General features: G+C 37.7%; 4 protein-coding genes across 4 annotated transcripts; 2 read left to right on the top strand and 2 right to left on the bottom strand.

Annotated features, from left to right (window-relative positions):
* Positions 1 to 9,760: 9,760 nt before the first annotated feature.
* Positions 9,761 to 10,267, bottom strand: LOC126758031 (uncharacterized). Its single transcript, XM_050472015.1, has 2 exons — positions 10,243 to 10,267; positions 9,761 to 10,185 (listed from the first exon to the last, which is right to left on the bottom strand). Exons 1-2 carry the CDS (start codon positions 10,265 to 10,267, stop codon positions 9,761 to 9,763), a joined length of 450 nt encoding a protein of 149 aa, XP_050327972.1.
* A 43,227-nt stretch (positions 10,268 to 53,494) lies between these two features.
* On the bottom strand, positions 53,495 to 53,903 carry LOC126758032 (uncharacterized). Its single transcript, XM_050472016.1, has 2 exons — positions 53,708 to 53,903; positions 53,495 to 53,637 (listed from the first exon to the last, which is right to left on the bottom strand). The coding sequence occupies exons 1-2, from the start codon at positions 53,901 to 53,903 to the stop codon at positions 53,495 to 53,497; spliced, it is 339 nt and encodes a 112-aa protein (XP_050327973.1).
* An 18,697-nt stretch (positions 53,904 to 72,600) lies between these two features.
* LOC126759302 (uncharacterized) lies at positions 72,601 to 126,998 on the top strand. The gene is made up of 5 exons (XM_050474037.1): positions 72,601 to 74,203; positions 77,214 to 77,476; positions 111,282 to 114,201; positions 117,055 to 117,368; positions 119,687 to 126,998. The coding sequence occupies exons 1-5, from the start codon at positions 72,601 to 72,603 to the stop codon at positions 120,995 to 120,997; spliced, it is 6,411 nt and encodes a 2,136-aa protein (XP_050329994.1). The 3' UTR covers positions 120,998 to 126,998.
* LOC126758030 (salivary glue protein Sgs-4-like) lies at positions 93,898 to 94,617 on the top strand. Its single transcript, XM_050472014.1, has 3 exons — positions 93,898 to 93,922; positions 93,980 to 94,468; positions 94,541 to 94,617. Exons 1-3 carry the CDS (start codon positions 93,898 to 93,900, stop codon positions 94,615 to 94,617), a joined length of 591 nt encoding a protein of 196 aa, XP_050327971.1.
* Positions 126,999 to 144,179: the final 17,181 nt, after the last annotated feature.

The following is a 144,179-nucleotide window of genomic DNA, read 5'->3' as shown; positions in this document are numbered from 1 at the left end:
TCAATTTGCCCAAAACAACTTTAGTGATAATTAAATATCGATTAACGCATAAATATTTACCGTTAGGACTGGAAAATTTGGTGCGATCTTCAAATTTAAAATTCGATGTGTAGGCAGGAAAAAACAGTAAAGTGAAAATTACAACAACAACCGTAAAACAGAAAAGTCGGCCACCTACACATGAACGTTCCCTGTCCTCCTCCCACCCCCGCCAATAGAACACTCACTATTGACGTTATTTTGTCAGATTGAATCCAAATCAAAGCTAATCCGCCAAACGAACTAAACCGAAAACCATTACAACAACCATACAACAAAAGCACAAGTAATGCAAATAAAATAACAAGCAAATTTTTGGTTGTTGTAACTTGAGCAATAGCAAAAGTAACAACAACAACAATAACGAATTGCTATAACACGCTGGCAGCGCAATGGCAATTGACAAGTTAATGCCATGAAAAGTGACCACACCAACGCACACACACGCATCAACTCATATACAGCAACACACACACATACATATGTACATACCGTTATTAGACATAGACACGCCACGCTGATAAAAAAAAATATGGCAAGGAAGTATCCTGCCTAAAAGTGGCGGTGCACAAAAATGAAAGAAATATCCGTTATTCCGAAAATCCGACAAAAAATCCGTAGCGTATTGACAAGCCGAAATCCAAACATGAATAACATTGCGAACAACATTGCTAACAAGAGCGTAATAAAAGCGTGGCAGCAGCAGCAGCAACAGCAACAAAACACATACACGCCCATAGAACAGTGTGAACAAAAGCGGCGCTAACAAAAGGGCGAAATGAAGCGTTGGAGGCGATTGTGTAACAAAAATGCCAATGACCGGCAGTCTAGTCCAGCACATCAATAGAATGGCTGTGCAGTACATTAGGGTGTTTACTTTTGTTATAGTTTTTCGAAAAATTTTACCAGGAAGTAAAAATATAGGCTGGCATAGGCCGCTGACATCGTTATCATTGACCTCTACAACCGTGACGTAACTTCTGCTTTCGCCAGTTTGGATAAGGAAGCGAAGCAAATGGAAGCAAGACGAAATATCTCCTGTCATCAAGCAAACAGTTGACTTCCATGCTGACAGTCAAAACTTCGATGTCGTAGATAATTTCGTCTATCTTGGAACCAGCATTACCATCAACAACAACGTCAGCCTCAAAATCCAACGCAGAATAACACTTGCCAACAGGTGCTACTTCGGACTGAGTGGGCAATTGAGAAGTAAAGTCCTCTCGACAACCATAGACCTAACTCTACAAGTCACTCATCATCCCTGTCCTATTATATGGTGCAGAGGCACAAAAGGACTATGACAAAAGTTGATGAGTCGGTCTTCCGAGTTTTCGAGACAAAGGTTCAGTGGAAGATTTATGGTCCTTTTCGCGCGAATACCGCATTCGATGGAACGATGAGCTGAACGAGGTATTCAACGACAATAACGTAGTTCAGCGAATTTGGAGTCCGAATGGATGAAAATAATCCAGCTGCGAGAGTATTCGACGCAATACCGGCGAGTTTGAAAAGACCAGGTGGTGTATGATCTGGCGAATTGGAATCTCCAATTGGCGTTGTGAAAAGGAACAAAGACTGATTCTCTGTTGAAAACTCGACTATAACCGTTTAAACAGTGTCTGAACTAATAAAGAAGAAGAAACATATAGCCTTGGTCCTTTATGTTCAAAATTCTTATCTCAGATAGTTGAAAACAATTTTCTTAAAGAGAAAAATGTGGGAAAAATTCAATGTACATTCAATTAAAAAAAAAGTACTATAAAAATCTATGTATATTATATCTTTTTATTTATTTATAACTCTTGTAAAGGTAAATATCATTTTTGGTTTGTACGAAAGATTGGAAATAACTTCCAGGAAATTTTTCTTTTTATATTTCAAAGAGTGGTTCAAGTAAAAGGTCAAGTCCGAAACGATTTCATTCGGATTTAGGAATTATGCTTACTGCTATATTTGACTAACTTACAGAACTTTTGTATAGCTGAGGCAGTTTTTCGAAAGAGTGCCCTCAAGGTCTGTTTTGTTTTGTAACAAATACGATGCAATCATTCGTGATTTCATGAGTTGCTAAAAGAATTCAATCCATCAGATTTCTTGATTACCACATTTGCCAAAAAAATATGTTTTCAAGAAAGAAGTATAGAAGTTTAGTCGATCCTTGTTAAAAGAATCACGATTTGAGGCCTTTAATCAGTGCAAATGATACGAGTATTTCATCACTATAATCGTAGATCTTTTACCTTGGAAGAACAACAGGTACAAAATATCGTTTTGAACTATTTTTAATGTGATATTTTTCTAGGGTTATTTTAAAATTTGGTTACCCTTGAGACAGTCATTTTTGCTAACGCACGAAATTGTAAAGACTCTAAGCAGCATCAGCTGAGTTGGGGACTCGAAGTGGTTTAATGTATTACTTTGGTGCTTATTATGGTCAATTGAAAAGTCCCCGGCCTACCATAGTAAAACACATTTTTTTAGGAAAGTTCTTTTTTTTATTCCACATAGTTCCCTTCATGGGTGACACATTGATTATAGCGACCGTTCAACTTTTGGATGCCATTTTTGTAGTATAATTTGTCCTTCGCTAGAAAGTCTCAGTTTTAGGCGATTAGTTTCGGCTACCAACATTTCTTCCCAGCGAGCACTCTTTTGAGAACTGAGAGCAGGAAGTAGTCGCTGGGGGCCAGTTTTGGAAAATGCGGTGGATGCGGAAGTGATTCGAAGCCCAATGAATGAAGTTTTACCATCGTTTTCACAGACTTATGACCGCCAAGAATTCCAATAATCTTCTCTAAACAACAACAATACACATACATATTTATTAAGTGAGACCTAACTGAGAAATTTAAAAATTGTTGTAAAAGTAAGATGTAGCCGCTCAAGCTTCAGCCCACCCTAATGCAGCTGCCAATATAGATATGTATGTATGAAACTACACGCTACTTGCACTCGCTTTTGGATGGATTGGCCGAAATTGAAGCAACAGCTGAAATAAAAAAACGAAAACAACAAATACAAAAACAAAGACAACAACAAACAACTCAAATCATAACTATATAGTATAAACAAACAATAACAGCAAAATAGCAACAGCAACAACAGAACAGCATCATAGACACAAGCAAAAGAAAAATCAAATAAAAACATTTTTAGGCTTTTTGCAAACAAAATAGCTTGCAAACCATATCGAATTACACATGCATTAGAATACGAACATACACACACGCACGCATGCACACATTGCTTGTGTATGTATTGGCTGCCGCTCCTTGCCTGCTTCCTGCCAGCTTGCCTGCCAGGCAGCGTTTTGGGCGGAAATAAAAGCGGATAACATTGAAAATTTGCATTCGGACATTTGCTGGGGTCCATGGCTGGCTGCACAGATTGATGTGGGGCAACATAGTTTTTAGAGAGAAATGTCAGCATTCACACTTGTATATGTGTGTGTGTGTGCTGCGTGCATAAACAAAATGTTAACAACTGCATACAATGTAATATGAGGCGGCATGTTCCATATTCTCTCACATATTTACATTCCACACACACTTTTGTTTTTTATATGAGTGGATATGTGTGTGTGTTCGTCGAGACATGCATATTTCAGCTGGCAAAGCTGGTGCTGAATTTTTCAAAAATTACACATTGCATTAGATAAGTCAACATGGACGGAAAAATGCTCGAACTATACGGATTAGTTGATGAAAAATATATGACGAACTTTGAATATTTAAACAAGTGCGAATTTATCGATATCTCGCAAAATAATATAAAATGTTTATGTTTTGAAGATTATCTCTTTCAAATATTGGCCGCGACTACGTCTCAGATAAACCATCTGTCGAGTCCAATTTTCGACGAATCGTTTGAGCATTTCGCCAGTTACCAGCGAATGACAGGCGTGATGTTTCGTCCCAAGGCCTGAATCGAAGCGGGATTGTCCGCATAGACTTTAGACTTTACATATCCACACAGAAAAAGCCAAACGGTATGACATCACACGCTCTTGGTGGTCAATGGACGGGCTCACAACGGGAAATTATCTGCTCACTGAATTGTTCTTTCAATAAATCCATTGATTGATGAGATCATTGGCTTCAATTTAAGGCTTCAAATGGTCAGTTATCATGGCGCAATAATGATTGCCATTGACAGTTACGTTCTCATCGGCACTATTTTTGAAGAAATATGGACCGATGATTCCACCGGCCCACAAACCACACCAAACTTTTGTTGTTTCTGAATGAAATTACAGTTCTTGAATCTCTTCAGGATGCTCTTTGTCCCAAATGTTTCATCGCTGAACGATATTTGGCTCGAGAACGTCGGACCTTCTTGGAGCTTGTCAAGAGTCCACAGAGTCGTCCGGCCTCAGTTCTTGGATGATCCAGCGAAGCGAATATGCACCATACTTTACACATAAAGACGAAGATCTTAGACAGGTAGCTGGAAATGTGGATCGTGATTATGATCTTGAGACTGTAACAGCCAATCATCTGTTCCGGTAATTTTGATGTCAGAAATGTTCTGGAAGGCTATTGTCGAAAATATCGAAGCAAGTAATGGAAAGCGTCGAGTCCTACTATCATGTAAGTACTGATTCGTTTGCTCAGGAGCTAAAAATTGCACAAAAATCGTTTAGAATAATTTGCGAAGAAACTCAGCACAAACATTGACCAAGTCAGGATTGAAGATCAATAAGTTTTTGTTGTGTCTTTGGTGAAATTGGCGGGGAATAATTAACTATGAGCTACTCCTCTACAGCCACACTTTTAATTAGACCAGAGTGGATTTGGCATTGTTCGCAGTTTCGGCTGATTATGTATTTTCGAGCGATATCGCTTCGCTTTGTGAAAAGCTCTTGAAAGTTCTAAGAAGATCCGAAGCTTTCAAGTCAAATTTTATTCAGCGATGAGGCCCGTAAATGGTTGAATGGGTATGCCGCATTTGGGACAAAGAACAAATTAAAGATATTCCAGAGCTATCATTTCATCCACAACGGTTGATGTGATTTGTAAACCGGTGGAATCATTTATCCAAATTTCTTCAAAAATTGTGCCCGTGAAGACGTAACTGTCAACGGCGACTGTTACCGTTATCGCGCCATGATAACCGACTATTTGATGCCTGAAATTTTTGTGTGGATATGTAAAGTCTAAATCTATGCGGACAATCTAGTTTCGATTCAGGCGTGGAGCAAAACATCACGCATGTCATTCGCCAGTAACCAGTTCATAATACCTCATACTTTCTGATTATGGTTAGAATGAAAAAGAAGTAAGGCATATTGTACTTATTCTCATATATTCCTAAGACTAATTGAATAAATTTCAGAGTTTCCGTGAAGCACGTTTCGATATTAAAGGCAATAAAGCCTGAAGAAGGAATATTTGATGAGGTGGATTTTAAGATAGTCAAAAGAATTATTTTTCAACTGAGCTTTACACCTCTGAAACAATGAAATAAGAACAATAGGGATTTGGCAGAATAAGTGGAAATTTCGTAGATCTGAAAATGGTCAATACAGTATTATTGTTTTACCAAACGAGGCAGCGGAAATTCCTAGAGAGACAAAATAATAAAGAATTGAGTGTCTTCTGGTCTTTTAACCTTGCAGAACTTTATAAAACAAGAAAATGGTTGCACTCCGTTTCTCTTTTAAGAGACTGGATTTTAATGAATAACATCAGGCTAATTTTGAGCAAATTAAACTGATTTATTTTTATTTTTATACTCATGAACTTCGTTGAAATTGCTGATAAATTCGAAAATCTTCATAATGTACCTCGCACAATAACTAATTTATTGGACCATTCTAACCTCGCTTTCTACCACATTCCTGAAGTGTGTTTGCTTTTCTTGTGACTCACCTTTGCTGCTTATGCAACTATGAAAACGACTAGAATACTTGTATGTACAACAACCAACGTTCACTTTCAAACACGAATCAACATAATCTTCACTTTCTTTCAAGTTCTTCTCATTGTTAAGACGATGATGCTGTGGCAAGTTAACGTGTGGATAGGAAAATTAGCGCTCACGTTCAAATCAACCGAATTGTGATTACACGGCAACTGTAACTATGTACCTGAATGTGTGAGTCTGTGTGTATTTGTCTAACCAGATGAATGGAGCTCTGAATGGTCATCAGAATGCGCTTTTATTGCATTAAACGGTTGGAATACGCGTGAGTCATGCCACAACTATGTTGGTAGGGAGAGAAAATACAATGAACAAGTAAGGAAGGGCTAAGTTCGGGTGTCACCGAACATTTTATACTCTCGCATGATAAAGTGATAATCGAGATTTCATTATACGTCATTTACATATTTTTCAAATACCGTATTTTTGTAAAGTTTTATTCCGCTATCATCATTGGTTCCTAATGTATGTACTCGTATTATACAGAAAAGGCATCAGATGCAATTCAAAATATTGTTATATTGGAAGAAGGCGTGGTTGTGAACCGATTTCACCTATATTTTGTACATGTCATCAGGGTGTTAAGAAAATATTATATACCGAATTTCATTGAAATCGGTTGAGTAGTTCCTGAGATATGGTTTTTGGTCCATAAGTGGGCGAGACCACGCCCATTTTCAATTTTTAAAAAAGGCCTGAGTGCAGCTTCATTCTGCAATTGCTTCCGTAAAATTTAGTGTTTCTGACGTTTTTTGTTAGTCGGTTAACACCCTTTTAGTGATTTTCAACATAACCTTTGTATGGGAGGTGGGCGTGGTTATTATCCGATTTCTTCCATTTTTGAACTGTACATGGAAATGCCTGAAGAAAACGACTCTGTAGAGTTTGGTTGACATAGCTATAAGTTTGGTTGACATAGCTATAGTAGTTTCCGAGATATGTACAAAAAACTTAGTAGGGGGCGGGGCCACGCCCACTTTTCCAAAAAAATTGCGTCCACATATGCCCCTCCCTAATGCGATCCTTTGTGCCAAATTTCATTTTAATATCTTTATTTATGGCTTAGTTATGACACTTTATAGGTTTTCGGTTTCCGCCATTTTGTGGGCGTGGCAGTGGGCCGATTTTGCCCATCTTCGAACTTAACCTTCCTATGGAGCCAAGAAATACGTGTACCAAGTTTCAGCATGATATCTCAATTTTTACTCAAGTTACAGCTTGCACGGACAGACGGACGGACGGACAGACAGACATCCGGATTTCAACTCTACTCGTCACCCTGATCACTTTGGTATATATAACCCCATATCTGACTCTTTTAGTTTTAGGACTTACAAACAACCGTTATGTGAACAAAACTATAATACTCTCGTTAGCAACTTGTTGCGAGAGTATAAAAAGCGGAAATAAAATTTGAAAGTGAGAATTGAAGTTAGGAATTCAATTTTTTTTCAGATTTTGGAAATCTACAAAAACAACCGTTTGTACATTTGTGTGTGTTTTCGGTGTGTGTGAGTTCATAGGTAAGCCGTAGGAAATTCCACACATTCCAAACTGATTACAGTTTCTTAGGATTGTGTACATAAATATATATGTATACATATGTATATACTATACGAGTTTCCATATGAATGTATCGCTTTTATGTTCCTTTCTTGGCTTATAATTTTGATCCGATTCCGATTACTTTTCAAGCAGCTTACTTTTCAGCTTCTAATCTTCCATGGCGTGTTTTCGAGCTGGCTACTGGAATCTTTAGTAGTGAATATGTACACATAGAAAATACAATGCATTTGTTCTAAGAAATATAAGAAAAGAGCATGTAATCTACGCTTTCTGCGAGTAGTTGGCATTGTCTTTTGATGAAGATAAGTAATAAGGCTTAAAAGGTATTAATTGTATTGATTTATAACTACCTGATATAATATACATATGTACATAAATTCTGACAAAAGAGTACCCGGAAATTGTAAGTAAAACGCAAAATATTTAGTTCATCAATATTTATTTGGTCGCCTCAAAGTAATCTCCACCAGAATTGATACACTTATGCCAAAAAATTTTCCAGTCCTCGAAACACTTTTCATAAGCACTTTTTGGGATGGGCTTTAGCTCCTTCAACGATTTTTTTTTATCTGTTCGATCGACTGAAAACGGGTTCCACGGAGCGACAGTTTCAGTTTGCGGAACAAGACAAAATCACACGGCGTCAAACCTGGTAAATATGGTGGTCGATCGATGGTATTAATTGCGTTTTTGGCTTTAAATTCTGTCGCAATCATGGCTCGCTGCATTATCATCGTGTAAAATCCAGGAATGGATTTTCCACAATTTCGGCAGATGATCTCACACAAAACGCCTCAATACGGTCAAATAGAACTCCTTATTGACCGTCTGTCCCTCCGGAACAAATTCATGATGCCACAAATCCTGAATAACGGAAAAGCAATGACCATCACCTTAATTTTTGAACGGGTTTGGCGTGTTTTGTTCCTCTCTTCTGTTGATTGTTGACTTACGAGAGATGTCGAGCTCTCTTGCCACCTTTCAAACAGTTGGCTGATTTTCAACTATTTTAATATTTTAATCAGTTGAAGAAGTCGAAGGTTGACAGATCGCTCTCATATTTGATATGGTAATTAAGAACAGTCCCACCAACTTTTCAAAATAAACTTTTTTGAAATTTCATTTACCAGGGGAATTTACATTACAATTTCCGGGTACTTTTTTCACAATGTGTAGCTTAGGGTGGTTCTACAAGAATGATTAGGTATTAAGATTGAAGGTATGACTTTTTTGTTCGTATCATATAAAATAATTTATTTTCACTTAGGAATTAATTTTAAAACCCGAGGAACACGCGAGTTAAGTCGAATGGAGTAATGGAAATAAATTTTGTGAAGAATATGAAGAAGGAGTTTTTCAATTATTTGGAAAAGTTAGTTAAATGCGAACTTGATGTAATAATTAAATCAGTTCATTCAAGTTTACAATGAACATACCAATTGCATACTATCTGTTGGCTGCAATAAGTAAAATTGCCGTACCAGAAAATCCATCCGAGCTGTATGGAATGCTATTACATAACCAACAACTGACTGTTTAGCTAGTTGTTTGTGTATCTATGAATGTTGAATCATTTTGTCTGCTAAAAAATCCACGAAAAAGGTTTTCTTGCTTTTTAGTCTCAGAGAAACAGCGCACCATTTCAAACCGCGAATCCAACTATTCATTTCTTAAAAAAAAATTCGAGAACATGTGGTATAAAAACGATGAAACATTAAAAGATTTTTAGGGATTATTTGAAAGCAAAGAATTACCACCGGAATACTGACGAACTCAAAACAATCACACTGTAGTTATCGCTTACCATCCGATCTTTAATCAATGAAGGCGATCACTGCTTTCCAGAAATAGTCAAAGTAACTTTTTAATGCCAAAGTTAAATGAAAGTATCTCCACTATAATAGTCGGGCTTCTTTTTTCATTTACAATCATTTATCCCGTTTAATTTAACTGCCAGGAAACGCATAGTTATACCAAAAATATGGGTTAGAGTTCACGCCCACCACAAAACATACATATGTATGTATATTTTGAAAGAATAATTTTTGATTTTATTTAAACATATGTCTCTAAATCTTATAAAATTTCGAATACTTTCTTAATCAGTTTAGCGATTCCAAAAATTTAATGCGTCATAGTTCGGCACTCGTTTCCTTATAGGCCCTTGCATTTAACCGGACGTTAGCCCACCTTAAGCTTGCAACATCCCTACCCTTTATTAATGGCCCAATTATGCAGGCGTCGTGGATGGTGTTGGTCGGGGGGTTGGGCGCCTGGTGGGAGGTGTTGGACGCCTAGTAGGTCGTGTTGGTCTCCTAGTGGGTGGTGTTGGTCGCCTAGTGGGTGGAGTTGGTCGCCGAGTAGGGGGTGTTGGACGCCTTGTAGGTGGTGTTGGTCGCCGAGTGGGCGGCGTTGGTCGCCGAGTAGGTGGAGTTGGTCGCCGAGTGGGTGGAGTTGGTCGCCGAGTGGGCGGCGTTGGTCGCCGAGTAGGTGGAGTTGGTCTCCTTGTAGGTGGTGTTGGTCGCCGAGTGGGTGGTCGCCGGGTAGGTGGCGTTGGTCTCCTAGTAGGTGGTGTTGGACTTATGGTTTGTACTTCTGGATCGGGTTGAGCTTGAGCCATCATTATTAGGACGACTAACAGCGTAGCTCCGAAAACTGAAAATGGTATACACATATTAATAAAGTATTTAGTTGAAAGATCCTTGAACTTACGGAGCGTAAATAAATTCCTGGGCATGTTTGTTCCAATTTTTCGAACGGCTTGCTTTTTTTGACTGCGAGTGTGGAACTCAACTGATGTCTTCGGTTAAGTTCCTACCACGTTATATACTTGAAAAGACCTCGCGAAACAAATGATTTCTGTTTTAACACTTGTTTAATTATTTATGTTAAATCAATGCATTTAATTTAATTGAATGGAATATCTGGCAGACATTTATTGTTTTCTTCGTTTGTCGTTACCATAATATGTAAAGCCCGACAGCTTTGTTAAAATAAATTTTATACACCATATAGTATCTATTTTTAGTATATCTATATATGAGCATTTAGTAAACACTTCTGTTCTTTACTTTAATTACAGCTGCCTCAGGCGGAAATCGGGGTAAGTGAGGTTTTATACTATCTATCATGTGCTATATGAGAGAAATTGTTTAATCCGAACGTTAAAAGATCAAGAAATTGCTTTTAAGTTGCAATACACGCACACTTTTCCACCACCGCACCTTCACTTTTCGAACGCGAACGCCGTTTTGATATCAGTTTTTTTATTGAAGTCGTGGAGCAACTCGACGATCAAGTTAAAACAGCTGATCACATAATCTTGCAAACAAACGCCATGAAATTGTCGCGAATATGAATATTTCGTAATATTCATGGATTTATATCAAAATATATATAAGTATACATATAAATCAATTTCTGCTGAAACTAAAATGTCCGCGTCTCTCGAATAGGTAGAGGGCAAAACAATTTAAAATAGCAAAAATTCTGGATTTTGAATGTACTTGTATTTGGCTATTTTCGTATAACGAGATAGCCTTTCTCAACTTGAACAACCGGAAAAAAATATCGAAGGCTTTATAAAATATCTATTAGAAGTTCAGGGTAAAGAGTTAGTAGTAGCATGGCTAGTCTGTATGTCCATCGCTTTGTAAATGGTCAACCAAGAAGAAGGACGTGAGGTTAAAATGATATGAAACATTAAAATTTGCTCAAAATGGGTTATGGTTTTTTGTTTTTGTTATACAGATAATTTTATACCACAAATGAATTGAAAAATATTGTCAAATGACCCTCAACGCTCCGTTTGCAAATATTCACCCATTTAGGCCACCTTTCGATGATGCAGTATTTCGGTTATAATTTCCTTTATAGTGCACTGAATGTTGTCTTCGAGCTTCTCAAAATTTGCTTGCTAATTGGCGTTCACCTTTGATTCACAATACCGGCAGAAAAAATATTAAATAGATAGCATGCATGCCATGAAGCGTATTTCCTGCTTCATTTCGAAAAAAGTAAGGGCCGATGATGTCACCTTACGACAACTCGCTCCAAACGGTACATTTTTGGGGATGCAAATGCGTTTCTTGAACCAGACCAGGATTGAGCACACCTCAATATGGAAAATTTTGCTTGCATCTTCTGAGAAGATGACTTTTTGATGTATTTTTCGGAGAACGTGATATTTCATAATAATCGTGGACAATTTCCAAAAGCTGTACCAAACTGTATCGTGACATAAGAAATAACAAACCTTACTGAACACACTGACAAAATTTTACATAAATCCGTAAACAAACAAGGCCGCCATCACCTCGTTCGTTTTAGTATACTATATATAATGTATACGTGAACTTCTACTGCAATTTCTAAGATATGGATCTTTACTCGTAGTTTTTTCAATAGCCTTATTTTGAAAGATCACGTGTACGTCGTGTTAAGCTGTCATGCTTGTTTTTTGTTCAGTATTGTTTGGCATTTCATGGAAAGACTTACGCCTGAACAACGTTTACAAATCGATCAACTTTACTACGAAAACACACGTTCTGCAAAGAATGTGTTTCGAGCGCTTCGCTCAACTTATGGCCTGGTAATCGGCCTACTGAGCGTACTATTCGAACACCATCACCATCATTCATTATTGAATAATATTCCGTGGATAGTCGATTCGGCGCCATTGGCAGCAACTCGGACTGACGTATGGAACGAGATTTTAAATTGAAAGTGAACAAAATACAGCTTATATAAGAGCAGAAGCCGCTCGACCTACCCAAACGACATCGTTTCGCTCTATGGGCTCTTGAAAAGTTCCAAGAAGATCCGACGTTTTAATGGGTATGTAATCAAGCAATATTAGAGAAGACGATCTGAAGAGATTTAGGAGCTACCATTTAATCTAGAAAAACAACGGTTTGGTGTGGTTTGTGGGCCGGTTGAATCATCGATCCATATGTCTTCAAGAATGATGTCGGTGAGAACCAAAATGCTCGAACGAGTCATTGAAAATTGTACTCAAGGGATGGACCATTTAAGATGTAGCCGCGGCTAAGAGAAAATCTTCAAAAAATAAATGCCACAGAATGTTCTTTCGAATGATAATAAACATTCCCCATTAACTTTGAAGTTTCTGTGTTTTCTTGGAACCTTGAAGTGGATCACCCTTTATATGCACCTGTTAAGGTTACTACAACGTCCGTGTAGCCGCGGTAAATGTTTTTTTTTGTCATCGCGACATTTAAGAACCACCCTAAAGTGTGTAAACATAAAAATAATTACAGTGTTGTCAATAAAGAGCCGGGCCTTGCGCCTGTGCAAAGTAAACTAATGAATGAAGTAATGAGTCAAGCCATCCTGCGGCAATTCTATGCTCATGCAGTATGTCTACCGAATCGCCAACACACACACAGAGAGATATGTATTTACATAAATTCAAGCATTTGCGCGTCAATGAAGTGAGTCATCGCTTCGAAGGCGGTGCAAGTGATCAATTGGCGGCGTTACACTGCAACCACACACACACACATATCCATCAACATGCACATATATTCATATGTAGATGATTGCAAAGGCGGTGCAACACGCATGCCTGCATACAAAAACAAATGCGTGCAAACATTGTGACTTGTAAATGAGTCGCTTAAGTGTTTGTTTGTTCTGCTTTGTTGTTGTTGTTACTGTTGTTGTTTGCTTGATTGGTATGACATTCATGTTAATGCTAGCATAAATTTTCAAATATCTGCTTGACCTTCTCGGAAAGCGGCGCATCAATAAATTGTCGCAGCGATACGAAACCACAAATAATTACACACACATGCACACATCCATTAATACATATATACATATGTACTATATGTCTCTTAGATACACATATTTAAACATACATGGGTGTAGTTTGAATCGGCATCACCATCACTGATTGTTGTTTGTTGGTCGCTTTGCTTGTTGTCTGCTTGTGGCAGACTCCCCAGTGGGTGTCAACGACACACTTGGTCCACAGCGAAAGGATATGCTAAGTGACAGTTGACACTTACAATGATATAATGAATGGCATTTCACTATTTATTATCATTTCTCTTTTGTCGGCCCACTCCTTTCTCTGCCACAACAACAACACGAAACATAAGTGTCTGTCGGGAAAACGCACCACTGACTCACTGTTAGAGGCTTTGTTAAATTATCGTGTCAGCGTTTGCTACACTTAATGACGAAGTGTCACTGCCAATTTCGGGGCTCGGAGTTCGGTTGAATTATGCGCTCATTTCGTGTCAAATAACAGTATTCATTCAACAAATCGAAATGTACGCCGACAAAAGGGTTATAGAAATGTGAATTTTTTGACAGATGTGGAGGGTATCTGCATTTTGGTTATTCTTAATTTTCTTATTTCCCTATTCACTTTCAAATATTTCATATTTATTAATACTAAATTGACGTAAATTATTAAATTTGAGGTTTTCGGGTTTAAAATTTGTGTGCCGTTAAATATTTTTGTTGTGAGAGAGATAAAACATTTGATTTATTGAAATTTTCAGATAAAGAAAGTAAAGTTGTGAGTTAAAATTCAAAATTCTGACCACAGATATATGGGAACTAGTTTTAGTTATTGCTCTGAAATTTTACACACGTCTTCTTCTCGCCAAGAGCTACACATTTGTCGAGAATCCCGATATCGGACCTTCATACCATATATATAGCTGCTATATGAACTGACCAATAAAGAGGGATATGACTATTTACTCCAATTGTAGAGCGGAATACTAGCTTTGAACTCACTAATGCCTAACCTACCTGTCAATGGTATCGGGTTACTTCTGAATAATACTAGTTTGTGTATCAGGTCATAACGGGATCGCAGACAACTGTAAAGCCAATGCGTTGGTAAGAAAAGGTAACTCAGCCTCGCTGTCGCTGGAGTGGAAACGGGTTGCAGCTCCGGTGTCTTCTTGTGGGTTACTAATTATTAAATAGCTGCTACCAGTGACGTAAGCATTTGAAACATTTCAACACATTCTTCTTATTTGACCAGCACTAGCGAAATTAAGGATAAAACACGTCGGATCTCACATTTTGACTTCTAGTGGGCTGAGCTAGAGAGAATAGAAATTTAACGCATTAGCAGATTTGAAATGAAAAAAGACGCTTTGTCGACTCTTAAAATATAATGAGATCACAAAGGACGGTTCAGCTATATAGCGTCTGATCCCCATAACAAAAAGCTAGAGCTATATTTCCTTGCAATCTTACTTCACTTAGTAGTTTTGCCGTCGAATGATCATTAGACAAATTATTCAAAGAGAGTCGAGAAAGCGTTCACGACGAACCATGTCAATGACGGCCATCAACATCAACTAATGATCAAACGTCAATAAAATTAAATTAGGGAATTGGTGCTTGAGAATCGACGATTAATAGTCCGAGATCTTACTGGAATCGTTAGAACATCGGAAGGATCAGTGAAAACCATTTTAAAAGATCATTTAGGCCATTTTAAAAGCTTCTGCCTACCATGATGTTATGAAACGTAAAATTACTTGCGATGAGTCTTGGATTTATGCTTATGATCCGAAAACCGACGATTAATCGGCCGAGTATCGTAACAAAGGTAAGCCGAAATAAAAAAAAAAAAACAACGTCAAGGCAGGTCAAAAGTCAAGGTTACGTTGACAGTTTTCTTCGATTATCGAGGTGTGGTGTACTCCGAATTCCTTACGACCGCCCAAATTGTCATCAGTGAATACTATTCGAGTGTTATGCCTCTTTTTCGCGAAGCAATTCGTAAAAAACGGGCGGAATTATGGGCCGTAAACTCTTGGTTTTAGCACCACGGTAATGTACCGTCAAATACTGCTTTGATTCTTCGAAAGTTTTTCGCCAAATTTTTAACCCATAACGTGCTGCAGCCACCGTATTAGCTTGATTTAGCACCGTGTGGCTTCTGGCTATTCAGCAAACTCAAACAATCGCTCCGGGGAAACCGTTTTGAGTCAATTGAAGGCTTTAAACGTGAATCGCTTCTCGCATTGACGATTATTCCATAAACTGACTTTATTTTGAAGGGGACGACACAGACTTTGAAGAGTTCATTAGGAATTTGAAAATTATGAAAAAAGTCTTACTACTTTTTGATCATAGTAGTATGTACGTAAATAAATGATCAGCTCAAGGAACTGAGTTCATTTAGCTCTTGAAATATACCATTTATTGTAAAATTTAGTTTGGCACCAACTGCACTGTTTCACTCTCTAATCAATCACCTACATCTTGGCCTTGCCTTTTTCAAAAAAGTCAGTCATATCATCTCCGCTGGGGTTTGAAGCAGATCATTGCTTACAGGAATTATTGATAACTTGTTTTGGTAGAAGGGTGACTAAAGATAGTTTATTCCATGGGGTTTAAAACTATATACGATGCATTGCGGTTTGTGAGGAAAAGGAGTAATTTTAACCTTATTTCATTATTCCGATATTTCGAACAAGCGTTGGAAAGCCACTGTCCTACACGGAAAAATTCGCATTGGAAATCTGACCAATGATTCAAACCAAAGCAGAATACTCATGACGCCGTGGTAATACCCTGTATTTGGTAGGTTCGGAAGGGCGCGCTGTATTATACTTGTGAGATTTTAAAACTGAGTTAAACTATTAAAGGGAAATGCTGGCGAAAAGAACTCATCAAATTGAAGCGAGAAATTGTTCAAAAACTGTCAGCTTTTTGGATTAGACTTTGCTAGAAGTAATAATTTTATAAAGTAATAATGTTCGTTCATGCTGGAATACGGTTCACATCGATACAGGGTACCCAAAATTGGCTTGATTCAAGCTGGCGTAGTTCTTCTGGTACTTAATCTACGAATTTGTTGAGATTTTCCTCGATATTGGGTGTCGTTTGGAATGTAAGACTTTATTTAAGACCTAGAGGGTGCATTACACTGAAGGCTTCCTGATGAATAATATCGAGTAATCCCTATTCCATTCCTCAAACAAGTGTCTGTGAAGATCGGCGTAAATCTGAAGTATGCTATATATGTTTTCTATTGAAGAACTATTTCAAGTTGTGCTTTGATCGCATAAATTCCTCAGATCTGCCCGAGGTAGTACAGGTAGTATTCTCCAGATCCTACTGAGGCATATTAATTACCTTAATTGTAGATATGTAAGCCCCGAAGAAGTATGAAAATGAGTTAGCAAAAGCTCTCCAATGAATTGGTTAGCCTTTTAAGGTCCTTTTAAATTTCCATCATGCCTTTGTAGATTTTTCGACAGGAAATTTCGAAACGCATAACTTTTTTGACACACTACAATTTTCTGGAAATTCCTTTCCATTCCTGCTTGTGGACTTTTGTAAAAGCAACGCTTCATGTACCTCATACAAATATTCGAAAAATATTCTTTCACTGTTAAAATGAAAACTGTCTAGCGCTGCTGCTTTTGTTATTCAACAGTTGACTCTTGTGTCACCCATATGTCATCGACGCTGACAACGCTGACACATTTACTAGCACTCGCCTGCAATATGAACTCGAATTGTGCTGCATTGAAATATTGGAGTTGGCAAAATGCTGTCCTTTTTGTTCAAATTCCCATTTATTTCATTTTTTCACTTTCTCTGCGCTCCAAAAGAATCTCACTGTATTGTTTTTGTTTAAATAACCGTGCACGCATGCATTTGAAGCAAATATTCAACAATATTTTCGATATGTGTGCGCTCTCGTACATACCGACCCAAATATGAAATTTGTTTGCCTGCATTCCTTGCCGACTGGCGCTTTGCTCGGCGACCGTTCATGCGACAGAATTGTCACAGCACAAAAAAATATTAACAAATGGTATCAGCAATTTGTTTGAACAAAAAGTATGAAATAGATTCCGTAAATAACTGCAATATTGCTTGGTTGCTTTGATGGTGCAGTAAAGAACATGCGCCAGGCTGCCATTCTGCCACAATTGCCACTGCAGTACTCGTGTGTATTGGCATTTATTTCATATTTTTCGCTGACAAGGCGACTCTCAAACGAATTACTACAGATATGTGTATATGTGTATTTCGAAAAAAATACTCTTTAAATACATTTGCAGCAGTAAAAGCATTCATTATCCTTCTCTGCTAAAATGGCCTAACTCAACTGAATGCAATGTGAATGATTGGAGCAATTTGAAACAATTTATTAAAGGCTGATTGTCCCGTGTTATCCTACTCCATGTGCAAAAACTAGTAAGGCTTTGTTCTTGAAAATCTATGTCGTTCCCTTCAAAGTAATTTCGGTGGCTAAGTCAGTTTCCGGAAAGCCTTCAAAGCGCGTAGCGATTCACGTTTAATGTCTTCTACTGACTCAAAACGGTTTTCCCGGAGTGTCCATTTGAGTTTGCTGAATAGCCACAAATCAAATGGAGCTAAATCAGGCGAAGACGGTGGTTGCGGCAAGATATTGGTTGAAAGTTTAGCGAAAAACTCACGAAGACAGTATGTGACGGTGCATTATCGTGATACAAAAATCAAGAGTTGTCGGCCCATTATTACGGCCTCCTTTAATCAATAGCTTCGCGAAAACGAGACATAACACTCAAATAGTATCCATTGTTAAAAATTTGGCTGGCCAGAAGGAATTCAGAGTGCACCACACCTCGATAATCGAAGAAAACTGTGAACATAACCTTGATCTTTGACCTGCTTTGACGTGGTTTTTAAGGCTTCGACTCACTTTTGTCTCGTAATTTTAGATCCAATGCTCATCGCAAGTAATAATACATTTCATGGCATTCTGGTAGTCGGAAAACGTCGCAGACGTTAACAGCATCGCAGTTCTTCCAAAAAAAAATTAGTGGTTTTTTGAATCGTCTTTCACTTTTCTTAGGCTCAAATGATCTTTCAAAATGGTTTTCACTGATCTCTCGGATATTTCAATGACGCCTGTAAAGTCTCTGACTGTTAATCGTCGATTCTCAAGAACCAATTCTTTTATTTAATTCACGGGTGTCAAACGAAGATGATGTTGAAAGCCGTTCCGGTCATGGTTCGTCGCCAACGCGTTCTTGGCTCTCTTTGAATAATTTTTACCAATCAAAAGCACCTGCTCGCGTCTAACAGTTTTCACCGAAGACCTTTTCCAATATTCTGAACGTTTCAGTACCAAAAACTTTATTCCTCACCCAAAATTTAATGGAACTTTTTTATTGAATAATTTCACTCATCGTAAAAATCGCCGAATACACTCTGTGCACTTCCGAAAGACAAGCATATACTAAATACTAATAACTATTTTGATATCACATTTGGCGCAGATGTCACTAATGGTAATACTAACCTAGCAAAAACATAGTTGAACGAATGAATTTTCGCACTAAATTAAAATTAAAAAGTCTTACTACTTTTTGCCCACATTAATATAACCTACCCATTGCATTTCTGAAGAGCAAAATCATTAAATTCTCGTACTCCAGTCTAAGTCTTCCACCAAAAAAGTATATATTAGTATACTTCATATTTGCACGGAGAAAAGAGTTATAAAAAACATGAGTCCACAAGTAGATTTCTTAATTAATGCTCACGTGTGCATGCCACGAACTTTACTAGATTTGGATTGGCCGTATGAGTTTATCCTCATATCCATACGTAGGTATATTTATGCTACAAATTTACATTTTTTAATGGAAAGTGAAAACATGTGCCATGGTTATTTAATGTCGGCTAGAAATTGCCAATTAACTTTACCATATTGAATAATTATTAAAAAACCCTGCGCCGTAATTAAGTAATTTTATACTAATTAAAAACCGATCGAAAGTGCTTGAACCCAACTGGGTAAGTTTGTGGCATATGTTATAGTACTTAAATCTGTGCGTATAAGTTTATATGAATGTGGGAAAAATACCAAAATAATTCTTTAATATGTTAATGCTGGAATTGATAAATATTAAACTGAAAATACCCGCACGAGTGAGTTATAAAATGTGGATTAAATAATTAGTGAAACTCTCATGGGATAAAAAAATCAGGAAAAAACTGGGAAATGATATAACACATAAATCATTCCATTTATTACATACATAATGTACTACTATATATGTGTAGGTATATATTATATATATAAACAAAAAATTTGAAAACATTTTCATACTTGAAACTGAAATTTAAGTAAATTATTTAAAAATAAGTAATGCTTTACATTGACACGAGGGTGCGAGGTTTTACTCCTCTTTCGCTTAGCGTCAAAAAATATGGTTTTTAGTAGCGTTCGCCCCTCTACAAACAACGGCTAAACTCGGAGAGTATTTCTGCTTTGAAGAAGTTCCCCAAAAAAATAAATACCACAATTTTCCAGAAAAAAATTCAGTTCAGTTTGAACCTCATTTCCGTGGTGCGCTAATAACGACACCAACTCTGACAGCCGATGCCATTCTAAACGTCTCACCTGTACACATAGCTAGCAGGTGCTTTGCGGCTTAGGTTGCTATCAGACTTAAGAAAGCTGAGTATACGAGATGCTCCGTGTAGGAATACATTGAAACTCTCCACTAATCCGATTGCATTTCTTACAATCTAGATCACAGCATAGCGGAACCTGGCTGGCCGTTACTTCTCTGCTCACCCTCCTGCGAGGGATTTTTTTGCGAAGGGGAGTATTTGGAGAAGAAATGCAGTGAGTTTTTTCACGGATGGATCGATCGAAGTTAAGTGGGAAAGTAGGAAGTGAAATTTCTATGAACAGATCTTCATCAACTCTAGTTTCAGGCTACCCAAACACTGTAGCGTCTTTCAAGCAGAGCCATTAGGATAGCTATAGTTATACTGCTCCTAAATGCAGCCTTCTTCAGAGAGGTGTGCATTGACTCCGACAGTCGAGCGGTTTTATTTGCTTTGAGGTCGCTCAAAACTAGTCAATAACTGCATGGCTTTATTAGCAATAGCTTGAAGAAGCTTGATTCTATATTAAATTTGTATTGGTGCTCGGTTAGAGCGGAATCGCCGAAAATTGCAAAGTCAATTATCTCGCTAGGGATGGCATCCTTACCCAGTTTCATTTCATTGAAAGCGAGTCAGTTTTCTGATATCTATTTGCATTCCATCGCTGGACCTATGGTCTTCCTGTGAGTTTTACAAGCGTTGGTCAACCACTAGAACTTGTGTGACTTTGAGATCCCTCTGGCCCAGAATGTACCATATCTCCGAACTACTGGCTCTAAGCAAAGTTAAGCTCGCTTAGATTAGAGGTGTTCTGACTGGACATTGTCCAATGCGGTGGGTTAAATATTTTCTCGGACGCTCTTTACCAAAACCAAGTGAAATGCATCGACTTTGGATCAGCCCTACGAGCTAACCTAACCTATCCTAACAATGCAGCACTAATATCAATAAAGTAACATTCACTTCTTCTCCTTCATATATGGCTTGTGGACTGAACTCTCCAATTATCGGCTAATACGATTTTATACGTAATTTTATGACAAACAGCTCACGGTAGATTCCAGAATAAGGAAGAAGAATACAGTGGGTGGTTTTTCGTGATAAAATTCGATAAAATAATTGGAAATTGTGAAGTCCGACCGTGATGTAAGCACTGCTTTGATCTGCCTATTACCTAAACTTTGCACACTAACCATTTAGAACCATTCAAATAAAGCTGAATACAAAAAAGATCAAATTTCAGGTCCCACATGAGTTAACGCAAAAAAAGTCATGGATCGAATTTCCATTTGTAGCTCGCTGCTATATCGGAAATGGACCACCCTTGACAACGCTGTAAACTTGCCTCAAGCCTGCGAAATTTCACTGACACATATTTTCTTTTTGTCCAAAGGGCCTAGGGTTTCGAGTCAAACACCAAATTAATAAAACTCTGAAACCACATTCTTCCATTACATATGGAATATTATTATAATTTAAACTGATGTGGCACAAAAATGTATGAACACATAGCAAGATAACATAAACATCCTCATTCAAATATTAAAAAAATGCAAATATATAACGCTGTCACTCTGGCAGCCACCGCCGAGAGCGGAAAGGGAAAACTACCAAAAGACAGCCACAAAACCGACAACTTTTGACTCTGGCAGCCACCAACGAAAATATCAACGACTGACTGGGAAACAAAAAGGATACAACAACAAACTGCCACTACTCAAAGCGTCTTTGTCTTGTGCCGCTCGCACTCAGCTGATGGTGACACACTGACACCGAACAAAGAATCGCCCAAGCTTATTGAAGCAAAGCTGCAAGCACGAAACGCACACACCCACACCCACACAAACAACGTGAAACGTAAATAAATGCGAGCGCAAAGTTAAAATTACACACTGACATATATTTGGTGCGTGAAATGTTTTTGTTGAGTCAATATTATTTGCAGTAAATTGTTGTTCTGGTTCTGGTTGTGGTTGTTGTTGCATGCGCATTAAAAGTTGACGATTAAACTGGCTGTGTGCGGTCTCTACTACTTCTACTGCGCCCATGTTTGTTTGAATGTGTGATTTTAAATGTGTGTGTGTGTGTGTGTGTGGCTTGAACCGGTTATCCTTTTAACTGATCGGCAGCGACACTCTTCGGGCGCAGCAACCTTTGCCGCGTCTGCGCAATTCATTAAAATTAATTTAATTAATTTTAATTACCGTCAGCAAACGCGATGCCTCTCAAGCGCACACACAAACAAATAAAAAATAGTATGTACGTATACTATACAAACACACACATACTGTTACAATTGTTGCACGCTAAAAATGCGCCACAGAATGTAGCCAAAGAAGACGAAAAAAAAAACAAGTGCAACCAAGGCACTTATAAAGGGTGCTTTTTTAGACATGTGGATATTAAGAAGTATTAAGTTAATGTTATGTTTTAAGAATGATTTTGGGCCAGTGACTTATGAACCGCGGCTGGCTCGAAAGAATTTCAATCAAGAGGGCCAAATTTCGATCACTTCTGAACAATTGGGGCCGTATGTCAGCAGAAACCCGCCGAATGTTCTCTTCCAAGTCTTCACAACTCACTAAAAATAGTCCAGAGATGTTAAATCTTCTTTTTCTTCTGTACTGGCATAGACACCGCTTACGCGGTTATAGCCGAGTTAACAACAGCGCGCCAGTCGTTTCTTTTTTTCGCTACGTGGCGCTTGTACGCCAATATTCCAAGCGAAGCCAGGTCCTTCTCCACTTGGTCCTTCCAACGGAGTAGAGGTCTTCCTCTTCCTCTGCTTCCCCCTGCGGGTACTGCGTCGAATACTTTCAGAGCTGGAGTGTTTTCGTCCATCCGGACAACATGACCTAGCCTGCGTAGCCGCTGTCTTTTAATTGGCTGAACTATGTCAATGTCGTCGTATATCTCGTACAGCTCATCGTTCCATGGAATGCGGTATTCTCCGTGGCCACTGTGCAAAAATCATAGATCTTCCGAAGAGCCTTTCTCTCGAAAACTCGTAATGTCGACTAATCAGATTTTGTCATCGTCCATGTCTTTGCACCACATAGCAGGACGGGAATGATGAGTGACTTTATAGAGTTTCGATTTTGTTCGGCCTTGGCGCTACGCCACATGCCCACGAAGCACGATTATGCGGTTATCAAAAGTTCCCTTCAATAAATTGATTGTTTCGTAGGCTGTATGACATGTAGCGCCGCCTGGTTGGAACCGTTTTGGACGAACATCAAGATTATCCAATTCAGGTACGAAAAAGTCGTTAATCAAGTCTCGACAGCATTTTCCATTAACTGCAACATTATTGAGGACTTCATTTTTAAAGAAATATGGAGCAGTGATTACCTCTGCCCATAGAGCTTAGTAAACATTGACATTTTGAGGCGTCTCGTTAATAGCCTTTGGATTAACATAACTCCAAATGAGACTATTTTGTTTATTAACTTACCCATTCAATCAAAAGTGAGCTACATTGCTAAACACAATGTTTGTGTGAAAATAAGTATCGGTGGCCATCTCGTTTTAGCTGCATTCACCGAACATGCGAGGCGCTTAATGATCGTTCGGCTTCAGTTCGTGCTTGTGTTGGATTTTACAAGCCCGCAAACCAAGATCGTTCTGCTTCCATGCAATCTTCCATTGAGTGAATGGTCACAGTTCCATTTGTTGCGCTAGATGACGAATAGACTCATTCGGGTCTTCTTCCATTGAGTGGATGGTCACAGCTCCATTTGTTTCTGATGGCTGATGGACTCATTCGGGTCTTCTTCCATATTTTACTCTACAGCCGCAATATTGTCTTCGATGAGCACTGGAAAGGGTCTCTGAGGATGCCTTTATCCACTAGATTAAACGTCGTTCGAAATTGTTTCATGTTTGCTCGAATTACCGACTCTGCTGAGCGTTTAAGTCGACCAAATATTGGACGCAGCGCGCGATACGTCGCACGAGCCGCATCAGTACTTGGTAATAGGTTTGCACGACTTGGGAACGTTCTTCCAAAGTAAGTATAAATCAAGAAGCAGGTTTTAAAAGTCTAACTGAAACCACCTATCTAAAAAAAAACCCTTTCATACATATATACATACATACAAACACAAGCCGCCGCATAACAGCAACCAGAAATAACAACTTAATTAAGCGTCGTTGTTGCCAAAGCATCTCAACCGCGTCGTTACTGCAGCTCTCGCCAGTTGCAACAAAACAAAAAGTAAATAAATTAATGAAAAAGTACATTAAGCGATTGCGTTTTTTAAAGGAAAGTTAAGATTTTTCCACTCGTTAAGTTGTTGAAAGCTCGGCCTGCGAGCAAAAGCGATTACTAAAGGTGGAAATTAGTGGGCAATTCGGCATACATCGCCAGTGCAAATGCAGGGTTATGTAAAACCTAGCGATGTCTATTTTTCGATAGCCAAAAATACTAGCTTGAATTAAATACTATGACTGAACTAAAAGCGAAATTTAAAAAAATCTTATAATCGTCCAACCTTTTAGAAGTTCTCTAGTAAAAGTTCTTCTCAGTAGGCTGTTGACTCGAATATTTGTTTCAAGGTTAGGTTATGTTTGATTAGGTTAGATTAGATGGATGATTCCTCAAACCAGTCTAATCGTTTTGTAACTCGATGGTAGAGATAAAGAGTCTGGACAACCCATCGCTAGTCTTGAGCGCACAGTCAGCGAGCTCAGGGCGAATATCGTTGCCCTACTAATCACCACTGTAAAGAAGACTGTGCTTGGAATCAGTAGCTCTACTGCTACCTTAACGACAGCCATATCCGCTTGGAAGACGCTGCAGTGATCAGGAAGCCTTTAACTCGTACGATGGATAATTTCCGCCAGTATACCGCTTCACAAAGCCTTGATGAGCCGTAAAAAACTCACAGGCCATCTCCTCGAGCGAGTCTTTCCTTTTATTTTAGGGACTCTCCCCAAATAGTTTTGAGAAATACTGTATATTAAATAATATCGTCCATGTGTGAAGCCACGACTGCCTTCGGATTATATGTAGTAGTTGGCGGCATGCTATAGTGATCCGATATCAATTCCCATGACAGCCGGCTTTACGTTATCGAATTGGTCCGGCTTTTATCCGGCCAAGAACTGTTTTTCGGAGATCTAACACCATTTATAACGGTAAGTGTAATATTAGATTAAATGATGGATATCGGCCGATTCGACAAACGAGCAGCTTCTTGGTGAAGGACGGGTGCAAAATTTCAGATTGATATCTAACTAAGGTACAAGTTCGAATATATACAGCCAGACAGAAGAAGAGGCGGACGGATAGACAGATGGACAAGCTGATCACTTGAATAAATTATTTACAAGGTCTCTCGCGTTTCCTTTTGGGTGTTACAATCATCGTGGCAAACTTAATACACGCTGTTCAGTGTATAATCAGTGACCTTTCTCATGATCCTTTCTCTTATCATAACTTCCCACAAATTTAGCCACTTTTTTCTACACTAAAAAGAGAGGTTATGTTACCGAACTCCCCTCCACAGCACTTCTCAGCATGCAATCGTAAATTCGCATACTCCCAGCTGCTGTCGGCTGCTTGACCAGTGCAGCGCCGTTGGAAATTTCTTGAGAATCACCATAAAAAGTAAAAGCCAAGAGCCATAAAATCATTTCAGCTTAAGTTGAATACTCGCTTCGCGCAAATAAACAGAATATATCTATAAGTTTATATGTGTATATGTATGTATGTATGCAACAAGACATGCACTTGAAAGGCACACCGGCATATTCACTCAGCACTTATGTATGTATGCAATGGCGGATGTGTGTATGTGTGGCAAAGCGATATTCCGCTTGTTATTATTATACATTATTGTTATCGCTTTTGTTGTGCCATATGTTGTTCTTGTAGCATATTATGGCATGCCAAGTGTGTGGTTTGCAACATTTAATGCCCACAAAACCTAAATTGCAACGTAAACACCTTTAAAGGGAGCCAACAACTCCACCACGCAACAAGGAAGTGATTTCCAGCGCACAACGTTACAGTTACACATACACATAGCGACCGCTAGGTTTCGCTGTTTTGTCGAGCAAGTCAGCAAGCAATTTAAAGACAATTAGAATTGATTGTAATGGCTTGTGCGCATGTGCAGCGCCGCCAGCTGGTTCTCACCAACCAACTCTCCTAGCGCACACCCACCCAACTCCCTGCACGCCAGTCGACCAGCCAGCCAAGCAATGGTCATCAGCGGCGACACGCAACGTTGCAAGCAACATTAATAGCACTCCGCATAGGCACTAAAATAAAATGCAACAACAACTACAACTACAATGTAATAAGAATAATCGGCATGTGATGTACGAGCGTACGCAAGTAAACAACAGTAACAGCATTTGTAGTAAGTTGGCTAACAAGGGCAACAGCTTTCATGGTTAAAAATATTGCAACCAGTTCTCCACAAGAAACCGAACTTGTCGGTCGGAGCACCACAAAAGGTACTTGCCTTGCGTTGAGGTGGGGAACCACTGTATGAGTACTTGTTGTGTGGGTAGGTGAGAAGAAGTAACGACAGTTTTTATTTTACTAAAGTCTTGATAACAAAACTGAGCCTCAAATTTTGCCACAAACCTCTAATAAGTAGTCTCGAATACATTTCCGAAAAAAAACTTATACAACAAAAAACTTTATTGTCGAAGAGTACAAATCTCTGGGCGGACGCTGTAGTACATCTTGCTAAATGTCAAACTAGCATAAGATTAGTTTTTGTCTCTCAAGAGCGAGTAACCGTTATCGAACTCAATTTTCAACATAGAAAACTTTGAAAAATAAATAATATTTTAGTAATGCTAACATTGGTTATGTAAATCAAAAATCTCTTATGTACATAATTACTACACAGTAAAACTTGGTCTCGACCCTACCTCTTAAGCGGTGGTCATCTCTTGAAAACTTTTAAAACTTTTCAGTAAAATACGCTTTTATGTTCCCCTAACACTTGTAGAATACTTCTGTAGAATACTCGTGTAACAGATCAAGATTAGGTTCGGTTAGGTAAATAGTCTCATTTCTCGTGAGGGCACGAATACTCTCTTTTGGACAGCTAGACACGCTTGTCTGTTATGATGCACAGAACTGCTAGGTATGGATCAAAAAGACCGTCGCAAAGTGACAATAAGCCTAGAGCCTACCACAAACTTATTGAGACGACTGAAATGAATTTCAGGCAATTCCCCAGATTCGTTAAAAGTATGGCAATCAAGCTGCTTTAACCTTATTCTGGCGAACGCTGAACAGTGAAGAAGACAGTATCTAGATGTATCCACCTCATTGCAACTTTGACAAGTTGCGTGCCCAAAAATTATTACCCTCATCGCGTGAGTGCCAATGGGACAGAGTACAGTTAGGAAGTTGCAATGATGTGAGCCTTACTAAGGGCCTTTGTAACCTCACCACTGCTGGTTGCTGACAAACGGAGTGGATGATGACTGCCATATATGCTTGAAAGAAACTACAGTGGTCTCGCACTCTGAAACAAAGATTGAAAGAGAGTTCCAGATAGAAGACTACCCCCAAACCTTCGCTTTAAGCTATGAACCATGCGTGAAAAAGCTCACAGAGCCTCTTCTCCAGCGACTGTGCTCCATAAATATGTGGGTGGAGAAGGATTATGCTCCGCGGCGCAATGGTCCAAGTTATCATGAATGCAATCGAAGTGAGAGAGAGAGGAAGAGACTGTCTCTGACGTCCTTAATGTGTTTAGGTTTCGGGCCTAATAGCCATCTATGGTATATGTAAAAAGGCATTAGGTGCCATCGCTAGTGCTGTATGAAGCGCACCACTGATCAGAGTCGCCTTCCACTAGACTAATAAACCATTGAACAGTATTGGCTTAACTACGGTTTCGTGAAGCCAAAGCACAACTTTTAGTCAGTGACCACACCGATTCCCTTTACCACAAAATAAGTCAACCAATGTCTCCCTCAGGTGAAGGTAAAAGTGAAGATGTTGCCGAAATGACAATTCTTGGCTGTTTGAAAACCCGGATCTGTCCTGGTTATGTAACTCCGACTGTCATGGAAACGTACGCAAGTTCTCGCACATTGTTCTGACTGTTGACTGTTTGTAGCCATGTAGCCGTTTCTTACTAGACCACATCCTCGCGGATGAGCATTTAATTATAACACAGCTCTGAAAATCACGCATATTACTCGTTAGAAGGAAGTCAACTCGCACTGGTTTCCCAGCCTCCTCTTCAGTCATTTGGGTGTGTGAGCATAAAGAGTATTTATTCCTAGTATACATACTATATATGTATATATAATGTAGGGGTGCCTGTATTTTCAGTGTTGCATAGGCGCACGCTTGTTAGCATTAAATAAAGTTATTTTTACTTAAACTGACATTTATATGCGTGAAATTATTATTATTGCTTGTTCATGTCCAGGCCATAACAAGTTTAACGTTTCACTTGTTCGGCTGTCTCCTCTTCCGACGCGAGGCGTGTGGCTAACGCTAGCCGGTGCGCCTTGTTGACCGCGTCATCGGTATGTTGTGCCGCAACGTTGGACTATACAAAGGCGAAGTGCTGCCAACTTTTGTGCCAACTGTGTGAGTGGGGAGCTGCAAACTGCTCACTCATCCAGGAGTCCGCAGAGAGTTATAAAGGCTGTCTCGCCGTATGGTCTGTGGCAGATTGTTATCGCGTTAGGAAGTGCGTAATTTGGTTGGCAACTAGCTGATGCTGCGCGTATCTCAGTATTTGCTTATGTATGTATGTGTGTCTATATGCAAATTTGTCGGTATGTACTGGCAGCTTGAAGAGCTAAGCAGTCCAGTTGGCTGGCATTACTTTGATGTCAAGTTAGAGACATTTGTTGTGCGCACTTTTATGGCGAAAATAAGCGAGCTGAATACTGGTAGACTTTGAAGTGTCTATTTATAGGCATTCTTCTAAACGCACAAACGCTAACTGTCGCTTCTAATGGGCTTCAGTCTTTGTATAAGATTCTAACTAGTTTCACTTAACTAAGTATTGATATGTACTCATATATCCGCAAAGGCATCGGCTTAGCTTGTATGTTGTTACTGTAATTACTGACAAAAGGATGACTGTAGTTGATGCTCGTATTTAGCTCGTAACTGTTATATAATAATAAAAGTTAATTTAATTTCTTATGGCAGTAGTTCCGATAGTACTCAAAATGGGCCCATATGTATGTATATAGTTGTAAGGCGCTACTATTAGGGGTATGACCTTAAATGCGGTTAATAATAGATATTTTTATATTCTTGCAACATGTTGCTACAGCGTACAATAGTTTTGTTTATCTGATGGTTGTTTGTATCATCTACATACAGTTATAAATGTATAAATGATCGGGACGGCGATATGAGTTTAAGTTCGTCCATCCGTATGTTCGTGTCCGTCCGTATAGTCCTGCCACAAATGGATTGATTGTGCATATCTTCAAACCCGCTAAATCTAAATAAAGAAGCCTCTTTAGCATCTCTTCATACTCTGCAAAAATGAGTAAAATCAGATAATAACCACGCCTCATTCTTCATATAACGATTTTACTGAAAACTACTAAAATTATAATTTTACATACAGGATGGGACGAGCGACCTTTATAGGAGGCGGTGTCAAAATCGAACGCTTCTCGTGGCACCCCCCACATTTAGGTAAAATCAAATATCTTGACAAATTTCAACCGGTATATGATTCCAACTAATTCCTTCAACTTGCAGTATACAAATCAACCACTCAAACCCAGTTATCAGAATAAAAATTTTCACAAATAGCGCCTAATAACTTTTCAGAGCGCGTGATACCATGTACGTGGATTCCAGTGCAAACGGCTAATTTTTAGCGAACATATCGGTCAATCTGCGATATCTGCGGGGATAATACTTTTTGATGACAACATGTCCTTGTGCCAAACATATTTATAACATAATATAATATATATAAATATTTGCGATCTTCCTATTGACTTTGTACATATACCAACTAACAGTAAATATGAAAAAAATTTATTAAAATTTTTAAAGAATCTCTTTCTAATAGCAGTACGTCCTCCTGCCTCAAACGGATGAAATCAGGGCAACAATTCCCCTAGTCTCTATGTACCTAACATTCTGATTTTTAATCATTCGTAGACTTTATAAAATCAAAATATATATACAAAAAAGCACCCGAACATGCAAAGCACAAATATTGAACAAAGATTTGTCTCAAATTTTGTATTTACATATATCCCAAAATTCTTTTGCGGAATCATTGCGAATGAGGGAAAAGGTTTACGTTGATCCAGTTTTATCAAAACATAAGCCTATGTGTAGTACAAGTGCTTCACACACGGTCGAGAGATCGTTTAAGACATGCATCGTTCTGAACGACCTTCGACCACTTCAAATGATGAATCATATTAAAAAGGTGAAGGAGATATGGTGCTTGAAAATCGTTAGGCAAGTGTTAGAGAGATGGCAAGAGGGCTGGACATCTCTCTCGAGTCCGTTTGAAGGTTCTTGGTGAATATTTTGGATATGAAAGGCGTTCTTGCTCCACTCGTCCCGATAAAGTTGATTTTTTTTTTCAAAAGGGTACGATTGTGACCGAATTTAAAGCCAAAAAAGCAATGAATACTAACGTTCAACCACCGTATTCACCAGATTTGGCTCCGTTGATTTTTTCTTGTTCCCCAAACTGAAATTGCCACTCTATGGAACCCGTTTTCGTCGAAATTCGTTGAAGGCCATCCCAATAAGTGCTTATGAAAAGTGTTACGTCTGATGGGGATTATGCTGAGGGTGACAAAACAAATATCGATGAAAAGTTAAATATTTTGCATTTTGTTTAAAATGTCAAGATCCTTTTTTGTCACATTAGCAATATGCGAGTTTTCTTACTAAAATTCAGAGAGCTTCTTTTTCTCGCAATTATTTGTCTTAATACCAAAACTGGATTAAATCCCTAGCTCCCAAATACCTTATATATGAAAATTTATGAAAATTATATTAAAACTTCAAATTTCCGATTGGCTTTATACCATATACTATATGTAGTATATCGGGCAATTTGCAAGAAATCTCAGAAAAATTAAGTGAAAGTAAACTGTTAGAGATACTAAAGTTTTATTCCAAAAATGTGCGCTATCGATCCACAAATTGTTTTTAAATAAGTTTTTGTTAGCGTTTTTAATGAAAAACAAAAGACATTTCTCAAAAAAATTAAATTCAAAAATTTTGCAAAAAAAATTTAAGTCTTGCCCCTAATATACACTACTTGTTTCATCGCATATTTCTGGATAAACTTGTCACTGTGCGTGTAAGTGACTCGCAAAAGTTTGGCCCAAATGAATTTTTATGATTGTCCTATATACATCCTGCCAGCACACTGTGACGAAAACAATCTATATGGTAGCATGTAGTTCGGGTATATACATATATGTATGTATGTATATATATATATATACCTTTGGCCAGCAGTGGCGCTTGAATTGTCTGCCATTTGGTGGCATGAAAGCAGGTGGAAAGTGAAGTTATGAATATTTGAACGATTAAACGTGATTAGAAGTTAAATTGGCTCAGCTTGTACGCAGATTTGCATTTAGTTTTTATGTGGGTGCATATGTATGTATGTATTTGTGCAACTCTATGTGCACGTGTATATGAACGGTATTGCCTCGAATTGCGCCAACTTAAGTGAGATTAAGTGAGGTCGTGACGTTATTACTGCACACATTTAAATACATACTTTTATTGGTCACCAATTGGTTTTCGGGGGTCATTGTGCGGACAAAATATGCAAAACATATTACGTGTTGACGGTTATTGCCAATGCCTTTTGTTATTTTCCGGCATTTAATATTTTTTTTGTGATTTCGTGCGAAATGAGTGTGCATAGAGAGAAGTGTACATTGCATTGTATTTGTTTCAGTATTTACAATTTGATACTATTTCCACATAAAGTTTTATTAAAATATGTGTAGGATTCCGAAAAATGACGAGGACTCGATCTGAAATGGTGTAAAATAAGTGGAAGATCGAAATTATTTTTTAATGTTAGATGATAGTTCGGTTTCTAGAGACATGAAGCTTTGGGGGCTAATACATATAAAAGTAATTGCACTTATAAATAAGGCAAGCGCTTTAAACGACTTTAGTTAAATGCTTTGTCGAACTCCTTTACGTTCCCCAACTTATAGAGCGTTCCATAAGCTCAGAACACATAAGAGAATTTGATGTACTATATTTTTAAAAGGCTTTTTTAGGTTCAAAACAATCTGAGAGGTTAAGAAATTGTCTTCTTCGGGACGAATACTATCGGAAGAGACTTTCCCCTCAGTTTTAGATTTCGTCGTAGTAGGAACTTAAATGAACTACGCAATGAGTAGCAGTTATCCAATAAGATCTGAAAGCTTTCGAGTCAATAATAAACAGGAACCGAATTATGCAAGCTCCAAGGGTCCAAGTGTAAATAAAGGGGTTTAACGAAAAAAACTATAGAAAATTGGCGAGAGTAGCTTCATCATCGTTCTCCAAATAGTTAGGTTAGGTTAGGTTAAAGAGATCGATTCTAAGAGGAATCTCACTTAGTTTAGAATGCCGGTTTGTTGTAGTACCTAAAACTCCTAAAAACTGGATCATAAGAGCCTTACCAAGCGCTTTGAGCCTGTCACAGATTTGTTGAGACGGCTTATATTAGTTTCTGCTATGTCTTCTTGTTCGCTGAAGGTAAGATTACCGAGATGTTTCAGCCTCAGTCTTGCAAAGGCTGGACAATGAAGGAGAAAGTGTCTGGATGTTTCCACCTCACCCTCCTTCATATAATTTTGGCAACTTATGTCTGACAAAATTTTAAGCCTTACTGCAATAATGCTTATTGGACAATGTAAAGTAAGAACTCCTACGATTTTGATAAGATGAACTTTACTCAAAGCAAGTGGTTCAATAGATCTCTCTGTACTCTAGACCAGAAGGATCTCGCAGTCGCAAAGAGCCGGTCGTCGACCAGCGCCTGTTCAATGCATGCGAGGTCCATTGGTCCATTGCTAGGACGCAGATGCCGATGGAGATAACAAAACCATTGCTATGACTAGCTCATCGGCTTTGCCTTTGTCAGCAATTCCGCCCTGACCAAATAGTAATTTTCTATAAATACAAGTATAATACTTGAGACAATATGATAAAAATCAAGAAAATATGTTTCAAAACTTAAGTGGGAGAAACTAACTGAACAATGATACTGAAAATCCAAATGAACATTTCCGATATGTTGGAGAATAGACGACGTTTTTTTCTTAAAGTTTTCGTCATTAATATGCCTATCTCTCTGATACTCTCTTCCTCATTATTTCTCATTTCTGTTTATCTCTCTATTAATATTCGAATAACATACTCCAGGCAAATATTTGTGCATCAACAATTAAAGAATTTCCCAGATTGCCAAGCAGAGTTTTTGTGAACAACGTACTAATTACCTGAAGAAGATTTCATACCAAAAATAGGGAAGAATAAAAATTAACCTCAAATATTGAAGTTTTCAGTACCGTAATCTAATGGAATTTTGGGAAGCCTATGAAATCAATTGTCCGCATTGTTATATTTATTTTTAGTTGAGTTTTTAGACGGAAATATGTTTGTAAGCTTTCGGATAGACCCAACCAATGACTCACTTACGTCAAAGTCAAGCGAAAAGGGTCGTACCGGTGCAAACGTTGACCAAGATTGACGGTCTGTAAGGTTTTTACTATGTGTTTGGTGGAATTGACAGAAAATTATTTACTACAAACTACTCTCTTAAACCCAAAACTCTTAATTCGGGTCTGTACTGCCAACAACTGGACAGTCTGAACGAAGCTTTCGCCCAGAAGCGGACAGATTTAGCTAATATGAGAGAAATTGTGCCACATACAACGATAGTGACTAGTCAGAAGCATCGGGAGCTTGATTGAGCAATACTTATGCATCTGTTTCATAGCACTAAGTGATTACTACCAGCTCTTGTACATGGCGTATGATTTTGCTAGCAAAAAATCTGCCTTAAAAGAAGTTTGTAAAAATAATTATGAACAAGATGTGAAATTAGTCCTATTATGACAATAATTAGCCTATTCAAAAAGCGCAATTGCACCTTAACCTGTGTACATGTGTTTGTATGTATAAGTGACCTGGTTGTCAAGGAAAAGTTATATTTTGCTGGCTTTACTCTAATCACTTGAGCCAAAGGGTAATTAAATGGCAACAAATTAGCGCTTTCGCATTTCTAAGGGCAATTTTAATTAATAACCTGCATATTTATATGCACTTACAAAACAGCAACAACAAAACTACTTTATTAAATAACTACAACAAAAATAGGTAGAGAGTTGCAAAGGATCTCTTTCACAAATCCGCCTAATTTTTATTTGTCACATTCATAATTGCATTCCTTGCATAATTTTATGGAATTTGCAGCATGTCATTAGGCAATGCAAATATTACAGTTATCACGCTCATCAGTGTTTTGTTTGTGTTTTTGTCTGCTTGCGGCGCCCATTCATTCACCGACTGACATTTTCAGGAGACACTTCGCCGTGCACGGGCACTTGATTTGTGAATAACCCTTTCATTTAAGCACGAATAGAGCTAACAATTTATTTAGAAAATTAAATTTACTATAGCAAACGAAGTGAAGAGCATTACGGCAAATTCTCTTCATTAATGTCCTTTTCGTTTTCATTTCATTCATTCACTTCAGACATTTGTGCGGATGGCGAACGCTTTCATATTCCATAGCAACTGTGCAGTGCTCAATTATTGGAGTTGTTGTATGCTTGCATTCATGTACAAGTTTGTGTGTATGTAGTAAATACATATAAACAATTCTGCTTTCTCTCGCCTCACCCCTCATCACGCTTGCATGCGTCTGTGAGCTGTCTATTGCTGTTCGCTGTTAATGGCTGATGCAGTCAGCGATAATAATGATTTCACTCGTATTTACTATATGCACAGGGTGGTCCATACAAAAGTTTGAACTGAGAAATAGTGTCAACGGTGACCAGACTTAGGTCACAATTTCCCACTTTGTTTCTGTGATCTGGCCAGCCTGACCACCGCGGCTTAGGTCACAATTTCCGACTCTGATTCGCGAGCGACGCTTTCGTCATTCGTACAATACCGTTTACTATGACCGAAGACATGAAACTCATTAAAACGTTGAAAGCTCAAAATATCGATTGCAAACATACTTCGTGGTGATACTTTCGACTCACTGTCTAGCAAAGGTGACACTCCAGTACCATTTATAAATAAAATATGTAAAATATAGCGAAGATATCACCTTAATGTGGAAGCTACCCGGGCGGAAAGTAGCGTTTTAACTATCAAACCAAATACAACTAAACTAGTTTTATTTACCAGGAGGCACAAAATCCCGGATAGAACCCTTCCTTTATTGGGAGGCTCTCGACTTCACCCTATCGATAAGGTGGAGTTCTCAGCCTTGATAGAAAGCTATCAAGGAAGTCCCGTTGAGGAGAGGGCGAGGAAAATTTTGGTTGCATTATATTATGGTAAAAGAGTTAGTTACTATTATATGATGTATTTGCTAGGTGAAGGACGCTCGGCAAAGCCACGTTCGCTAAACTACTAGAACGAGTTCAACGAGGGGCTCTCATTACCATCAGAGTGAGCATCTCTGATAACATGGACCACTGCGCCACAGAACCTACTCCTATTGGCCTCTTCTCCAGGCACATGTCACCGAGAGATATGAGGGTGTGGCAAAGTCGCTGGAGAAGAGGCACAATGAGCTTTTACACGGATGGATCGAATTATCAGGGGGAAGGTTGGAAGTGAAGACTTTCGGTGTGTCATTGGTCAGCAGCCGTGGACCGTATAAGGTTTTAGCAAAACTCATTACCTCGCAATGACAGGTGTCCTAATTTGGCACTGTTCTATTGGCACTCACGTGATTAGGCTAAAGCATGTGGAGGACGCAGTTTGTCAAAGTTGCAATGAGGTGGAAACATGTAGACACTTTATTCTTCACTATCCAAGTTCCGCCAGACTAAGATTGAAACATCTTGGTTTTACGAACCCTGGGATTTGGCTGGAATTGATTAGACGCCGCAATAAACTTGTGGCAGGTTTTAGGTATTTTTTCGATATGTTATGTTCTTTTTGATCCATACCTAGAATTTGTGGATGTCACAACCGGCAGGCATCTCTAGCTGATATCACATGTCTAAATATTAATGGCTTGTTGTTCAAGGACAGGTTTCTAGATTCTCAGAGAAGTCCCACGGCTCGAATCGAATGTCGACGCGAATATCGTTAGTAATCTAAGCTCCAACAAAGCAAAGATAAAGAAGTGGATGATAACTTTATTTTAATTCCAGACTTTATTGGACCTCAGCAATATACAATTTTAGGATTGTTACATAATAATATTATAGATAAAACTTAGAATTGTTGAGCTCAAATATGGCTTGTTGTTTCAGGACTGACACACCTTTAGAATATTGTCCTAAATTTTCAATTTGATCCGAGTATAGTTGCGGAGATACTGACTTGAGAACTTGTTCGCTCGGGGCTAGCTAGGCTAAGTGGATCGTTTTTGATCGCGTTTTTCTCGAAACTACGTGTTTGAAGTCAGTAGCATTTTAGAAACAACCACATGAACCACCCGTTATATGCGTAAAACCATTACTAAGTGCAACAGCGCGCGTTCCAAATGAGCGCTTCTTTCATTTCACTTCATCTCAATTTATGAATACTATTTATTCCTTCTTCTAAACTACAACTTGCCATAATCAAGGGTGCTTCTTCTTCTTCTGTCGCTTCTTTTTAATTTGTCATTTTTACTTACTTTCTGCTTTTATTGTAGATTTCTTTTCGATAACGCTACAGGTGCGCTTCTGTCATTTGTTATTTTTGCTGTCACTGGTTGTTGTTGTTGTTACTGAGTCATCAATGCACAGTTGCATTCATTGCATTTCCAAGCGTCTCCCATAATTACATGTGTGTTGGTGTGGCGGCATTATTCAGCAGTCTAAACAATGTCTCAACAGGATTCGCATTTGTTGCATATTATTGTTAGCCGTGTGGCATGCAACGTGCACAATTTCATTACAAGCAGGTGCATATGTGTGTTTTATGGTTGCATTCCAACAATAGAATTGAGGCCTTTAAGGCAAATGTATAAAATGCCAGGGGCTTGCCTCTAAACTGTTGTCTATGAAAATAAAAGAAATTCAGGAATATTCCAATATCGCTTCGAAAATTTCAGACTGCACGTGATTTATTTACGTTTGTGTTTTTTCTAAATCCCCGCAGTCTTTTGTGCTGAGCACGTCATAGATTACTGTCTTCTCTGCAGTCTCGTATTCATATTTCTATGTATTTCTGTGTGTACTTGCAATTCCACTCCATTGTTCAGGTGTTTTGCAATATCCAAGTATTTTGATGCACATAAAGTAATGAAATGGGGAGACAAAGATACGAAATGATGTCAGATATAAAGAAAGAAAGTATAGGAGCTCCTCATTTAACCGAATGCAATGATCTAATTCACCCCAGGTACGCCTGGTAAGTGACAGTGTCAAGGGAGGGCTGTAAGGTGGGAAGAATAGACGCAGACGTAAATATTTCGAAATGGAGATCAGTTAAATTACCGAGCTGTCTTATCCAACTCTGAAAATAATGCAAAAAATCCCTCTCCAAATTTGCGATGAACTGCTAGGAGGACACCAAAGCTTTTTCGGAATCTCCATCCTTACGGAAGACAGAATAGAAGTTTGAGTCGAAATTATATACTTTAAGTAACTTTGGGGGCTGCATTTTCTGCTTTCTTGCCATGCAAAGCCGACGAACTTGTCCGAGGGGGCACTCTTGCCCCGTTTACGTTGGAATGGAAACTGGTTGGATCTCCATTGACATATTTTGAGATGACTTGGTTCTTCATTGGCATATAGCGTTCCAACGCTGGACCATTGAACTTGACATGCGCTCCATAGGCGTTGGCAGACAACCCGCTCCTGTGGTATTGCAAGATCCTACTGGTCTAAAATAAAACACCTGAGTTTCGCTGAACTAATTGCCCAAGAGTAGCGGTTTTTAGTGGACAATATCCAAAACTTAAACCTAAAAATCTTGATGAACGCAACTTGTCAAATTTCTACGAAAGAAGGTGAGTTGAAAACTACTACGCACTTTCTTCTCTATTGCCCAGCCTTTGCAAGGATGAGGACATTTGGGCAATCTTATCTTCGGCGAACCAGCATAGCCGAAACTGACATTAGCCGTTTGAAAAAGTTTGTGATGGACTCCAAACGCTTTGTCGATTTGTAAGGATCTATTAAGTATATGGCATTTTTGGGTAACACAACGGATTGTCGTTTTATGCTGTCCAATGTAGAACTCTGTTAGGATCGACCTTTTAGCCTAGCCTAACCTAACCGCAGGAAATAGTACCAAATATATACTATCTAATTCAGTTATCGTGAAAGAATATTGCAAATTTAAACATTTTTATAACCGACCAATATTTTTCTTCACTGGGTTCTATTTCATTGCCCCAATTACATGAGAATGCTCATCGAAGTGTCAAAATTAGAGATAATGAAATTTGAGGTCAATATTTAATAAATCATAATTACATCAGATCGTTTAGGTCAGGTTCCTGTAGATCTCTAAGACGCACAAATAAACCGCGCCTTAAGTTCGGCGCTTGTAGAAGGTTAGATCGAGAAAAGTGAGGTTGAGATGAATGGTTATTTTGTGATGCAAACAAAACTAGTAACAGAGTTTGGGAACTTTCTAAGATTCCTAGTGAAAGTTTGTCAGCAAGTCTCCAATGATCGCTCCCTCACATTCTTATCAATAAAATGACTTGAGAGATTCTCAAGCTTCACCTCTAAAATTCAACTGCGAGCCTGCAGTGAGTATAGGAACCAATAATTTCATAGAATAATATGCATAAATTCTCCTTTTTCACAAGTTCTAGTCAGCAAGCAAGAGAAAAGAAATATTTCGTTAAGATAGATTCGCCCAAAATTGAAAAGTGATGAATCGAACAAACAACTGTTATTGAACAAAGAGTCTGGGATACATACATAAATATTGAGTAGACGGAGGTTGAACCACTTCGAAGTCCCCGGTCGACTCTTTAGCTACACTTTTTATTGAAATCAAAATTAATCTTTCTGTATTAAAGAAATAATTTAGGGGGAGCATAACATAGTTTTTCCATGAGTAATACTCCTTAGCAATAAGTCGTTTGAAATGGTGGAAATAGGCGGAATCATTCCTTTCAAATAACTTTCAGAAAAACAGATACATATATAAATAAGAAAAACTAATGTTGCTTATCTTCGGGGATATTACATAAATTTCTGTAGCAGCACCTCTCTCATAGTCTCTGCTCTCTTCCGTCAAGACCTACCTATGCCTATTTGTATACTATTGACTTTTTATGCGCTCCAAATACAGCTGCAACATTTGACAGTTGCTTTGTATGCAAATAAATTATCCAGACGTTGGGCACACTCCCTCCCTCCATCAACTCCACCGTTATCTGCGCCGTGTCGGAAGAGCGCATTCGGATTAGATTTCCAACTTTCGCAGCTGCCGCAACGCATTTGACATTTACATTTGCAACTTGCAGTTCATGCATTGTTATTGACCTTTTTACCTTTTCCCGTGGGCTCATCTGTTTACACCGACTCTCGGTTAGCTACACGTACCGCTACTGCTATTGCTTTTCGTATCGATTTTTGTTTTACTTTTGCGTAGCTGTTTCGTATTTGCATTTGGCTTGACAGCAACACCTGTCACATGTCATTAGAAAACTTGGAGAAAATGCCGTGAGAGGTTATCGGTGGAAAAGTAAGAAAATGTATTCCTGAAATTGTTCACAAATCTGGATAGAGAAATGTGAATCTTGAAGAATATTAATTATATCTTACAGGGTGCAGAAATAAGCTGGGTAATACATTTTTAGTTATTTACATATTATATTTAAATAGCCAACGAAAGCTCCTTGTAGACAGTCAAATCATTCACTTTTTTTGTATTTTAAAGAAAGCTCTGTTACAGATAAAGGTTTTTCTTTATTAGTGGGATTTAGATTAAATGCATTTATTATAACCATGAATTTTCAATTAGTTAAATCTTGGAAAATGTGATAAAACCTAATTGTCCCAAATTATCTGTCTCGAGGTGAATAAGTCTGGGGATGTCAAAAGCAATTCGAACGAAGTTTTAATCCATCAAACCGTACTGAATCTTATTATTTGAAAGAATATTCTTGGATACATCTAAGAATGATAAATAAGGTGGACCGTAAGATGAAACACGAAACCGAAGCCGTCCTTATTTCCTGGTTATATTTGACATATAGAGATATCCACTGACGATAGTCAATTTTGTCTTATTTCGGAAAGAAAATTTCTACCGAATATAGAGAAATACATAGCAAGATATCAAGTCTCATAAAATTGTAAGTTGTCAGTTTTTGGCTTTATAAGTTCATCAATTTGAGATTTCTAACTTATACAAATACAGTGTTTTTAATAGATAATTTTCTGAAGAAAAAAATAACATTTTCTCTTTTATGCTCTCACACTGCAATTTTTCTTCTTTCCTGACGTAGGCGTAGACCAATAAAGGTGAGGTTAAGTTCCTTTGAAAGCCTCGAAATCGTCAAACGGTTTTAGGTTTTGGATTTGGCGATTTTTAATTTCACATTATTGATAGAATTACCAACACTAAATTTCTTACGTGAGCTTTGTGATCTTTTTATAAGGTTTGATTTTATAACAAACAGAACCCGGTGGATGTCTTTGTTTCAATAAACTTCAAAAAGTTCGAATTTTGATGGTTTCAGGTCTAAAATATTTATGGGTAGTCGAAAAAGTCTTTTCGCATTTCCAATCAAACGTCAAACTTTTTTTATATTTATAATGAACTTCAATGAACCAAATATATACCAAGTTGGTAGACCACTTTTTGCCATTTTTCCTCTTGAGACATTATATCATCAGCGTAAGACTTTTCTGGTTACTCGGAGAAAAATTGCATAAAATAATTTTCACAGTCTTCTCTTGAAGCCAACTTTACTCCATTAAGGGAGTTCTGCATTGGCCGAAGCAAATAGTAGTCCGATGGTGCAAGGTCTGGGCTATTTGGTGGATGCATCAAAACTTCCCAGCCAAGCTCTCCCAGTTTTTGCCGAGACATCAAAGATGTGTATGGTCAAAAGTGATGGAAGACGAAGCCCTTTCTGTTGATCAGCTCTGGCCGTTTTTTCGATTGCTTGCTTCAATCTCAACAGTTGTTGACAGCAAAATGTAGAATCAATCGTTCGACCAGGCTGAAGCAGCTCACAGTGGATGATTCCTTTCCAATCCCACCAAACACTCAGCATAACTTTTCGAGGCATCAGTCCTGGCCTTGCGACCAATTTGTTGAGCTTTACCACGCTTGGACCATGATATTTTTCGAACATTATTTTCGTATTTGATCCACTTTTAGTCTCCTGTTACCATTCGCTTCAAAAATGATTCGATTTCATTTCGTTTCAGCAAAGAATCGCAGATGTTAACTGACTGACAATTCATGTGGTACCCAAACATCGAGCTTCTTTTTGTAGCCGCCTTTTTTAAATGGTTCAAAGCCGTTTTATGATGAATTTAAAGTTCCTTAGCGATGTTATGTGACTACCCAATACAAACTTGTATTTAAAGCGTATACATTTGACGAGATGTCTTTAAGAAAATGGTCATTGATTGGTGTTTACGGCAACGGAGAAATCTCAGAAGAAATTGTTTAACTCGGATCACTATTGTGTATATATAAACTGCCATACAAACTGATCGATGAAACTCAGGTTCTTGTATGAAAAACTCTTTAATTTGAGGAGATATCTTCACGAAGTTTAGGTTGAGTTATTGTTCAAAGCGGTGCTATAATATCCGAGGGTATTATTCAGATCGGACTGATATAACATATAGCTACCGTTTAATTTGATCAAATGATGAACATTAACATAAGGATCTTCCCATACCCTTTATACTGTAAAAATACAGCTATGAGGGGTACTAGAAGTATTAATTGAAGAGGCTTCGATCCAGCCGAACCTAACGTTAGTTATTTGTTTTAAAAAAAAATTTATAGCTAAACTTATTTTGAATTTAAAACAAAATAAGATAATGCTTTCGCCATTACAGCAAATCAATTGCAAATAAAAACGACAGTATTGTTGATTTTTTATTTATTTCCGATAAAAATTCGCAGCAACTAATAATTTCGGCTTTAAATCCTCTGAAAGTCACTAAACGCATAAATATTTTCCAACTTCCTCAAAACGCTGATAATGTTTTTGTCCAACCAATCAAATAATTCTCCAATTCCCGCCTCACCACTAAAGCACCAAAGCATTACGCTGATTTCGAATAAAATTTATTACTCGCTTCCGAAATTTCTGGCAGTAAAATATATTTTTACTTTTATGGGTCGCCATCATTCACGTTGGCAACACGTTCGCCAGCCAGCGATTCGTTCGAAACACCGGTGAGTCACCGTTACAAGTGCGGCAAAGCGTAAAAAACGGTTGCACTTTGACCGACAAGCGCTTGTTGCACGTTGCCAGTTATAGCAATAGCAACAACAACGAGAACAGCAGCGATACTGGCACTAGCACATTGTTGCAATTGGATTGAGTGGCAGACAGACGGGATAGAGTCGTTGACGATAATGAACCAGAAAGGTGTTCTCGCCGCGCCTTGCCTCGCTGTTGCCTGCCTCTACTTGCCCTGCTTTTATGTGCCAGCTAATGCTCCAGTGCGATTTTATGCGGTAATATACGCTGTGGCAAGCAAGAACTCACTCGAATGCTAATATTGGTCGTGTTCCTTTCGTCATGCTCATCTTCATCTTCATCATTCTCCTACTCATTCGTCTCGTCATCGTCGCAGTCATCGTCGTCGTCTTGTAAACACCGACATTTTTATAGGGTGTTCATGTTAATGTTATTGCAACTACGATGACATCACACAAACAGCGCAACCAACAACTTCAGCAATCACAAAAACAAGAGCAAAAGACTGTAATGCTCTTTCTGCTAGAGTAGGGGAGCGTTTCTGTGCGCTCAGCCATACAAACACACACACACATACAAAAACGCTAATGCTTAAATGGTTTTATGGAAACAGGTTGCATGCGGCACAGTGGCCGCGTACGGCGCACGTCGAAGGTGGCAGCCGCGAACAAACAGTACTGAAGCGTGACTTTAGTTTGTTTTTATCTTTTTTTGTGTTCCAATGGCACTTGTCGAGTGGAGGGACCCAATTTGTTGCAGGTAGCAAAACAAAAGAGCGCATTATCTCAAAAAGCGGGGAGATTCTTGAATGCGGAGCACTCAGCGTGTTCGCTGGTGTGTGTGTGTGCTCGCATATTTTGTGCACAAATTGAAAATTATGCAAGTTCTAACAATGACGAGTATATTTTGCACATACAACATATTCTAAGCATTTTTTATTTGGGTCGACCCAAAAATATATTCAGTCTTACAGGAAACATGCATGCTCTCCCGCTAATGTTTCTTACTTCATGGTTTGAGAACTGTCAAGTATATTATCTCTCATCAGAATTGAAAAAAAAATGTATTATTTCGGAAGCGAGTGCGTTGATCGTCATAAATTCTTACCTCGAAAAAAATGAGATATTTTTTTGCAATTTAACGTCACTGTGCAGACGACGATAAGCTGCTGAGTAGTAGAGCTAAAAACTAAAGCAGTAAGCCTGTTAAAGTAATAAAGGTCCGATTTAATTCATCGAATATAATGAGCTAGAGGCCCTTTGCTCCAGAGTAAAGTGGATAGGTGGGTGGCTGTCTGACCTAGGCCTTTAAAATACTCATTGTAATACCACTGGAATCAAAGTCTGCTCAATCTATTGGTTCTTCTCGGAACCACCAAGTGCTTCTGATGAGGTTCATCAATACAAACAGTTTTATCTGTGCAATCTCTGAAATTTCGTCAAGAAACTTTTGACTTATAGTTGCGATTAGTTTCCTATAAAGCCTTGCATTCACATATAGGATATTCTGTAGTATCTTCTTCTTCAACCTCTTGGTCATTGTACGATATCTCCAGTTTGCTCGCATGTCTGCCAATTAGACAGTGACCTTTAGCACTCCTGCTAGAGTTCTTATATCATTTCTTTTGATTTAAATAGTCGGTATATATGTATTGCCCCTGTTGCATTTATGCCATGTTTGCGTGCTTGTTAAGCAAGAAAGGAATTGACTCCACCGAGATTCAACCAAATTTATCAAATGTTCGTCGATTAAATATCTACAAATGACCAGAGGCATAAAAATTCCCTCCTTTTCGGAGTCTAATTGAAGGAAGTAGGGTCTTAAATAAGAATAATATTAATCACCTCCTAGAATTTCCCCTCAAAACCTCTTTAGTTTTAGTCCAAGTTATCAGAAAATATAATTCGCACAAAGTGGCTACAGAAATCCTATATCAGTTAGTATGTCCCCTGGCTGGCATAGTGAATATTACAGCTGCACTTTATTAAAGCTTTTGCTCTTCTATTTCTTAACTTTATCGGTTTTATTTCACTTGCAAAATTCCATATTTTTGCACTCTTGCAACATGTTGCTACAAAGTATAATAGTAATGTTCACCTAATGGTTGTACGTATCACCTACAATTAAGCAAGATAGATATAAGGTTTTATATATGTATATATTATAAATGATCAGGATGACGAGAAAAGTTGAAGTTCGGTTGACTGTTCGTCTGTCCGTCCGTCCGTGCAAGCTGTAACTTGAGTAAAATTGAGTTATCTCGATGAAACTGGTTCCTTAGTACAAAAAAATTTGAGTTCGTAGATGGGCGTAATCGGACCATGGAGTCGGTGTCAGAATTGGCCGCCCGACCGATTTCAACCAAATTCCTTCACTTTCCTGAGTACAAATCAAGAAGCAACTAATATAACGGGGTAAAACTTTGCACAAATAGTGCCTTTAGCTTGTGGCATCTTATGATTATAGATTGTTCAAATCCAACAAAAACTGTTCAAGCCCCTAGGTACCGAATTTGTGGAAGCCAGTACTCATAGTTGACTTTTACCGAAAATATTGATCAATGTGTCAGATTTGTAATTTAAATTCAGAGAGAATCTTTTCCTGATAGTATTACGGATTGGATCGGACCAATACTTCCCTCAGCTCCCATATACCTAATGTAAAGATTTGCGAACGTCTGGGGGACCTATGCCGCATATATCGACCAATATGCGAGTTATCTTAATAAAATTGGTGGATGGTGTTTTCTTATAACGGTGCATATTTGTGCTTAGCTTAAATAAAATCGGGGAAAACTCGCCCTATACCTCATATATCTACCAAACATTATGTGCCTGAAGATATTATCCTGGCTTTAATTCTTGCAAATTGCTTTCTTACTTGTTAATTTTAATTTTAAAAATTTTATGGAGAAAAATTAAATTATAAATTTTCTTTCCCACTTCTGTGTTTAGCAGTCAACTGCAATATGTAAGGACCTGTCCAAAATTTAAATGTAATTTGATCGAGGCTACCGCGTTTTTATTATGGAAACTTATGTCAGGAGGAAAAATTATCTGATATATCTAACAAACATGGGATTTTACCATTTGCAACCGAACTTAGTTAACGTATATATTTAAGATGATGATGCGAAGCTGGTTCTAAAAGGCTTCCGTAAAAAAGAGCTACTAATTTTATGGTTTTATTTCATTATAATAAGTACATATGTTTCGCTCTTCTTCTATGTAAATGCTGCTAATGCACATTAAAGTGGTATAATGACTGACTGTTTGAATTCCATTTCAATTGCCAATTCATATGATAGATATATACCACTGTTTGTTCTGTACTCTCCAAGGTTTGGCGACTCGAAGCCCGCTGCTATTTCTTTCAATATATTTACACAAATCTCTCATTTTCATCTTTTTTCTTATTCATCTCACCTCACAGTCTTTTGCAAGCAACTTTACGCAATTTTATCGTTGTGAGCGTTGAATCATTATTAATTTCAGGAGGTTTTCAAGTTTGAAGAGGTCCTTATACCGTTTATGGGAAATACTAAGTAAAATCAATTATGTTGTTTATTAAAAAATAGGAGAAACCTTTTTGCATTAATTACGAAGGCAGTAGAACCGAAAACACCTCAGAGACTTAATTTCAATTCATAAAATGCGCAATGATTCCCATTAGCACGTGTTAACAACACGCATGTCGAATAACTATTAAATTTGTGGGTTAATTTATTTTCCAAACTACATCTCTGATTAATTTAATTCTACTTTTTTTATTAAGTATTGATGTGAAAGGAGCCGCAGTTGATTGGCTTTGCGCTGTTGGTGAACTGCAAATTGCTGCGCGTGAGAAGTTGTTGATGGATTTTACTGCATTTGCACGCGCTGGCAGAATGGCAAGCACTCAAAAGTTTCGCGAATATTTAGAAAGAAAAAGGAAAACGAAGAGCTGGTGAGAAATGGCAGGAAAAACTTGAAATTAACGAAATGTAGTTAGCGCGAAAGCGGGAAAAAGAGGAAAAGAAGGAAAATGAAGTAAAATTAAATAGGTGAAGTTGTTGGCTGTTGTTGTTGTGGTTGCAATGGGAATGAAAAGCAACTTAAACAGTGGAAAAATGAAGCAAAACAAAGAAGAGCAAAGTCGAACGCCCAGCAATCGAACTCTGGGGAAAAAATCAATAAGCGCGCCTCGGCGTCTTGCGGCGACCACGACTGCGAAGCATGCCACGCGCGTCTGGGCAGCTGTTTTCTGCATTTTAAGCAAATTTATTAAATTTTTGTTTATTTCAAACGAATTAAACGAATTAAATGCTTTTCAACTTAATGTGAAATTAAAAGCCAGCAACAGACACACGCACAAAGGCCTTACACACATACACACACACATATACACTCATACACGCCTACAAGGCGACTTAATTGAGTTGCCGACCGAGCAATGGGTGTCTTGCTCCCGTCACTATTGGTTTAGGCCACTTCAGACATATTTGCGCAATTTCCACTTTTACATACTTAACGGTGCAAGCTCCTTACCATTGCCTTGTCTTTTATTTTTGTGTTGTCTTCGGCGTTCCGTCCATAATTTAGCACTTTAATTTCGTTTTTCGATTGTTTAGACACATTTTATTTTGTAATTTTCTCCCGAATTTCGCCCACTTGAGATTCCCTTGAAAACAGACACATTCTTTCACTTGTTTGCTTTCGTTGTCCAATGGCGAATTGCGAACCGATTTCAATTTAATCGAATGGTTATTGCTTGGGCATGGCCCACGCGCCGCTTCTGCTGTATTTTCAAATTAATTTTCATTCAAGATTTTCGCATTTTCACCAGCGTTTGTTTGGGGTAATGGCCAGCGCGTTCACTGTCATTATTAAATGTACATAAACTAAGCACTAATGTAAACAAGACAAGTGCAACGCCACCACCGGTGTACAGCCGGCAGACGGCACCCGGCATTGTTGTAGTTGTTTAGCGACGCGAAGCACCACCGTTCAATCGAAGTAGACACAAACACAGACACACACACACAAAAGTGGAAAATGTGACTGCGTTAGAAAAGGTGGCAAGTTTGCTGCTTTGTTGACGGTTAACAGCTTGGCCTGTGGTCATGACAACCACAATTTTAAATTGTGCATTAATTTAGTTACCATAAGTAATGGTTCGTGGAAAAACGCATTAAAATTATTTTTGTATAATTTTAAAACGGCAATAAACGTTCTGTCCAACTCCAGCCATATTAAATAGGCGTTGTTGAAAATGCAAAGCATAAAACAGGTTTACTTGATTTAAATCGTAATTTATTTGACGCGCGCCTGAAAGTATGCTTTAATTATTGTACAAGCTTACAGTAGTGGCGATATTTACTTTCCTATTTCTTCACAAAATTAGCTTTCGTTAAAACTTGCAACGACGAATCGAACAAACAACTGCTTTAAATCAAAAAGAAGTACAAATTTTAGAAGGAAACCATATCATTTTACTTATTTTTGTCTTAAAAAATAAAAAAATGAAATGTAATACAATAAAAAAGTGGAACTTTGAGTAAAAAGTTGCTAGTCTGGCCAAGTGATCAAGATGGTCTTGGTCACAAATTATTTTATCCACAAAATCCTTCAACAATTCAACAAGACAAAATTTAGAGTTATTCGGCTTTAGCTATTTTGTTCTGAGTCTATAACCAATGGGTGATTTAAGTAAAGGTCCTTTTTTCAACAACCTTTTTTTGACAGATCATGCGTGAGCCGTCTCAAGCTGTCATGTTGTTTTTGTTCAGAGAAGAAAAAATCGCAGCCGTAGCTGAGAGTGTACACGAAGACCGTGGAAAGTCCATTAGGCGCCGTCCACAGCAACTCCTACTGACATAAATAACGTCTTGGCGCATTTTACGTCGAGATCTTAAATTGAAAGCATACAAAATACAGCTTGAGCAAGAACTGAAAACGCTCGATCTTCCCAAGCGACATCGTTTCGCTCAATGAGCTCTTGAATAGTTCCGACAAGATCCGACGTTTTCAAACTAAATTTTGTTCAGCGATGAAGTTCATTTCTGGCTCAATAGCAAAATTGCCGCATTTAGGACGAAAACATCCTAAAAATATTCAAGAGCTGCCATTTCATCCAGAAAAATCAATGGCTTAGTGTGGTTTGTGGGCCAGCGGAAGCATCGGTCCATATTTTTTCAAAAATGATGCCGGTGGGAACGCTGCCATTAATTGTGACCACTATCGCGCCATGATAACCGACTATCTGATACCTGAAATTGAAGCTCGGCGACACTTCCCACACATCGCATCAATCAATGGATTTATTAAGAGAGCCGTTCTTTGGGCCGTTCGATCATGATGACATATATAAAGCGATTCATTCAGCCTTGGAGCAAAACATCACAATTATCATTCGTCAGCTCCCAGACGGTATGCTCGAACAAATCATCGAAAATTGGACTCAATGGATGGATCATCTGAGACGTAGCATCGGCCAACATTTGAAAAAGATAATCTTCAAAAGTTAAATGCCAACGAACGTTCCTTCGAATGATAATAATCATTGAATTTGAAGTCTCTGTGTTTTCTCTTCAAAAAGGGAGGGATCCTCGATATTGATCACCCTTTATATTCGTTGTACTGCGGCTTACTAGCAGATGACGTCACTTGAATATTAAACCATTATTTAAATTTTTTAAACATGCGTTGGAAAGTTACTATCCTTGAGTGACATTTCCTTCTTTATTTGAATCGTTTTTAGTGAAATTTCGATTTTTGTGTTTGTTTTTGCAGGGTGTTCTTCTTCAGTACTTTAATATGAAGAAACCGATTGTTATCATATTTTGACAGAAGTTTATGATGAACATGCTCTCTAGCTGAACGAAGATGAGTGCTGGTAATGAAAAATGGATTAATTTTCATTACCATTTGTTCCGGTTGGTGCAGAACGAAAAGGATATCAAAAATGAGGAAGAGTTAAAAATGTTCTAGCTCCCAATAGTAAATATTCACCACAACACAGAAATTTCTTGAAACACTACCTGCTTATCATTTATGACAAGCACGCTTTCTCAATTTTAATAAGATAACAAGCATATTGGCCTATGCATGCGATATTAAGTCACCTGAAAGTTTGAAAATCTTTATATTAGGTATAAGGGGGTTAAGGGAAGTATTGATCCGATTCAACCGCTTTTTGGTACACAGAAACATTACTGCCAGGAAAGGCATCCAAATTTTAATTATATATCTCACACATTTGCCGATGTTTTTGATAAAAAGTCAACTATAGGCAATGGTCCACATATTTGTTACCTATGTAGGGTTATATTGTTCATAAGATGATCAAAGGACTATTCGTGCAAAGTTTTATCTTCTTTTATAGTATTAATTGTTTCTTGATTTCCATACTGAAATCTAGAATTGTGCAGGCGTGGTTCTTAAAGAAATGTGCTATGCGAAATTTGGTTGCGTCTCCCATAAAGCCCTTTCATATCATCTCGTGGTTAAAATTTAATATCGTTTTTGATTTATCGCGCTTTTTGTAGTTTTTAAAAGTGCCGTTTTATGGGGAATGGGCGGGGTTATCATTCGATTTCAGTCATTTTCGCACTTTTAAGAATATATCTTGAGTAGGAAAACATTCTTAGAGCAAATATTGAAGAAATGTGAAAAATCACGATTTTTTGGTTGATCCACACAGGTAAAATGTTTTTGAAAACGTTAGGGTATACTTCAACAACATCCAAATTTTTTCGAATATATTCTGTTCTATATTGTTTTGAGAAGGTAGATAGTTCTGAATCAAGGTTCATTGAAGAAAAGAAAAAAATCAAAAAGTAAAATATCAACAACGAAAAAAATAATTAAATTTTCATTAATTGTATCACATATATATATTTTCATAGAAAAATATGAAATCCACTTGTTTTTGAAACATATTGTTAAACTTAAAGACTTCTTCACATATCTACAATAAAAATTAAAATAAATTAACTCTACCACAACCTTGCTAACAACTGCCCAAAGTATCATCGGCTAAACCGTTGCAGTCGGTCGTAACTGTTTGGGTAAATGCTGAAAGAAACACAAAAACATTTTTCTAACTGCACTTTTTTATACTTCGTGACACTTACGTATAAAGCGATGACAGTTCTCCATTTGCATCGTGCATGGGTTCTTGAAAGTTCGACACTGTCCCCAAGGACCGCGTGCGCAAATTTTCTGGTCCACTGTGCAGTCGTAGTCTGTTATGACACATCTGCGAAAGCCGGCGGCCAAAGGCAACCAAAGTGCGAGCACCAAACAGAATGTGAAGTAGACTTTCATGGTTAAAAACTTTTTTTGAATGACTGAGTGATAAGTATGAAGGTCGCGGGTTTTTATAGTGTGGGGCTTAGGCTTAAGAATTTGAGTACACTACTTCAAAAAACTTATGGTACAAAAAGTTATATACTAATATGATAAGGCTTATAATCCCCATCGAGGTTTTTGAAAAAAAGAAAAAACCCTAACTTTGGTTGAACCGTAGCTATAACAACCTTCACAAACATAAAATATTAATTACAAGAACTTGGTTTTGATAGGTCAATTTGTATGACAAAAGTAAATAAAGTAATTCGATCTGAAGAATTTTTTCGGAGTATATGTAACTGATGTCAAATGCCATATTGATCCTATCGAAACAATTTCTTTCGATTGCACCATTTCCTTAGGCAATGTTTCATGACGAATTCGGTGAAGATATCTCAACAACAATTTTTATTTCGATCGTTCAGTTTGTATGACAACTATATGCTAGAGTGGTCCGATACCCGATGCTGATAAATGAGCCGTTTCATGGTGAGAAACAGACGTGGTAAACTTTCAGATCGATATCTTAAAAATCTGAAGGACCAGGAGCTGTTCCAAAATCATAGAATCACTTTTAGACATCTTGAAAATACATACTTAGCGCTTTCCCTATATTAAAATGTCAAAAAATGTAAAAAAAAAATAATTTACACTTTTAAGAATTCACCGAAATACTAGGTTAGGTTAAGCTACACTGCCTGGAAATATATATACCCACAAGTCCTTTCTAAATCAAAGATAAAGGTTTATTATTAATATGATCTGAAGCTTACTTCGTGTAGAAGGTCAGCGGTTTGGGCGAAGTTTAATAAATAATTTATATCTGATACTTCATCTAAGCCGGACATAAGTAAAGGATCTGTTCCATCGTCTCTCTCTCTGCACTTCCAACATGGGTCATCATTAATAAGTTGTGACCTAGACTATAACAATCGTCCTGCGGTCAAGCAGATGGCAACTTTCAGATATTTTTCCTTCCGTTCCACTGCTTGTGGCCTGAATTCCGATATATGACATTCCGTGCAGCCGCCGTAGGAACTGGTTCGGTATAAGCGGAACACAACGTGCGATGTGATACCAGAAATCCTATATGTATATGCAGCCGCCTGGCTGTCCAGCCTTAGTTGCCGCCTGGCTGTCAGCATATATGTATATATTTAATTCGTTGTTTCCTACTTTGTGAGCTATCTCAGCAACTTGCCTGTCAACAAATACTTCTGCTTGGAAGGTAACTAGCTTCGCGCAATAGATCCCGGCACAGACTCCATCAGCCATGTTTCATCCGTCAGTGTAGCTCTTGAATGTTTCTTTTCGCGTGACTTGAAACATTTTCTGCGATCTAGGATCTATATCCGAAGGTTCTTGCAGAAAATTCACCTAGCGCCGCTAATTTTGCAGCTAAGTTTGCTGCCAAGCTTTCTACTGCTGTTGTTTTTGGCAGGTTAAGTAACCTTTCAAGTGCAACCATTGGAGTGCTTCTTAGTGCTCCCGTTTCGCAGAGAGCAGCGAGCCACGGCTTACAGTATGAAATTTAACTGACATCCGTCTACCCCGCCAAAGCACCGCAAAATAAGATTGATTTGACTACTGTTGTGTAACACCAATTCATTAGGACAATTGATAGGTCCCATGTTGGGCCTATCAACTTCTGAGTAGAGGGCACCACTGGCCTGATTCATCCTCTCTTCCACATTGACTTTCCACGCGAGTTTGCAGTCCGAAATTTTTTCCAGATACTTAGTAGGATCCATATTGAGCCTCGATGGTTTCCATGGCGAGATCGTTTACTTCCTTGTAAAATCTACCATATCCGTCTTACCGACATTAACTTTTAAGTAGCCCGGTCACAAAGGTATAGCCGGAATGAACGGGCTGAAGAGCTTGCCCGTTTTGCAGCATCCACTAACATGATAGGACTTGAATCTTCATCGTGGTGAGTCTTCATACCATAGAGGAGCAGCTCCGCAAGGACGAAGGATTAGGCAGGGAGAGGTATTGGCTACAACTTCAAGGCAAGCGCCATGCCAAGTTGCTAATGGGTGGTTACAACTCAGCAGGTTTTAATACGTAATCAATCTCCCAAGGGTCAAATTCAGGCTACTTGTCGCATTCTGTACTGGCCACAGTAAGCTCAAGAACAACTTATATAACATGGGCCTCGCATCTTGTGCAAATTGCCGGTTCTACGACAGGGAGCCTGAAACTCCAGAACACCTGCTGATTGACTGCTTAGCAGTCTGAAGAAGCAGGATAAAGACCTTTGGACCCATGTTTCTAAATAGGGGTCACATCGCCTCATTAGCACTTAGCGGTATATTGGAACTTATCAATATGCTGGGGCTAAATGGGTCGTTATGACTTAGGAGAGGGCACAATAGGCCCTAGGTCGTGGTGTAATCCTCATCTATTTGTCTTATATTAAGGTTAACCGGTATTCCCATTGTTTTCACTATTTTTGTTTCATAACTTTTGGCTGACAGTGTGTGAGATTGACCTAATTGCTTTACTATTTGCCAAAAAACACATGTGTAAACATAACATATATCCATGTTTATTAAATATATAGGTAACTACTAAACATCCAAGGAAGAGGTAATTTACAAAAATAAATTAATTTCGCTTAACATGGAATATTCGAGAAAAAAATACATAAAAATATTTAAGAAATCCAACATAAATTTAACCTCTAATAACAATTGGCTGTACATTGGCGCTACTGCCGTAACCACTGTAACCACCGCTACTACCGCTTTTCCCAAGGCAAAAACCTCTTACGCCGCTACTCAATTGGCTGCAGAGGGACGCATTTACTTTGGTGTATTCTAAATCAGAAAATGGAAGAAATATTGACAGATATTTTTTTGTAATTCCTCAGAATAATTTTACACTTACGCGCTGTCTGCTGACAATTGGCGGATTGCATATCACAGTAGTTAGAGAAACTCTGACACAAGTTCGATTGGCCGAAGCGTGCACAAACGTTCTTCTGGCGCCAACAATTGCGTGTATCTATGACACAAACCTGCGCCGCGAAGACGAACGAAAGAAGCGCGACGAAAATGCCGAATGCTAAAAGTAGGCAGCGCATTTGTGGTTTTATTTATTTTTAAGGATTTTTATCACAAAATTTTTTAAGAATTTACGAATAACTATGGCGTTAGGACTGAGTTAACTTTTTTCACAACTATTGCTATCTCAGGTGTATGAAAAACTTTTATAGCTAAAATGTGACCTTGTTCTGTTCTTAAATATCTGTTTTTTCCCACCCAAATGTTAATATTATTATTTGCAATTTTTTATGAATCGCAATTTCCCCCTTTTGGCCAAATTTCGCAAATATTTTTGTTTGGCAAATTAAATTTGCAAAATCAAGGCAGCGCGAATTAGAATAAACGGAAGAATAATATAAAAACCTTAAATTTAGTCGCAAAGTTCGTTGGCGTGTACTGCCAGTCAAGTCTCTGCACCTGTTTCAATATAAAACTTTAGCCAAATACGAATATGTGTTTGTTCAGTTGTTTTCGAGAGTTTGCAAAGTGAAACAAATTGTTAATAAAATTTTTGGTGTGGCTTAGCTAAGCAAAATTTTAAATGTGGAATTATATAGGAGAGATCTAAACGGAATCTCTTTAAAATTTGTGTTGTTTTCTGCATAAAATCATAATTAAAAACTATATATTTTGGGTTGACTTTCTACCGCTTAACCACGATCTATCCTATCTGCTCTAGACGACTAAGTTACTACGTTAAGTTCAATTTTCGATGACTTGTTCGAGCATTTCGACTGGTAACTGAAGAATGATACGCGTGATGTTTTGCCCCAAGGCTTAAATCGAAGCGGAATCGTCCGCATAAACTTTAGACTTCACATATTTTTACAAAAAAAGTCTAAAGGTGTGATATCTCACGATCTTGGTGGCCAATCGATTGGCTCAAAACGAAAATTTATCTGCTCACTGAAATGTTCTCTTTATAAATCCATTTATTGATGCGATGTGTGGGAAGTGGCGCCATCTTGTTGAAACCAAATGTCGCAGAGATCACGAGCTTCTATTTCAGGCATCAAATAATCGGTTATCATGCTGCGATAATAGTCACAAACCGATGACTTCACGGGCTCACACACAACGGCAAATCGTAGATTTTTTAATGAATGACAGCTTTTGAATCGCTTCAGGTTGCATTTCGTCTTAAATGCAGCAATTTTGTTTGTTTACATACCAATTGAGACAGAACGGGGCCTCTTCGCTGAACAAAATTTGGCTCGAAAACTTCGGATGTTCGTGGAACTTTTCAAGAACCCATAGAGCGCTTGCACAAGCTGTACATTTGTATTTTGTACGTTTTCAATTTAAAATCTAGACGTAAAATACGCCAAGTCGTCTCATATGTCGTCCAAGTTACTGCGAACGGGGCCGAATCGATTCTCCACGGTCTTCGTATACACTTCTACCTACGGCTGCTATATATTCTTCACTGTGTGAATTGTCGTAATTAAGTTGAACGATTTGTAAACGTTGCTCGTAAGACTTTGCATGATGGAATGCCAAACAATACTGAACAAAAATAACATGAATACTTGGATCACCCCTTAGAACAGATAAGTTCCCCAAGTTTTGCAGATTTTGATCCAATATTTTGGAAAACTAATGTTTACTCCAAGAAGCTGCTCATTTGTCGGAAGTGTCGATATCAGACCACTAAAGCATATACTTGTCACACAAACTTAATTTTTCAACTTAAACTTTTTTATTTGACAAGACATCTTCACAATATTTAGCAAAGATTATTGTCCAAGGCAAGAGTAGAATTTTAGAATGAATTTTTCGGATCGGTTTTCTATAGCATATTTCATTGACATTTGTTTCATATAGTAGATCTTTTTGTAAAAAAAAGTCAATAAAATCGTGCTTCAATAAAATCTCTTAGTGAAATTGGAAAAACAAAATTACTGACACTGCTGCTAGAGACGGTCGTCATATGAACTAACTACCTTAAAAACATTGATTATTAATCGAAACGAAGAAGTGAGGCAAAGCAACCAACGTTGGGAAACGAGGTAAGCTCCTCTCTGCAGAAAAGGAAATGTCCTGCATGGAAATTAAGCATTATTTTAGTCTTAATGTTACTAGAAGATCTGTCTATGAACTTGAGAAAAAAAGTTGGGAATAAAAGCAAATTACCCAACAGGCTCTGTATAAGTATAATAAGTATAGTTCCCACGAACCTTTTTGGAAGTTACTTCCTTGACATCGTTTTGACTACCTGGTATTTTTCGAAAAAAAGAGTTTTGGACTAATGACTTCAAAAATTGTATTTTTTCTGACGAAGTATTGCCGAAATATAAAGACGTTCAAGTCAGACCAAAAATAAACAAAATTATGGTGAAGGATCTCTTATGGATTGAATTACTCGATGGTTATACTGGTAGGTCAAGGATTTGTTTTCTTTCGACTAACACGAACGCCAGAACTTACACAGATTACACATCTAAGTAAATTGATTTAAATATCTATAGACTTTTCTGAGGATAAGTGTATGTTCTAACAGATCTACAATCCAATTCACAAAACGACCACCCTTAACAATTTTTTCATGTCAGAAAATATCTCAGTTTTAAATGGTAAGTCCCAATGTAGATACATTTAAGAATTTTTGTGCAATCATTACTGCATGAATTTACAAGGAGCGTTCCACAGTAAACAGGACTTAAAAAAAAAGAACAAATGGTTTTTTCGGCAAAATCAATTTATTTTATTCAAAACAGTCTCCTTCTGCTTCAATTTAGGTTTTCGCATGGTCCAAAGCATGTCGAACGAGTATTTTAGCTCGTTGGCCAATATGACCGCCGGTATACCGGTGTAAGTCTATTGAATCCTTTAATACAAAATACAAGGTCTGTCGCAAAAGAAACAGGACTGTTAAAAAAACAACAAAAAATTAATATTTTTCAAAAGTTATATTTTTTTATTCAACGTAGTTTCCTTGTGCTTCGCTAAAGCGTTTAGCCCGGTCAATTAGCAAATCAAATGAGTGTTTATGGTCATTTTTCGGAATGCTCTTGAGAATATCGGTCGTTGCCTTTTGGATAATTGAAATGTCCTGAAACCAGTGTCCTTTCATGGGCAAATGAAGTTTTCTAAATAGGTAAAAATCACAGGGTGCCAGATCAGGTGAGTAGGGTGAGTGATTAATGGTTAATATGGAGTTTTTTGTCAAAAAATCAGTGAAAAGCGTCGACCGATGACACGTTGCATTATCGTGCAACAGGCGCCAGGACCCTGCCTCACGGTACTACTAATCGAACTTAATCATTGTGGTCGAGCACGACGAATGCTCGACAAAAGACGCTTCATAGCACCAAGGTAAAACACAGCATTAATCGTTTGGCCAGGTGGGACGAACTCTCGGTGTGCAATACCCTCGGAATCGTAAAAACAAATCAGCATTGTCTTTATATTTGACTTCTGAAGACGACCGACTTCTGATCGTCACAGAGGACCTCACGACCTTCTTGGAATCGCTTAAACCACTCATGCACATTACTACGGGATAGGCACTGATCACCATACACTTTTTTCATCATTTGAAATGTTTCAGTAAACGTTTTCACAAGTTTAAAACAAAATTTAATATTTGCTCTTTGCATTTTACGACCGATGACCAAAAGCTGCTGTCACTGTTTGACCGATAACTCCATTGTAGTTATCCAATTGTCTTAAATGTTTTACGAAATGTCAACAAGAGATCAAACTTTTTATTTCATATACCCACCAATAGGTGGCGCCACCAGAAACAGTTATATTTAAAAAGTTAGTTTTCTTTTGCGACAGACCTTGTATTATATTTTAAACTATCCGGGAAAAATTTAATCGGAAATTATACAAAAATGGCCAACATTTCTCAAATTCCACTGCTTTTGTAAATTTCAAAGCAGAAATAGTTTGGATATTTGGCACTGTTGTCGCCACGCTTTTGCCCAGTTTCCACTGAGTGCGCTAAAAGCTTTTCATTTATTTCTCGAACGCGTCCATTTGACATGCATTTCCTAACCGTCTACTTCCGCCCAACACAATGCCCGATTCATTCATTATGCCTGTGTCCCTTCGCATGCATTACCCCGCACCAACACACCGGTTACACTTTTCCGCGTTGTTGTTGGTGCAGAATTTGTCGCTAATGGTCATGGCTTGAAAAAGTGAACGCCATCAGCTGAGCCATCAGATTTATGCTGAATGAGCACAAGTGCGCCCAAGAGCGGTGGCTGCTGCTGTTGCTGCTGCTGCAGTTGCTGCCGTTAGATGATCAGCTAGTTAAAATAACAACAATAATGGCATTTTAGAATTCGAGTATAATTTTTTACATCCTGTTATGTTGGCTTATTTCGTTATGGGCGCCAGTATGAATTTCACAGGCGGCACCAAAGTGCTGCCATCGCGCACAAAACGTGGAAATTCTATATTTATATATGTATATATATACGTTTAGATATGTATGTTTGTGTATAGTGCTCCGTTGGCCAAGTGAGAATGAGCGAAATGTGTTAAAAAGTGGCAATTTCAGCTGTGTGGCACTGATTTTCGACGGCTTTCTTGCCTTACCGCACGGTCTTAGCGACGAGCAGCTGCGCTGTGTCTTTGAAATTTTCTCGCTAAAGCGAAAATAAGTGAAATTTTTTGGAAGAAATTATTTTTTTTAACTTTTTTTTGTGTCTCTGCCATATTCTCGTCTAGCTGCCTGCTTGGCATTGCCCGGATTGTCTTCTGGGTAATTTTTCATGGTGATTTGCTTTGGCTGTCTTTGCGTGAGCCGAAATAAACACCAGGCAAGGGCGCACGGCAAGCCGTGGAAGGCCTAAGCCTGACGAGCTAGCAAGATGACAGCGCAACAGCAGCACTTTGGCGAAATATGATGTGCGGAAATTGAAGAAATTTGGTATACAGTTATATATGTGTGTGTGTGCAGTGCACAGAAGTTAGATGTTTCCGCTTGAAGTTTGTAGCTGCTTATGCTACGTGATCCATGGCATTTTTCAGCGCAGACATATTGCCTTACAGCGGCAAAGCAAATGGCAATAATAAATTTTTAGTGCGCCCAGCAGCCGAAAACAGAAACAAAAGTGTTCATTTCATGCTAAATTGAGTTAGTAAGTGCCTTTCCAAAAAAAAAGTTGAAAACATACCATTTAAAAATACAAAAGATTCCTTACTAGAACTTGATTTCGATCGGTCAGTTTGTATAGCAGTTATATGCTATAGTGATGCGATTTCAGCAGTTTTGACAAATGAAAAGCTTCTAAGGGAGCAAAGAACCTGTGGAAAATTTCAGATCGATATCTCAAAAATTGTGAGATTACTTCACGTATACACAAACAGCCGGATATGGCTTGTCATGCTGATCATTTGTGCGAGTATATATATTTTGTAGGGTCTCCGATGTTTCCTTCTGGGTGTAACAAACTTAATATCCTGTTCAAGGTTATGTATCATATAAGTATAATTATGTAAATAAAATAAAATCTAAATAATATTTTATTCGTTTAACTCTTTATAATTACAGCTGTTGACAGCTAATTAGAAACGACACCTATTTTGAAGTAAATTAGGTTATTTTCCAATAAAACACGTTTTTTTATTGTATTTTCACTTATTTTATTGAAACCTATGTTAAACTTAAACTCTAATAGCAAAAATTTTGTTTAAAATTCGTTTGTGTTTTGAAGATTCTAACAAAATCATATGGAATCAACGATTTGAGTGCGACAACTATATAGAAACGAAAATATTTTATCAACAAAAAATAAAGTCTCGGTGAAAGCCAATTCTCGCAGAATAGTGTCATCTATGCATTTCTTTAATCTGGACAGTTTCTCTCTCTCTCTCTCTCTCTCTTTTTCGAGAGTAAAGTTTAATGATAATTTACCTGGGACCGAAATCAATCTTCAAAGATAGTATTCAAAGGAGTTTGCAAGAATATTAGAGACCCGAGTCCACAATTTACAAACACTTTTAACAAATTTTGGGCTTATTGAACAACCTGGTATGTGTATATGTTTGTTTTGGTTGTCAATATGTTTCACAGAAGAAGCGATTCAATTTCCGGCAACTAATTTTTAATATTTTAATAGAAATTAATATAATACTGAATTTTTATAATTCTGGTGTCATAAAATTTTTTAACTTAATATATTTAATAATATTTTTAATAAAAATAAAGTTATGTTTATTTTTTTTATTTAATATATGTACATGTATGAAATTGCATTTTAATTGGAGAAACATTGATGATTTTTCAAACACAAGAGAAGTAGATCGTAGATAATCAAAAATTATCGTTATTACTATATGCTCAAAAATACCCAAATTTTTTTTACTCGATCGCATAATTTATTGCAGACCAGGGTGGATAATTTTTGGAAGCAAACCCCAAAAAACGTAAGCTGCGGTTGCACCGACGCTGGCATATCATTCACAAATAGCGAACCTGCCATATAAGCGCTTGATTCCCATCGTTCCGTTTGTATGACAGCTATGCCATATAGTGATCCAATCTGAAAAAAATCTTTGGATAGCATAGAGTTGTCTTAGAAAATAATGTATACCGAATTTCGTAAAAATATCTCCTCAAATACAAAAGCATTCTATACAAGGACTTCATTTCGACCGTTCAGTTTGTATGACAGCTATACACTATAGTAAACCGCTCAGAAAAATTTCATGGGAAATGTTGGCTGTGGAAATAAATACGGAGAATCTTAACAGAATATTTCTGGTTAAGTAAGATATGTGTGCGTTTTTTTCTACAAGCTTAGTACAGATCAAACAAGTGAACGACTTTAGACGAAAAAAACCATTTTTCTCATCAGGGACCCGTCGTAATAGGCTGATCTTTCACGATGTGAGTATTTTCAACTTTCAGAACTGAAAACCAACATAAAAAAGTAACTCAAGTAGCCATAACCGACATAACCGAGGTGCTGAAATGCAATACAAAAAATCATATAAAATATCTGTGCGTGTACTAGTTGATCACTCAAAACATTGTATTGGGTCTAATGGAACCTATTTTGAATACATAACAACCTTAAAGTTGGTATAATGTGTATTTCATTCCATATATTTTGGCATAATTTAGCACACTTGTATGTAGAATTTTCTGAAAGGAGGACGATTCGTGCGAGAAACCCTATAGTATTGGACTCGATCAGGTTGTTTGCTGCTTTGAAATTCAATAACAAAAGAAAAACAAGATTCTCATAATAGATAAATGAAATTTAATTCAATAAAAAGGGCATAACAACCAAAAAAACAAAAAAAAAAAAAAAAAAAACGATTCGTTACAGAAAAATTAATGCCAAATAAATCCCAAATATTGAATAATCTAATTTTATTCCTAAACTAAATTCGCTTGCATGAAAGCAAAAAATCAAGCTTTTTTCCCATTCACGCAAAATTTAAAATCTGGTCATATACTGTTATCATAAACAACATCACCATCCCTGAAACTAAAAACTCTATAACAAAATTATCAACATCAGCTAAGAACTGCAAAATTTACGAATAATCGCTTTTTTCCTCATTTCCACCAATTTTCCAAAACTTCGTTCAAACCTTTATTTGACACCAAAAACATGAAAATCGGTTAAGGTATACCGAAATTACGAAGAATCGCTATTTTTTTCATATCCTGCAATTTTCAAAACTCCTCTGAAATCCCTTTAATTTGACACCAAAAACATGAAAATCGGTTAAGATTTGCCGAATTACGAAAAAATTCCAATCTGATCACCCCAGTCACACGGCGGCGCAAACAAAATTTTTCATTTCACCAAACCGCCAATTTGCACCAGGCGCGCAGAATCGCCCAGTAGTTAGCTGCAGCGAAAAATTATTTTCCCTGTAGCCTACCTCAAAGGCGCAGGATGAACTGCGTTATCGGCATACGCAGGACAGCCGGAAGTGAAGGCTGCTGCCACTTTAACAGCAGTAACTTCTACAAATCGCCACCGATTTTGTGCATTCAGGCACCAAATGAAAGGGCAAGTGTGTAGCAATACAATCACCTAAAAATAAATACTAACAAATCACAATAAGAAGACATTTTTGATAGAATATGCAAGAACACAAGACTGTAATGAAAAACTCTAATTTAGCATTTATTAAAGACGATGAAACAATATTTGTGCTATTAATAGATTGATATGCTTTTATACGTGTAGTCTGCCATATTATGTAATTTCATATTACGCGCATCAGCTATAGTGCATGATTTTATAAGCGCTTCTTACGCATTGAATTGCAATGTTTACGTACAAGTTGAAACAAAGTGCACTATAAAATTATATTCTCGAAGCGATTGCCTTTCGTTTGCCACCAAAATCATTGAAATCGGTTGAGTTTTACCAAAGTTATAGCGAATATGCCGCCGGCATTGCATTGGTGCTGCATTATCCACCATTTCCTGTAGGTGCATCCGCGCCTTTGAGGTATGCTACAAAAAAGTAAAATTTCTTCCCGCAGCAACCTACTGACTGGTTATGGTCGCCTGGTAGAATTTGATGTTTGTGAATTAGGCGATAAATTGAGCAAACGTGCCCAAAGTAACCAGAAGTGGACCAGACCCGATTTTTTCGCAATTTCGGCAAATCTCGACCGATTTTCATGATTTTGGCGTCAAATTAAAGGGATTTGAGACGAGTTTTGAAAGATGTAAGAAAATAACGATTCTTCGTAGTTTCGGTAAATCTTAACCCATTTTGATGATTTTGGAGTCAAGTTGAAGGTATTTGAGAGAAGTTTTGGAAAATTGAAGGAATACGACGATTTTTCGTCATTTTGTCAAATTTCTTAAGCGATTTTGATGATTTTGGTGTCAAAATGACAGGGTTTGACAGGAGTTTTTGAAAATTGGAAGAAATGAAGAAAATAAGCGATTCTTCGTCACTTTGTCAACTTTTAACCGAGTTTGATCATTTTGGTGTCAAATTGAAAGGTTTTGAGGGGAGTTTCGCAAAGTTGAATAAATAAGGAAACATTGTAAAAATAAAATTATGTGCCTAGAAACAGTTAATAAAAAAATTTGTATTTTTCTAAAATCTTTATTTTGACATATAATATACTGCAATAAGGGTTAATTTTTGTTATTTGAGGCTATGTTTAGTAAAATTATGTATGTCTTTCGACTTTTTTTTATTTTTATTTATTTTTTATTGTTTATTTAAAAAGTATTAATTGCAACTAAATAAAGAGATGTGGAATGCTCGCCCAATTCATTTTCATGATTGCCTTCCGTCGGCTCGCCTACACCTATTTTTGGTATAATTAAATGTGCTGGGAAACTCTCGTTTGTCAATGTAGTTATCTCGACTTTATACTGTACCACGAATGTGTAGATGGAGTCCTTCAGAGCTTTCAGGCCATCAGCGCCAAGGACTGCGAAGTTACCTGGAATATGTGAAAAAAAGTTTACAGTTTCAAAAAACATATTATATATGTATATATATAAAGAAAGTATGCAGTATGTGAAAAAAACCTATATGGTAATAACTACTGTTTATGAATTAGAAAATCTTAAACGATTTGAAGGGGTATTATCGATAACTGGGGGGTTCTATCGAAAGGAACACGTTAAGTGCAAGAAACATGTAATGTGTAACTTGTGTAATTTGTACCTGTTTCTTACGAAATTCATAGCAATTTATAAACTCAAAAAGTATGGAATATCGGCTTCTGGTGACTGCTAGCAGATCATCTCTAGAATCTTTCACTTTTAAGAGGTATTCTAGTCTAAGAACAAAAAAAACTCGAATTTTTCGATAATATTACAAAAACTTGCTTACTTTCAGTTAGTATTTTGTTGATTAACTCTTTCACTTTAATATTGCTTTACATCGATTCCGAATTTACTTTATAAGACTCTGAAAGCGCACGAATGATGTAGCCTACGATATTCCATATTTGGAATATTTGTGGTGCATATGGCTTTTTTTACACCACCCAAAGATGTTATATAGGGTTCAACTCTGGGCTGGACGATTTCCACTTAGACGTATGCTTTGAATGGTTATCTTCCTTATAACAGGCAAATTCTCCTCAGCCCATGGCAACATGACATTTTTTAGGATGTCGACGTATTTCTCCTTGTTTAAAATTCCATCAATCTTATGGAGTGGACCAACACCATTCCAGATAAAAAAATCCCACACCATAATTGACCCTTTGCGAGTTTTCGAGAGAAAAGTTCTGCGAAAGATTTATGGTCCTTTGCGCGTTAGCCACGGCGAATACCGCATTCGATGGAACGATGAGCTGTACGAGATATACGACGACATCGACATAGTTCAGCGAATTAAAAGACAGCGGCTACGCTGGCTAGGATATCATGTTGTCCGATGGATGAAAACACTCCAGCTCTGAAAGTATTCGGCGCAGTACCAGCCGGGGGAAGCAGAGGAAGAGGAAGACATCCACTCCATTGGAAGGACCAGGTTGAGAAGGACCTGGCTTCGCTTGGAATATTCAACTGGCGCCACGTGGCGAAAAGAAGAAACAACTGGCGCGCTGTTGTTAACTCGGCTATAATCGCTTAAGCGGTGTCTACGCCAATTAAGAAGAAGAATAATTGACCCTCCACCATACTCAACTACGCGTGGAACATAGCGAATATCGAATTCTCGAGTTATTGCACGGCGAAAATACCTTCGACCATCAGGACCTGGGCGATTATTTTTTGTTACATCGTTAAAAACGAAATACCTCCGTTGATTTGTTGTCAATAAGAGTTGGCAAAGTCTACTCGTCGTTTCTCCGAATTTTAGTCAGAAGTGGGTTCCTGCGTGCTTCCCTGCCGTGAAGTCCAGATTCGACCAAACGCTGGGCAATTGTTCTCTTGAATATTTGGACATTGTATTCACCTTGAACTTTATGTAGAATGTCGGAGGAACTCTTTTTTGGGTCTCTTCGTCAGATACTATTAATTCTGCGGTCTATTTCTGTTGCAGTTTTTCGGGTTTTTTCTTTGCGTGCAACATTGAAAATAGTTTAAAACTCTGTATATGTTTAAGAACATTCAAATAATTTTTTTTGAGCATTTGACCTTATTCGAAATTTTCTTGCACATCTTTCCAGACCGAAAAAGGTCAAAAATGTAGCTGCGAAGGGTAGGTGTACAGCTGCAGCTTTTCCTCATTAAAAAACTTGAATAATGTATTTTAAGCCACAACCTTGAAACACACCCTTAACAGAAATCAATAATATTATTAATAAAAATGAACAACTTGAAAATTTTTAATTCTTTAAACAACTGTTTCTAATTAGCAGTCGCGCTTAATTCACCCTTTATATCGGAACGCATTTAGTATTTTGAAAAAAATTAAAAGAACATTAACTTCACAACCGCAAAACGCAAAGCATGAGTAGTATGTATTTATATAGAGTAAACAAACAATGCCAGACTTTTAGGAATATAAATAACGGTATATCAAAATTGTTTATCATTATACTCATTAGTCACCTACAATAAAAGAAGCGTTTCTAATTAGCTGTCAAGAGCTGTACATGTATTTCGTATAAAAAATATGAAACTTCTTTTAACGTCAAGTATCCGTCATCCCTTTATTGAACCTAGAGAAGAGTAAACGACTGTAAACTAGTACTCAGACACTTTGTCGGTACTTTCTTCTTCTAATAAATTTACACATTACAGTTCCGATCCGTTTTTTCTCTCGTATCCGGTTTCTTTGTCGGTGTTATAAGTTCCCAAAGCTCATAATACCATCTTATGAGACATAGGATCTAATTAACGGATAAAGAAGATACGAATAATACGTTGCACCCTTCTCTAGCCACCAGACAGACATTTCAGCGTACTACGTCATCTGTTACACATCTACATTAGAAGTTTATCCATCGACCAACTGTGGATCGACTGTGCTCCACGTTTATTTTAGTAGATAACGCGTATTTTTGCTGCTGTGGAGCAGAGTATTGAAGAAGACCCGAACCCATTCGCTACCAAGGAAGGATCTTGGCTTTCAGGCTTAAAAAATCAAACTCGTGCAAGAGTTGTTAAGTTCACTTTTGGTTGAATAGGTAAAAAGAAGTATTTTAGGGCGATGCTAATCCACAAGCCATTAGGTGTGCTCTTCTTCTTCTTTAAAGGCGAAGACACCGCTTACACGGTTATCCAGCAGCGATATTCGCCGTGGCCAACGCGCAAAGGACCATAAATCTTTCGCAGAACTTTTCTCTCGAAAACTCGTAACGTTGACTCATCAGATGTTGTCATCGTACATGCCTCTGCACCATATAGCAGAACGGGAATAATGAGTGACTTATACTTGTAGAGTTTGGTTTTTGTTCATTGAGAGAGGAATCTCTCAATTGTTGACTCAGTCCGAAGAAGCACCTGTTGGCAAGAGTTATTATGCGTTGGATTTCGAGGTGCGCTCTGTTGGTTTATTTATTTCTTCAAACAGGAAACATTTTTGTGGAAGATTTGAAAGCTGTTTATGTGGACGACTTTTGGTTCTATATAGATGGCAATCAATTTATTGAAGGGTTGGAACTCTTGATGAGTACATTACCCCGCGTTGCCGGCCTATGACGTGACCTCAAGATAGCAATTTAGTACTGCGGGATTATTTTTTGTAAGGTTATATGGAGTCGCAACGTGTTGCAAGTACTGTGTGGCACGTAGCCCCGTCTTGTTGGAACCAGATGTTGTGAAGATCAACTTCTTCATTGACAGTAATGATGTCACAATAGATTTTCGATGTTATAAAAGAAACTTAAATTTGGTCCCTAATATTGCCTTTCCTTCCAGAGAAATGTGGGATGGGTGTATTTTCAGAAAAATTAGATACCAGAATCGCCTACCAGACCACTACAGTGTCTTTCAATCGCAAATCACAGTAATTTAATGAAATAGGGGTAGTTAGAACTGTAGTATGAGTGCTTACAGGATTGTGTAATTGGTAGACATGACAATAGACAGGGAACACCATACAATGACTATTGTAGAAGATGTTTTATGTGTACCTCCTATGCGAATGCAAAGCTTTATATAATCAAAGGCAGGACTGGGACGTTGACTTTATCTTCTAGTAAGACGTCTCGCGGTATTCTTCTTCGTGACACATTTAATCAGTAAAATTCAAACTGCTAAAACATCTATCTTCTCGTGTGTGTCTTCTTGGATCGATAATAAGAAATCGCAAAAGTGATAACTGTTTCTGAAACCTAGTTTTCGCTATCACAATCGATGACAGCATAATAAAATGGATGAAGTAAGGATACTACAATCAAACTTGGAAGATCCAAATGCATTCTAATTCCCACTCTTTCATGGATTTGAGGACTGTTCACTATATTTGGTAGTGACAGTTAAAAGGTCTGAGTTTTTTAGAAAATATGAAATATTAAGAGAACTGGGTTAAGTTTTCCATATCGATTGTTACTACAAGGAGTGTTCCAAAGTAAACAGGACTTTTCGAATCTAACGCTCCCTGGTAGCGCCATCTATATGTTGACTGGTGCGTTAGAATCTGATATCTTTATCGATTGCCCATTGTGAGAATTTCATGACATTTCATTGATTGGAAGTGAAGTTATTGCGTTTTAAGTGTCAGTATGTTTGTGTTATCGGTGGGAAAATTAGCTTCGAACAAAAAGCCAACATTAAATTTTGTTTTAAAATTGGCAAAACTTTTACCGAAACGTTTCAATTGATGAAACAAGTTTATGGCGTTTGCCTATCCCGTAGCAGAGTGCACGAGTGGTTTCAACGTTTTCAAAGTGGTCGTGAGGACATAAATGACGATCAACATTTGGGCCAATCAAAATCCGTGATCACCAGAATTTCCATCAAAACTGTGCATGAATTCATCAAAAATCAGCCAAAACCATCATTGAAATTTATCGGAGTGGAATTGAACATCTCCAAAAATTGATTTATCGCATTTTGACCGAACATTTGGGCTTACGAAAGGTGTGCGCACGGTTTGTTCCGCACAAATTGACTGACGACCAAAAATTGCTCAGAATCCAACATTCGAAGGACGATTATTTGACCAAAAATCAAATTTTAACCATTGACCACTCGCCGTATTCACCTGATATGGCACCGTGCGACTTCTGCCTTTTCGGAAAAATGCATTTGGCCATGAAAAGAAAACGTTGCGCAGACCTAAAGGCCATTCAAAAGGCTTGCACCGGCATACACCCTCGTTCGACATGCTTTCCGACCGTGCAAAAAGCTGTATTGAAGCAGAAGGAGACTATTTTGAATAAAATATATTTATTTTGTCGAAAAACCGTTTGTTCTGTTTTTTTTAGTCCTGTTTACTTTGGAACACACCTTGTAGAACCCTTTTACTGGTTCAAACTGCCTAAAGAATATCAATTAGACAACAATCTTTTGCTTCAAAGGCAACGTATGTTTTCCTTATAAGTATCTTCATAGGGCTTCAATTGCATACACAGCCAACTCGATAGAGCCTAATATTCTATATTTAGTAGACTGACTATACGACATATTTTTATTAGAAATTGAGAAACACTAGAAAGGGCATTGAGAAGCTCAGTCGGCACTCGAAGTGTTGCTGATCTTCAGCCATTATACGGGTAATCAAATTTTTTCATAGTAGGCTAATGATAAGCTAATCACATGGTCTTCAATTGATGATTTGAGTTCTTGTTATCTTTTGTTTATATTCCTGTTGCCGCAGTAGCTAAAAAGAATGCCTTTTCCATAAATTTTACATTTCTCTTTGTCTATATCTCAAGCTATCTCTCTTCTTTTCGCTCCATGTCTCTCTTTCCTTTATTGCTTCCGATCACAACGAATCCCAGTCATTATAGTAAGTTCACCTCGAAATTCGATATACCCATTTATATGTCTGTAAACACTTGTATATTGACACCCTAAAGTTGTCTCAAAACCTACATATAGTAGGTATACCCTCGAATTCCGAGATTATTACCTAATTTAAGCTTAAATGACTGGACTATTTAGAAAACATTGTTTCTTTCTGAGTTAGCCCCAATCTGGCTATTTCACCTACGGTAAATAATGCTGCATTAAGAACATATATACAACTAATTTTATTTTTCCTCAAATTTCTCGTAAGCATTAATGGAATTTGCATTCGTGCCAAGCCAATTTGCACATAATTTCTCTTTTGTCACTTTCGCAATTGAAATATACACCACTTCCTGCGGTCCACCAAGGGAAAATTTTAAATCTCACCACATCCGACGTGTAGACCTTTAAATGCTAGTCCAACTGCCTCCATAATCCTTTTGTTATTGTTGTTTATAGCAACTCAGCAGCGATTGTGTTTGTCCTCCCTTGTCCGAGGGCCAAGTTGTCAGTTGTGTTGCAATTTGCATTCATTTGTCGGATGTGCACATTCTGCTGGCAGCCAGCGTCTCTATTAGTTTTACTTTCATGGTTTTTGGCCGAACTACACAGTGTCTTAAAAGTCTCTGCACGTTTGAATAGGGCATTAATGAGAATTTAATGGCATTTGGCACGAAATATGGAAATGCCTAAAATTTAAAAATATAATTTTCGCTTCGTATTTGGGTCAAAAAATTGATAAAAAAGTTTATAAAAAAAAAAAAAAATTCCTACAGAATTTTTCAATATAGAAAGCAAAATCGATATGGAAAACTCAACCCAGTTCTCTTAATATTTCATATATTCTAAACAACTCAGACCGGTTACAACATTCGATTATGACAGTTATTTTAACTGTTTCTGCCAAGTATAGTGAATAGTCCTTAATTCAATGCCTTAGAGCAAAGTAGTCTCCTTACTTCATGCATTTTATTATCCTGACATCGATTGTGACTGTGAAACAGTTCTCTTTATTCCGATTTCTTATTATAGATCCCACACGATACGCACAAGAGTATATATGATTTTACTGATGAAATGTGTTATGTAGAAGTATACCGTGAAACGACCCAATAAAAGATAAAGTCAACGAGCCAATCCTGTCGTACTCTAGGTTAGGTAGATAGGTAGGTAGATAGGTAGGTAGAGTGTGTGTCTAACAACGCACCTAATGAGAAGGCAATTGTGAAGCCATCGGTACTAAAATCCACTCACTCTATTTTCTCTGCTCTGAACCACACCGTGCTCTGATAAAGTTGATCAGTACACCAAAAATTTTATTTTTGCAACCTCCGAGATATCATCAAGAAACCTTTGACCAATAGTTGCGATTCTTTGCCTATACAAAGCCTTGCGTTCGCATATAATGTACGCATAAATCATCTTCTACAATAGTCATTGGAACAGGAAATACCATACCCTGTCTGTTAGTACATCTAGCAATTAGACAGTGTCCTGTAAGCACTGCTTCTACAGTTCGAATGTCACTACTTTTGACTTTTAATAGTCGGCATGTGAGGTCCCTATTTCATTTTATTACTGAGACCTTAGATTGGAATACACTAAAGTGGTCGGGTGATCGGATATAGCATCTAATTTTGCTGACAAGACACCAGTTTGGACCCATCCGTATAAATAGTTATCCCTGTATTTTATACAAAAATTATCATTGCTTCTGGCCTATTAACTCAGGAACTTGAATCATTTAAAGGAATCCAGTGGCTTTTTCAGGAGGCGATTTTTCACATTACCTTCTAAATGGGCTTTAAGACTAAAAATAGACTTTTAGCTGTTTCACTTCACTTCACGTTAATAAAGTAATTATGAGCAACGCCAGAGTTTGGTAGGCCCATCATCGCTTCAAAATTTGTTCACGGCTGGAAACTCTAGCTGCACTCTGTTATCGAATGCGAAAGTTTCTGACTCATGGGAGAGATATAATAAGAATATAGAATCGGTATTTCTTCTTACTCAAAAACTACCCAGGAATATTAGACAAACGAAAGAGTTTGTTCTTTCCTCGACTTATTATTACAGGCCAACATGTGAATGATTGCTGTCAGGACTACTATCGTAGTCACTTAAATATCTCAGAAGTGGGTCCTTTCAAACAGATTGAATTAAGTGGATTTGGTACTTATGATTTAGGTCATAGGAATGATTAATCTCATAAAAGCATACATACATATATGCTCGGATCGAATTAAGTTTTTATTACGTTTTTCGCTGGATATATGCGGAACTCATAGTAAAGACGGTATTTACGATATATACGAGTATAAATCTTTTACAGAGGGGTTTTCCAAGAGAGATGATATGATTTCTAAGTGTCGTTTCGGTCATTTTTAGTAAGTATTCAGTAAAATTTACAATTTCATGGTGGAAAGATATCCGTCGAATTGTTGAAAATGTCTATCTATGATTTTCTTAAGTCAATAAGACAAAAAGCCCTTTGAAGTAATGGAGACCGCAATTTGTCGATTCCAAGACGTTCTCAAGAATTGGGTCTGTCTCAAACCATAAGCTGGCGGATTTTGAGAAAAGATTTGGGCTTGCATCCGACTTTTGCCTTGGAACAACTTGAAAACGATAACGACTTTTTTTAAGAAAATCATTTTCTTCGATGTGGTCCACTTTTATTTAGCAATAAACCAGGCTGTCTTTAAGCTTCAGAAGTCAACATTGCACGTCAAATAAATATACATCTGAATTTCTTTAACCACACGTTTCTTTAGTAGAGAGAAAGGTACACCTTTGAGGGTGAAACTTCGGTTAAATTATAGTTGGAGTCTCAGCATCATATACTGTGTGATTTTTGAATTGGACATGCTTCAGATTATATAAGGAAATAGTAAATTACGAATAGTTGCTTATCTTGAAATACATTATATCTTTCCCGATTCCGAACGTTACTCACGTGTAGTGTTGAGTGTATGTCCTCGAGAAATCATCTCCGGCCATTGTTAGGTTGTGTATTTGGCTGTCGTATAATTAAAAAATATGTTTCGACGTTTCGTTGGCTAAGAAAAAGTCTCGTTCTAGTGTAAAAAAGCCTGTGACTATCTACATCATACTCGTATTAGGTCCCAATGATTTCGCAGATTCAGGATCATTATCCAGGTGTTCACAAAGCTAAGTGCTGTGTTGATATTTTATAATCCAGCGTCAGTTTAGATCCAACTTTTTCTCTTAAAAAGCAGAATGCTATTTTTCCACCTCTTCCTTCTTTAAAATTTTGTACTTCAATTAATGATAAATAAGAGACCAAATAGTACATTGCTATAGAATACTTATATATTCAAAACCACTTTGAAGTCCCCATAAATCAACCAAACATTTCTCTTTCAGGTGGCCTGTAGCCGTTATTTGAAATCGTGCAACGGATTGTAAAGGGAATCTCAACATTTCCAATAACCGAACATTGAAGTCCATAGTAATGCCTACAAACGGCATACAAGCGTCGAGTTCAACAGCAGCGACAACAGCAATTGCAAGGCCAGTAGCGGAGCGAAGTGACAGTCGACATTAACTGTAAATACCGAAACACTCAAGGCAATTGTTTCGGAAGATACGCTAAAGAGCGGCTTCAAAGTGATTACTGGCCAACTGTACAAAGCAGGTGCTCGACAACATAGTAAGCCGTGCCGTTATGTGCATCGTGGCACAACAAACGAACACAAAACCAACGACAACATAATCATTGTGAATGTCAAACAGTGGCATCAATTGCAAGTCGAGAGTTGCCAGCTGTATAACAATTATTGCCAAGTCGCGTGGGCTTTCCGCACTTAAGCGTTGCCCCGAGCAAGCACAGCTAAAGCAACAGCAGCTAACAACATCAACAACAACAAAAACAATAAATATTGGCGAGTCACCATAGCAGCGCGATGAGTGTGGACGTGGCAGCAAGCAGGCAGTATAGTGAAAACACTACAACAACAACATCATCCGCAACAACAACGGCAATAGCTGCAGATACAGTTGCAACCAAAGCAACGCCATGGTCGATATGCACAGCGCTTCGGTGGCCGATTGGTTTATGCGAAATCGGCGAATCTGCGACAGCAACAACAACAACAACAATAAATTGCATGGCTACAACGAAAGCTTTGCAGTCAAAGCGAGTTGATAGCAACACTTGCCGACAGCAACGTGAAGAAGATGACCACAACAACAACAACATCAACAGCAGCATAAACAACAACAAAAACAAAAGCAAAGACATCAATATCCCCTCAGCGCAACGAGTCGCAAGTCAAAAGCGAAGGCAAATACAGCAACAAATACAGTTAGGGCAACACTATAGCATGCACATGCAACGCCAAAAACAACAACAACATTGGCGGCATTATCTGCTGCAGCCACAACAACGATGTGCATTCGCCAAAGACGATGATGGCTGCTGGTCCACCCGCTTTTCCACGACCCTGGCGCAACAACAACAGCGGCAGCAACAACAATGGCTGCGCTTTTGCCTTTTGCTCGTCATTTGCCTGTCACTGCCCTCAGCAACGAATACGAAACCTCAGACCTCAGCCACAGCGCCAACAACAATTGTCAACGCCCCAACAACATTGCGAGCTACACTAGCAACAACAACAGGAATACGAATAGCAACAGCAAAGCCAACAGCCACAATCAGCCGAACGACGCAGTCGGCAACTGAGAGTGATGACAACATTGTGACCAACGAAACTACCAACTTCACGCACACGCACACGCACAACACCACAAACAACGCTCACGGAAATGTCATCATTCCTTCAACCAAGCTCAGCGTAAATTCAACGACCGCATCAAAAGCTCCGGTGCAGACGTTGGCGGCGCTCACGGCGGGAGCGTTGACAGTGTCAACAGCATTGCCGGTGGCAACGCAAACATACACATCCTCATCGCTGTCATCAGCAGCAACAACAGCACGGCAATCACAGGACACAACAACAACAGCGACAACAACAATGCTTGACTACGCCATCAATGCGTTGGCGGAAGCGGAGAGCAGCGGAGGTGACAAGCCCGACGCGCAAACGGCATGGAATGCGCACTCCGTCAATGGAATGCTGCATGACACTGCAACAGCAACAGCAACAACAAGCCCAAATGAATCACCAACAGCTAAATATCACGCCAGCAACAATAATATCATCCGCAATGCGCCCAGTGGGAGCAACACTAGGCATAGCAAGCAGCAATTTAGTCCCGCAAATGCTAACACCGACAGCAACAACAACTATGCAAGCGAAGACGGAGGCTTGAGCAGGATTCGCCGCCATCGCGCTACACGCTCCGTGGGTCATGGCAGCCCTGGCAGTGTGGGCTTAAGCGGCAGCAGTTTCGGAGCTGTGAGTCAAGGTGGTGGCGGTGGTGGTGGCAGCGGGTTGACGGGGAGCGGTAGCAGTACGCACGATGGCGAAAGTAATAATCATAACAGTATCGAATGTCCCAGTTTCGATGAGAATTCGGCGTGTCCGTGCTACAAATTCGAAGACGGTGAGTTCAATTTCTTTTCTTCATGGAATCACATAACTTACATTGTTTAAAGGATTATATCAGCTTTCAAATTAAAAAACACTGTTTTTCGTGAAAAATGTTTGAAGAAACATTAGAAATAATAATAACATAAATTTTCAGAATAATAATAATCCACGATTCATTACAAAATATTTTGAAATCCCTTGATACCGATCTTCAAGATTACATACTTCCGAAAGAAGGCGTTTGGCTGTGAGGAAGGTTTCAAATAATGTATTACCCAGGATTTCTCATAAAACTCACTGAAATTGGATTTCCGAAGGAAACTTGTTATGATATTCATGTTGTACTCATGCAAAAAAATTTACAGTTATCCACTGTAGGATTCAACCTTACCTGAAGACTGTTCAAAGATTCTCATTAAAGCGTTTATATTTTAAGAATTAAAAAATATTAAAAAAAAGTGCAAAGTTCCCTCTCCAATTTCGTATTTATCATTATTCTACCAACGGTCCCTTGAATAAGACACTCTATTGGCTATTTTGAAGTTGTCTGAGCTATTACGATCTTCTCCTAACTAAAATGGTTTGCGAACGTCATGTACTAGCGATTATTTAGAGGTCGTGGAATTTACGTCAGGTCTGGTAAACAGTCAGTGGAAAGGTCTACTAATAACGGGACGCCTAAAAGACAGGATCTATAACTATGTATTGGTTAGGTTAGATGCCTAATCTAGAGAGCTCTCACGTGGACTGCTTTACGTAGTCCTGTGAAGCCATAAAAAAGAAGAACTCCTGTGCTCAAACTCAAAGCCTTACACCCATAATATTATTATGTATATTCTTACGTGTTTTTTTTTTTTCAAAATATCAATACAAAGCTGGATAGCTGAAACAAAAGCATAATCAAACCATTTTTATACCCTGAACAGGGTATATTAAGTTTGCCACGAAGTTTGTAACACCCAGAAGAAAGCGTCGGAGACCCTATAAAGTATATAGAAAAATTCCTGCATTACTGCATATAAATAGCGGGGAATGCTCGATATATGAAAAATATGTCACAATGCACCCCACGCTTTTCTTACAATAATGCAGGAATTTTTCCATCATTATTATTGTTAGTTTACACAAAGAATTATTTTTCACTTTTTATTTAGATATGCTTTACAAGTAAAAGCGTGTTTTCTAGTTTTATTAAACTATATTTATTCTTATTTGATATCTTTTTTACGAAGTGACTATTACTCCAGAAATGGTAATCAGAAGGGACAGGGTCTAGGCGATTAAATCGGTGAGGCAAAACTTCTCACTCGCTGTTTTTCAAATATTAGAAACGATTTTGGAACATTAGGACGAGCATTGTGATGATGGAAAATTATTGTCTCGTATCTAGTCACAAATTAGTGTCGTTTTTCGGCAACTGTTTGCTTTAATTTGATGAATTGTTATCGTTAACGTTCACTTTTAATGGTTTTACCCAGTTTTAAAAGCTAATTCCACCAAACAAACAAAAATAGAGCCTTGACATATTGGATATTCAGCACTGCTAACTTAGGTCATCATCAGCCATAGTCTGATGCAAAATCCGACTTCCTTTTGTAGCATCCATGCAGCATTTTTGACATGTAAAATCGTCTGTCAATGTCTCTTGGTTCCTATTCATGTGACACTTCCTTGCTTTTCGATGTACTGATTTCAAATGCTTTGAAATAGCTGCCTGAATGACTTCCGCATATTCGGCAAGCTCTTCTTGTACTTGTCAACAATCTGCATCGAGTAATGCTACCAGTTCATCATTCCTCTTCAATCTTTTTTTGGCCGCCCAGGACGTTCTCCGCTTTCGAAGTCGAAACCGCGACTTTTAAATTGTGCAAACTACTTTTGGAACGTTCGCTGAGCTAGAACATACCCACTATAAACTAACACCGAAATACGATAACTTTCGCCGAAAGTTTACCACATATTAAAGTATTGAAGAAGAACTCTCTGCAAAAACACTTTTCACAAAGTTCGACATATGTGAGTGGAAAACGTTACTGTGTTGTTTATACTACAAATAGATGACATAGTTATTATAGTTGAAAGAGAGGCACAAGATCAGTAGCTTTCCAATGCTTGTTTGGAATAATTGAATAGTAATAGACCCATCTCTTAGAATAGTTATAAACCCAGAATAAACATGCTTTGACAGAAGTAAAGAACATTATCTAACTAGCTTTGAGTAGGCGGTCTGCTATCGGAGTGAGTTCTAAAATTCCCCGAAAGAGGTCGCATTCCAAATCAATGAGTGGTAAGTCTAACGTTTCCTTTATGACAGTATTTTGAAAAATATTCCAAATATCTGAAAACATTACCTGCCTTCGCCTGGAATTCAGAAAGTTCATACGCTGGCAGTTCAATGACTAACAGGTATAAAGCAAAGAAAAAGTCACCAGGAGTTGTGACATTGGCGCAGTTTCTAAATAATTAAGTGCAGTCTTCAAGCTTTGAATTTACGGTATGCACGAATCGTTTGCTGAAACATGCTACCCCTATCAAATAAATATTAAAGTATTTGCTTGAATTCTCGATCCTAATTTCGAAGGTATATTGAAAGTAGAAACCCTGACAAACTTTTATTGAAACAAATTAGGAAAAACTGATACGAATAACCAACAAATAACGGACAGGTGCGATTGAACACTTCTAATGTGCAACGAAAGTATTTCGAATAATATCCAAACATAACAACAAAAACACACACACAAGCTGCTTCAGTAATAGAAAAGAAATAGAATTGAAGTGCTGTTTCCTCAAGCACGTTTGCAACAGCACAACACTTACAAATTGACTAGTCTAATGCCACATCTGTAGGTGAGAACGTGTTCTAGTGGCACTTGGCAGGTGCTCATATGCGTACGAGAATGCTTATAACGGTGCTAATCCATATGTTAACACATATTAACAACTTTTTCACACACGCACACCCACTCACTTGCTTACGCAGTGCTTCAACTTGTTTCTTTTCTTGTTTTTGTAATTCGCAGGCTTATTTCTCGAGTGTCCCGGCACGACGGCCATGTCGCTGCGCAGCACATTGGAACGCATCTCGTCGCCGATACATTCATTATCCATTTATGATTTCGATCGTTCGGTCACGTCGCTCTCGCAGGATGTCTTTCAACCAGGTGTCAATATAAGGCATTTGCAATTTTCACACTCACACTTGGAGACGCTAAAGGATAACAGTTTGCGGCATGTACGTGCAACATTGGAGTCGTTGAGCATTGTTAATGGAAAATTAACACAGGTATGTTACCAACCATACACATACACACACATTCACATATCAATATGCGTATTATCCGTGCGCATAAGTGGCAAGCGTAATAAAACAAAAACAGCAACAACTACATAAGCAAAACATTAACGAACAACTTGGCAAAGTGCGGTGTCTGTAACCAAGCGGTTAGCCGGCAAAGCAGTCGGCATGTTTATGTGTGTTATATTTATAATACATTCTTCACATATGACTACTAAGAATTTAAATATCTACTTCTACTTTGAAGCCGATAAAATCACTATTAATTTAATTTGTGGCAATATTAAACTGAATATCTCCCTTCCGCCTTTTTGTCTTTTGAATTTCGCGACTATGTATAAAGCGCTACAGAGTTCGTATCTGGCAATACTATACATCTTTGCAAGGTCTTGACAGAACCTACGAATCGACGCTACGCATGATTAGTTTGTATATTGCGTTCAACAGACAGTTATAGCCGTCTAAACATGGAGTTTACTAAAGCCGAAATTCGCGCTATTTTAAAGTTTTCCTTCGTTAAAGGCAAATCCGCTAGAGGGGAGTATTATGAAGTTGCCGTCTAGATGAAAACTGATTATTGAACTAAATCCGATCACTGTAACGCTTTTTATAAAGCATTGAATAAAGAGCAAAAAAGCGGAAGGGAGAAATATTCCAACCATATATGTACAGTACTATATGTTAATTCGTGAAAAATACATAAAATTCAGCAATGAGTAATGGAAAACTTTGGGAAATCTCAAAAATTTGTTAAAAATTGGAAACATGTACTAATATTAATAATTTCATTCTAAACATAGTATGTAAGAAAGAATTAAATCCGGACAAAACCGAATAGTGAAAACTCTCGAAAAATATCAGGTATAGGGCAATGTCATGCACCTATTACCTCCAATGTTGATACAAAGCAAGACAAAAATTTAACTTTAGCTGAATATTACCCTTCACAGGCGTATGTTTTATAGCAAAATATATATGTAGTATATAAATCTTGATTATTATCGGCCAGTATATATAACAACTCTGTGCTATAGATCGGAACAATTTTCTCCAGTTTTAGAGATGTCTCGCATAACAAGCTGTTCCAATTTTTCGAATAAGTTAAGCTTTCACGGGATATTGACAATATTTTACTTAGCAGTAAGTTTCTTACAAAACTATGAATTTTGCGATTTATAATAATTTTCAATTCAGTTATGAAATTCATTAGAAAAAATGCCTTAAAATAATCAAAATTTAACTGTAAATATTTTTCAAACGATTAAGTTTTCGAAAAAATCATAGTAGCTCTTTTTTGAGGAACATTCAATCATCAACATTCTAAGAGGTCGAAGTTTCCGTACTTTTTTAATGAAAAAATACAGAAACTTCAAATTTTATGGAGAAAAGCATTCTTTTGGCATTTATTTTTTGAAGATTACCACCTTTAAATGTTGGCCGCAGCTACGTCTCAGGTGGTCCATCCGTTGAGTCCAACTGGCGATTGACACGCGAGATGTTTTGCTCCTACGCCTGAATCGAAGCGGAATTGTCCGCATTGACTTTTGACTTTACATAACCCCACAGCAAAAAGTCTAACTGTGTGATATTACACCGACCGACCGAAGGCGTGAAATTATCTGCTCACCGAAGGGGTTTCTCAATAAAAGCATTTATTGATGCGATTTGTGGGAAGTGTTACTCGTTGGCTTGTTGAAACCAAAGGTTGCTGAGATCACGAGCTTTGACTTCAGGCAGCAAATAGTCGGTTATCATGGCGCGATAACGTTTGCCGTTGACGGTTATATTTCCATAATTTTTGAAAAAAATATGGACCGATAATTTCACCCCATCACAAACCAAACCAAGCTATAGTTTTTTCTGGAGATAATGCCAACTTCTGAATCTCTTCAGGTTGCTCTTCGTTCACTAACGCTAAAAAAAAAATTTGCTCTTAAACATCGGATCTTCTTGGAACTTTTCAAGAGCCCATAAAGTGAAGCGATGTCGTTTGAAAAGGTCGAACGGCTTCAGTTGTTGTACAAGCTGTTCATACGTCAGTTCGAGTTGCTGCGATCAACTCTCCACGGTCTTCGTGTACACTCTCCGCTACTGCGTGCTGAACATGGCCTATTCGGTCGAATATTATCCAATAGTCAATGCCGGGTCTCAAGATGGGTAATGGTATTGCGTATTGGTATAAAGGACAACAATTTGTAAACGTTGTTGATACATAAGTCTTTCCGTGAAGAAATGCCGAACAATACTGAACAAAACTAATATGACAGCTTGGCACAACTCACGCGTGTTATGTCAAAGAAGGGTTACTAGAAAAGGTACATCTACTTGGATCATCGGTTAGTATTTTTCCGGTTGGAGCGCAGGAGGTTGTTGAAAGGTACGATATTTTCGACCTCGAAACACTTTTCATTAGCACTTTTGAGATGGCCTTCAGCTCCTTCTGCGAATTTTGTTTTATCTCTGCGATCGACAGAAAACGGGTTCCACGGAGCGGCTGTTTCAGTTTGGTGAATACGGTGATAGATTAATGGTATTCATTGTTTTTGGGTTTAAATTCATTCACAATCGTCGCTCGATGCGATGATGCATTATCATCGTGTAAAATCCATGAAATGTTCTTCCACAATTCCGGCCATTTTCGACGGATGTTCTCACGCAAACGTCTCAATACGGCCCAATAAAAGTCCTTATTGGCCATCACTCCCTCTGGAACAAATTCTAGATTTATCGAACCACGAATATCGAAAAAACAATGACCATCACCTTGATTTTTGAGCGGCTTTGGTGTAGAGTTTTGGCTCGTTTTTTCTTCCATTTTGATGATTGTTGACTTGTTTGCACGTCAAGCTCAAAAACCCATGTCTCATCGGCAGTTATAAATGTGGAATCGAAATTCGCACGGTCTGCCATGTCCAAAGAGACCTGTTTACGGTATTAAAAAAAATATAAGCTTTATTGGGACGAGTCGGCAGGAACGCGGTTGATACCCACAATATCCATCAAAATCATGCGAACGGACTCGCGAGTGATGTCGAACTCTCTTGCCATCTCTCTAATACTTGCTTCACGATTTTCAAGTACCATATCCTTTACTTTTTTAATATTTTCATCAGGTGAAGAAGTCGAAGGTCGTCTAGATCGAGGCATGTCTTCAATGGTCTCACGATCGTCTTTGAATACTTCGTATTACTCGTTGGCTTGTGTTTTTGATAAAACTGAACAACCGGAAGCCTTTTCCAACATTCACAATGATTCCGCACACGAAATATGTTGAGAAATACAAAATTTGAGTAAAATTCTTTGTTCGATATTTTTATCCGTTGTAAAAATCGCAACGCAGTATTGAGGAGTACCGACTTAAGTAGCTGCTGTAAAAAAATTGGTGTTCAGTTGGCGCACATATTTGGCATAGTGATTAAGGACAGCCCTACCAACTTAGCAAAATACATTTTCCGGTTCCTTTTTTCACAATGTAAGTGATCAGCATATCGAACTGAGTACGATTTTGTTATGAAATGTCAAATTCTGAACATTTTTGTTGTTTTTTCTTGAAATATTAACAAAATTTTATGAAAATCAAACTATTGATACTTATATTTAACAACTTTTCAATGGCTACGCACCACAGTGCAACGTGTTTAGATTAAGCATTGTCTATCAGCCGTTGACTGTAACGAAGCAGGTAGTAAATTTAATTATGCAGCATATTTCAGGCGCACCCACACACGCCACATGCCGGCGATATGTTGATGATATGCAAACTTCAGCAAATTTGCAATTGCATGTGTGTGTGTGTGTTTGCGCATTTTTCTTGCACTCACTGACAGTTATGCCAACAGTTGTGCTAGCTTTTGCATGCGAAGAATTGGCAAGCGTGTTGGTACACAGACCCAGCTGAGAAGTAGCGCTCACAACTGGATTAGAGCAAACCGCCGGATCCGATCGCCTTACGTTTGAATTGCTTTGCTGCTTCGGTTGCACTCATCTTTGCTTAGCACCTCGCACACTTCACACACTTCTTCATCAACACCAGCTCTTCGGCTGTGCGGCTGCTTGGCTGCTTTGCTCAGCTGTCGTCCGCATAACGCATGAGTGCGTCTGTCAGTTTCGTGCAATTTGTCTACCTGTCTGCCGCCATGTCTGACGGCCGCCTAACTGTATGTTATTTTCTTCGACTGCTGTTAAATACGTGTCAGCAAATATTCGCCCGAAATTACGCATTCATGCATTTTGTGTTGGTTTCATGCGAAATGTACGTGCCAAACGGGCTTGCAGCAGTCCTCCACTACATGTAGCGGTATTATGCTCGCACACATACACACACACGTATATGCATACGTGCGTTGTGGCAGTACGTTTTTGTGGCAGGCACGTTTACGACGATTTGCCAAATTGAAATTTCGTAAATAATATTCTTAAGGTGAATATTTAATCCATTGTATAATTTAGACGGAAAGGTCATGTCTCATAATGTTTTTTTTTAGTGGAATTGTCTGTTTATTGACTGAAAGTCATATGAAGCCGGTCATAATGTTACCTCGACTAATGATTTCTTCGTGCCTGAATTGGAGCATGCTGGGTGTGGACGACCTTTCATTCTAACAAGGTGGCGCTACATACCCTACATCCAATGAAACAATGAATTGTTGAAGAAACTTTTGGTGCAATATACTACCGTTGGACTATTCTTTGTGGGGTTATTTGAAGTCGCTTGTTGAGGCCTTAGAAAAGAATGTTTGAGGACTTCTTGCTGACATTCCTGCAAAAGGTGTTCGAAAATTGGGCCTTTCTCAAAATATTATGATTTTTTTAAATAATTTTATTTACGTCGCAACTCTATGCTAAAGTGTACCTAAATCAAATTTTTATCGAAATATTTCTGGAAGACATTCAAAATATTCAAATATTTTTTTCTTTTATAATATTACACACAGTAGGTGACAACTCTGTTGCCACCAGTGAGTCTGGTTTATTGATAAAAACCAACGGCCTCAAATAACCCAACAAGAGGTAGTGAAATGGTGTTAAATCACAACTTGGAGGCCATACAATGTCACAATTTCTTGAAATAATCAAATCTCCATACTTTTCTCGCTATAATTCGGTTGTAGCTCGTGCTGACACGAACACGAAGGCCCTTCTTGTTGGAACCAGATGTTGTCGAGATCAACTTTTTCCAATTGCGGCCATAAAAAGCTGGTGATCATCGATCTATATCGCTTTCCATTGACAGTAACGGGGTCACCAGCTTCTTTTCGAAGAAGTACGGTCCGATAATTCCACCAGATCAAAAACCACACCAAACTGTCAATTTAGGTGAATGTAATATTTGTTCATAAATAATTTGTGGATTTTCTGCGCACCAGAATCGACAGTTTTGTTTCTTTACCGCACCACACAGATGAAAGCAGAAGCTCTCTGCGGAGAAGATGATTTTCTTTAAAAAAATCTTTTTCGCTTTCTAATTGTTGTTCAAAGGAAAAATCAGCAAATTCATGGCGTTTATGATGGTTCAATTGCTTCAGTTCTTGAGTGAGAACAAGACAAAGGATGCAATCCCAAATTCTTTCTCAAAATCCGCCAGGTTGTGGTTTGAAACAGTTTCAATTCTTGAGAATGTCTTGGAATCGACAAATTGCGGTCTTCAGCAGCACTTGCCTGAACGACGGCACTATTTTTACAACTTCGAGCGGTTCTTTGTCTAATCGGCTCTTGAAGATCTTGCAAAAAAAAATCCACGCTCAACATTTTCCACAATTCGACGATTAGCGACCACAGGTGAATGATTATTATGACCATAAAATGGCAAAAGCGCACGCAAAGTTGCAATTCGAGAATGATTATTTGGATAATAAAATTGAAAAATTTGTAAACGTTGTTCTTGTGTATATCTTTCGACGATAAAGTTGTACTGAATACAGAGAAAAAAAATTACAGATCATGACATATTAAAAATGGCCGAAACGACACTTGGAAAACTCGATACTTTTTTTTGGTTGGTTTGTACGAAAATTCCTGATCATTTTTACATAGGGGTCTTACAAGCAGACATTATCCTTACACATATACTAAATATAATTGAAAGTGGGCGTTAGTCTTAACAAACCGTTACGAAGTTGGATAGTTTCATTTTCAATAAACTGAGAATATTAATAATCTATATCGCTAGTATTCGATAAATGGCCGATCTCATCCATGATTAGGTTCATAAGAAGCTATTCACTTGTGGTCTGGTGATTCAGTATTTTGAAGAATAATATCGGATTTCTTATGATTTAATTCCTGAATGAAACAACTTTAAATTTTGAAAGTATTTTACCTACAAACTCTGGATCAAATGAAATGGGTATTGATATTGTAAAAGTGGCAAGTTGAAAACCGCTAAAAATAGAGATGCTACGACAATCTTTGCTGTCATTCTTTTTTTTGAGATAACACCAGCTAAAAGTTTGAGTTGCTTCTCTTCTTTATCGGCGTAGACACCGCTTACGCGGTTATAGTAACTATGTACATATATAATAGTTTGTCAAAAAAGTCTTGCGGTATTTTCGCTAGTTGGCCCTGAAAGCGCGTAGTTCTAGTTTTATTCGTCGCATCGGGTCATGCTATACCTTTTTGGAAAGCTCATTTCACGCGCTAACACGTTTGATTGATTGTCGTTTCTTTTAAGTCGTTCGTGAGTTATAGCGTCGCAAACATGGAGCAGAATAAACAGAAAATACGGCATATTTTACAGTACTACTACGATAAAGGCAAAAATGCATCTCAAGCCGCCAATAAAATTTGTGCAGTTTATGGACCCGATACAGTTTCCATTTCCACCGCACAACGATGGTTTTAACGTTTTTGTTCTGGTGTAGAGGTGGTCGAAGATGCGCCACGCTCCGGAAGGCCTGTCGTCGAAAATTGCGATAAAATCGCTGAATTGGTCGAAAGAGACCGGCATAGTAGCAGCCGTAGCATCGGTCAAGAGCTGGGCATGAGTCATCAAAAATTCATTTCAATTTCAATAAAAAAAAAATTCAATAAAAATACCGCAAGACTTTTTTGACAAACCATTATATAAATGTATATCACTAGTATTAATAAATTTTGTTGTCGAAAAAGCGAATAAGTGCCATTCCTATCTTGGGAAATAAGTCTTCGTATTCAATGCACAAGACAATTCAGACTTCGGGTCATGAATAAGCTTTTGTACATATCTGTGTGACGATATATAGCGGTTCTTGTTAACGAGATATTGAACCTTATAACTTGAATCGATACTGAGGTAGCCTATACCATTTTCGACTTCGGTGGAACATGTAAAAGTGATAAATCAAGCACTCAGTGATAATTGGAAGACTTCCAGATATTGCTTGCTGGCAAAACCATTACTACTTGCAATCGAAAACTATATACTGCCTTATTATCTTTACGACAGACAAGAGCGGTCATGAGTTTTTTCGTGTCTACTAATGAAATACTTCGGTAAGAAAATCTTGTAAATCCTTTCCCGTTTTCCGATTTTTACTTATTTAGCGATTTAAGTAAATTTCTCTTGTAACTTGATTGAATTGAATTTTTAAACATTTATTAAAAAGTAATAATTTTTCCATCTTATTGCTTCTCTTGGCCTACTTTTCCGAACTTACATTGTATGCATTTGAAGTATACTATACTTAACAATTCCACTATTAAAAGAAGAATATTTTATTCTCCCTATAAAAATTTTAAAACAACTTTTGCACAGAAAATCTCAACTCCAAACACTTAACGTACTAAACAACAAGCACCAAATCTCCAAAATACTATTGAGATCATAAAAAAAGCGTGCAAAGCACCAAAGCGCAACTTAATTAGCCATTCAAATGAGGCAAGCAAGCATCAACGTAGGGAGAAGAGGGCAGCCGTGAGCAATAACAGAAAGTAGACAGCGCAAATATGCCACTAAACAGCCTTAGAAATATTGTTTTCTACGTCATTAACTTTCAAATATACACAGAAACCACGAAATCTGTTTTGATGGCCGCGTTGTTGTTGCTTTTATTCAAGGCAATATGCAGGCATGCCGCTGAAGGCGAACAGGATGCGCGTAACATTGAATGTTTTGCAACAACAAAGTCTACACAGGCGAGAGGGATTTAAAAGGGAGCCTTTTTGAAAAATACAGACGCACACATTTACACACGTTTGTGTGGAAAGCAAAAATTATGCAGGCGTAGGTGCAGAAATAACGGCGCTCAATAAAATAATTTACACTTTTGCCATTACGAAGAAGCGTGCAAAAGAAAAAGTCAAAACAATAAAGGGTATAACGCGGTAAAGTGTGGCACAAATATAATAAAAGTCAAATGTGCGCAGTTAGAATGTGGAATACCACAAACGCTCTGGCTGCTAACCCCGTTCCGAACACATGTCGACACAGCAATAAAACTCGCAAAGGCAAAAGTGTGACACGCAGTAGCTGTAAATCAAGTCCAATTACGCGAATTTCCAGTTCATTTCCTCAGCCGAATTGTTTGTGGCGTTTGTTTTTTATCGAGCGCACATTTGAATCGCCGAAAAATTAGGTTACGTATACGCCACGACCTGCATGCTAGTACAATACGTGCGCAAATAAAGGAGCCAATAGGCAAAGTTAATAACCGGCAGGAATGTATTGTCTTGTGAGTGCACAAGTATTTTGTCTTAGGAGAGATATGAGTGTTTTAAAACAAAATATATTGTGGCAAAAAAGTACCCGGAAATTGTAATTAAATTCTCCGGATAAATGTTATTTCAAAAGAACGTATTTTGCTAAGTTGGCGTAGATCCTTATTTACTATGCCAAATATGAGCGCGATCTGTCAACAAATATATTTAAGTCAATTTAAAAGTTCGATTTATGAAAGGAGATTTGCACAAAATTTGATTTCTATTTCTAATTAAAGAGTTCGAGTTATGGAGTTTGCTTTAAGAAATTATATAAAACATGTTTTAATATTATGCTTCATGCCACTTACTTGAAAATATCATAACTTAAGCTGTAGATTAGTTAACAATATCAATAATAACACCTCAAGTATTGACCAGAGTTAACCCATTTTTGGCACAAGAGTATGCTGCCATCACAGAATTCTTCTCCGCGAATTCCAATACAAGAACTCACAGATTAACTAATGCGTTCGATAAAAGAACAGCCATATACTCTGGGATTCACATATTTCATGTCTTGATCATTGAGCAGTTATGGTCCCATTTCGAGAAGTTTAGGTCTTAAGTAAAATGCCGAAGTTACCGTGCAAACTTTTATGCTAAGAACTACATTTACGTTTGATTTTTACACTGTAATGTGAAGGCATCGGATGGAAAATTTTTATATGGGCAGTAGGCATAGCTCTCATCAGATTTTACGCCTTTTTTTGCGTATAATATCGAAAAATTTTGATATGAACAAGCAGGCTTACCCAGATGTTGCTTTAGCAAGAAGTGGTGCGTTTTGGTGGCACCAGGTCGTTTTGGAGGGCCGGGAAGAGGTCGCTGATGAATGAGTAAATATAAAAAGAAAACGATGCTCATTGTCCTTTTTGACTTCAAAGGCATCGTCCACCATGAATTTGTTCCTCCTGGACAAACCGTCAATGCCAAGTTTTACGTAAAAGTCCTCAAGAGACTCAAACGAAGGGTCAATCCCTTACAAAAAACCTTACATACTAAAATATATACCATTATATATATTTATATTGATTCATTGAAGCAAATGTACATATATATAACTATGTAATCGATAAATTTTTTAATATCAGCGCCACCCGTCTCACAGCAATCTTCTTGCTTCTTCTGAATACAAACGGGATCGGTGGAATTAGTTATCATTCTGCATAATATCTTGTCAATAACAAGTTGTTCATTTTTAAGTATTAAAACTTTAAAGTTTTTCATGATATCTCAATTTTTACTCAAGTTACAGCTTGCACGGACGGACAGACGGACGGACAGACAGACATCCGGATTTCAACTCTACTCGTCACCCTGATCACTTTGGTATATATAACCCTATATCTGACTCTTTTAGTTTTAGGACTTACAAACAACCGTTATGTGAACAAAACTATAAAACTCTCCTAAGCAACTTTGTTGCGAGAGTATAAAAAAGAAGGAAACGAATTGTTTCAATAATTGACTAACCCGGTGTGGGTTCAGCCTTAGCTATACTGTCTCAATCATCGCTGCATTTATACCTTCCCCGTGGAGATTTTTTAAAGCACTCTTAACATCTTGAGATTATAGGAAAGCGAGAAACCTTTCTACAGAAAAGGAGACTACGCAAAGCAGAGAAAAGAAGATTTTTAAATTCAGCTTATTTTCGAATGCGGCTGGTAGAGGGTTAAAAATTATTATAAGCAACAGGAAGAAACGTTGACTTTGGTTGCACTGAAGCTATAATACCCTTCACGAATGAAAAAGTTTCCATACAAGAGCTTTATTTTGATAGTTTAGCTTCTTTATGCTAGAGCAATTTGTTCTCACCAATATGTTTGGACATTATAGCGTTATTTTGGACAATATTCCTAACGACATTGCGTGACTAATAGTACTAAATATAATAGCTATGGTAGAAGAAATAGATTTCGATTATTCAGTTTATATGTATATATGTCAAATACCGTCCGATCTGAAAAAGAAGAAAACCTGCAAAATTTCAGATTAATATCTCAAAAACGGAGGAATTAGGGTCCCCGACATTTCCTTTTGGGTGTTGCAAACTTCATAGCAACTTAATATTCCCTGTTGATGGTATAAAAAAGCTTCAAAAAAGTGGAAACTGGGCTTAAAAACTAGGTTCGTAATAAATCCATTTTTATATTTCGCTTTCTCTTTATCAAATATTAGGTCGCACGTTTCGGAATGTCTGCTACATGAATGCGATAAAAATAGTATTATCTGAGGCTTCGCACACTTTCATATTATTTTCGTTACATTTTCGTATATAAATAGCAGCGACACAATATACGCAATTTTATTCGACTACCTGCCTTAGTATAGAAATCTATCCCAATTCAAACACATTTCAAGTAGTTAACGCCATGTCTTCTAAACGCACTTTGCTCCTTAGTAAGTATGAAACAATTTTCTGTAAATATTTTAACTTAGTCTAACTTTTCTAGTTTTTTTGGGCGCCTTTATTTTTTCGTCATTGTTGACCCAAACACATTGTGCTTATTTGAAATATTTCTCTGCAAATGAACAATCCTTGTTGGGCCATCTGCGACCAGTACGGCAGGGATCACTTCCGATACCGAGACCAGCATTTCAGGGGAATGCGCCTGCACCAAGACCAGCCAGGCAAGGATCACGACCGCCGACCCGGCCAGCCGTCCAGCCCGGGTCAAGTGGAACAAGACTAGCTGGTTCAGGACAATGCTAAAGGCCAGCGCAAAAAACTAAGCAGAGTTCCGAACCATAGTTTAGAATAAAGCATGATTTGGTTTTTTACTAATGGTACATCATTTTTCAGAAGAAATATAGTAATAATATACAAATAATATCAGTACTTTTACTAGGAGGAATGAAAAAAAAACGAGACGAAAAATTCTTGGTATTTAAATAGTTAAAGCTTTATTGTTTCATAAACTTGGATAATTCTGCACAATTTGGCTTTAAAGTGTTTACCAACGAAACCTAAAAACATGCTTAATAAAGGATTAAATTGTTTACTTTTTGATTATAAAAGAAACCGCAACAAAAACATCTTGAAGAAGGCAGACGCCGTACAAATCTTAATGTTATTATTACCACAGTTGTTATTGCTATTGTGTGTGGACCGGTATATCTGTATAGTTACATGTCTGCTAAAACAATAAATTATAATAAACATTTCTTAATATAAAAGCAATATTTATTACTCAAACAATGGCTGTTTAGCCAGGGTAAAGAAAATTTTTGTAATGGAAGACTCTTCAATTGTCTCTTTCCGTAAAGATATTAAGACAAAGTCGAAGTATAAAACTACCGCTGAACTTACGGCCAGACATCAATTGAGCCTCAACTTCCCAGTCGCGATATTTCCAGCATTATGTTCAGAAATTTATTTAAGCTCCGTAAGTTCCTCGTTTTCATTTTATAAAATCCTTTCTCAGACCAACTTTTATATTTTAGTTTTTGGTGCCACACTGCTAGTGGCCATATTTGTGATAACTAATGCTCAGCCCGATGTGTCTGTAAGCGCGCTGCCAGGAAGTGCGTTGCCTGTAAGTGTATTGCCAGTAGGTTTAAAGTTCCAAAAACAGAGATTACCGCGACCAAGTATACCAACATGGAGGCCAAATATACCAACATGGAGACCAAATATACCAACATGGAGACCCAGGCCTCCAACAAGAAGACCAACTTTCCCACCAACGAGAAGACCAACACCACCAACCAGAAGACCACCACCAATAACGTTGAGGCCAACACCACCCACCAAAAGACCAACACCACCAACTAAACGTCCACCTACTTGGACTGTAACTATAACCGTAACTAGGAAACCAAGAATGGTAAAACGGGCCTTACCTCGCAAATGTTCTAAGTCACTAAAATGTACAGCCGCCGGTCCAGCTCTATGCGTGCGTAGTCGAAATAAGAAGCTCTGTCGTCGGGTGGCCAACAGGTGCGCTTTGCGGACACTCAATTGTCAAGCGAAGCCACGTAACAGTAAGTACAAATCTAAAAAAAGTTGTCATTAAAAGTTTTCATGAATTGTTGTAACTGTTTCTCCTACAGATTGGGGTGTCACGCGACAGAAGCGCTGTGGTAAGCTGAAAGTTGGCGCGAAGGCAGAGAAATGTAAAAACTAGCGAAGAAATGTATTAAAATTGTAATTAAGAAGAGCTTTGAAGCCTTTAAAATTAATAAGTGTAAATATATATAAAATATATATGTAATATATGTAATATATGTATGTAATATATATAACTACAAAAACAATAAACCGATTTAAAGTCTTTAAAAATGTTTTATGCTTAAAATTTTGGTCATAACTATGATTTATGTATGAATCGTTCGCGAAGTACGTAATTGGACTAAAAAACTTGCTCTTTTTGCGGTGCTTATATCGCTCTTGCCCGACGAACAGAGTATTCAACAAACAGCTATTCGATTTCAGGAAAAAAGTCAAAGGTCTTCTAGTATGTATTATGTTCTCAATCTACCATTTAGAATCTAACTCACTGCAAAAATTGTTCTTTCTAAATAATTGAAAGTCATTAATAATTCCAAAAAAGTTCCATTAAACTCAGCACAACTTTAGGAATGAGTAACCAACCCATGTATGGACTTTTTGATGTGGGATATCGTAATGAAAATGCTCTTTTCATATTGGTTTTCAGTTTCGAAAATAGTTCTATTGGGATAGATTAGGCGAATACGAAAAGGTTAATGGGAGAAACCACTTTTTTCCAATTCAACTAGATAATTAGCTTCTGGACGACCTGGTATTCGGTTGTTCGGTAATCTCTTTTCATCAATTCGTGTGTCTCAGCGATTTTTAGAGAGCTTTTAGCCATGTCCGACAGCCTTTCTATATCCCTCAATGTTTGAGATATCGACCTTACAAATTTTACAAATATTTTTTTCTCTTCAAGGAGATGCTCATTTGTAGGAGAGCTTTCCATGTGACGAGAAAACTTCAAGAAATTTGACATGGGATGAAATCTCCGAAGAAATTATCCAAATTTTACTCCTTACATATATGCACACTTTTGCATTTATTGAAATAACTGTAATTTCATCCAATGTAGGCGATTTTAAATATAGGACCTGAGGTGTAACAACGAATTAAGTTCGATTCAAATTTCGGGGTTCACCCAATGTACAGAACGAATTATAACAGACGTAACACTTAGAATTCTTAAAAGCAATATCGCCTAGGCAAAGAAAGCAATATATATACATTAGAGTGGGTCGATTTTTTACTATAAAATCAAGTTATGCTGGAAATATTCTATAAAATATATTCTAAGAAATCTGAATAATCGCTTGTATGTATGAGAGATATGTGATAAAGTTTTCTGATCTTGCCGATTCCGAAAAATAATCGAAAGAATATCAAAATGCACCTATCTATTTAATTTCATTGCAATATTTCAAAAACTGACAAATTATAATTATCTTATAATTCGTAAAAATAACTTCGCACGAAAAATTGCTGACTCGGAACCGGTTTTAGACCCATAGTTCTTTACACGGAGTTGATCAGAATGATCCATAGAACATTTCACGCATTTGCGATATTTCCGTTTTATTGGCTCTCTCTGACTCAACCTGCTCTAATATATACATAATTTACATAAAAAGCTGTTCTCCCGGGCTCTTTTCACATTTAGATCTCTTGTCGAGAGATGGTAGTAATATTATCGACGCAAGCAGTTAAATTTTTGAGGAATACGGGATCTAATCTGAATCAATCACAGCGGATTAACATTCGTTTAAAGTGATAGCTCATAAATTTCCACTTTTGGGATAAATAAGTGGTCTATTCGGACCAAAACCATGCCTCCTTCCTGAATATAACCCCCTAAAGGGGCTACAGGGGTTTCCTCGGGTAAAAAACAGTCTTATTCAACAATTTTTTTATCATATAAAAAATAAAATATTTTATTAGAATTTTTAATTTTTACACACAAACAAAATTCTGAAATTTTTGGAAAAAAAATTTTGAACTCGGCGATAGTGATGCCATTTCCGGTAGCCCTCGGAAGAAAATGGGCCCGCGTTGGCAGGATAACTCCTTATAGAATCAACTAAAGTGAAAAAATACGTGTTCTAGTTAAAACATTAAGTTAGTCGAAGGAAAAATTCTGAAAATTGGATAATTGGCAGACATTTTTACAAAAAAATTAAATTTTCAGTGAAAATTTCGCGACATGTTTTTTCAATAGTTCAAAAACTCGTTCATTGAAGTCCTTAAGAATTGTATCTCAAAAACCTGTATAAAATTTCATGAAAATCTCAGAAAAATCTTGCCAACCGACTTCAAAATCACGATTTCGAGAAAAACGCGTTTAAAGACGGCGCACTTAGCCTAGCTAGCCTTGAGCCCACACGTTCTCAAAGCTGGACAATATTCGCTGTTTTGAAACCCGTAAACCCATGTATCCCCTAAAGTATCTAATTCTTATTGAACTCTGCACTCAATATGTCGAATCTTGACTATAACATGGTCTTGTTATACCCTGAACAGAGTATATTAAGTTTGTCACAAAGTTTGTAACACCCAGAAGGAAGGGTCGGAGACCCTATAAAGTATATATATAAATGATCAGTATGTAGAGCTGAGTCGATTTAGACATGTCCGTCTATCTGTCCATCTGTCTGTATATATACGAACTAGTCCATCAGTTTTTAAGATATCGTTTTAAAATTTTTCAAACGTCATTTTCTCTTCAAGAAGCTGCTCATTTGTTGGAACTGCCGATAACGGACCACTATAACATATAGCTGCTATATAAACTGAACGATCGGAATCAAGCGCTTGTATGGAAATCTTTCACATTTGACAATGTATCTTCACGAAATTTAGCATGGATTACTGTTTAAGGAAACAATATGGTCTCCAAAAAATTGTTCAGAACGAATTTCTATAGCTTCCATACAAACTGAACACATAGTCACTAAGAGAAATGCACCTGTGAAGGGTATTTAGCTTCGGTGCAACCGAAGTTAACGTTTTTTCTTGTTTTTCTTTTGAAATCCTTTCAAATGATTCAAGGTCCACTTGCAAGCCAGCCAGGCCATGACGTTCGAACGGATAAAAGCACACCAACTTTGATGGTATTGAATAAGGTGGAAGCAGAGGCAGGAAAAGACCTCTACATTGAAAAAATCAGGTGGAGAGCGACATAATTTCGCTTGGTATTTCCAACTGGAACCAAGCACCGAAAAGACGACGCGAATGAATTGAAGTTTTCGAAATTAAGATGTCTTTAAACGGACTTGCGAACTACAAACTGTCAAATAGTTTCTTCGAATGATTGAGAGGAGTGGCTGACTTTCGTATTTTTTATAATTTTATTATTTTCATATATAATAGATAGTATATGATCTCACTTACCCCGATTTCCGCCTGAGGTTGCTGAAAATAAAAAAAGAACACAAATTATTACTAAATGCACAAGTAAAGATATATGGTATTCAAAATTAATTTTTGTGAAAACAAAGCTATCTGGTTCTACACAAAATGGTAACTGCAAACGAAGCAACAAACAAATAAAAGCATTTCAGACAGTCCATTCACTAAATGCATTGATTTAATTGAAAATAATTAAACAAGTGTTAAAGCAGAAATCATTTGTTCCGTGAGATCTGTTCAAGTATATAACATCGTAGGAACTGTTGTGAAGACATCAGTTGAGTTCCACACTCACAGTACATCGAAGCAAGCGGTTCGAAAAATTGGAAGAAAAATGCCCAGGAATTTATTTACATTCCGTAAGTTCAAGAATCTTTCAACCAGATACTTTATTAATAATTGTATTCCGTTTTCAGTTTTCGGAGCTACGCTCTTAGTCGTCCTAATAATAATGGCTGAAGCTCAGCCCGGCCCAGAAGTCCAAGGCTGGTGGCCCACAAGGCGACCAACTAGACCCACACGACCGACTAGACCACCAACACGTCCGACTAGACCCCCAACACGACCGACTAGACCAACACGGCCGACTAGACCACCAACACGACCGACCAGACCACCAACTCGACCGACTAGACCAACTCGGTGGACACCACCCACTTGGAGAACACTACCGACTAGGCCAACCTGGAGACCGACTAGACCAACCTGGAGACCTACTCGAGGTCCTAGACCAGCAAGAGCAGCAACAAGAACTGCCGCACCTCCTGCATGCCCACGTAAGCCTGTTAGGTGTACCACCACTGGTCCGTCATTATGTGTGCGCAGCCGAAATGGAAAACTTTGTCGTCGCGTAGCTAACCAGTGCGCCTTACGTAACCTCAACTGTCAATCAAAGCCCCGTAACAGTAAGTACCGTTGTCTGATATAATCATACTTTGTATTTATTTATGTATTATCTTTCTCATTACTCAATCTAGATTGGATCGTTTCTAATCTGAAGGGATGTTGCAAGCTTAAGGTGGGCCAACGTCCGGTTAACTGCAGGGACCTATAAGGAAACGAGTGCCGAACAATCAAGCATTAAATTTTTGGAATCATTTAACTAATTAAGATAATATTTGGAAATTTTAGTAGATTTGAAGAGATATTTGTTAAAATAAAGTCAAAAATTATTCTTTCAAAATAATACGTCGAACCTTTATTATTATTATAACTATGAGTTTCGTAAAGTGACACTTAAATTAAAAGGGATAAAGCGGGGTTATAAACAAAAATAAACCCAACATTTATACTGGAAATTTTCATTTAAATTGGATTTAATAATTTATTTTGAATTTTATTGGTGACTACGAAATTATCTCGGGAGTTATGTCAAAGATTTGAGTGCGAATGTTTGCCTTGAATTCGTCAATACTCCGAAGAGGAAAGGATACATAGTATGTATGTATATGTACCTTGCTGTATAACTAATCACTGCATTTCTGGGTTTACAGTCATAGTCTCTTTGTAGTTACACCACATGTTCAGAGAATATTTGTTACCAAAACTGAATAGTTTGATTCGCCTTTTGCAATGATGAGTCGTCTCTGTGAGTTCAAGAGGCATGACGATATTTTTCATGGATTTGTTAGCATAATGATGCAACATTCATCGATACAGAAACAACTACCAAAAGAGTTAGTTATTGCTCATGTAATGGCATTTCAAATATCTCGGATGGATGTTCCGATTCAACAATTTTACTTATTGAAGCCGACAGACAGTATTCAATTGGTTTGGTCAATGTAAACCCAACTGAACTGACCATTGTCCGCTATTTTTGTTCGCTGTTTCGTTGTCAATCCACACATATCTAGATATCGGTTAGCAAATGTCAGTTTCGAATTTTGCACTAAGTATATTGTTTAATATAAAGGGTGATTTATTTCGAGGTTCCTTACTTTTTTAAAGAAAAAATACAAAAACTTCAAATTTAATGGGGAATGTTTGTTATCATTCGAAAGAACATTTTTTGGTATTTATTTTTTAAATATTATATCTACGTTGGCCGCGGCTACGTCTCAGATTGTCCTTCCGTTGAGTCCAATTTTCGTTGACTCAGTCGAATATTTGGACTGGTACATTTGGAGTGATACGCGTGATGTTTTGCTTAAAGGCCTGAATCGAAGCTTAATATACTCATACTCATATACTTTAAACTTTACATATCTCCACAGAAAAACGTCTAACGGCGTAATATGACACGATTTTGGTGGCCAATCGACCGGCCCAAAACGTGAAATGATTTTCTCACCGAAGTGTTCTCTCAATAAATCAATTAATTGATGCGATGTCTGGAAAATGGCGCTGTCTTGTTGAAATTTGTTGTCGATGGAATCACCACACTAAACCATTGTTTTTTCTGGATGAAATGGCAGCGCTTGAACCTCTTCGGGTTGCTCTTCGTGCCAAATACAGCAATTTTACGCCTCATCGCTGAACAAAATTTGGCTCGAAAACGTAAGATCTTCCTGGAACTCTTTGTTCCATACGTCAGTCCGAGTTGCTGCGAATGGCGCCGAATGGTCTCTCGACGGTTTTCGTGTACACTTTCAGCTACGACTGCGGCCGGAATGGCTTATTGAGTGCTGGGTCTTAAGATGGGAATACGAGTAGTATGCACAATAGACCGATTAAGTTGACCAAAAGTTGATCGAAGCGTGAAAGAAATTGGAATCGACGAAGAGGTGTCGCTCCTCGTTTTACTGCTATTTTCCATGATTTGACGCCTCAAACCACACTTATAAGGTCCAATTAGTTGAATCTTTTCCACAATGCACACGACAGAACCTTATATGCGATGTTGAGGAGGCTTATCCCACGGTAGTTGGTACAGATTGTGGGGTCTCCCTTATTGTGGATTGGGCAGAGGACACTCGGCCGGCAATCCTTCGGCCTCCGCCACTTTGTTTCTCTTCAGTCGGATAATTGCTATTCGAGCTTCTTCATGTTCGGGCAATAGAACGTCCGCTTCATCGTTATCTATTTGGATTACTCGTTATTATATATCTTAAAAAGTGTTATGGTTTTTTTTTATTGAAAAACTTTGAACTATTCACAGTAGTAACCATTTTCTAAAATCTATAAAATAAAACCTGGTGACGTTGAAGAATTCGGTACCACTTTAATGAGGTAGCCGTATACTTTCTTGTATCAAAATCAACTTGAACATGTTGCTATTGCAGAGTAATGGCGAATCGATGATACCTATATTTGGGAGAAATTTAGAATATGTGGGTGGGTAGAACCTACTGGAGAAGTTTGGTGGAGGAGTATATTGTTAAGAACTATCTATCAACATTATTTGTAGTCTTCCTAATCACTGCAGCATTTTTCCAGTCGAGGATGCTGTCCTTAATATAGCAGTAGATCTGCTGCTGCGGAGTGCTGCCTGCTTCAAAGAAGTAACTCTTCACTGTGATAATAAACTGCGATACTAGACTTGAGCCAACTAACCGTGCGTTCAAGGCTATCAACTCACTTCGTGAAAAAACTAGAAAGATTGCGGAATCGCAGGTACCTGCAAATCTGACAATCTGGCAAGAAAAGGCTCCTTGAAGTCAGAGCTTCGTCCTCTTCGTGTGTTTTACCACTGTATATGTGGGCTTCACGGGAGCGTGGTCAGCGTTGGACTACCAACAGTTCTTGCGTTTTCGCTGGATGTTTTTTATCTAAAGTTGATCACAAAAGGTTTAGTAAGCTTTATGTCCTCAGTTAGTCTAGCCTTTTCTAGTTGTACGGGTTCTAAGTGATCATTGGTTTTTGATGTCGAAATGATAAGGTTGAAAATCTTACCGGAAATCAGTTGTAGAAGGTGCTTGGAATTAAATGAAATAGAAATATTTCAAATTTTTCTGACTGTACCCGACTTCACAAAAGACTGTACAGCTGCGTTCTTAATCTCGGCAATCAACTATTGAACCTAACCTGTTCTTTAGTTTTACAGCGGTTCATAGCTTCTGGGGAAGCTAGCAGAAGTCCAGACGCTGAACCCAATTTTCAATGGTTTTTAAGCATAAATCGGTCGATATTCGTACGTATTGACAAAATACAATAATAATTAAATAGTCTAATGGCGTCAAATCGCATGGCCGAGGCGGCCAACTGACCGAGCCATTTCGTGAGATAACACGTTCACCGAACGTGGATTTCAATAAGTTCATTCGTTGTGTGCTTTGCCACAACGACGTCACAGAGATGCCCAACGCTTGAGAACAACGTGTGAGAGTCTGATTTGTGTCTTCCTCAATTGATGTGCTAGCGGCAGCAATATTCTCCACCCTATGGGCACTTCATTGCGTAACTGGCACGGGAACATTTCGTACTGTGCCTGTGGATTCAAATTTTTTCACTATATGCTCAATTGTTGATCTGACAGTATGATTATGATGACCATAATTTGGACCTAGAGGTCTCAAAGTTGAAGCCACTGTCTCCGAATTTCGGCAGAAAACTTTAAAATTTCGGCTTCTTCGATCGTAAGTCTTTCCATGATGAAATGGCAAATTTTAATGAAGAGAAATGTGAAAAGAGCGGATAAAAACATGGCCTCGGTTTTTGTCGGTCTCCTTTTGTAGCGTCCCTATTGAAAAACCCGTTAAAGCTGCATCTATTACTACAATATCATAATATTGGAACAGAATTACCCAGTTGAATTTAATACAATAGGGGTGTATTTTATCCGTTGAGTTGGGTTTATTTGAATATAGCTGGTACAAACTTCGTGAAATTACCTTTCCAATTCCTACATTTTGAACGAATACTAGTGCTTATTCGATTCGATAGTCTTGCAGATGAAGAAAAAACTGTTTTTAACACGCTTTTATTAGCTTCACTTGTATGTATGTTTGTTTGTAACTTTTTTTAAGTGCTACTGAAACCTAGAATATTTGAGCGACACTGTAGGAAGGCGATAGTAGGTTTAAGCAGCTCACCAATAAGATGCGATTAAAAGTATGCAATATCTATATAAAACTAGTATGGGTGACATTTGAAAAGCATATGTTTATACTGAAATATATGTATATCCTTAAGAAAGTGTACTTTATATACATAGATATACATATGTATATATAACCGTCCACCAGAAGAAATAATATCAAATAATGTAAAACATGTGACTTTTAGGTAATAAAAAATTAATACTTATAATTTTTGTAGTAAAAAAAATTCAGATACTAGTCTTCAAAGCGCCTCCGAAGAGCAACTGCAATAGAAAACTCCTTTTTTTTAAACTTTGGCTGTCACGTCGATGTGAGCTTTTCAAAAATTGTCACCGAATCTAATGGCGGAGAATAGGATTTAAATTATATTCGTTTATTTTTCACAATATTGGTAAATCTCATAAAAAAATAGATTCTTTCAATATAAAATAAGAATTCGTAAAAATTTAAAATACACAAAGAAATATTCTACCTACCTAATATTTGAACCCCTCTACCTGAAAAAATGGAAAATGAGACAACCCACCTACCTAGTTTACCTACTTTCCGGGTCGACTGCTTGAATTATAAGTGCTAGTCAAGAACAATAGAAATGGATTCAGCCAAGTTCGTACCGTTACTTTTTTGGTTCCCGCGGGACATCATAAATATCAGGAATATACTTTATTATTTATGTACTTAACCATTACTACATGTCATAGTTCATATTTTAACAAATTTGGGGTTTCACAAATCAAACTAAAAAATTAGAAATAAATATAGCTAAAAAACTAAAAACACGCTTTTAAAGCATGCCATACTAAAAAGTGAAAAATAAGTCTTTGTATAAACTAACAATAATAATGAAGGAAAAATTCCTGCATTATTGAGAGAAAAGCGTGGTGTGCTTTGTGACATATTTTTATACTCTCGCAACAAAGTTGCTAAGGAGAGTATTATATCCGTAGTTTTGTTCACATAACGGTTGTTTGTAAGTCCTAAAACTAAAAGAGTCAGATATAGGGTTATATATACCAAAGTGATCACGGTGACGAGTAGAGTTGAAACCCGGATGTCTGTCTGTCCGTCTGTCCGTCCGTCCGTCTGTCCGTCCGTCCGTGCAAGCTGTAACTTGAGTAAAAATTGAGATATTATGATGAAACTTGGTACACGTATTCCTTGGCTCCATAAGAAGGTTAAGTTCGAAGATGGGCAAAATCGGCCAACTGCCACGCCCACAAAATGGCGGAAAACCGAAAACCTATAAAGTGTCATAACTAAGCCATAAATAAAGATATTAAAGTGAAATTTGGCACAAAGGATCGCATTAGGGAGGGGCATATTTGGATGCATTTTTTTTGGAAAAGTGGGCGTGGCCCCGCCCCTACTAAGTTTTTTGTACATATCTCGGAAACTACTATAGCTATGTCAACCATATACCTCTATAGAGTCGTTTTCTTCAGGCATTTCCATATACAGTTCAAAAATGGAAGAAATCGGATAATAACCACGCCCACCTCCCATACAAAGGTTATGTTGAAAATCACTAAAAGTGCGTTAACCGACTAACAAAAACGTTAAAAACACTAAATTTTACGGAAGAAATGGCAGAAGGAAGCTGCACCCAGGCCTTTTTTAAAAATTGAAAATGGGCGTGGCGTCGCCCAATTATGGACCAAAACCCATATCTCAGGAACTACTCAACCGATTTCAATGAAATTCGAATATAATATTTTCTTAACACCCTGATGACATGTTCGAAATATGGGTGAAATCGGTTCACAACCACGCCTTCTTCCAATATAACGCTATTTTGAATTCCCTCTGATGCCTTATCTGTATAATATAAACATTAGGAAATGAAAATCCAATTCAATACTCAAAGTACACAAATTGATCTAATCTAATTAATTTTACAGAAAAATAAAAAAAATATTTAAATTATTATCACTTTATTATCACTTAATTATTATGACACCCGAACTTAGCCCTTCCTTACTTGTTTTATATCGAGAAATCACCGCTATTTTCACAGTAATGCAGGAATTTTTCCTTCATTATTATTGTTAGTTTATACAAAGAATTATTTTTCTCTTTTTAGTTTGATATGCTTTAAAAGCGTGTTTTTAGTTTTTTTAAACCATATTTATTTTATTTTAATTTTGTCAGTGCTTGTTCGATCCATCAATCTCCCAGTTGAAGACTTTTTTCTTTGTTATTATTGCATATAATTGCTTAAATTTATGACCAGTCTAGTTGTGAATGAGTTTTTTAATTAAGTCTACATTAATCAGACATTTCTTCTGATAAAATTATGAGGAGCAATGAACTTTTAAGAATTGGGTCAATTTACTTTTGTCTTTTGAGTAAATATTGAACTCAAAAGAATATCTGCAAAGAAGGCATATGTGTGAGAGGTATTAAGAAGTCATTTCAGCAAAGAATTCATTTTGTAAAGAAAACAGCAATTCAATAAATCTTTCTTGTAAGTGACTTTCATAACAAACAAAAAAATAAATTATATTTATAAATATAACAGAGACTTATAAAAATGAGTGTAAAAAGTTTTTGCATAAATAGTGGACAACTACGGCACATGTGGAGAACCACCGTAAAACTTACATAAACCGAGGATTCTCAAAATGTGTAAATCTATTTTAGTTTTAGGTGAGTAGAGAAACATTTTCGCCTAGTCTTACATACATACTTATCAAACATAATTTATGAACTTGGACGTCTGAAGGTCTCTTCTTCACTGCGAACGCTCTGGGCCAATCGAAGTGTCCCGGCGAGTGTCGAATTAATGTGCCGAGCACATCGGTATGCATTGTGCAACAGGAGCCAGCGCAATGCCTAAAAATCAAGGAATGTACACTAAATGAGATGAACTGTGCAAGGAGGCGACAGAATATACCACGTGAGTGTTACGGAAAAATATTTTCTGAAAGGTTTACAGCGCCCAAATTCTTCTACATATAGTGCTGAGCAGATCGAAAATCGAACGTTGCTCTCTCATAAGTGGCACCACTGGCAGCGGACGTTGCAGCGTCGTCAAGAATTGCCAGAATATAAGATGTGTCAACAATAAGGTGGTTGGCTGCCAAAAGGTCGGCAAGAAGTGTCGACTGATGACGAACTGCGCAGCCCGAAAGGAAAAATGTGCTCGTGCGCCGAATAATCGTATGTCGATTTGTCTGTGCGTTTGTAAGCCATTTCAAAATTGTTTAAAAAAATTTCAGAAATGCAGAGCGTTGGCGTGGGAGCTTGTAGAGGTTTCAAACTCACCGAGGGCTTCAAACCATGCACACCGTTTAGAAGGAAGAAGAAGAAGAAGACCTCAACCAGAATTAAGAAGTTACTCAAAGGTTGAATGCCCGAGTTCTCACCTTCCGAGTATTCCTTTATAATATGACGTCTTAATAGAAATATAATGAAAATATAAATATTTAAATAAAGTGTAGAGTAGTAATTTTTTGTGAATTTTGAGCATATCCCCAAGTGGGAATATTATTATGTCTAGAGCGTAAATTACTTGTGTACACGAACACCGATTATACCGGCCTGACACATAGATGGTGTCACTAAGATTAAATCCATTTGATTATAAGTTAGCTCTAACCTCCATAAAGTTCATGTATAAATTTATCAACTGTCGGGTCATAAGTTTGTGAATTATATCATTTTGAGCGAAGCAACTTTTGTTATTGTGAAAAACTGGATAAAAATGAATTCCGCTTGTTGATAAAATATTATTTTTTGAAGGGAAAAAATACAGTTGAAGTAAACACTTGTCTTGAAGACGAATCTCTGGATATTGCTCCATGAAAATTCGGTGTAGTGTTTCGAGATATTAAAGCGTAATAAACCTAAGTTTTTGGCGATATGTGACATTGGATGAAATACGGCTCCATCATTTCACTCCGAAATTTAGTTGATAGTCATCCAACTGCACATGATAAACCCATTCTAAAGGGTGGAAAAACGCAATAATCGGCTGGCAAGGTTATGGCGTTCGTATTTTGGGGATACGCATGGAATAATTTTCATTGAAAACTATAAAAAAGGAAGGACCAACATCGCCGAAAAGCGGTCGCATTTGAAGGGAGGAGGTGATGTTTCACCAAGTCTATGCACCGCGTCACAAGTCAGGGAAAGCGATGGTAAAAATTCATGAATTGCGCTTCAAACTGATTCTCCTTATCCACCATATTCTTCAGACCTAGCCCCCATTGCCTATTTCCTGTTCTCAGATCTCAAAATAATGCTCGCTGGGAAGACATTTTCGCCGAATGAAGAGGGATATTTTGAAGCAAAGGACAAATCGTTATACAAAGCTGTTATCGAAAAGTTGGAGATTTGCGCCACCCTGGACTTTTATAATCTTGCCATTCCAGTTCATCGTTGCGCATAAACAATTGGTAATATCTGTAAAGCTACTTATGTCCGTTATGCTTTTTATAGTTAGCCATTCAAGGTTTGGTGTCTGTTCGGTTCTAACTATTTTGTGTTGGCTATGTGATAGAACTGGAAATTTACAGAGAAAGTGGAAAACACCAGTGCTCTGTTACTGTAGTCGTAAGATAGTATATATGTACATATTTCTGGACCTATTTATTAAGCCATTGGTTTTAGTCTTGTCTTACTTGGGCCATCGTTATCTCGATAATTGATTTCTATCTGTTCTGAGCTATTTGTTCAGAATGTGTATAAAGCTCCTTGCTTTGCCAACTCGTCTGCATTTTAATTGCCAAATATTTTCGTGTGACTGTTAGCCTGCCAGTGAACGTAAAGGCTTCATGCAATTCTTGACTCCGCTAAAATTAAGCTGTGGCGTAAACAAGGAGGCAATGCCACCTGACTATCCGTGAATATGGTTATTTCCGTATCCTCCCGTAGCTATACAATAGCACTTTTAACCTTTCTCTATCCAAACACTTCTGCTTGGATGCTGGCTGAGTTTGGTAGCCGTATAGAGAGAGATGTCAAGATCACTGTGGTACATTCCTGTCCCTTTGGATCCGTCAGTATAGATATAGGTAGCATCCACCTCTCGTTTTAAATCTCTTCTCCTTTCACGTGACTACATCTAATTTCGAAGGCTCTGTTTTACTTAAGTTCAAGTGGTTCAGAATGCTGCTATATCCATAATCCTTGCGGTTCCGACCACCTAATTATTTTATTGCGATAACACAACTTGCTGGTACTTTCCGATTAAAGACGTCTTTGGGCAGTTGATGTATGAGCATATAAAGCGCCTCAGTCGGACATGACTTAATCGACTTTATACAAACAAAAAAGTCTGCTTCACAATAACTTTATTTTCACCAATCAGTTTGTTGTATACGTTATAGTGGTCCGAAATCAGCAGTTTCAGCCAATGAGCAGCTTTTTGTGGAAAAAGGACTTGTGTAAAATCGGGTTCAGATCGACATCTCGAAAACTGAGACACTTTCTGGCTTTAATAAATACACATATACGCAAATAGTATCAGTATGTATCGATATTTTTTAAGAGCTTGATACTTTTTTAAAAAAAAAACGCATAAAATTTGCAAAATCTCATCGGTTCTTTATTTGAAACGTTAGATTGGTTCATGACATTTACTTTTTGAAGATAATTTCATTTAAATGTTGACCGCGGCTGCGTCTTAGGTGGTCCATTCGGAAAGTCCAATTTTGGGCAACTTTTTCGAGATTTCGGCCGGAATAGCCCGAATTTCTTCGGAAATGTTGTCTTCCAAAGCTGGAATAGTTGCTGGCTTATTTCTGTACTTTAGACTTGACGTAAAAAAAATAGTCTAAAGGCGTTAAATCGCATGATCTTGGTGGCAACTTACGGGTCCATTTCTTTAATTGTTCTCCGAAGTTTTCCCTCAAAATGGCCATAGAATCGCGAGCTGTGTGGCATGTAGCGCCATCTTGTTGAAACCACATGTCAACCAAGTTCAGTTCTTCCATTTTTGGCAACAAAAAGTTTGTTAGCATCGAACGATAGCGAAAAAATACGGTCCAATGATTCCACCAGCGTACAAACCACACCAAACAGTGCATTTTTCGGGATGATGGGCAAAAGACTATTTTTTGTGGGGCTACGTCAAGTCAAAGTCTATTTTGGAAGACAACATTTCAGAAAAATTCGGGCTATTCCGGAAAATGCTCGAAAAGTTGCCCAAAATTGACTTTCCGAATGGACCACCTAAGCCCCAGCCGCGGTCAACATTTAAATGAAATTATCTTCAAAAAGTAAATGTCATGAACCAATCTAACGTATAAAAATTTTATGAATAAGTCAAGCCTTTCGTCATCATAATGCTTGCAGCCCACATTGTTTCAAGAATTATTTATATTCACCTATTTCCTCACCCTTTACGCACCCACACACATCCAAGTGCTGACAAAATATTTTAAATCCACTACTTACACCCAAAGCTGCCACATTGTAGCCTCTTCGTATACAGGTGGCTATCGGTTGGCGCACTTATTCGGCGAGAGTGGACTATAATTTTTTTCAATTGACACCATTTCGCGGACAAAACAATAAATTTGGAATCAGTGGCAATAAATTTAAATGTCATTGCATTAAATCGCAGTAAATTGCTACCACCTACTCACATACACACATATACGTGCAACCTGTATGTTGTGCGAGGCGCGCAGCTGCACTTCCGGTGTGCAATATTGAGCTCGTACAAGCAACAGCGAGTATCCGTAACATGTACAACAACAGTCGAGTGGAAGTCCGTGCAACGCGTGGAATGTCGCTTGCTCGTGTTGCATACTTGTAGCTTATTGCGGCGACACACGTGCGCATGTGTGCATGTGTACGTGACGGTGTGGAGTGAGCACCTGTAAACAAGTTCATGTGGCAGTTCATATCTCTCACATGCGCTGACACAAACACGTACGCAGCTTAAGTGACGTTAAAGTGAATAACTGTTGTTAGTTTATTGCATGCTACACTTTAAGCTTGAGTGCAATAAATTGTATGAACTAACGGCATAGCGTATAACTAGCAGTTAGGCTACTTTAATTTTAGCACTGCCACAACTAAAAGTCAGGAATGATGTAATAAATTCGTCAGCGAGTGTTTAAACAAACAGTTAAAATGCGCTCAGTGCACAATCATAAATTGTTTTCAAGTGCCCGTGTGCGCTCTACTCTCCCAAAGGTTTGATGAAATCGCAGCATACCGAGGGTTGGATCTGTTTGGATTAATAAACCTTGAAACCACCAACGTAATAAGGTGCAAACTCTCTGAAAGCCATCAAGACAGGTCCACCTAATTGAAGCGACTTTAGGTTACATGAGATCGAAACCTGATTTCTCATCATCATTTCTCAAACTATTTTGTGAAATATTTGTTACGCCATTCATAGGCCTACTGGTCCGAAGTAATGCCAGAGGATTCGAATTTAATCGTAAAACATTTTTTAGTGAATGATCAAGTCTCTTCAGAGTTCCCTTATTTTTAATTAGTTTCGCTGAAGAATTTAGGTTTTGGTATTCGAAATAAAGCTTTAGTTTTTGGAATTTATGAAGAACTTTCTTTGGGTCGGCATACTGGTATACTCAAGACGCACCGCTTGGGCCTAAAAAGAACCGGAGCCATATCAACAGTAATGCTGATAGCTGTTGTTGTAACGGTTATCTAGTCCCCGTTAGGATGGTAAGGTTCAGATAAGTTGTCATCCAACGGAAGGCTCAGGAAACGTGCTGACGTTGTTGGACGATAAGGTGAGGGGTGTCATTTGTGTAGGGTTAGCAGGCCATGCAAAGAGATGGTTAATGTCGTGCGGGGACTCCTTACACGCTGAACATATATGTATGTGATATTTCAAGGTCGATTCTTGATAAGTAAAAGTTTAACTTGCTACAGTATCCAAAACGAAGCTGCTAGCGGCAACTTGAACTCGTCATCTGCAATGGGTAGTGGTTTGCCTCCAAGTACGCCATTTACTGAAAGGGAGTCGCTGAAGGTGTTAATGGCTCCACTGTAAAAGACGGTCAATGCACGTCTAAATTTTGTTACGAAGTCTGGTCGGCGCATTGTTTTATGTCGTCGCCATAGTTGAGGAAGGACCTCTTAATGCTCCTATGAGACGATTCGTCTACAAGCAGGTGACTTCAGGGTTGATTTCTACAAAAATACCACAGCAGAAACTGCTTGGGAGAGAGAGTTCATTATTTTCCTTAATTGGGAACATGCGAAACATCAACAGGCATCCCGGTTTAGTCTGGAGTGCAGTGTTCTGACATTTCTGTAGCTTTCTCGTCTGCGTTTCGCTACATCCAGGCGACCATATTGGTGTGGCGTACTGAAGAATCGATAACTGTCGGGTTTTGAGCTTTAAAAGTTTCTTTAATCTTCATTTGCAAATTCAAAGACAGACAAATTTTTCCGCCATACAAATTCTAGAATAAACCGGCGTTACTGAACTAGTTTTTTGTTTAAATAGCCAGGAAGTTTAAGTTTATTGTTTGGTGATGCTTTCGAGTACCGCGACACATCAGAGTGGTCTGTTACCCTACATTATGAAATACTGGGCACATTACAGACTAGCAATTGCAGATAACTATAACTTTTAGTTTTGTGGAGAGCTGGTAACAGTAAATTTAATTTTTCAGCTTTCCATTTAGCTATGAAGCGGCAGAGAGGAAGTGAAATTGTCCATCTATTGAAATTGGTATGGCTCATCCTACGCTTTAGCTGAGTTTTGGATAAGCCGAGAAAGGAAAAGTTAACGACACTAAATTGGCAATTGCCCACGAATTTTATTCTGAGGTATGATTCATACTACCTTAGCTCCAGCAAGAAGAGTAAAAAATTTTTTAAAATGCTTCCAAATTTATTCCAGTATCGATACAAAAACTTTACTCTCGAAATATCCTTATCAATTGAATGTCAAACGGATCTTAAGAATAGTTTGAAGTCTAATATTAATTCAAAAGACAATTTGAGTTCTCTACAAGTTTACAAAGTGAAAAATTTCATATTTCATCAATCGTATATATTTTTAGACCAATTTCTTGTATAAGCTGAGAGCTGTTGCATCTATTTACAAAGAACGCAAACATATGTATGTATGGAAATTGACCTTCTATTTGCTCAAAAGCGGCGCCCATGAGTAAAAATAAAAAGGTTACTCTACAAATTTGATGTGGCTATAAATCGGTTGCTCCTATATGCATTTACATATGTGTGTCAGTGTGAGCCTTTTACTTGCACCATTGCCTGCACTCGAATGGATAACAAAGGTCTTACATGTGCAAAAGCACAGCGTTGGGTTGTTTGTTGATTTCCGAAAATATTTACTTTCAATTCGTTTTCGTTCGTTAATCCTGACCCGTGACTGTGACTGTGTCAAAAATACATACATACGAACATTTGTATATGCAAGCAACTTTAACACATTCGCACAAATCGCGTATTTACTTATTCATAAGTATGCCCTATGCGAATTTCGAATATGAGAGAACTGCAAGAGGCATTGACCGCTGCTTAGCTTCACATGTACGACAGGCAGTATCTACCATTAGTTTATTTCACTTCGTTATTATTCTTAGTAGAATATATGGTAAAATGACTTTGCTTCACTAAGCTCTATAAAAGGACGAGTCGAACAGGGAACTGGTGTAAATAAATAAAGTAATAACATGTTTTTCTTTGAGAGTGCCAAATGTAACAGACAACTGGCATAAATCAAGTAAACTGGGACAATGAAATTTAAACTTGAAACATATCATATCCACTTAATGAGTCACTAACATATTTTAGCTGTTTTCCATTTAACAATCGACTGTTTTCCATTTGAGAGTAACGAATGGAATAGACCACGCTTATAAACTAATTAAACTGGTATAATAAAAAATAAATTTAATTAAATTATACTGAGTTAATCACATATTTTAGCTGTCTTCGTTTTGGCAAATCTTTGAAAGTTTTGAATAAAACAGACAACTGGTATAAATTAATTCAACTGGTATAATCCAATTCAAATTGAATAGAAACATATCATACTAACTTAATGTGTCACTCACATGCCTTAGCTGTTTTCTTTTGACAGCCTTTTGTAAGGTATGAATAGAAAAGACAACTGATATAAATAAAGTAAACTGGTATAATAAAAACAACCAAACTAGATACAAATTTGTCATACCACTTAAATGGGCGACCACTTATATATTTCAGCTGTCTTACTTCGGAGGCAACTTCAGAGGAGTTTGATTAGCAACCAAGTTATTCATCATAACATTTTCTCTACTGGGTGCTTGAGAATTTGGTGATATATGCATTGGCATGCAACTTCATGCAATTTTAATTAAACCAGAAAAAGTCACACTCGGCTCGGTTAAGTAAATACAAATAAAAGTCAACACATGTGCAAATAACAGCCGAGAGTCAATAAAGCTTAATGCCGATAAAAGGTGTTCAATTGTTGAATAACAATAAGTAAGCCAGGACAGGGGCAATGCATATGCATGTGTGGACCCAAAAATGACCACTCGAAAACATATGCATTATTTAAACACGCGGATTTCTGTTTATTCTGTTTCTTGTTTTTTTTTGGATTTGCATTGTACGAGGGCACGAGGGCCCAAGGGCCCAAGAGAGGAAGTCAACAATGAAGCCCACGAGCAGAGTTTGCACAGCTTTTTACCGCCAGCGCGTGCACTGTTCCTTTGGAATTTGATTGATGATTAAATATTAATTATATAATAAAATGAGTTGAATATTACAATTATTAAGTACTGTTATGCTAGACAGGCCTTCTGGAGAATACAAATAATCTAATAGTTCCTCAAAATGTCCAAAAGTGGGTTTGAAATAATAAAGTCAATAACCGCTGTCACAATACTTGGTTGCTGGGTTTGTTGAAAATAGAGGAGAATAAGCTCCATATCGCAGGCGGCCTTATTAGGCACATGCTCCCGGTTGGTAACCAAATTCAGCTTTACGTAACAACTGGTAAAAAAAAACATTTTTTTCACCCCACCTGTCCAAGGTCTCTTAAGTTGGAATGTCTGGAATCGTGGCATATACCGCCTCTTATCCGACTGAAGGCTAGACATTCGCGTAGATAATGTTCTAGCGTCTCATCAAGTTCTGCATTCCGCCAAAACTACTTTTCCCATTTTCTGAAGGTGGGGTTTTGAGAGCAATGATGACACCAGCAATATCTATAAGCTTTCTTTTGACTAGAAGTGGGAGCTTTTTGGTCTGTCCACCGCCAACATAACTTTGTGGTATGGCAAGTGTTGCTGTTGTTCCTTTAGGGTCCATTGCTTCAAACAACACTTGAAGAAGCTAAATAATTTGGGGCAGCTTAGAAGAAATGTGTTTCCAGCGAGATAATATTAACTTGGCATATTCCATTATATCCACAATTTTGGCCGCAAAGACTGAATTGTAGTAATTTAGTTTACAAACTTCTGTGTGTGTGCGGAATACAGAAGAAGCCCGCTTCTGTTCTTATTTCGCCCTTAGAGCAGTCGGTGAAGATGTAAGTTTCGCTCTTGGAAATGTTGACCACAGAACCATTGAACCATTCTTCTCTGCTGGGAAACGAAAACACAAGACTTACTTTCTAAGTTTTTTTTTAAATTAATACATTATTAGTATTAGGTATTTCCCTATTATAAAGCAAATATTCCAATTTTTACAATTATGCAGTTCTACCAACGTTTCCAAGTACTTTCCAGAATACACTTGAGTATCACATGTAGGAAGGTTTACTTAGGTAAGATAGCCAGCAAAACCGGGAAACAATCTTAGACTCTTATGTATAATCCGTTGTGAAGCTAAAAGAAAAAAACCCTGCAGTTGGATCTCTATTTTTGTCTCGATATGGTGAAAGCGGTACATTGGAGAAGGAAGTGTTGAGATGATTATGTCTCATTGTCTTCCATATAGATGACGAAACTGGTACCCAGTATGATATTCAATCCGAAAGTGTCCAGTTAGAATTGCTACAACCGTTGGAAAGAGGATTTTGCTCAGAGCGAAGAGCTCATATTTACTCTACGTCAGAAATAACCTGCAACTGCACCACTACCGTAGTTGACCAACCTTTGATGATATCGTCTGAAGCTCAACAGTGCAATAGTTCACCACATGAGTTTCTACCCGAAGTTATTTAAGGCTAAAGTACCTGCCCTAGCAAGCTTACCGTTTCCTGCAATACCGCTGCGGCCAGGCACTCAAATCAGACTAATCATAAAATAACTTAGGGCTAAGGGATAAGAAGTCTAGACTTCATTTCACTAGTCTTGAGCGTACAGTTAGCGAACTCAAGGCTTATATCACTGTCATACTATCTGCTACCTTTATGGTAGAAGATGCTGCCGTGGTCAAAAAGCCTAAAATTGGAGTTGAAGGAAAGTTTATGATAGAACTGCTTCACATTCTCCGCTACGATATCCGTAAAACAATTCACGTTCAGCTCTTTCGTCCAGCGAGTTCTTCTCTCCCTTGTCTCTCTCGAAGGTAACATATATGTACTATGAGCAGAGCAGTTCGGCTCGGTGACCTGTAATTAAAGTATTTTAGAATGAATTCATAGTTAGCTACGATGTCAATGCAAGAGACCACACAGCAGTGGTTGTTGTCGATATGAAGGCACTCGGAAAACATAAAACTTAACACATATGTACTATATATGGTATTTTTATATCAAATATTATATATGTATATCACGATAAATATTAAGAAATACATATAATCTAACCTAATTCTCTTTTTTCTCCCCTTTCTTTCATAGATACCATCGCGAGCACTCAACGGCATGCAGAAGATGAGCGCACTTGATTTCGATTATAATGAGATTGTGCGTATCGAAGATTACAGCTTTTACGGGCTACGTTTGTCGAAGCTCAACATGAAGGGCAACCAACTGCAGTCAATACCCGAACACGCTTTCGTAGGACTGGAGGAGTCCATACAAGAGATTGACCTATCCGAGAATGCGCTGCGTACATTTCCGTTACTCTCCTTACGGAAACTCGATTATCTACGTACTTTGCGACTATCCAATAACAAGATCTCCACATTTTATGGTGACATAACGCTCGCGACGAACAATGCTTCGGCAGCGGCAACGGTGCTACGGCTGCCATCTCTGATATTTCTGGACTTGAGTTCAAATCAATTTACGGAGATTGTGAATGATTGTTTTAGCGCCTTTCCACAGCTGAAAACACTATCGCTATACGCGAATCAAATAGAGCTCGTACAACCGGACGCATTCAAGAGTTTGAAAGAGTTAATGTCGCTCGATATGTCACACAATCGCATTATTTCGTTGGATGCCAAAATTTTCGATAAAAATAAACGCCTGCAGACAGTGGATCTTAGTCACAATCATGTGCACTCAATTAGTGGTGTCTTCTCGAATTTACCGCAATTACGTGAAGTCTTTCTCTCCGAAAACAATATACTCGAATTGCCTGCAGACGCCTTTACGAATTCGTCCAATGTGGATGTCATCTATTTGGAATCAAATGCCATTGCGCACGTCGATCCGAATGTCTTTAGCACGCTTGTCAATCTGGATCATTTATATTTGCGTTCCAACTTCATACCGTTAGTGCCTGTAACGCTCTTCGATAAATGCCAGAAACTCACTTCATTATCGCTCGATAACAATCAGATACAGGATCTCGAGATCGGCATGTTTAGGAAGTTGGAATTCTTACGTGAAGTGCGCTTGCATAACAATCGTATACGACGCATACGCAAGGGTGTCTTCGAGCCCTTACCGGCATTACAGGAACTTCATGTACAAAAGAACAATATCGAGGATATCGAACCGGGCGCCTTTCAAAGTCTAACCAATTTGCAGCACATCAACTTACAGGATAACCAACTGACTGTGTTGGAAGACATTTTTCCAAACGACAAGGCCAACTCTTCGCTGCTCTCCATACAGCTGGAGGAGAATGAGCTTCACAAGATACACGTGCGCACATTTCGGCGGCAAGAGCGCATACAGATTATGTGGCTGCGCGACAATCAGCTGACCCGTGTAGACAAAAGCATGTTCGTGGATCTGCTGAAGCTCGGACGCCTGTACCTTAGCAATAACCTCATACGCGACATTGACAAGGATACTTTCAGCACGCTGAAACATTTGAAATTTCTCGACTTAAGCGGCAATCGGCTGAAGCATGTGCGCCGCGAATACTTTGCACCTCTCGTGAGCTTAGAGGAGCTAAGTCTCGCACAAAACTACATTGAAGCGCTGGAAAGCTATTGCTTCAATAAATTGAAGAACTTACGCGTACTCGATCTCTCAAACAATCCTTTGGTGCAATTAACCAAGGATATTTTCATGGAAGAATTACCTTTGACGTTTCTGAATCTGCGTAACACATCGCTACGAAAAATTGAGCTCCATACTTTCAAGGCGCTTCAGAACCTGAATGAACTCATTTTGGAGGATAATCAATTGAACCCCTCCGATATACATAAGCTAGATGTGCCGAGTTTGCGTAGTCTCTACCTCGCTCATAACGACTTCAGTCACGAGCGTGTGGGTGGCATAACGGCCGGCATGTTCGATAAGATGCGTTCGCTACAATTGCTAACGATGGCCAACTGCAGTATCGATTTATTGCCAGACGAGATTTTTACTAAGAATACCAATCTCGTTAAACTCGATCTGTGCGACAACCGCATCACTGTTATGAATCGGAATATCTTCAACGGCCTGAACGTGTTTAAAGAGTTGAAGTTGTGTCACAATCAGCTCTCGGAGTTTCCGCACATTGCACTATATAATTTGAGCACGCTAGAGACCTTGGATTTGTCACGCAATCAGTTGACCTCTATCGACTTCTTCAAGCTGAGCGGCACGCTGAATCTGCGTCAGCTCAATTTGCATGACAACAAAATCACTTCGTTGAGCGGTTTCAATGCGGTTAATCTGACCCAACTCGATAATATTGATCTTAGTGGCAATCTTTTATTATCTTTGCCTGCGAATTTTCTGCGACACTCTATAAATTTACAGCGTGTGGACTTGTCGAGTAATCGCTTTCTGCAGCTGCCCAGTTCAGCGCTATCGGACATCTCCATACCACGCCTCTCTTGGCTCAATCTCACTGGTAATCCAATAAATAAGATTTACACAGTTAAAGAGGAGCGTTACCCCTACCTTAAGGAGCTTTATATCTGTCAAACCAATCTGTCCATATTGACTTCGAAAGACTTTGAAGCTTTTCAGGCTTTACAACACTTGCATTTGGTTAATAATCGCATCACACGCATCTCACCTGGCGCCTTCAAATCACTCACAAATCTGCTGACATTGGACATCAGCATAAACGAATTGGAAATGCTGCCGAAAGAGCGTCTGCAGGGCTTGACGCTACTGCGCTTTTTGAATATTTCACATAATATTCTGAAAGAATTGGAAGAGTTTAGTAGCGATTTGGCTCAGTTGCAAACTTTTGATTTGTCCTACAATCAATTGGATCGCATATCGAAGAAGAGCTTCCGAAATCTGCATGGCCTCGTGGAACTGTATCTAATGGGCAATCGCATGACGGTCTTGTCGAATGACGCTTTTCGTTACTTGCGTAAGCTGCATGTGCTTGATCTACGTAAGAACTACTTTGAACTGGTGCCGATTGAGGCGCTCAAACCTTTGGAGACTAACATAAAAACATTGAAATTGGAAGGTGAGTTTTTAAAAGATCCAATACTTGGAATTTCTATACACATTTTTTAAGAGTAGCAACTTTCCAAAGTTCAGCTTGTAAATATAAAAACATCTAGAATAACAGTTTAAAAATGTCCACAAAACCGGCATTGTCAGTCAGTGAATAGGAAATGATAGTTTTATGCCATCATTAAGAAGATAATTGGAGGTTATCTTAGGTAAATAGTAGGATGATTTATCGTGAGACAACAAATAGTCCCACAAAGACAACGTTGGTGTGATCAACTGACGACAGTTTACTCCATGGCGCTCAAAACCGCAGCGAAAAAATCAATGCATTGACAAGTGCTCTGAAAATGCCAGGCATTTTTCAGTACCAATTGGAATTAACATACTAACCACCTTGGTAGGGTTCGAGGCCCATCTAAAACCTCTGCCAAACTTTCGGTCAGGCACCCGGTTGCAATGCAACTCCACTTTTAACTGACCTGGTGTCCATTCTTCCCGCATTCGGGGTTTAACCACAACCATCACGATACGAGCGAACTCCAAGGGCTCCTGTTCCTCGTGGTACCAGAATTAAGTCTCCGGTCCGACCTCGTAGTCGAAATTACTACCAGTTGAGCTTCTAAACTGCTCTGAACTGGTAACCAGGGACTGGACCCCATAAGCACATTACAAGCGCACACCAATCACACAAGAAGCTAATCTTAATTCTCATCCTAACTGTTCTGTTCGGCATTCCGACTAGAGAAGATCACACCGCTAACATCTAAATGTCCAACAGTCCAGCTAATTCCTATACTACCGAGATCCCTAATGTCCAAATTCTGCAATTACATGCACCCAGTCCTCTACCCCCGCCCACAAAAACAACCCGACCTATCAGATAGGTGCCTCTGATGCAATAATGCATTCAGTGAGCAGAAAACCCAGACTCAAGCAAAATCGGAAGTCTGGGTTACCCTCAACAAACCCAACGTACCGAACTCATAAGGCACTCGACCGTTAGGATTATTGTCCCAGCGGTTTTGCAACCCACACTTGACTCTATCATCCAGAAGCCTCCTGCTCTCTAGATATCCCTCCACATCATCATCGGAAATCCTGTAATTCCGCAAGAATGACACACTCAAGCCCTCTTAACCAGAATGCAAGAGCACGCTGTATGGCAATCAGGTCAAGAGGGGGTGCACCTAACAGAACCTGCATAGCATCCGTTGTGACGGTACGACGTACGGGTACACAGACAAGCATCGTACAACGCTGTATTGAGAGGAATTTTTGGGACCCCAAGACTTTCGTGGCTGCTTTCCACCATACAGCGGCTCCATAAGTGGCCACGATATATGCTAAGAACAGCACGACGCTCGAGACCCCAATTACTTCCCAAAGTGTGTCGTATTTTGCCTACAGTTCCCTGCAGTCGCTCCTTCACATTCGCCAGGTGTGGAGTGAAACACTTAACTTGCGTCACATACCTTATGCTGACCCCGTTCACCCGGACAATTGGTGGACCAGTGCACGAAGATAAGGGAACATCTTCTCACTCATCCTGATGTAAAGGTGTCCTTCACTTCTTACTCATATGCTTTACAGTTTCCGCCCATACTGCTGTGGTCAGATACCCAGTAAAGTTAAATATGGAAGTGGCTTGATGCTACAGCTGGTGAAGTCGTGCATGCCTGGAAGAAGCCGCACTTCGTTGAAGTACTGTTAATAGCTGGCACTAAAACTATTTTGAATCCATCGACACATTACTCAATAGTTGGGTTAAACCAACACCAGAGCTCTTCCGTCGAGCATCAATAGTCTAATGGAATTATCGAAGCGAATAAGCAACCCATACCGATTTCATACACACAGAGATCCCTAATTTACTCGCAGCAAAATCGAGTGTATCTAACGTGAGCCCACAGTTTTGGTAATACTGATACATCAGAGGTAATATTTGCTTTAGTTCTGAAGTCAACATTCATTCCAATTCCTCAAATCCTTTGTCAATACGCACTACTTAGGATAAATGCAGAGAACGTTATCTTCGGCAAATGAAACCGTCTTTGGATCATTTCATTGCCTTGCAAAATAATGTGTGTCAATGATTTGGGCGACTGGGCTCGTTTTAGGATTTTCATTTCATGAGTAGTGGGTTGGGTTCAATTTTAGATTTCATTAAAGGCGGTTACTCCTCGTAGGTCAACATAGAGCTGTCGAAAATGTTTTCGACATGAACAGGATTCAGGATCCACAAGACATTTGGAGTCGCCTTAGAGCCTTCTAGCCTTGCCTGTAGACAATAAAGACAAAGGACGAATAAGGATAGGAAGAAAGGAAGGGAAATAAAAAAATGGGGGGAATCGAAAAGAATAAATTGGAGATTATGTTCCTCACAATAACCGTTTTGAATTGAAATACAATTAATACATTTTTTTTAATACAATTTTTATTGCCTCTATCTTTATTTGTAATTACTTGCATGTGATAAGCGCTTTACTAACGGTTCTCTGTTACTTTTTTTTTGTCGCTCTTTTCAAACCATCTCTGCTCACCACCTGGTTATCTACCAACAACAACTGGCTAAATGTTGCGGCGAACTGAAACTGACTGCCGCTCTTCACTACAACCCGTTATACGGGCAATAAAAAATGCAACAATTACGTTGTATCACCGCTAACTGCGCGCATCAAATGTCAACTACAACTACACCAATTGACGCCACCTCAATGGTATTGGCCGTATTACCTGTTGGAACTCATCAATGTCAACGTCAATAACAACGTCGATGAATATACTCGCGCACAACAAACATGCCACTTAATTGTTGTTGCTGTGGCTGTTGTTTTGGTTATTTTTGTGTTGGTTAACTATATAGAAAATCCACTGCATTGCAGCTGTGACGCACAAAAGCTATGGGAATGGCTGCGCGATCATCGAAAATGGTCGCAAACGAGCGCCGGTGATGGCATTAATTACTTAAGGTGTGAACATCCAGTGGACTTGAGGGGCAAGGTATTCGCCAAAATGGAGCCGCAACAATTTTGTGATGCACCGTTGATACCGAAAATCGCCATACAGGATATTCAGCCATATTCAGTGGTCGTTTCGTGGCTAAGTCGTGAGCATTTGGGTTTAACTGGCTATGAAATTGTATATTACGCGACCACAGATGGCATTGATTACGATGAGGTGAGTGATAACCATAAGAGAAAATAGTAGATTGTGTAGTGATGTTTGTTGTCATAAGCAATAACAGCTGAACTCGAATTGTATGTGGTTTTAGATGGAAATATTTCATTTAATTCTCGATTTTTTTTTCGAATGGGAAGGAAATTAACGAGTTGCGGTTTCAAAGCGAATTTTTGCTGGTTATAGTATTTTAAGTATATTTAAAAAATATGGAACTTCCGAAAATCTAAGTGTAACAACCCACAAACTAACTGAAACTCTTATTTTAGAGAATTTATTTTAAGATGACATTATACTTATATGAATATGGAATGTCGTAACAGACTACTTTGAAATAAAGTGGGAAATAAAAAAAAGACGGTTTCTCTTTATCTACAAGTTACTGCTTCAAAATTCGCACAAAATTTGCTCTTTCTGAACAATCATTAACAGGTAAACGATCACTTATAGATTTCTTGGTCGTCAGTTCCGAAAGGTTTGCTTGCTGCTTCTTAGTTTCGCATTGATGGAAATATGAATTATTAAGGAAGATATTTTTCGAAGACCTGAACGATATGTTTATTTGGCGGCAATCCAATTACGTCGAATGAGCTTAGACAAAAGGATTTTCGGAATGAAAAAATGTCCGAAAAATTGCTTTGGAAATTCAATATTTTACATAATTGGAGAACCCTTAATTTAACCCAAATCTTTTTAGCAGGGCATTGTATCTTTAAAATATTTTCCTTCTTGGGGTAAATTGGAATATTACCCCATTTTAGTTCAAATCAGTGTCGAAGGTCCGGCTAATCAAAGAAGACCTTACATGCCTACCGGAAACTGTATCAAAAATGGATCAAAATTGGACGACAAGCGTGGCACCGCCCACTTTTAGGTGAAATCGCATATCTCGAGATCCATCCTACCGATTTCAATAAAACTTGATATGATTCCTCGAGTAATTCCTAAAATATCAGGAATGCGTAATTGCGTTAATCGAACCAAAGCCGTTCAAGCACCTAGGTACTGAATATGAGGACCCATTGCTTATAGTTGAATTCTTATCGAAAATATCGGTCAACCTGTGAGGCATACAATTGAGACTCGGACAGAATCCTCTCCTGGCAATATTATTCCTGTGTATAAAAATGGGTTGAATCGAGTCTACATGTGCCTGAGTCCCCATATACCCCATATATCGGTCAATATCTTAGTTATCTTAATTAAATTTAGGTGGGGTATTGTGTTAGTAACGGTAGTTTTTGTGCTTAGAGTGAATAAAATCGGAGGGAAACTCACTCTACACTATATGTACCTTTGATCTTTACAAGTTACAAGAGTATAAAATTTTCGGTTGCATCCGAGCTTGGCCCTTTCTTGCTGCTTTCTTTATAGAAATGTACAAAATCGTTCTACATGAAACAAACCAGTTAAATAGCTTGAATAGAACAGGTGAAGACTGTACAAAGACGATCAGCTACAACTTGATATTTGATATGAATTTTGGTCGATTTTTTGTTCTACCATTAGCATGTGAAAAGTTTTCTGACACCTTCTAATCCTAATGGAGTTAATCCAAGCTTGATCTACAGGCTTAGATTATTGGTGGTATTAATGTTGGTTTCGAGAAATACATACGTGTTTTTAACCTTTTCAAATTTTTAGTTGTCAACAGTTGTCGTTCCCAAGATGCTAGCAATCTTTGTTTTAGCCTACAGGTACTTTGTCATTCCCTCGTTCACCACAAGACCAACATCATCCGCTTTTTTTCTGGAAACGTCTGCTACATACAATTTTTTCAGCAGTACTTTGAAGAACAATAAATCAACAAAAAGCTGTTTGGTGTCGATCTGTTTGGCCTAGTCCAGGATTCCACGTGTAGTGAAAATATAGTTTAGAGTTGTCTCCAGGATTTGACGTATTATAAAATATAGTCCTTTGGTGGATTTGTTAAGTTAAGTCTAAAGCCACACTGATAAGGTCCAATCAGTTTATTCACAATGGGCTTAGAGTTATATGGGTCCGTCACATATTACGCCGAACTTATTTGTGGGGAGTCGATCTAGGGAAGAAGTAATTAGTCTCAGACAACACATACCACCCTGTTATAGGCTGGCATACGTTACTAACTAAAGATTATTCCAAAAAGTCTCCTAAAAGATTTAGGAAAGAAATGAAGTCGTAGGATAAGAATTCTAAGTTTTCCCATACACCTTCCCGTTCGTATATTGACAGATAAACTTGTAGCCTGATAAAATTAAGTACTTGTACCAACATTTTCGTATCGCTTCCTCAAATGACCTTAATTCAATCATTATTTTTGTTTTTATTCCCCATAGATGCGTGGCAAACGTCTCAACGGCACCGCGAACTCGGCCAAATTAACAAAGCTGAACGCGAATACGCGCTACCACATCTGCGTCATTGGCACCGGTAATTGGCTGTCCGAGCCGGCGGCGAATGCCTTGCAAAGGATACACTTTAACGACACCGTGCTAATGTTACGCGACGATGCGGCCGCAAGTGGCGGCAACTACAACGCAGGCCAACAACAGCAACACTACTATTACGACCAACAGCAACAGCAACAGCAACAACAACAGCAGCAGCAATCCGAATATTATCAGCAATATTTTCACACGTATCAACAGCCGCACGACCAGCAGCAATTATTTACGCAAGCCGAGCCGCAACAACAACAGGCGCTAATCGAGAATACCGTCGTCACGGACAATGCGCTGCGGGACGTATTGAAAAATACACACATCACCACTTGTACGGACGTGCAAACGCTGGACTCGACACCGAGTCTGGTGACCGACGAGAACGGGCTCTCCAGCAACGGCTTCATACACTCGATATTAACGCGGCGCCTCGGTCTGATTGTCGGCTGTTGCCTGGGCATCATTGTGTTCATTGTCATGATTTCGGTGTTGAGTTATGTGAAACTGAAGAAGCAACGCATCGAGAATGCCAAAAGACAAGCCGCCATGCCACCCGAATACATTTCGTATCGACACTTCTCCATACCCAATGAGGAGCTGGTGCGCGCCTCGGTAGCTGGCGGCGCTACCACGACAATTTCGAGTGTACCAAGCGGCATTAGCGCACACATCAGCGGCACCAGCCTGAGCACCAGCGCCACTGCCACCACGGCTACCACGCCACTGGGGACCAGTACCGGCAATGGCACTGACAGTAAGGGCGTCGGTGGTGGTGGCGGCGGCACAATGACATCCGCTACCAACACGCTAAAGAAGAGCGAAGTCAACGCCAACTTAACGGGCGTGAGTGGTGTTAGCGTCGGTGTGAGTGTCGGTGTGGGGATGGTTATTGCCGAAAGCAATGGCTTGGTGAATTTGACCTCAACCGCCACAAAAGCAACGAGCAATGATGTCAGCGGCACAACGACATCAGTGGACGCAACAGCGACAGCGAACAACCACAATCACCATGCGCATCAGCAGCAGCAGCAGCAGCACCACCACCAGCAATTGCGGCTCCAGCATCAACAACAGCATCAGCACCAGCTACAGCGCCAGCAACAGCAGGCGGGCAATCACCATCATCATGTTGTTGGCGGCAATAGCGGTGTGGGCTACATGTCGTCGGGCGTTGTTTTGGGCGCGAATCACTTGAATGCCTGTTAGTTGCGGCATAGCGCTTGCCACAACGCCGCAAACGTTGTCGCGAAACTCCCTTTCGGCCATAAAGTTACGAGTATTTTTAAGGTCCTCTTAAAACAGACACAATCGCGTATACTCGTGCATACATACATACAGACATATATAGTTTGTAGGCGAAGACACCTTAGGCTAAGCATAACTGTAAATATGATAATGTAGAAAGAAGTGACTTGTTAATGAAAAGTATGCAAATCGGGGCAACGCTGGCGGTAAAGCAGCTAAGAGCTGGCAAAGCAGGGCATCCATCGTAGTAAGTGGAACGGTTATGGATGCTGTGGTATGTCATGCCATGCCATGCGCTGCGTCTCTTTGCCTCCAAGAGTGTATAAATATGTTTCTAATGACTTTGTTAGTTGTATTTAGCTTAGCTATAATGTGTTAGGCAACCTAATTTAAGTTTAGATTTATGATAGATAGGCTCAGATTGAAACTCTTATTATTTGCTGTACTCCGGCTACAGACTTTTAATCGAACACACTCATCAATAATGCGCACACAATAATTGAACACACATAACTAGCATTAGATCGATGCTAAATATGAATATAATATTAAAACTGAATTTCGAAAGAATTACGTTATAATCACTTCTGAAGTAATTATGTGGCTTATATGACAACTTAGTGTAAAATAAGTAATATTTTGGTTATCTTGTGGTTATATGTATATTTAGTGTAAACATAACATATCTTGCCTTTATATTGCACTGTGCTTTGCGCATTCAAAAAAGTTAGGTTATTCCAAAAAAATAAGTTGAAGGTTATGTCAATAACTCAGACAACGAGCACAACCTTATGAAAACCCGAATAATTTGAAATTTTTTGTATAAAATATGTATAGCATGCTAACTTCAATAGATATAACAACAAATATCGAGTTTTTGAAAATTTTAGAACAGTTTTTCAAATAATAACTTTTAATCTAAAAAATCGATTTATTTGTAATGAAGTAAGATTCGGCAAATTTTTTTATAAAGTGTGTAGAACCTGCTAACTTCACTAGACATAGCAGCTATTTTCGAGTTTTTGAAAATTTGTGGAGAATTCTTCAAAGAGTAGTTTTTATAATAAAAGTTATTTGATGCTAGCTCTATACTTTTTAATTTAACATATTTAGTTAATAAGAAGTTCTGATATTTTCCACTACGTTTGTCAACCTATTTGGAAAAAGAGCATCTCAAATTGACGATGAATTTCATCAATTTTAATATTATTTGTATTCAAATCCGCGTGTTGTTGGAGTTTCATTTGAAATTTTTAATAATACGCCCACATAGTATATTCACCAAAGCGAGTTGTGGCATTTTCCAAATCCGTCAAGTAGTTTTGGAGCCAATTTGATTCAAACCATCAAATATTTCCTCTTTTTATTATTAACATAGATATTTCATAGCTTCAACTAAAATGTAAAACAACGTATCCTCCAAACAATCCCAATTGAGTTTTTTATTGGTTACATCTTGTTACATACATATATGTATGTAGCATACATTTTTAGCTTCGGCTGTCAGATATAACCACTATATAACCAATACATAATCATTTTATAACCAAAACTTAAATTTTGTTTCAGTATGAGTGGTTTCTAACTGATTTTTCAATAAGAGCGCTACAAAAGTTTTTTTTTTAATAAAACAAAAACGGTTTGGGATATCAATAAAATTCTTTATTCCTGTGAAGGAACATTCGAGGCGGCCAATTGACTGGGCCATTTCGTGAGATAACACGTTCACCAAACTTGGTTTTCAATAAATCGATTGTGACATTCGCTGTGTGGCTTGTGGATCCGTCCTGTTGAAACCAAATATTATTCAAGTCCATATCATCCAATTCGGGAGCGAGTCGGTTTTGATCATCACGGACGCCGCCGGCCCTCAAACCGCACCACACCGCAATTCTTGTGGAATGCAATGGTGAGTCATGGAGTACGTGTGGATTGCTGTCTGACCAATAACGCATATTTTGCTTATTGACGAAACCCTTCAGCCAGAAGTGAACCTAATCGCTGAAGATGATTCTGATCATTTTCAAGGACGAAGGCCAAGATCTTTTCGCAAAATTCGTCACAACGACATCACAGATATGCACAATGCTTGTGAACAATGTGTGCGAGACTGATTTGGGTCTTCCTCAAATGATGCGCTAGCGGCAGCAATATTCTCAACACTACGGGCACTTCTTTGTCTCACTGGCACGGGAAAATTTTATACTGTGCCTGCGGATTCATATTTTTCCACCATGTACTATAACTTTCAAGTTGATATACCACAGCGGGAATCGTGTGAGATTGTAACGGCGATGAACTTGCAAGAATACACACCTTTTCCAAATTCCATTAAAACAAAAAAGAGCAGGGGTTCCCTAGCAAATGTTGATCAGCAACCGGCACTTGTGGGGGTTTTGGAAGACACAACTTGTCATAGTTGCAATGAAGAAGATAAGGTGGAAACATCAAACACTTTCTCCTCCACTTTCCAGCTTACGGTTGACTAAGGTTGAAACATTTTGTTGCCATACTTTTAACCCTGCGAATTGTTTGGAATTGATATTAGCGGCCTTAATAAATTTTTGACAGGCTCTCGACGTTTTGTCGATATGCGACGGTCGTTTTGATCCATACCTAGAAGTTCTGGGCATCATAACGCCTATCCGTTCTATAGCTATCTAAGTAGGATTATTCGTGGCCTAACGAGAAATCAGCCTGTTTACCTAACCTTATCTAAGTTAATGTTCATCATTATTCTACAATCTACATTTATTAAATCTAATATAAAATTGTATCTTTTCGGTACACAACAAAGCTTATAGTTCTGAAGAACAAAACCATTTCGAAAATGTTCCTAACATTTTTTAAAAGCCTTAAGCCGATTTCTTTCATAAGCTCACCAATAAAACTTCATCCTCATTGAAATTTTATGTTCTTCCATGGCACTTAAAAACTCAAATTATGCATCATAGTTTGATAGCGCTTATATATCAGAAATGTTCTATCAATATTTTATTTGAAAGGTTTAGATATTCAAACAAATTCCAAAAAAATTTCCTAGCTTTGAAGAAATAGTGTTAAGTTTATGGTTCCAGATACTTTAAAATAAAATACTTTGAAATTTTATACATACTTGTATATCAAGTGTAATTCTGATATCTACGAAAGAGAAAATGTTTGACCATTATACAAAAAAAATTTATGAAATCTTAATTCCAGAAAGAAATTTAATTGATTTGTTTACAGATGATTCCTGTGTAACTTCTTTAACTTCTATTTTCAAACAACATAAATATTAAAGAATGGCATACACTTGAGAACAACTCGAAAATCTCGTTGGAGGTTAAGTTCTGTCTAGGCGTTCCACAAGTTCATAAACATGGTCATTGCCAAGCGCACCCTGTTGTTCTTGCTTAACAAAAAATGTTTTTTACAAAAAGTGAATGTGAAAAATATTTTTATTCCTAAGTCGCTAAGCTTTGATACTAATTTTGAATAAACATTTTACATTGCGTTCAAGAAGATTTTTTAAGGCTAAAATTGCAGAAATTATTGTAAAAAATAGTGAAAATGATTTAAAATGGGTAAAAACTAGGTTAGTGAAATCATCTTGTTATAAAATAAAAAAAATGAAAAACATTTTTGAAAGTCATTGTAAATACCAGTTTCACAAATACTTTATACCTAACAACTAATTATAATCGAAAACAAGAGATAAAAACATTTATGATATAAAAAAATAATTTAAGTTTTTACAGTAAGTGAGCATATTATTGAAAGCTATTTTAATTTATTTAAATTAGGCAAAAAAACTTGCGATAAAAATCTAATTTTCAATAAGAAATTTCACTTTTCAGCAAAACACATAAACCGCTTGAGAATTTGAAAACTATGTTTGATTTAATGAAATTTCATCATTTCAGTCAAAACGCTATGATATTTAAGGGCGTCTTTTTGTGGATCCATAGGAATTTAAAACAATCCTGCAGTGAAGCGTTCAGGCAATCCCAAAAATAGTAGTTTTTCAATAGAAAATTCCAAACAAAACGGAACAGTCACTAGTCACAGCAATATGAAAAAAAGACTCGGTTGGTTACGTTACGTCCAAATGCCTATCTAAAAGCGGATCCCACTTGGACAGTTGAGAACGCCGGTATATTATAATAAATAAATAATACTAAGTATTGAACGAAAAGGCTCTCAAATCTCGACAGAATACCTGGAGCCGTCCATAAATTTGTTGAGGGGACTGATATTCAGGTTCGTCGAAAATGCCGACTGCCTAGATGTTTCAACATCAGTCTTGCAAAAGCTGGACAATTAAAGAAAAATTGTTGGGATGTATGAACAATTAGTGGCCGACAAGATTTTCAGCCTTTAGGGGATGTACGCCAATTGGAGAATGTTCAGTAAGAATTTCAATGATTGAATGATTCCGGAGGGAGGCGCAGACGCACGGGAAGGAGCTCGCTATGAAAAATGCCTAGGTCGTAACTCTTTTATTTAGAACTCTTTTAAAAGAGACTAGTTCGAAACTCTTTTATTTTGGAGTAAACTCAAAGTGGTCCTAAAATGACCAGATTTAAAACTTATACGAGTATAAGAAACTAACTCACTAAATTTCTTAGACATCTTTGTTAACAGTTTTTTTTTTTTGCTTTATTTCTTACTAAAAAAAAACTGAAATAGAGGTCTGGTCAACGAAGCGTTCATATAGTTAAATCATAACTAGTTTCTCAATTGAAATATTTCTGACTGAAATGAAATTAGTTGGAGAAAGATCTCAGAAAGAGCAGTCCACAGTTAAACTTCCTCATAATGAACCAACGTGAAAATTAAGGTTTTTTGTATTCCTAGTTTCATGCACTTCTGTTTCTTATTTTTTTTAAATCATGAACAAAATCGCTAAAGCCCGTATATGTTTTAAAACAGCTTTAATTAGTGGACACTAGTTCATTTCCGATCAAATGTTGGCAGCTTACATTTTGCACCCGGAAATTGATGCCTATCATCAACCAGCTTCAAAATTGTTCCACGACTATATCATGACTTATGTACAACTAATTTCAGGAAAGTTCACAATCATCTCCAAAGGGTTCTGAAAATAGTTCGTGGGTGGTCCAGAACTGGTTATATGATAGTCTATAAACAGCACCAGCGGGTTCTGCACTAGTCTCAAGACTGGGGTTCTACAAATACTGGTTCTTAAATGGTCTACAACTAATTCCAGTATAGTCCACAACAAACTCCAGCGGATTCCGCACTAGTTTCATGACTAATCTACAACTAGTTCCAAGATCAACTAGCTCCAAGATGTTCTACCACTATATCATGAGTGATCTCCACATAGTTCCAGGATAGCCCACAATCAGCTCAACAGGGTTCTACAAGTAGTTAATGGGTAATACAACTGGTTATAAGATAGTCCACAACCAGCTGCAGTGTCCAACTCAGTGACTTACAACTAGTTCCAGGAAAGTCAACAATAAGCTCCAGTATGTTCTATTACTGGTTCGCAAACTAGTTCCAAACTAGTCCTCTTCAAAATTAAATCTTTTATTTTCCTAATCATTTTCAAAATATTTAGAGATCTTTTTTCGCGCTCAACACACATACATACATTAATAAAATAATTTAAAGTCGAAATTTTAATGCTAAGCAGGCCACAAAAAGCCTAAAAATTATATAAAAATAATAAGAAATAAGAAAGTAGGGTAAAATTAATTAACTAATTAATTAAGTAGTTGCAAATACAAGCTAAAAAATTAAATAATAATTATAATTACACAGAAAACGAAGTAAAAACACTCAAAGCGTTTCACTTGTAAAACGAACATTTGAATGGAAATTCTTGTTAATTTAATTTACTCAAAAAATAATAATAAGAAATTTACTGAAAACTAGCCTTAGTAAAGGGAAAACACTCGACAGCTTAATGAATGCTGGAACTCTAACACAACCAATAACGAAACGAGAATAATGCGCATTAAATCAAAATCGAAATAAAATAAGAAAATAAAAAGTAAATCACTGCTTAAAACCACACACACACACACACACACACAGAAATACAAGCAGACTTAGGTGCATAAACACACATACAAATAAGTATATAAGTAAGTGCGTGTGCGAATTAAGGCGATCCTATGCGCTTATGTACCGGCAAAGCTAAACATAAAATAAACAAATAAAACAAAAATCAAAAATGCAAAATGAAAAACAACAGCAACAACTATTTGTGTAGTCAGTCTATAAGATATAAAGCAAATCAAAGTTGCACGAGCAAATATGAATTTCAGAAATTTGCACAATAGTTCAACAATCTTACACACATAACATACATAGCATAGCATAGCATAAGCACTTGCGATCGACCATTTATTCTTTTTTGATATGCGAAAATACTCGACTTTTGTTTTTATTGTATTTTCGAAGACTAACAATGCACATGTAAAGTCTCTTTAAAATACAAAACAAGTCTTACCAAAATAAAATAATAATAAAACCGCAAAATGAATTTATAGAGCAGCAGACGAATGCGGTGAATATGAAAAATGTTTGACTGCCTGGCAGCCAGTAAAAAATACGCAAAACAAAAAGCAACAGCAACAGCAACATAGTAATAAAATAACTGATAGTCTAAGCCGTAAGTACGAAGTGAAATCAAATCAATGCAATGCCAAATAGTGTATGTTCTAAGCTACAAACCAACACACACACACATGCATACAGCATTATGTATATGTATGTGGTTAGATGTGTTGCCGTACACGCACCAACAACCAGGAAAAAAAAAACAAGTAAACCAACATACAAAATGAAAATCAAAAGTAATAATAAAGAAAATTTATAGCTTAAGTATAAGTGAGAAATGCTGCATTAAAGAGGAAATTATAAATAAAGAAATTATTATACAAAAATATAAAATAAAATGCAGTTTTCATTCGCAGAAATAAATGGCATAATTCGTAAGTATGTATTGGAAGGAGATTAACAACAATACAGGTATTAGGTTTGCCAGGGCCGAAAATAACCCAGCAAAGCAGATGAAGAGTCTGCTACCGCAAGGTATTATGTGCTCACGCAACAGAGTATTGTAAAATATTTCAACTAACGGTTGTTCGTAATGCCTAAAATTAATTGAAATAGATATAGAATTTTGTATAATAAATAATCAGTATGCGATTCTGCTCAATCAAATATTAGGTCGCAGAGGAGATAACTTCAGTAAACATTGAGATAAATAGAACCCGGAAATTGTAGTTTCCTCGGGTATCAAAAAACTTTATCCTGATAAGTTGATAGAACTGTCTTTAATAGCTATGCGAAGCATGAGCACGATTTGTCAACCAGTTTGCTTACAGCAGGTACTTAAGGGGGGAGCCTGCTTTATAGGCTTCAAAAGAGTTTTTTTAGGCTTTTTTTGGGAAGGAAAGAAATAATTGATTAAAGCGAAATTTCTTGAGTTTATAGTTATATATTTAAGCATCTTCTGGAAAGTTTTTGGATACGAAATCTTTGATATTCTGCCTTTGGAAAGCGATTGCCCGATGCATTTCGCATGTGCATTTGTCGGGCGGCGGGCAGGATACTGGTCTCAATTTCTATCTGAAACAAAAAATTCAAAGAGATTCCTGTTTGTCAATAACTTATCTTTTAGTTAAACTAAGACAATTTCAAAAAAAGTTTGAAATTCTAAAAAAAATAAAAAATTGAAAAAAAGTTGTTTTTGACCAAACAAATTTTACTTTATGTTTAAATAGAAGATAATTTAATCCCAAAAATAAAAAAACTTTGCCCCAATTCCATACGACGTTTGGGTTTTTTTTTATCTCGCCCGCCAATTAAGAAAAATCGACAACTGAGAAATCGCGCGTCAAAGTTTTCGCTTTCTGTCCAAGCGCTCATATATCTGCTAGACACTCGGTCACTATTTCCCTTCTGGCTTCGACAATATTTCGAATTCCTATCTATAACTTTGGGGACATATTCTATAATTTTTAAAGAGATTTAAGCAAAAAAAAGTCATCTTTTTAAGCTTCTAAAGCAGGCTCCCCCCTTAAGTCGGTACACCTCAATAGTGCGTTGCGATTTTTACAATGGATAAAAATATGGAAAAAGAGTTTGTCTAAAACTTTGTATTTCTAAACAAATTTCGTGTTCGGAATCATTGTAAATGTTGGAAAAGACTTACGGTGATTCAGTTTTATCACAAACACTAGCCTACGAATTATACAAAATTTTAAAAGAAGGTCGAGAGATCGTTGAAGACATGTTCAACTGAAGAAAATATTGAAAAAGCGAAGGATATGGTGCTTGAAAATCGTCAAAGAAGCCTCAGGGAGATGGCAAGAGAGTTTGACATCTCTCCCGAGTCCGTTCGTATGATTTTAGAAGATACTTTAGTATGAAACGCATTCTTGCTCTACTCGTCCCGATAAAGCTGAGTTTGTTTCAGAAACAGTACCGGAAACAGGTCTCTTTAGGCATGTTTGATCGGGCCTATTTTGATCCCACATTCCTTGAATTCATTATAACAGCCGGTGAGACATGAGTTTATGTGTTTGACCTGTAAACAAGTCAACAATCATCGAAATCACCAAAAACCCACCCCAAGGCCGCTCAAATATCAAGGTGATGGTCATTGTTTTTTTTTTGATGATCATGGTTTGGCGCCCAAAAGTCCATACGAGACTTGGGTGGAAATTGGGCTCGAAGTGACGAGGAAAAGGCTAATTGTTTTGCAAATCACATAGAAAAGGTATTTCAACCCAATTTGCAAAAGAACAACTTTAAGCTGCCAATCTTACCCAACACAGCTAAAGGGTCACTCGAGTCTCTTATGACTTCACCTTCTGAAATCATTGGTATCATCAAAGAACTGAATCCAAAAAAGTCGCCGGGACATGATAAAATTTCGGATACTATCCAATTTCATGGAAAAAGTCGCAAATTATCTTGATAGATAAACCTGGGAAAGACTTAACACAGCCGTCTTCATACAGACCAATCAGTCTTCTACCCTGTCTTTCAAAAGTATTTGAAAAAGTATTACTATCAAAGATGTCTCCTTTCCTCCACGTAAATAACACATTACCAATGCAACAATTCGGATTTCGTGCGAAACATGGCACAATAGAGCAATTAAATAGAATTACTAACGAGATAAGGAAAGCATTTGAGCACAGGGAGTACTGTTCAGCAATATTTCTAGATGTAGCTCAAGCGTTTGATAAGGTGTGGCACGAAGGTCTTTTATATAAGATTAAAAAAATTCTACCTTTAGAATTGTATAAAACCTTGGAATCTTACTTAAAAAATAGAAAATTTATGGTAAAAGTGGGAGATTTCATGTCTGATGAACGACAGATAAGGGCTGGTGTACTACAGGGCAATGTTTTAGGCCCTCTATACATAATATATACAGCAGATCTTCCAACAGCTAATAATTTATTAACGTATAAACGTGAACGAACAGAAGTGTAAGCACATTACATTTTCGCTAAGACCAAAGATATGCCCTCCAGTAAAAATAAACAATGTTTTAGTACCCCAAGCGAACGAAGTAAGATATCTTGGTATTCACCTAGATAGAAGGCTCACGTGGAGAAAACACATCTCTAGTAAAATAACATGTATGAAGATTAGAGCTGCAAATTTAAATTGGCTTTTAAATAAAAACTCAAAACTTAGCCTAGACAAGAAAGTGCTTTTGTATAATGCGGTCATAAAGCCGATTTGGATGTATGGCATTCAACTGTGGGGTACGACCTGTGCAACTAATATTGATCTAATACAACACCATGGTACATGCGTAACGAAAATATCCATAAAGACCTTGGTATTCCTATGGTAAAAAAAGAAGTAGAAGACAGCAGAATTAAATATATATCTAAACTCCGAGATCACCCAAACCCTCTGGCTAATGCTTTGGTACATTCCTGTGATCAAACACGACTTAAAAGAAGAGATATGCCTGCTTATTAAAGAGCGACGTATCACCAAAAGGGCTCAATCACTTGCTTGAGTCTGTCTAGTTTTTAAATAGATTTAAGATTTTACTACTTATTGTTAGGCTTTAAGAAAAAGCAGATACAATAAATAAAATAATTTTGAAAAAAAAAAATGGTTTGGCGCATCATGAATTTTTTTCCAGAGGGACAGGCCATCAATAAGAAGTCATATTTGGTCGTCTTAAGACATTTGGGTAAGAACATCCGTCGAAAATAGCCGCAATTGTGTAAGAACAATTCATGGGTTTTACTCGATGATAATGCACCATCGCATCGAGCTATGATTGTGACCGAATTTAATCAGATTTGGCTTCGTGTGATTTTTTCTTGTTCCCCAAAATGGCATTGCCGCTCCGTGGAAGCTGAAGGAGCTGAAGGCCATCCCAGAAAGAGCTTATAAAAAGTTCTTTGAGAGCTGGAAAAATAGTTGACATAAACGTATTGAGGATTACTTTGAAAATGACAAAATAAATATATAAATATTTTTGTTGATGGCGCGCTAATTATTTGGCACTTCGCTGGCTACGTTTGATGTTCGATTTTTTTGATTGTGTTATATTGGTACTCATATTCCATAGTTATGCTGACAAGATAGGCTGTTTTGAATACTTAGTTAATTTTTGCCAGCTGTTTTGCTTGGACGCGTTTTGGTTCATTTTCGATTTTTGTTTATTTTTGCTCACTTTCGACTAAAAACAGCGTCACGTTGACATTGCTCAATAGATCTTGGACTTAGTCCGCGACCCAGATCTGTTCCAGCGAGTCATAACTGGCGACAAGTCATGAGCCAAGGCTCAATCATTCCAATGGTTGTTCGAGACCGTAACTTTGGGACTACGCTTCGATTGAGGAGACAACAACTTTTTTACGTGCTTTGAGGATTAGAAGAAACAGGCAGAGGTGCAATATATCTGAGAGTGACCTCTTCAAAGGGACCAATTAGATATTCATGAATAAAGAAACACTTTCTTCAGAAATACAAAATTTGCGATAATTTTTTAACAAACCTCATATAGTTTACCGATTAAAGTACTTTCATCAAATTCGTCGTTTGGGTCAAAATGTTATAATAGGTTTAATGTACACCGGGATCTAAATAAATTAAATATTTTTTCTTGACGCATCTCCTCTAAATATGTTTCAATCATGTTGAAACAATTGGAAACTAACTTTGGTAGAACTATAGGTAGAATTGCAATTCTCGTGCCGATTTGTGTCGAAACATATCAAAACACCTATTATAAGGCGCAGTAACAAGGTCGCTGACGAGCTGAGATAAGAATACTCTTGGAACATTCGAGGAATCCGTATAAGCGGTTAATATGGAAGATGATGGAACCACGAACTTATGAGCTCTACGGCGACCGAATAACTTGAAATTTTTAGAGTACACTCAGCTCATATATGAAACGCCGGAGACCCTATAAAATATATATCTAAATGATCAGCGTGAGGAGGTTTCCATTTAGTCATGTCTGTCGAAATAATTCTACAGTTTCTAAAATATCGTTTTTCTAGTTATTGTTTCAGATAAGCTAAACAGCCGAAATCGCGAAAGTGAGTGAATTTTTTTTTGAGGCGAGGGTGTTCAGAACGCTGTAACTAATGCTCTGCCCAATATTTTTAGCTTAGAATTTATATCTATACTGCCAAAACACATGTTAATAAATGGTAATAAACTTAAAGTTCCATCTCTTTACTGGTCGTAGAAAAAATATCCTAAAAATGCTTAAAAAACAGCTCGTTACGTGCGATGACCCCCTTAATGTGATTTCCCTTCACAAATATTTATATAAAATTAATATATTTTTATTTGTATACTTAATCGCTACACAATTTACTTTTGTCTTACGTAATGATTTAACCTTTATTTAGTTGTAATATACTGATTTCAGTAATTTTTATGGCAACATCTGCTGCGGCTAATATGGTATTCAGCACACAGCACGTTGCTCATACGCCCTGACGAATGCAGATTGCTTGTTTAATGTTGGCAATAAATGTGAGCGGCGCAAATATTTAAGCTCAGCAATATAAGTACCTGTGTACAACAAGCTCATTCGTGTATTTTCATGCACACACACACACACCGCTGTCTCACCGTCAAGTCGACGCTAATTAGAAACATAGACTCAGCGACAGCTCCAGTGCAGCGTCGCCACTCGCTGTTTCACCTTTGCCGCGCTGCGTTCCTCATGCTGCGCGCATTTTTATGTGTATGTGTGTTGGTAAGTGCGGCGCCTACGCGTATCACAATGCCAACTGCAAGTAATTAAAACGAAGTTTAATTGGGAAAATTTTTGTTTTGCATTTGTGATGTCATTTGTATGCAAGAAGCATCGCCGGCGCTTATATAATATACCAATGTACTTACACAAATACCGGCAGAACAAATATGAGCATATAATGCGTGCGATATTATGATGTGTGTGCATGTGGTTATATAGTTTTTATATGCTATCGACTCATCTTTGCAGTGAACTACAACAACATCTGACTAACAAGCAGGTAAACATTGTTCCAGGTTACACAGTTCACGGCAACGTTAACTTCGAGCAAATTAAGCTGTGTTGCAGGTTACAATTACACTTTAGTAGTATCGCTATTTCAATGAGTGGCATTTTGGCATTAAATGAAAATTTTTGCCATTTTTCCTTCAATTATAATTTCATTCATTGCTTTCATGAATAGCTGAAACCCCCAAAGGTGATCTAGTAACAGATGACCAGAGCCTACTAAAATTATGGAGGGAACACTTCTCCAGCCTGCTAAATGGCAGTGAAGGCATAACACCGGGTGGTGTCGAACCTGATTCCCCAATCGATAAGAATGGAGCAGACGTTCCATTGTCCGACCATGAAAAAGTTTGGATAGCAATTAGCCGTCTGAAGAACAACAAAGCGGCGGGGCCGATGGATGAGCGGCGGAGATCTGATAAGCTTCTTTGTATAAAATGGTCGGACGAAAGCATGCCCAACGATTGTAATTTAAGTATGCTCTGCCCAATCCATAAAAAAGAAGAATCCACAATCTGTGCAAACTACTGTGAGATAAGCCTCTTCAGCATCGCATATAAGGTTCTATCGAGCGTATTGTGTGAAGGAATAAAACCCACAATTTGCAACCGACCAGATATTCACCATGCGACAAATCTTAGAAAAGACCCCTGAAAAGAGGATCGACACACAACACCTCTTCGTCGAATTTAAAGCTGCTTTTGACAGCACGAACAGCAGATGTCTTTATGCCATCTGAATATCGAGGAGCAGCACCAAAAGTTCCGTCAGCATCGCGAAGGACGTCTCCGAGCCGTTCGATAACAAACAAGGTTTCCGCCAAGGCGAGACTGGGGAAGAAAATATCTCAAGCTACACAACTAAATAGAAAAGGTACAATCTTCTGTAAAAGTGTACAACTGCTGGCGTACGCTAATGATATTAATATCATTGGCCTTAACAACCGCGCCCCTCTGCTTCTCCCGGTTGGACAAAGAAGCGAAGCAAATGGGTCTGGTTGTGAATGGGAGCAAAACGAAATTTTTCTTTTTTTCAAACAAACAGTCGTCGCATTCGCAACTTGGCTCCCAAGTCACTGCTGACAGTCATAACTTCGATGTCGTAGATAATTTCATCTATCTTGGAACCTGCATTAACACCAATCACAACATCAGCCTCGAAATCCAACGCAGAATAACTCTTGCTAACAGGTACTAGCGCATACTACCGAACCTGATTGTAATCGGTCGAGTAGGTTACGAGATATGGGTTTTTACCTTAAAGTGGGCAGTGCCACGCCGATCACTTAAATTTAACACCGCCTCTTATAAATCATTTTCGTACCATCTGGTATGTAGGAAGCTATATCTGTGGAGCATTTATTTATATATTCATCGTACTTTTAGTAGTTTACAGCTAAATCATTATATGGGGAGTATGGATGATTATAACCCGAATTCACCTATTTTCACTGGGTGGGTAGGGATCCCAGAAAAATTTGCCCTCACGAAATTGGTTACTATAGCTTTAGTGGCTTAGAAGATACATATATGGATTAAACTTAATAGAGGTCGGAGCCAGGAGATCGTAGAAGCAAGGGGCAACTGTGCGCAAACAATTTTGAAAAAGTGGGCGTGGCCCCGCTCTCTAGTAAGTTTAATGTACATATCTCCTAAGCCACTAAAGCTACAATAACCAAATTTACCCTGCTGAAATATGATATGAACTCCCAGCAACAATGTGAAATTGGATGGCAGGGGAAGACAACCCCGCAAACACAATTAAAGTATTTCCCTGGCTTAGATTCTTTCAATTTGCAAGAGTATGAAATGTTCAGTTGCACGGAACTTAGCCCTTCCTTACTTGTAGTATATAGATTTAATTTTAACTTTTCCGCTTGATTAGCTTCAAAAACGTATTTTTCTACTCTGAACAGGGTATATTAAGTTTGTCACGAAGTTTGTAACACCCAGAAGGAAGCGTCGGAGACCCTATAAAGTATATATCTAAATGATCAGTATGTTGAGTTGAGTCGATTTAGCCATGTCCGTCTGTCTGTATATATACGAACTAGTCCCTCAGTTTTTAAGATAACGTTTCGAAATTTTGCTAAGCGTCAAGAAGCTGCTCATTTGTCGGAACTGTCGATATCGGACCACTACAACATATAGTTGCCATACAAACTGAACGATCGGAATCAAGTTCTTGTATAGAAAACTTTCACATTTCACAAGATATATTCACGAAATTTGGTACAGACTATTTTCTAAAGCAATAACGTAATCTCCAAAGAAATTGTTCAGATCGGTTCAGAGGGAAGAAATTATTCAGATCGGCTCACTATAACATATAGCTTCCATACAAACTGAACACATAGTTACTAAAAGAAATGCACCTGTAAAGGGTATATTAGCTTCGGTGCAGCTGAAGTTAACTTTGTTTTTTGTTTTAGTTTACTTAAAGTATACTTATTTTACTTTTAAGTGGATATAACCGCTTAAAGTATAAATAAATACAACTTTTCGTAAATTTTTAAAGTCAGTGAGTAAATTATTTTGTGACACTTTCCAAATGATTTATCTTTAAAAAAATTTCAAATTTACTTTATGTAAACTTTTAAATTTTATTCTAATTTTTTAGAAATTTTTGAATTCTTAAAATATACTTAGTTTACTTAAAAAATACAAAGTAATTTGTATAGTATACGAACACCCTATACTTACCTTTACATTTTAGAGCAAACAATTTATTACTCTCCTGGACTGATATTATTTGTTTGTTTAATCGAACGACGTTGTTGGTTAATTAGAAAACGACGACAGACGAATATCGAAAGAACGAACGCTCGACTTCACATTTGATAAAATATATTTAAAAAGAAATTAATTCACTAATTCACTAGAGCACTACAGCACTCACTCCTTCGCTATTAACACCATTTACAAATATAAACATTTCATAGAAAACAAAATTACCTAAGCACACTATTTGATATCACTTTACACACATTTTCGCTTTCATATTCTAGAACACTTACAACACTTTTCACTTAATTTAAGTTTTCATTTAATATGCACAACTCTGAATCAAGCTTTTAAATTAAACAAAATAATTAAAAAAGCACTTTTAATTGAAATTTCTCAAAATTTCTAACGTGTTTATTATTATTTTTCACGCAACACGAACTTTGACCGATCGCGTTTGAAAAATTCCAATTGATGTGCTGAACAAAATGAGCACGACAGACTGCAACCGACATAAGTATGTCAAATATTAAAATACGCACGTTCGTATGGATACAGTTATGTAGTTGTGCAGCTGCCTCAATAACTGTGTCCCTAAGAACTTGTGTATTTTAATAATGTATTTGACAGATGTCGTTTGTAGTCTGTCGCGCTCATTGTGTTCAGCGCTTGACTGACTGTGAGTAAAAATACGTAGTGAGTGTGTAGAGTATCTCACGACACGAAGTGATGCTGTTGTGTTTGTTGTATGTGGCGTAGTTTGAATGGGGAGAAGGAGTCCGTTGTTTTTGTTCACCTTCCTTTGCACTTGTAAATCGAAGCATAACGACGGCGTAATGCTGCTACTGCATTATGGCAGTTTTGCTTCTCCTTGAAATTTTGTTAGTGAATTAGAAGCAATTTGGCGATAGATTCGTCAAATGAACAAAACTCGCATGCGATTTTTTATATACTCTGAAATTATCTTAAAATGCTTATTTGAATATAAAATGTAATAGTTATAATAATGTGCTTTGAAAAAGAACTATCTTAGACAATACTGATTAAATGAGCATTTGGTTTAAAAAGTACTTTTACAAAGTAAAAAATAAAAATTCTTTACGATGACCCTTTATTTTCACTTTCTACTTTTGTACTTAATTAGAGATTCGAAGATGGTTGCATAAAATTCAAATAAGCAAAGAAGCTTCTACTTCCTTCCCATTTGCAGTATACGTAACCTGGAGTGATTTTCCCAAATTTTTAAACACGATCATCAGCGAGTTTCAGAAAAAGTAAATCAGACAGACATGCAAATAAACAAAGACCAATATGAGCATGACCGTAAAGGAGAGAATAGGCAATGTATATTCGTCTACAATATGATTTGAAAACATCGCAATCTATGATAATAATAATATCATTGAGGTATGGAAGATAGGCATCTTACTGTGGGCAAAAACTAGTAGTTCCCTTTTATTTAAATTTTGCGCGAAATCCCATTCGTCGAAGTATTTTTTTTTTCTAGGTTAGTATGACTGTCAGTGATATCTGTGCCAAATGTCATATCAAAATAGTTGTTAATGTTTACTATACGCTTGTTTTTCTAAAGTACATAAAGTGCTTTCGGCGATTTGTCAATGAGTGAAATTATTCAACAAAGAAGTTCCATAAAATTGTGGGTGTGGAATCAAATTTCTGTCGCCGAAACGTTCTGCATGTTGGAAAAGGTCTTCGGTGATAGCTATTTGTCGCGAGCAAGTGTTTTTGATTGGTACAAATCATTCAAAGGGGATCGCGAAGGCGTTGACGACGAACGGCGCCTTGTACGGCCATCAACATCAACTGTTGATCAACACGTTAATAAAATAAAAGAATTGGTGCTTGAGAATCGACGTTTAAATGTCAGAGATCTTACCAGAACCGTTGGAATATCCAAAATCAATAAATTTTTCCAAAAGAACGTCGCTTTCACGTCTTCGAAAGAATGCTTTCCGACTACCAGAATGCTATAAAATATATTATTACTGGCGAAGAGTATTGGATCGATACTTACGACCCGGAAACAAACGATCAATCGGTCAAATATCGTGGCGAAGGTGAGCCGAAGATGAGCCGAAGCCGAAAAATCCACGTCAAAGCAGATCAAAGGTCAAGGTTATGTTGACAGCTGTCTTCGAATATCGAGATGAAGTGCACTCTGACTTCCTTCCGACCGGCCAAACTGTCTACAAGGAATACTATGCGTCATTCGCGCGAAGCTATTTGTAAAAAGTCGGAATTATGGGCCGACAACTCTTGGTTTTTGCACCACGGAGTCGCGAGTTATTTCGCCTGATTTAGCGCCGTGCGAGTTCTGGCTATTCAGCAAACTCAAACGACCGCTCCGGGGTCGCAATGTAAAAAAGTTAGAGTAGCCTTCACAAATACCAGTTCGAGTTTTCATACAAGAACTTGATTTTGATTGTTCAGTTTTTATGGCAGCTAAATGCTATAGAGGTCCGATATCAGTTATTGCGACAAGTGCAAAGCTTCTTGAAAAGAGAACTTCAGATCGATATCTCGAAAACTGAGGAACTAGTACGCGTATATACATACATTCGAATTTTCAAAGTTATTAGTCAGACAGTCGTACGTGGCTATAACGGCTCAGGTAGTCATGCTGGTCAAAGTAATCTCATATTCATGCATAAAAGATTTCAGAAGAAAAAATAAAATATTCTAAAATGAGTCTCTTTACTCCACATGATTTCAATACTTATCGACTGCTACAGCTAAACAATATTATATTTTTAATAATAATACAAATGACAAGCATAGAAATATTAAAAATTCATAAGTTCATCTAACCGGGAAAATAACGGTATTTTTATGCCATATAACTGCAGGTGATAAATAAGCCTTTGCTAACAATAATAATAATAATAATAACATAATTCAAAATAAATGGATCAATAGGTATTATAGGAGGAACAACGAGCCGATATATGCCATAATCGAAACAAAAACAAAAAGGAATTGTGTCTATAAAAACAAACATCAACAATAAACCGCTAAAACAGCGCGTATTGTCATAACGGGGGAGGGTGTACATGCAGTATGGGGCAATAACCGCGACGGTAAAAATAATAACAACACAACAACAAAGCAACGCTGGAAATAGTATCAACATAATGAATATGGCAACAACAATCCGCTTTTCATAACGCTATTGCATAAGCGATGCCTATTTCATGCAAATAATAAACACGGCGATGTATGTATGTATGCAAGTATATATGTGAATACATGATATTTATTCAAGTGTATTTCTCAGAACTGTAAATAAATACCCAACAAGCAACAGCTGACAAAGAGAACGGTATTTATAAAATTTTCGCCTTAGTCCACCAACTTTTGACTGTTTGTAGAAGTGAACAAATACCAAAATTAAGTTGAGTTCCAATATTCAACAATAACAAAAAACATTAAAAGAACAAAGAATGTATCCGAACCATATTAAGCATCACAGTATTGTTTAGAAACGAAAAAATTTTTCGAAAAGAGATTCCATTGGATTTGAAAATTTTAAATACGTTAAATTAAAGGTCCACTGAAAAGTCCCAGCACGAACACTACTAGAATTAAGTCCATATGTTTTCTGGTTAGCCTGCGAGTATATAAATTTTGCAGCCGTCGGATCACTTGTTTGAATATTCTATCATTTTGAGTGAAGCAGCTTTTGTATTTTTGAAAAAAAAAATGGATAAAAAGGAATCTCCTGGGTTGATGAAATATCGGAAAAACTACAATTGAAGCATAAACTTGGCTCGAACACAAGTCATCGGACGCTGTCCCAGGAAAATCAACCATTAAAGATTGATAAGCTAAGTTTAGACGTGGTGAAATGAGCACCGTAGTGGAACGTCCTAAAAAGTTAGCAAGGACAACATAAAAAAGGTCCAGAAAATAATTTTGGTGGACCGTAAAGTGAAGTTGTTCGACATAGCAGTTACTCTATAGGTATAATTCATCATATCATTCATGAACCTTTGAGTATGAGAAAGCTCTGTGAAATATGGATGCTGTGCGAACACACTTTTGACCAAAACAAACGATGAGTTGATAATTCGAAGCCGTGTTTGGAGATGTTCCAGCGTAATAAACTCGAGTTTTTGCATCGATATATCACAATAGATGAAACATGGCACCATCATTTCATTCTGAAGTGCATTCACAGTCATTGGAGTGGACTGCACACGGTGAACCCGTTCTAAAGCGCAAAAACGCAAGTGTCGGCAAGCAAGGTTATGGCGACTGTATTTTGGGATGCGCATGGAATAATTTTTATTAATAACCTTGAAAAAGGAAAGACCACTGATATCGACTATTGCATAGCGCTATTGGATCTTTCGAAAATAATGGCAGAAATCCATGAATTTGGCTTCGAATGACGAGGTAATCACCGAAACTGAGGCTAATTTTGAAACAAATTACAACTCTTACTACAACAAGTCAGAAAGGGTTAAGTTCGGGCACAACGGAATATTTTATACTCTTGCAATTTGCAAGAATCTAAAGTCAGGGAAATACTTTAAGGTGTAAAACGTCAAACAAAGGAACGAAATCCAAGCAATTTTATATATACATATACTCTATATAACTCATACGTTGACAGACACTTAAGGTTTGTAAGAAAAAACAAAAATCATTATCTATAGTATATGGGAGTTAGGGTTGCATCGACCCGATTTTATCTATATTTTCCAATACCACAACTTTTAACGGGCCACATACTCAAAAACCAATCATATAGAGTAAAGTCAGCCAGATCTTCGATAATCCTTATATTAGTTATATAGTGGCTAAGTAAAGTTTTCACTCAAATTTACTTATTTTAGCCAAAAAGTTACACTGTTATGAATGAAAACCGCTCTCTTATTTTTATTGCGATAATTCTCATATTGACCGATGTATGCTGTACAAAGTCACTCGGAAGTTCGAAAATATTTTTATTAGATACAGGTATATGGGGGTAAGAAAGTATTGGCCCAATCCAACGAATTTTTGACGCACAGATATAGCATTGTCAAAGAAGGATTATCCCTGAATTTTATTTATATATGCATATCACACATTAACTAAAATTTTCGCTCAAAAGTCAACTATAGATACCGGGGTCCACATATTCGGTACCTAGGGGCTTGAACAGTTTTGGTTGGATTTGAATAATTTTTGTTCGTAAGGTGGCACACCATAAGGAATTATTAGTGCAAAATTGTATCCCGTTATATTAATTACTTCTTGATTTGTGTACTGGAAAGTGAAAGAATTTAAAATTGTGCTGTAAGGGAAGTAGGCGTGGTTGTTTTCCGATTTCGTTCATCTTTGAACTGTCCATAGGAATATGAAAAAATGTTACGTACTAAATTCCGTCGAAATCGGTAGGTCGAGTAACGAGATATAGGATTTCACCAAAAAGTAGGCAATACCACGCCTTTCGTCCGATTTTCACACCGGTTCTCGTAAAGCCCTCTCCCATTTTGGAGATTACATTTATTGTCTCTGACGAATTTAGTTATACGTAGATTTATTGCGGTTTTAATAGCGTTGAAGAGTACCGTAATATGGGGAGGGACCGAGATTATCTACCTAGTTTATCCATTTTCGCACTCTCGATAGTTATTTTAATATTTTCGCTATGCAAATTTGGTTATTGTAACTTTAGTTTTTGTTCTGCTACGGTTGTATATATCACCTAAAACTAATCGAGATAGATATAGGGTTATATATAAATGATCAGGGTGACGCGACGAAAAAAGTAAAATATCTTCATGAAGCTTGGTACACATATATCTTGGCAACCAAGAGGAGTTGGTATTTTAGATGGGCGGAATCGGTCAACATATGAGATTTCTTAAGAAAATAGCGTAGTAAGCTTGGGCCTCTAATAGATAAAAATCGGGTCAGTACTACACCTAGCCCTCATATACCCAGTATATGTATACAAAGATTTTGTTTATTTTAGCAGACTTTTTGTCAAATATGTCGGCCAATATGTAAGTCATATTCGTAAAATTGTCTGGAAACACCTTCTCGACTATACTTTAGTAATGTCTAAAGTAATAATGGACTAGTGCAGAGGCCTTTGGAATCAACTAAAAAAGAAAAATTTTATCGGAAACAAAAGATAAAATATCAAACATTAACCTTTATGTGCAAATGCTATTGTACCTGAGAAGAAAAACAAGCCACAGTATATCCTTGACTACAACGCTACCAAAGGAGGCGTCGATGCAGTAGACAAAATGCTTTATGCATATTCCACTAATAGTTTTCGATGCTTTGGCCTTTGGCTATGTTTTTTAATTTGATATAGCGCTCTAGCCAGATTCATTATATATTCGGAAAACAACGACTATATCCAACAAACAGACAAACGACGAAAGCTCCTGCGATGCCTTGCAAAACGGCTTTTCATGCCAGCAATTGAACAGCGCTCTGAAAATCCATAGGTATTAGGCCATGCTCCAACACGCCTGGCTATTGAAATGGCACTCGGTAGTTCTCTTGTTTCCGGCACTATTGCGAACCACTTGCCTGATATTTCTAACGACTTTCAACCTATGCACACTGTTCGTTGTCAACATTGTGAAGCTGGAAAGCCTAAAACCACACGAGAGATTTGCAGTTGGTGTAAAAAACCTGTATGTGACACACATGCCACAACATATACTTTGGGTAAATGTTGTACCTTGAATGATATTTAAACATTTTCAACTTAACTATGTATCTAAAAATCATATACTCGTATTACATAATAAATATGCATTCAAGTATAAAACTCTTCGTGCCAGTGTTTTTGCTCATATGCTGACACAGTTTTCCATACAAATACATAATTGCTACAAATATAGACTTCCGACCGCCAACGTAAGTTTACAATCCCGAGCACATACAGGTTAAAGGAAAAATTATTTAAGGGCGAGCTGAGGTCGGGAAAAAGAATCTACCCAGATCTAAAAATTCAGAATTTTTTATGAAATTGTAATCTACTTATATTTTCTCTCTTTCCTACTGGGCAACCGTAGCCACATTCACGCAGAGCAACAGCCGTAAACAGTTGTCAAAAGCGTGACCATATAAAATTTCGTATTTTTCAAATTCACAAATTATTTTCAGTATTTTCTTTTAGCCGTTACATGCCGCTTGACCAATGTTGAGCCAACCAAATTTATAGAAATATTTTGAAAACATATTTTTGAAGAGTTTTGTGAATAATTGTTATTTGCTTGCGTTGCGCACACAAAAAGGCGCGTATTTTTCGAATGTTTTCTAGTTTACAGGCGTAAATTTTCAACGAATTTAGAAAGAGAAAACAGTGATTGTTTGGAAATGGCAAATTTTGAATTCACATAGAAATTTATGTGCAAAAATACACTCAAACACACCCACACAAATGCATGAGCGTATAATATATTTACATATGCATGTGGCAACTCAGGCATAACTTTTTGCGCACTCACACACTTGCATGCATTTTGTGCATATGTAAATTTATGAACACGCACACACATACACTCAAACATTTTCGCAAACACACCCGAACATACACGAACACACAAGTGCACATACATAATTTGCAGAATGCAGTCCATTGATTTAATTGAAAAAGTTGCCACTTTTGTCATTGTTTTAGCAAACAATTTTGTGGAATTGCCGCCGGCGCTCTCGGTCAATGCCCATTACTTTACGCAACTTACACACGAACTTTGGAAATTTTCGCAAGCATTTGGCAATAGATTTGTGAATGAATGCTTTCTCATTTTAACGTTTTCATGGAAAACAAAAGAACTTTATGATTTTGATTTGAATGATATATGAATTAATTTTTTTGGAATTGTGAACCTTAAACTGTCTTTCAATGGATCTCCATTCTTGATCGACTGGA

Source organism: Bactrocera neohumeralis, chromosome 5 (assembly GCF_024586455.1).
Source record: "Bactrocera neohumeralis isolate Rockhampton chromosome 5, APGP_CSIRO_Bneo_wtdbg2-racon-allhic-juicebox.fasta_v2, whole genome shotgun sequence".
NCBI classification, from domain to species: Eukaryota; Metazoa; Arthropoda; class Insecta; order Diptera; family Tephritidae; genus Bactrocera; species Bactrocera neohumeralis.
This window is presented reverse-complemented; position numbering and strand designations above follow the sequence as displayed.

Bases quoted from the DNA above. Each gene is read 5' to 3' on its own strand.
- LOC126758031 (XM_050472015.1), bottom strand. From the start codon at position 10,267: ATGCCCAGGAATTTATTTACGCTCC. The intron at 10,186-10,242 runs GTAAGTTCAAGG...TACCATTTTCAG, and splicing joins CAGGAATTTATTTACGCTCC to TTTTCGGAGCTACGCTGTTA.
- LOC126758032 (XM_050472016.1), bottom strand. From the start codon at position 53,903: ATGCGCTGCCTACTTTTAGCATTCGGCATTTTCGTCGCGCTTCTTTCG. The intron at 53,638-53,707 runs GTAAGTGTAAAA...TTTCTGATTTAG, and splicing joins CAATTGTCAGCAGACAGCGC to AATACACCAAAGTAAATGCG.
- LOC126759302 (XM_050474037.1), top strand. From the start codon at position 72,601: ATGAGTGTGGACGTGGCAGCAAGCAGGCAGTATAGTGAAAACACTACA. The intron at 114,202-117,054 runs GTGAGTTTTTAA...TTAACTATATAG, and splicing joins AAAAACATTGAAATTGGAAG to AAAATCCACTGCATTGCAGC. The intron at 117,369-119,686 runs GTGAGTGATAAC...TATTCCCCATAG, and splicing joins ATGGCATTGATTACGATGAG to ATGCGTGGCAAACGTCTCAA.
- LOC126758030 (XM_050472014.1), top strand. From the start codon at position 93,898: ATGCCCAGGAATTTATTTACATTCC. The intron at 93,923-93,979 runs GTAAGTTCAAGA...TTCCGTTTTCAG, and splicing joins CAGGAATTTATTTACATTCC to TTTTCGGAGCTACGCTCTTA. The intron at 94,469-94,540 runs GTAAGTACCGTT...TACTCAATCTAG, and splicing joins TCAATCAAAGCCCCGTAACA to ATTGGATCGTTTCTAATCTG.